Source organism: Denticeps clupeoides, chromosome 1, assembly GCF_900700375.1.
Source record: "Denticeps clupeoides chromosome 1, fDenClu1.1, whole genome shotgun sequence".
Classification (NCBI taxonomy): Eukaryota; Metazoa; Chordata; class Actinopteri; order Clupeiformes; family Denticipitidae; genus Denticeps; species Denticeps clupeoides.
This window is the reverse complement of record NC_041707.1, coordinates 27,578,123-27,704,053: the sequence shown is the minus strand read 5'-3', so window position 1 is coordinate 27,704,053 and position 125,931 is coordinate 27,578,123. Positions and strand designations below refer to the sequence as shown.

The following is a 125,931-nucleotide window of genomic DNA, read 5'->3' as shown; positions in this document are numbered from 1 at the left end:
AAATAAGATAAATATGTATCTGTATATATGTACAAATTTACAATTTAAACAGTTAAAAATTTAACAGAATGTGCCCAAGTGTGTGTGTTTGTCTGTGTATGTGTGGTCAGCTGTAAGGTCTTTGTTATAGAGTCTGACAGCGGTTGGAAGAGGCATGGCACAATATTTATTAACTCTTCCTGTCCCCAGCGGAGATGCTGCTACTCCAGCAGACCACACTGTGAAAGATGGCTGATGCCACTACAGAGTCATAAAAGGTCTTTAGGAGCGGCCCCTGTACTCCAAAAGACCTGAGCCTCCGCAGCAGGTACAGCCTGCTCTGCCCTATTTTAAAAAGTGCATTAGTGTTATGAGTCCAGTCCAGTTTATTGTTCAGGTGATCACCAAGGTACTTGTAGCTCTCCACTGCCTCAATGGCCATACCCTGGATGTCCAGTGGTTGCAGTGGAGGATGTTTGTACCTGCGGAAGTCTACCACCAGCTCTTTGGTTTTTCCAGTGTTGATCTGGAGGTAGTTCTGCTGGCACCAGTCCACAAAGTCCCTTGTCAGTTCCATGTACTCCCTGTTGTCCCCATCAGTGATGAGGCCGACTATTGCAGAGTCATCAGAGAACTTCTGCAGGAAGCAGTTGGTTGAGTTGTGTTAGAAGTCTGCAGTATAGATTGTGATAGTATAGATAGTTGTTTAGTATAGATAGTTGTTTTACCCTGAGATTATTAAACATCGAACACAAGTCATGGCTAAATATTTATATTGTACTTAGCCTGAATTGTGTGGGTGGGAGCTGTGCGCCCGCACCATTGTGTTCTCTGATAAAGGACTCTCTGCTAAAAAGACCCAAACTGTGGTCTTGGAGTGGCTTTATAGTGCCTGCCTCAGGTAGGAGCACAAACCTTTGCCCAGATCAAGATGGATACTCCCCTTTAACTCTATTTTTATGTGGTATAAAATGGGGTTGTAGGTGGAGGTAAGGGGAAAATAAGGACTGGAGTGTTCTCTAACCCAGCCACTAGCGATACACGTCACAGAGCATTTCTTGGTGGCAGTCCCAAGCCTGCATCAGGAAGTACCTTACTTACAAAGTTAAGAAATACCTAAGAAAATTAGGTATGAATTACTTTTTCAGACACAGCTGACATTGTTAACCTCTTTAATTAATAAAATGATGAGATAGTGCACAACGTTCTGATGAACTGGATAATTAAATATTTTATGACACCACATGTTATAATTATTACTTTAACAGAAATTAGAACTTTTATTAAAAGATCTGTCTACAGAAGCTACTTTTATACTATTCACTTCAGGAGAGGGTCTGAGGGAAAAAAATAAATAATTGTGACCAAATCTGTTGCAAATAAAATATCATATTAATGAAGGACACAATTCTACAATCAACTTGTACATCAGGAATATACAATTGCGAAGCACAATGCTATACGTTTTGATTACATTTTATGGAGATTGTTTAATGGTGATGTGCAAATCAATTCTATATCTGTTGTCCTACTTTTCAATACAACTCTTCATTGTCAGGTTGACTTAATTATAGCAGTTCTTGAGATACAAAGTTGAAGTTGGCTTATGACTGTAGCTTCTGATTTGGGAAATGACTAAATGGTGATAGGACTTTGTTTAACTTTTATAACAGAAAAAAGGCAAGGCAATGCAGCTTTATCTATACAACACATTTCATACACAGAAGGTAATTCTGTGTATGAAGTGCAAGAAAAAAAACTGTAAAACAGTACACCAACATAATCCAGTACACTGTGTATGACATTTGCACAGGAACATAATGAATATCATTTTACCTTAAATGTCATCAATCCATAGCAGACATCATAGCAAAGACTGACTGTAGCCTGGTTTATGCCTGGTGAGAAACTTGGAGCACATTCTACTAGTTGCAATAACGCATTTCTATGCCTACTGCCCTGATATAGCAGCTGGCCCTCCACCTGAGGATCTGGGCCCACCTCCCTGACTGGAGCAAAGAGGGAAGCCGCCTGAGGGTCTGGACCCGCCTCCCTGCCTGCAGCAAAGAGGGAAGCTACCAGACGGTTCGTTCTCTATATAGTATGTATAGATGTACTCTATATAGTAGCTGGATATAAATTAGATTTTTAGGTGCTGACACAAATTTGCCGTGTTGCCTCTTGTTGTTGCAAGGACGCCTGACTCCATATCCGTTACAACCTGGGCTGTGGGTGAGACGCCACACAAATAACTTGTGCAGGGTGTTTTAAGAAATCTGCACTGCTGTACGGGGTGGGTGTAACGGAGCAAGAACTGAGGTGTGGTTAGCCTCCTGCAATAATAAATAATCTGAATTTATTTGTCTCACAATATATATGTTTATATATGTTTTATATGCAGTCACCATCACAACATTAACGTGGACTTGAATGCTGCCTTTAGTGTTTATGTTCCTGGCCTACAGGTTTGTTTTGAGTTTCTTTTGTCCCCTTTTCTGGCCCTCATGCTTGTTTTTGTTTTGAAATAAAATCCCTTTTACATTGTCAATACGTCTGCACAATATATCGAAAAATTATCGATATCTGTATCGCAAAGAGTTGCGATAAATTAAATTTATGCAGCGTCCATAATCACATACTATATGCTATTGTGATGAGCCTGAGTCAGGGATCGAACTTTGCCCCTCCACCACATGTTCAGGTTGAGGGCTCCTTCTGAGGGGAGGGTGGATGGGGAAGCAACGGAGCCGGTGAGGAGGGCGGGCTAGGCATGGGCCTGCATCCGCCTCCAGATGGGTGGGAGCGCCATAGAGCCCCCTGGTAGGCATGAAGACCCAGCTGGGACAGGCACAAAGAGGGCCTGCTTGTCCCAACGGACGCAGAAGGGGCTAGCTGGATGGTCTTGCAAAGCCCCCACCTTTGCACCAGGGACGTGCAGTGAGGGGCTGCATGTTCACAAAAGGCATTAGCCTGGAGTGCTGGGAACGATTTCCGGAGGTTCCGGGACCGTCTCCCTGCGCGGTGCAGGGAGGGAAGCTGGCCGCTCTGCCAGCAGGGACGTTTAGCAAGAGGGGCTACATGGTCCCAGAAGGCACCAGCCTAGGGTGCCTGGAACAGTCGCCAGATGCTCCGGGACCGCCTTCCTGCGCGGTGCAGGGAGGGAAGCTGGCCGCTCTGCCAGAAGGGACGTGCAGCGAGAGGGGCTGCATGGGACCACCTCCCTGCGTGGTGCAGGGAATGGCGCAAGACGCGTCAGAGAGGATGTGCGGAGACAGGGCCCGCACGTACCCAGAAGGATCGACCCTGATTTTTGTGTGCAGGCTGGAGGTCCGGGGCTGCCACGCGGGATATATTTTGTTAAAAAGATGCTCTTGTTTTAAGACACTCTTGATGAGTGTATGGTTACACGTAAATAAAAATAAATCTTTGAAAGCAATTCAAAAGTGTTGGCAGGTCTATGGTAACAGCAAACCAGAAATCAGAATATCTGCTGAGGGTTTTAAGTCATTCATAATGTTTTGATGTGTAAATATTTGCAACTTCCTTGACATATTTTTTCTTTTTAGCCTGAATTAGATTTAATTAGATCAGATGAATATATATTACATGTTTATTTTAGAATGATCATATGTAAATGATCTTGGGTTCTGCAGCAGTACAATAATAAAAAAAACTCACAAGCAAGCCAGGCCAGCACAATCCTGGGGCAGAGGAGGAAAATAATTAAGTACCCAAAAACTAAATATGGAGAAGATGCACAAATAGCTAATAATAATAATAATAATTTTAAAAGGATTTATTATCACAGTATTCAAATACTTTACTTTACTTTATTTGGCAGACGCTTTTATCCAAAGCGACTTACAATGGGAAGACACCAGCAATTCTCGTTCGATTTCTATAGAATATCAAGTATACAAACTAAGAGCCCTGATAAGGCTTAGACTTGTCATTGAAGAACATGCTCGGAGAGTGTTGGGTGCTAGACTAAGAAAAATTATAATGTATTTATACATTTTGTATTTGTTTGTTAAATGTGTATGCATGTGTATGTGTTAAATTTGTCTGTAATATTTTTGGAATAAGAGGGTTTTCACCTTCTTCTTAAAAGTGGTGATAGTCTCGGCTAGTCGTGTGTAGGAGGGCAGGTTGTTCCACCAGCCAGGGACAACAACGGAGAACAGACATGATTGGAATCGGAGACCCCGTGAAGAAGGAATTTTTAGTCTCCTTTCGTTTGCCGATCTGAGAGAGCGTGTAGGAGTGTATCTAGGTAGTAGTGTGTTGATGTAGGAGGGCGCAGTTCCATTTACAGCCCTGTAGGCAAGCATCAAGGATTTGAACTCAATGCGAGCAGCTACCGGGAGCCAGTGGAGGGAGGTAAGAAGAGGTGTAACATGGGTGTATTTTGGCTGATTGAAGATGAGACGGGCTGCCATATTTTGGACCATCTGGAGTGGTTTTATGGTGACTGCGGAGGCTCCAGCCAGGAGAGAGTTACAGTAGTCGAGTTTGGAGATGACCATTGCCTGGACGAGGAGCTGCGTAGCCTGTTGTGAGAAAATATGCATACTGCATATGCATACTGCATATTTTCCCAATATCATGCAGCCCTAATTGTCAAGCTTCTTTGCCTCCTTTTCCCTTCAGAAGATGTGACAAGGTAGCTGCTCTTACAGCTAACAATTGTTTAGTGTGGGTATGATTCACCCACCCATGAGGCCCCCGAGCCAAACGTGTGAGGTGTCGGCCGTCGGGACCGCCTACCCTCTTTGTCTTCCCCAGACGGGAGGCCCCCGAGCCAAATGTGTGAGGTGTCAGCCGTCGGGACTGCCCACTCTCTTTGTCTTCCCCAGATGGGAGGCACCGTGGGTGTGACGTCAGAAACAACAGGTTCTGATTGGTCTGTGACGACTTCCTGTAGGCCAGGTGTATAAAGGTCTGTTTACATGTGGGGAAGGGCACTTTCTTTCCCAGCTGGCTTTCCATCAAAACCGGATTTTCTGGTTTTCGAGTCTGCTCTATCATCTAATTTTTTATCATGCCTCTCTCTTTCTCCCTTTACTCTTTCTTCTCATTTTTGTTTTCTCTGTAACTTTGGTACATTTTTACATACAATATTCACATGTAACTGCAATAATAATTTACCGGTGTTAATAAATTAGAAACTGTTCATTTTTTAACCTCTATTGTGCCATGCCTCTTTCTGCCAGGTAGCATTAAGTTGGAGTGGTTTGAATACAGTGCTTTTGTGTGGGTAGAGAGAGTTTTTTTACACTCTGTTCTCTCCCCACGATCTTTTTACAAAGTTAAATTCTCTCCAAGCAGACTTGATGAACCGAAATGCCTCCTCTTGTTTGTTATGCTCTCATGTCCTTTTTACTTCACCTGTCACTATTTTTCAGTTCTGTAGCTGTGGTACTAAGAAATCAACAACATTCACAGCAGAAACCAAACTGTAATTTAAAATATACAAATTGTGGCTTTGGATCTTAGTTTTTGAGGTAGGTTTGAAAGAGACAAAATGTTTACTAGGACAATGCTTTCAGAGAAACTCAAGGAGTTCACATTGACTGCCTGACACATTACACCTGAGTGAGATGGCACACCCTGTGAGCCACTGAGTCACAAACAGATCAAGATGCCATGACTGCAACCTAGAAATCCCTTTCCATAGGACATGGATAAGATTGCATCACTGGTATCCTTCTTTGGTTCACCCAATACAGCATTGCAAAAGGTGTCGTTCAGAAGGCTCAGATGCATTCACATTCATATTCATGATCAGTATTCAGTTACTTCAGAATAATTTAACATAAATAGAGATCTCTTCAAAACATGTGTACACAACACTTTCTCAAGGTGCAAATCAAGGTGCAAATCAATGAATACTTCAACTGAAATCTATGAATAAATCTACGAATAGAATGAGTTTTTGTTTTGGCAAGTTCATAATATAGTTAAAAGTGTGGAATCTATTTTAAAATATCCAATATTTACTAAAGGTCTGGTGACTGAATTTAGCTTCCTGACATACAGTTGAGGCCAAAATTATGAATTATTGAACATTTTCCTAAATTTGGACTTGTTTCTCATTGTCTGTACAAATATAGATGTATTTTTTAAGATGTTAATTATCTCACCAGTCGCCAAGATTTTGAAACAGAGATTTGCTGCTTCCTTCCTATTTGTTGAAGCCTGCTCTTTTTGCTCTACACTGTTTAAGATGGGCATTCACTGTGCGATTTTTCCCAGGTAGTTTCCTGTTGTAGATTAACAACTTAAAAAATATATCTATATTTGTAAAGACAATGAGCTCAGACTGTACAAATACATGTGGAATAAATTACAATTTATACTTGGATGCTACCTGACTCCCCACAATAAACAAGCAATATGAACACATCGGACCACATCAGTAGTGATGCTGAACTAAGCAAAATGCATGGCTTTGTCCATTTGATGCACAGAAAACTGAAATAAGAGGCGGCGTCAAATAGGTTAAATAGGTTTGCTTGTGTCTGTCACATCTGAACGAGCCAAGATTCCATGTACTGCCACTTGAACTTCAGTTCTGTTTGCACATGCGCAATGAGGACAACCCTCATGACGAGCAACAAATTTCAAACAGGTTTAATATTGAGTTGTGGCCTGGTTGGCAGAGGTGACTTGGCGATCGTACATCATGTACACCATACAAAATCGGATCTAAATTTGCACAGTGTATGCCCAGATGAGAAATTTGACACTGGCTAATTTGCATACCAACAGTGACTGGATGATTAGAGGTGCGTGGAGGGTGTCGTAGCAAATTCTCTTCTCAAAAAATGGACCGTACATCATTTGGAAAACAGTCTTTATAAAAAAACGCTGTTTTCTTCAATCAAACATACTTTTCCTTTTTTCCTTCTTAATCCTGCTTTGCCCCATTAACTACTTCCTGCCACGAAGAACACTGGGAAATGCAGTTAAAACATACTTTGACACGCAAACCGGGACCAGAATGAGAGAGGCGTGTAGGAGAAGACGAGAGACCTCGGTGCGGCAGGACGCACGGAAGCAAGTAGGTTCCTCCGCGTTACTCTGCGAACGCGGGTGGCGTGAGCCGCAACACCACGCTGATGTTGTCATTCGCGTTTAAGGCACAAAGACAGGACAGGACAGAACGGGGCGACAGGAAGTTCGGGATTACAGAGCTTACTTGGCTTGAGGGGTGCTGAGCCGGGTCTGACGACGGGTCTCCCTGCGCCGAGAGGCAATAATGCGTTCCATTGAGTACGCCGGTCGACACACGGATGGCAGGAGGGAGTTGGAGACGGTATGTGAGGGGGTTGATACGACTGAGGATCCGGAATGGCCCGATGTATCGATGTAACAGTTTGTTAGTTAGAGTGAAGTGATTGTCACATGTGATACAGCACAGCACACGGTGCACACAGTGAAATTTGTCCTCTGCATTTAACCCATCACCCTGAGTGAGCAGTGGGCAGCCATGACCGGCGAACCTCCGGAAATCGTTCCCAGCACTCCAGGCTAATGCCTTCTGTGAACATGCAGCCCCTCACTGCACGTCCCTGGTGCCAAGGTGGACCGGCGGCGGAGCAGTGTGTGGGGACGGTGCTTTGCTCAGTGGCACCTCAGTGGCACCTTGGCGGATCGGGATTCGAACCGGCAACCTTCTGATTACGGGGCCGCTTCCTTAACCGCTAGGCCACCACTGCCCAGTCTGACTCAGTCCTGAGACGTAGGTCTTGGGTGGACAGCCACACTCTCTGTCCCACTCGGAAGTGCAGTTGACGAGGGTGCCGGCGGTCGTGCTGGGTGGACATCCTTCGGGAGGCATCCAGGAGGGCTGACCGCGCAGATCTCCACGGATTAGCTGACGGACCGAGGCGACCCCACCTGCGGGCACCTGGTGAGAGAAGATGGTGGGTTCATATCCATGACAGATTTCAAAGGGGCTATGACTGGTGGCGGAGGAGACTTGCGGGTTGTTGGCCAGCTCCGTCCACAGGAGAAATCCGGGCCAGGTGCATTGATGTTCTGACGCAAAACACCGCAGGTATCGTCCCAGCTGTTGGTTGGCCTTCTCCACCTGGCCGTTGGTCTGGGGATGGTAGCCAGAGGAGAGGCTGCAGGTCGATCCAATAAGGCGACAGAACACCTTCCACACAGCTGAGATGAATTGGGGTCCCCGATCGGAGACGATGTCTTGGGGGAACCCATGAAGGCAGACCACATGTTGTAGTACGAGGTCAGAAGTTGTGGCAGAGGATGGTAGGCCGGGCAGGGCTGTTGGTCGGGCCCGGGTCGGACACCTGGGCGGCCCGGACCTTGGTCTCAAGTGACCACCGGAGAGGACCCAGGATGCGGTGAGGAGGAAGAATGGGTTCGGGGTCGGATGGTTGTGAGTCTGGGGCATGTTGACGTGACAGGGCATTGGCTTTCTGGTTTTAGGAGCCGGGACGGTAAGAGAGTTGAAAGTTGAACTGTTCGAAGAATAGTGCCCACCTCGCCTGGCGGGGATTGAGCTGTTTGGTTGTTTTGATTGATATTAGATTCTGATGGTCGGTCCAGACCAGAAACGGGGTGTCACAGCTTTGCAGCCAGTGTCGCCACTCCTCGAGGGCCCACCTGACTGCCAGCAGCCCGTACCGCCACACGGGTGCAATTTCCGGTCCTGACCGCGTTGAGAGAGAACGGCGCCAGCACCCACCTCTGACGCGTCCACTTCTACAACAAACGGGAGGGTAGGATCCAGGTGTTGAAGAATGGGGGCGGTGGTGAACTGCAGACACAAGGATTTAAAAGCTTGAACGGCCTCCGGGGGTAGGTGGAACGGACGTGACGAAGGTTTGGTGAGAGCAGTTAGGGGTGCTGTGACCGTACTGTAGCCACGGATGAAGAGACGCTAGAAATTTGCAAACCCAAGAAACCGTTGAAGTTGCTTCAGCGTCGTGGGTAGGGGCCACGACGCCACTGCTTCCAGCTTCTTGGGCTCCATGGCCACACCCTGGGACGAGATGGTAAAACCCAGGAACGTGGTGGAGCGCTGGTGGAAGGCGCATTTCTCCAGCTTACAGTACAGTCAGTGGGCGAGCAATCTCTTTAGTACTGCTCTCACGTGTTGAATATGGGATTCCAGAGTGGGTGAGTAAATGAGTACGTCGTCCAGGTAGGCATACACCCACCGTCCCAGCATGTCCTGGAGAGTATCATTGATGAACTGCTGGAAGACGGCGGGTGCGTTGCATAGACCGAATGGAATGACTAGGGATTCAAAATAACCAGTGGGGGTGATGAAGGCGGTTTTCCACTCGTCGCCCTCCTGGATACGAATCAGGTTGTAGGCCGAGTAGGTAAAGTATTTGGCTCCCGAGAGGGTGTCAAGGGCGGTGTTGGTTAGGGGTAAAGGTGTTCGATTTTGACTGTGATTTTATTTATTCTTGGTCACAAAGAAGAACCCTGCCGTGGCCGGGGAGGTCGATGGGCGGATGGTGCCGTTTTGAAGCGCCTCTGCCACAAACCGCTCCATGGCCAATTGCTCTGCCTTCGAGAGGGAGTAGAGATGTCCTTTCGGGGGAGTGGTTCCCGGCAGCAGGTCAATGGCCATGTCGCCTGGTCGATGGGGAGGCAGCTGGGCAGCTTTGGCTGAACTGAAGACGGTGGCTACGTCATGGTAACAGGAGGGAATGTTGTCTAACACTGGACGAGTCGGTTCTGGGTTCGTGGAGACAGACGGGGAGGGTTGCGGCAGCAGGCAATGGCGATGGCAGTGCGCTCCCAACTCCAACACCATGCTCGACGACCAGGAGAGATGGGGTTCATGTAGGGACAGCCAGGGGAACCCAAGGAGGAGTGGTGAGGTGATAATCTTTGTCACCAGAAATTGGATTTTCTCCACATGGGAGTCCAGCCGGAGTTGCAGAGGGACCGTACGGTGAATGATGGGACCTGAGGAGACCGATGACCATCCACGGAGGTGATGGTGAGGGGAATGTGATGAAGTCGGACGAACAAATGGTCTATGAAGTTTCCAGCCACCCCGGAATCCACAAAGGCAGTGGTGGAAATGACTCGCTGGTTCCACTCCTGGACGGCCGGAAGAGTGAGTCGGGAAGTTGGCGTCATCGGATGTGGAGGAATTGACCCAGCCGACCGTGCCGTACCGATCAGCTGGGACTCCCGTTTCCCGGCCGAATAGGGCAGGCCAGGCGGAGGTGTGAAGGGGAAGCGCAGTACGCACACAAGCCCTCCCGAAAGTGCCGCTGCTTTTCTTCGGGTGTGAGGGTTGTCCGTCCCAGCTGCATGGGTTCCCCCCTATGGTCTGGAGGAGTGACGGTGGGCTGAGGTGGTGATAGAGGCGGTCGGGGAGTCCGGTGCAGGGTTGGAGTGGGGGCCGCAGTTTTCGGGAGTGTCTGACAACGGGTGTCAATCAATGACCGAGCAGACGGCAGATGCTCTCTCGTCAATTTATAGGGCACACGTTACCTCGTTTCCGTGTTGATCCTAGTCACATGATGGAATCATGTGACATACTTTACATTTAACTCTACAACAAACTCTCCATAAACTAATCTCTTAACACAATCATGTGACTACATATCTGCTATTAATCTGGTATGCATAACAATGAACAATTAAACAGCCATAAAGTTACAACAGAGGGTGACTGTGGATTTGTGAAAAAACAAGCTACTGTAGTAAATCTTCTCTATTTAGTTTGTGGGTACTTCATTATTTTCCCCCTCTGCCCCAGGATAGTTCTGGCCTTGCTTACTTGTGAGTTTTTTTATTATTGTACTGCTGCAGATCCCAAGATTCAGCTTGAGGTCATAAAGAGATGGTATTTTCCATCATGATTTTTTGGTGCAGAGCAATGGTTGCAGTGGTGTGCCTACTGACCTGTAATACATTTACATTTACATTTACAGCATTTATCAGACGCCCTTATCCAGAGCGACTTACAATGAGTAGTTACAGGGACAGTCTCCCTGGAGCAACTTAGGGTTAAGTGTCTTGCTCAGGGACACAATGGTAGTAAGTAAGGATTCGAACCCGGGTCTTCTGGTTCATAGGCGAGTGTGTTACCCACTAGGCTACTACTGACCTGTAAATGATTAAATAATAATCTGGTTCAGATAATGTTTATTTGAAAGACAATTCTACAAGAAATATAACTTACTGAATGGACTTCCAGTATGCACAAAAAATACCAGATCCCTCATCTTTTTGTGCCATCCATTTTGCCTGCTGTACGAGTTCACTTTTGACATCACCACAGCAGTCGACACGCAGACATAGGTATGGCTTTTTCTGTACACCACAATGTGTTGTGTGCGTCTCAAAACACCCAGATCCAGTGCTCATTGTGGCAGGGGACTTGTGCCCCAGAGAAGTTATGCCAAACTTTCACCAATATGTTACGTGTCATACAAGAGGAGCAAACACACTGGACCATTGTTACACCCTGTACAAGCAGGGATACAAAGCTGTTTCCCTCCCATTTGGGAATTCCAACCACAGCGGCATCTTCCTCATGCTAGAATATTAACAATGCTTTCGTTGTGAAGCTCCGTTCAAAAGGAGGAACAATGCTGGTCGGCTCGATCAGAAACCACAGTGGTGATGGGGTTCATCTCATGAAGATGGCCTACGTAAAAGAGGTACAGAACCTCAGCTGGTGGTGAATTTCAGCAGGAGATGGCAACAGGACTACAAACTCCTCAACATCACTGGAGATGGTGTGCAGCTTCAAATACCTGGCTGTCCACGTCTTGAAGGACTTGAGGCTAAACCTGTCTTGCTAAACCTGGTCCAACAACGACTGGACCCTTGCCATTTCGCGCCCAGCCAAGTCTTTTCCTCTGACAGAGGAACAAGACTTGTTTCTCTGGTCAGGGAGTGGATCACTGGAATCTGCACCCGCTGTCGCGTGCTTCCGCCACTTCTGCCGTGCTCGTCCTGGCAAACTCCAGATCACTGCTGAATAAAAACATATGACTGCAGCCATATGACTGTTTATATTTGGGTGGTAGTAGCCTAGTGGGTAAGACACTTGCCTAGGAACCAAAAGACCCAGGTTCAAATACCACTTACTACTATTGTGTCCCTGAGTAAGACACTTAACCCTAAGTTGCTCCAGGGGGCCTGTCCCTGTAGCTACTGATTGTAAGTCGCTCTGGATAAGGGCGTCTGATAAATGCTGTAAATGTATATTTTAATTCCCTGTTGTGTTTGGGTCACAGAGGAGGCTTAGTGATGGTATTTAAAACCAAATTCAATTGCAAACAAATCTTTTTGATTTGCACTAAGGTGCCAATGAGCAAAACACCATCCCCACACACTGCTCTCCGGGCGCCTTTCATGGCTGCCCACTGCTCACTAAGGGTGATGGGTTAAAAGCAGAGGGCACATTTCATTGTGTGCACTGTGTGCTGTGCTGCAGTGTTTCATAATGACAATCATTTCACTTTCATCTTTCATAATGTTTCTCCCCTCAAAAGATAAAAGATAAGATTTTAATACCTTGTTATAATGACCACACATGCTCGCTTAAGCAGACCAACCAGAAATTAGAACGTAAATGGTGTCGAAGTAAATTGATTGTATTCTGAATAGCATAACAAACTCCATTGAATGCTCCATTGAAACTACAATGGAAAATAGCAGACCACAAATAGCAGACTACCAATTAGAACGCTTCAACCTCCTTAAAGAGCCTGAATAATTAAACTAATCTCATCATCAAATCAATGTACTTGCATATCCTCTAGATCCTCTTTCTACAAGTTTTCTTAAATAAGTAGCACCCGATGTCCTATCCATAAAATTATTAATTGGTTGCTTAGCACCGGCCACATACCAAGTTCATTCAAGGTAGCAGTAATTAGACCACCTAATCTTGATTGCAGTCAGCATTTGAATTATAGACCGATATCCAACCTTCTGTTTATATATACATTTTTTGAAAAGGTTGTAGTATAGCAGCTGTGCGTGTACATAGACAACCACATTCATGAAGTATATCAGTCGGATTTACACCTCATCATAGCACTGACACAAGACTGGTTAAGTGGTTAATGACCTGCTGTTAGAGTCGCATCTCGCTGCTTGTCTTGCTTTACCTTATTGCAGCGTTTCACACTATTGATCATGCTGTCCCACACGTGGCTGGGCATGTCGCTGGAGATGGTGGGGGGCGTGTGGCGTGGGGGGTGGTGGACGTCTTCTCCAGCATGCGGGGGCGCTGGTGATGCACTGCCATTCAGCTGGGGAACGTCCGAGCAGAGGGAAGGCGGGTCGGCGACTGGAGCTGGGAGGGCATCTTCCCTGTGAGGCAGTTCCGGCAGTGCAGTTGCTGGCTGGCGACCTCCTGTCGCCCTGTTCCACCAGCTTACCCATCGCTGTCCTCCTCCTCGCTGTTGACGCACCTCTGGGACTGACGTGGGTCTCCACGGACCTCGCAACGATCATGGACGGGTACGATGGGCGGAGCCATCCCGGCACCGACTGCCCAATTGCCGTCATCCTCGTCGTAGTCCGTGTCGACCTCGTACCCTCGGAAGTCACGTGGATCTTCATGGATGTCGCGACAATCTCGGACGCACGCGCTGGGTGGAGCCATCCCGGCCCCGACCGCCCAACGAAAATCCACGTCATTGTCGCTCTCATCATCCGTGTCCTCCCACCGGTGACTCCGAGGGTCGTCCACCCTGCGGACATCCTGGACCCAGGGTGCGATCAACTCCCATGGGCAGTACTCTGGCCATTCGGGCTGGAGCCTGCCCACCTCCTCGCTGGAGGGACGCCGCCGTTGTCACTTCTCACCCCCCTGGAAGTGACATGGGTCCCCACGGACCTTACGACGATCGCAGACTGGCGCGATGGGCGGAGCCCAACTCTCGTCTTCCGTGCTCTTGTCGTCGTCCGTGTCGTCCCAGTCCACGGGGAGCCTTGCCAGCAGAGCGCAGAGTTCTTGGCTCGACATGACGAAGATCGTGGGGGTCGCATCTTCTGCGCTCGCTGCCCACGTCACTTCCTTGCTGCTGCCGACGCCAACGTCCTCGCTCCGCCCACTCACCCGCCGACGTTGTCGCTTCTGGGTTTCGCGGAGTTTCCTGGGGGTGACGTCATCACGCAGCGCCGCATACCACGGCTTCTCGGGGAGAAAACGCTCCACCAGAACGGGTGTCGCGTCTCTCCCCTGGTGTCCGCGTTTGCCGCGCCGGGCTGCGTCCTTCGCGGTGCATTTTCTCCTCTGCTTTTTTTCTCTGCGCTTTTGGGGAGATCTCCGGCATTCTGTCACGCCTACGGACTTACGGGGGAAGGAAGCGCAGAGGTCTGCCATACTGGGAAGGGGGTTTTATTATACAATAAACAATAAACACAAATAAAGACTGGCGCGGTGGCCGAAAATGATTTAACCTAAATGAAGAACACAAACTAACCCGTAGGCATGTGGCGATTGCCAGAACTGAAAATACTAACACACGGTTACAATGTCAAGTTCACGAAAATCCCGGAGATCTAGAAGGGGCGGAAACATCCGGCATTTATGGGGCATCAGGAATGGAGTCAGGTGTGGAGCCCAGCTGCAGGCAATCCTGACAGTAATAGCCCTCCTATGGTTCACATCATATTTGACTGATCTGTATCAATTTGTGGACATTAATGGTGATTTGTCTTCACATAGTAAAGTGGAGTTTGTTGTTCCACAATGTTCCGTCTTAGGTGTGTTGCTATTTTCATATTACCTTTATGTCTTTCCATCTTATCAAGTACAGAAGTAAAGGATCTAGGTGTCCTCATTGACGCAGGTCCCTCGTTTGATTCACATGTGGATAATATCACTAGGATATCATTCTTTCACCTTAGAAATATTGCAAAGAACTATTGCATGACGCAGAAAAGTTGGCCTACGCCTTTATTACATCAAGGTTAGATTACTGCAATGCATTACGGTCTGGATGTTGTAGTAGGTGCATTAGTGAACTCCAGCTAGTTCAGTGCACGGTCACTACTTGTACCCAAAATACAGAAGGTCACAACTGGGAGCACATCCTTCTTCTATATAGCTCTGCAGTGTTCAGTCTCAGTGTTTAAACTGAAACTAAAACACTCCCAGACACAGTGTCAATTACTTTATTACAGATAAATATTTATTACATATAAATACTGGTCCTAGTGTAGTGTGTACACTATTGACACTGTGTCTTTACCTCACTCTATTAAAATAACAGATACTACAAGAAACATTAAGATTATTAATAAAACTCATAAATATGCTGACACTGTGTCTGTTCCCCTGGCTGGATGAGGTTGTCACAATTGGGTGCACCTGGAAACGCACCTGGCACATATATGTGTGCTGCTGTGTATCACATGTGACAATCACTTCACTTTATATCTGCTTGACATCAGGGCTCCAGCCATGGAACAGGTGTGGTTAATTAGGTAGACATGGCTGGAGCCTGGTTATAAGGACTTGTTGAGCAGCCTATTGAGGCTGTGACATTTTTATGTGGACCGTGCAACCCATGTGTAGTGTTCTTCTTAGTTCTGGCAATCGCCACACAACTGCAGGTTAGTTTATGTTCTCCACTTTTGTTTCCCCTGTTTTTGGCCCTCGCACCGGTTTGTTTTTTGTATTATTTGCAGTATTTCATGCCTCTGTGCGTCATTCCCCCATCAGCTCGCGGACGTGACAGAATGTCGCATCCCACACCTGAAGCACAGAGCAAAGAGGCAAAGGAGAACCACGTGGAAGAACTCAGCCAGTCAAGGGCCAATTGACTATTTGCATGAATCTTGGTGGGACCTTTACTGAATGGCAAAAAGCAATTCACTTAAGGAAGTGGCCCCATAATCAGAAGGTTGTCGGTTTGAATCCTGATCAGCAAAGGTGCCACTGAGGTGCCACTGAGCAAAGCACCGTCCCCACACACTGCTCCCCAGGCACCTGTCATGGCTGCCCACTGCTCAATCAGGGTGATGGGTTAAATGCAGAGGACAAATTTCACTGTGTGCACTAGGGCTGCAACTATCGAATATTTTTGGAATTGAGTATTCTGTCGATATTCTGTCGATCGATTAATCGGATAACTCATACTTTTGCATTTTTAAACAACTCTGTCAATAGTGTGTTATGCAACATAAAAATCCTCTTAAAATGAGCAAGCAATTGGTTTTTATTCCTCACAAAAAAAGTTTTTTATTCAAACTCAATACTTTTATTAGATCAAAGCTTAAAACCTTTGGCTTACTGGCTCCAAAACTAAGCCCATTTAATCAATCTTTCTGTGAAGAATTCATGATGTACATGAAAAAAAAACTAGGACACATAGGTCAGCCTATTTGTCCTTAGTTTTATTTTAATTAAAAAATGGTAAAAAGGGTGTAAGGGAAAAAAGCCCATCTGTGGGCTATAGCAGGACGCTTGTCAGGAGCAGCAGGTACATTCCAGTCCTTTTTAACATCCTGTGGTGTGTACTTTGCTGCTCTTGGGTGGTAGTAGCCTAGTGGGAAACACACTCGCCTATGAACCAGAAGAGCCGGGTTCGAATCCCACTTACTACCATTAAGTGTCCCTGAGCAAGACACTTAACCCTAAGTTGCTCCAGGGAGACTATCCCTGTAACTACTGATTGTAAGTCGCTCTGGATAAGGGCGTCTGATAAATGCTGTAAATGTAAATGTAAATGTCTTCCCTTGTAGCATTAAACGAGTCTAGCCCTCCTGGATACAGCTATGTGAACCAACCTCGATTAACTGAAAGAGGAGGTGGCGTTGCAGTAATTTATAATGATAACCTCGGTATAACACATAAACCCAGACATGGATTTAACTCTTTTGAAACTCTCTCTACCATCAAAACCCATAGTCTCGCAAAATAAAAATCCAAAATTTTTTCCATTAATTATTATTTCTAACCTCCCTAGACCTTACTCTGAGTTTCTTAGTGAATTTAAAGATTTTTTTCAAACCTGGTTGTATCTGTGGTTGTATTTTCTGTTTATTTTGTGTAATAGTTTAAATGAATGAACTTCAAACTGACGAGAGAAAGAGTGAATGCAGTGCATTGTCTACCGTGTTAACTGCAGAAAGTCTATACTGACTGAAGTTTTGCTTCCATGCTTTACTGCTGCAGTTAGTGGCAAATGTCTTTCATTTCTAAAAAAGAATAAGATCACTGCATAAAGTAAATTAACTCCTAAACGACTGCTGAATATAAATTTTTCAAAAATGTATATTTATAATAGAAATTTCTTTGGAGGTAATGCAATGTAAAATTGTACATTTAAAACTGCAAATGTTTAGTTGTTGTTTAGTTGTACTTAGTTGTTATGTACAAACCTGTAACACTGAAAGACAACTAATGGTGTTGAAATGATCCATTCTGATGATAATATACTAATGCTATCATGATATATAGTATAATGGATGACACATGCAATTCTAATGAGCGTATGTAAATAATTCAACACTGTGTTCAACTAGATACTGGCAAGTTAACTGATATGTTGTCCTGTAACACATGCTACATGGAAGATCTTGCTTATTTGTAAAACCATTAAATGAGTACTGTACATATAAATTACTAAAATATTACTAACATATAACTTGTTACAATAAATATAGACTCTTTTTCCACTTCCTTGCAGTTATTCATATATATTCCTGTATTCACTTCCCCCCATACACTAGGAAAAAATTAAGACTGATGATGCTTTTTACATTTTTATGTTTTATTGGACTTTTTAGGTTTGCTGAGGCAGACAATGTCGGTGCAATCTATTTCTTGTTACTGGGTATCTAGGGTTAAAAACCCATGCAGTATTAATAAGCAGATCACATCTCTCCTCCCATACTGTTCTCCAGAAGCAAACCACACAGGTTTTTGTGCTACTTTACATTTGTTTTTGAAACAGTGATCATCAAATAAGTGATTTTCAAAAATAGCATATTGGATAATTGATTTGGAGACAAGTCAAGACTTTAGGTTCTAGGTCTTTGTGGGAAAGTCTCTTTAGGACTTGTTTTATGGTGAGTATAGTATGCACCTGGTTAGTCTGGTATAACTGCTGATTACTGTGACATTTTATTCATTTAACATTGTAATGATGATGGTGTGTTTCTATTTTTGTATTCAAAGTAACAATGAAAGACCCGAAAGTTCTTCAATAACTTCCTTCTTAAATCTTCATATTTTTGTTTCCTTTCTTGAAATTTACAGCTAATCATTTTGCAAAGATTATAATCACATACAGCACAATGTCATGTTGATAATTTGCACATCTTGTTTTATCATCCCTCCTTTTTTTTAGATTATGTGATTATGTAATTTTACATTATGTGAGTTTGAAATGTAATTGCTGTTCATCTTTTTTTGTATCCTCTTCATAGGAAAAAAATGCTGGTATTCCTCTCCTCATTATACAGTAAAACTGCTACACAATCAGCTTAGTTTATATATTTTTGAAAAGAAGCAAGTCACAATGGTTTCTGAAAACCCCTAATATTAAATTAACATTAAAATATTTTTTTATAGTTCAATCCCTATTGGCCAGGTTAGGTCTTGCATAATCACAATTTTGAATATTGAAATTCAAGTAAAGCCTTCTTAGTCAAAACATAGGATAATATAGCTCTACTGTACGTTGTACAAACTTAAAAAGCTATTGTGGCATTAGGTAGAGTGGTGGACAGTCTAATACCCAGCATTTTTGTTTTTAGTTTCTACAAATGGCTGGACAATCAATTCTGGTATAGATCTTAAAAGCAGAATGGTCTTATGACGTTTGTGTATTGCAGAAGTAAAAGAAGATTCAGCCATGAAGCGTGGAAAGTCACGAACACCCAAGGATGACAGTAAAAGTCAAGGTAAGATCCTTAATACAAATAAAAAAGTGATTAAAAATTTGTATTTAAAAAGACTGTAAATTGTTAAAATGGAAGGAAAAGAGATCTGTGTTATATACACAGATTTCTTTTTTACTTTACATGAAAATATAACTTGCTAAATTTAAAAAATGTTTTAATAATATAACTTAGTTTTGTTAGTGGGTGATATCAACCAAGAAAGGTTTATGACTGGTCATGATTAAAGACCAATGATTGGTCAGTTAAAAAAAAACAACAAACAATATCTTTCCCTGTAAAAAGCCTAACTCATTCACGAAAACCCTGGCTGACTACCTAACCCAAGAAAACATACATGGGTTGTTGCCTGCCCTCTTCTCCTAGGGTGTATAACACAAGTTCAACCTACTCCCTCTTATGCCGGATCTCAGAGTTTTAGTGTTGTGCAATAAACCGATGGTTCTGATTGTACATGCTACCCAAAACACTAGCTGATTGTGATTCGTAAAAACAGCAGTAGTTACTGAATTGGAACACACATACACCTCGAAATGCTGCACCACTTTGCTAATGTCTCCTTTTTGATTGTACAATAATGTGCCTGGTGCCATTTGGCGTACCTCTGGTAGGACTGAGGGGGGTCAGAAAAACCTGGGAGTTCTAGTGTTAAACGTCGTAGAAAATTAACTTGACAGGGGCAGGCAACCTAGAAGGTAAGGTAACAGACCCGTAATCGGAAGGTTGCCTGTTGAGCAAACTCCCTCAACAGGACAATCAGAATAAACTCCCACTCTTTTTCAAATAATGTGATTCAAAGATAAACGTTCTTTAAAATTCAGGACCTTGCTGGCCACACACCATTTTCCAAACAGGACTGCCTGTTCCTGTGTGAATTCGACATAAGTTTGTGAAGTGTTTTCCTGGCATTCCTAAAACGTTGACTATATGCTTCTGGCACCAATTCATATTTGTGTAAAATGGCGGCACACCTCCTGTGATCTTTCCACCAGCTTACATTGGAGTAAGAGTTACCAAACTTCACGTGGCCACTGCACATTGCTTGCGATGCAGTCAAACACACAAAAAGTATGTGTCCACCTCAGTTTCCTGGAAAGGTGGCACTAGCACAAAATGGATGGAGTTAGCTGAGACGGCAGGTCTACCAGGTCGGCATCTGCCCTAGGGCTAACAGTGGCAGCAATCCTCCACCCTCAGCGCACAGAAATCGACCTCTTTGTCCAACTCCAACCGGCACATGTCAATCCTTTCCTGAGCCTCCAGCTGTAATCATGCAATGCGCACTTTCATGCAAGCTCAATCTTGTGACCCATCTGACCATGATCCGGGGTTGTAACACAGCAGCATTACTTTAACCTGCATACCTGCCAGCCCAGGGTGGTGGGTTAAAAGCAGATCACTTAACTTTTACTTTAATCTGCACGTACAGTGTTACCCGCCAGACTCTTGGGGGCTCTCGGGGGTGATTACATGTAAGTTCCGTTGTTTGTATTGTCCTCAGTTTACATTTACGGCATTTGGCAGATGCCTTTATCCAGAGTGACTTACAACGTGCTTTCAAGTTACCATCGATGAAGAGATCAATTCCGGTTCACTAGGACCCCAACTATGAATACAATCTTTTTATTCACTCTGTTGTAGATTCTGTACACAAGTTCGACAATAAGAAAGTTACAATTTAATCTAAATATTCTTTAAAGAGGAAGGTCTTGAGCTGTCGTTTGAAGGTGCTCAGTGACTGAGCTGTTCTGACCTCGAGGGGAAGTTCATTCCACCACCGAGGGGCCAAGACGGAGAAGTCAAGTCAAGTCAAGTCAACTTTATTGTCAATTCTGCCACATGTACAGGACATGCAGAGAATTGAAATTACGTTACTATCTGACCCATAAAAGTAACATTAAATACAAAAACAGTAACAGTAACGAATACAGAGTATAAATACAATTTAAAAAGAAAGGCACAATATACAATTTTAAAAACACCATATACAAATAAGGGCACATGGTGGAGAGTGCAACATCAGGAGAGTGCAAAAACCAATAGTGCAACAGAGTTTTAAGTTTAAAGTGACGAAGTGAAAGTGAGGTAGATGGCAGACCAGAGCTGCACAGAGTGACTGGTGCATGGTCAGTTTGTGTGATTTAGAGTTCAAAAAGTTTGTGGAGCAGAAGAGGGGAGTGAGGGGAGTGGGGGCAGAGCCGGGAGGGAGTTGAGTTTCCTGACCGCCTGATGGGTGAAGCTGTCCTTCAGTCTGCTGGTCCTGGCCTGGAGACTCCGCAGTCTCCTCCCTGATGGCAGCAGGCTGAAGAAGGTTTGCATTGGGTGGGTGGGATCAGCTGCTATGCCGAGGGCTTTCTTGGTGAGGCGTGTACTGTAGATGTCTTGGAGGGAGGGGAGAGGGACACCGATGATTCTCTCAGCTGCTCTTACTGTGCGTTGGAGAGTTGTTTGGCAGGACGCATTGCAGGCTCCAAACCACACAGTGATGCAGCTAGACAGGATGCTCTCGATGGTTCCTCGGTAGAATGTGTGCATGATGGGGGCTGGTGCTCTTGCTCTTCTAAGTTTGCGGAGGAAGTAAAGACGCTGCTGTGCTTTCTTGGCCAATGCAGTGGTGTTTTTTGTCCAGGAGAGATCCAGGAGAAGAGTCTAGATTAATGTTTTCCTTTTACCTTTAGCGATGGAGGGACCAGGCGAGCAGTACTGGGTTGACAGATAAGGGCAGATTCGTCTGATATTGTAGAGAAGGAATCTACATGAGTGGGAAAGGTTGCTGAAAAGCAGCATGTAATTCAGAGGGAGGAAAGGAGAAGAGGAGTTGTGTGTCATCAGCATAGCAGTGGTAGTGATAATCCATGTGAGGAAATGACCTCACCAAGTGATCTCATGTAAAGGGAGAAAAGGAGAGGACCTAGCACCAAGCCTTGAGGGACACCAGTGGAGAGTCTACGTTAGGTAGAGGCGGATCCTTTCCAAGTCACTTGGTTGGCTTTAACAGTTGGCTTTAGTTAAACATTTATTTAAAACTAATGTAAACAGGTGGATCCCAGAAAAGCCAAAAAAATTATGGATCCAAAATGAAAGTGTTAACTCCTCAAGAGTGGCTCCCAGAGGTGATATGAGATGCTCATTAACATGAGAAACGAATAAGTCTTCCGGACTGCTGAAAAATCATTCAACAGTCTAAATTAAAGTGTTTTAGAGAAGACAAGATTGTGAAATGCTGTTATCACAGTAAAAGCTCCCTGCTTTGGACAGCCTCAAATATTAACTTGGCCTTGTTGACTATTTGTTTTCTTTGTTTTTTTGGTTTATTACATAATTATTTCATAGTCCAGTTCTATAAGGTAAGAAATGCAAGACCAATACCAATACTTACACACCAGTAAGTGTGTCAATATTTGGCTGGACAAATGAAATGGAACCGTTTATGAAAGTACTAAAGAGTGTGTTTCTTAGAATAAGTTAATTTATATTGATTACTTTAGCTTACTTTCAGACATGCAGATTCTGCAATGTGTTTTTATATTTATATTATTATTGTTAACAATAATATTATTGTCTTACTAATCCGTTCACCAAAATGTTTTTAGATGAGCCAGCTATTTTGGAGACTGAAGACCTGAACCAAAGATATGATGGCCCTGATCCAGACACCATTTCTCTTGCCTCTGTAACCGCAGTAACAACCAATGTCTCCAACAAGAGGTAGGCTCATATATATATATATATATATATATATATATATATGTATATATAAACCTGAAAATTACTTTGACATTGTGGAAATGGTAAGTTTGTAAAAACCCTCACCAAAGCCATCCATGATCTTGTATTTTTTTAAGCATGAAAGAATCAGTAATCTTAACATAAACCACATGGGAGTACTGATTAAAGCAAATATACAATCTAAAAAGGCCAACTACAATTGGAGAAGACAGATATTGGAAATATTAAATGTGTTGTGCCTGTACTTGTAAGTATTCAATAACAAAATGATTTGTAGTATCTTATTAAAAAGTCAAAGTCAACTTTATTGTCATTTCACCTTATACAAGTACACAGAGAGATGATATTGCGAAGCTTCGGGGATTCACAGTGTGCAAAAACTAAGTAGTACAAAAGGACATCATGACAATATGACAAAGGGTATCTTGCACTGACCCATTTTATAGTGCAGGTCAAGGCAATCTAGACAAACCAGGCAGACTAGTAGCAGCAATATGGCAATATGTCGGTGTCATAACCATGTGCTGACGGGGGAAGGAAGTGGGTTTTATGGAGTTCCGATCCATTAAGACGAATTGGTGTCAGCTGGAATGAAGCAGTACTTCATAATCAGGTGCATGGGCACCGTGGCATCACAGTATGAATATATTTAGTATGTAGTGTATATGGAATATAATATACTATAATAATAATGATAGTAGTATCAGTGAAATGACATGATATAATAATAATATCACAGCAGCACAGTGAGAGACATGAGAGATTACAGTGCAGAGTGCACCAAAAATTTAATCTGCAGATGATTTAAGATTTCAGATGTGGTTGCGGTAATGTGGATCCAGGGGGCTGGACATATTGACATTCAGAGACAGTTTGTTGTTGTAGCACCATGCTGATAGCCTTTCCTTCTCCTCAGTGTATACCGACTCATCATCCCTGCTTATCAGTTCCAGCATATCATATCATCTGCAAATTTGTTGATGTGGTTGGTGGTGTGTGTGGCTGTGAAGTTGTGAGTCAGCAGAGTGAAGAGCATGGGACTAAGCGCACATCCCTGTGGTGCTCCTGTGCTTAGTCTGCTGATCTGAACTGCATTCCTGATTTAGAACCTTGTAATGTTTTTACCTAGCCACTCCTTTGTTGCACATGTAGCCAATCTGCAGCTCCGGCCACACTGTGTTGTGCTCTTATGCAAGACAGGAGTAAAAATGATGACGCTGACGACAGTTTCCCGTGTGCTGTTTTTATTGCCACTTTCACAAAAAAATGACAAAGAACAATTTACTCCTTGTGCATAAACACCAAACCAAGTGTAGAAATTACCTCTACAATTAGTGCAGAAAAAGGGGACTCCGCAACAACAAGATGCCCTTGCCTCTCTGGTGAGCCTGGGGGATCTTCAGCTGACTTACTTTGAAAAATAAATGAAATCCAAATGCACATAAAGAAAACAATTACACAAAACACTAAACAAAGGAGGTATGGATCGCTTCCACTCGCCCCCAATTACACACAATTATATATAAAAATAAAACAGCATTAAGACTGTAATGATTTTTCTGTCAAAAGAAATACACATTACATTTCATAAACATCTCAAACTGCACAACAATAACAAACAGGGGAATCATTACTTATATGATGTTCTAAACACTCACACTCAACACAAACCCAGCAAATCCCACAATGTGACCCGGAAGTTCCACACGGCTTGCTAAAAACTCGGTATATCCTTCAATGCCCTGGTCACACGAATGAGTCTTCAATTCTGGAAACCCAGGTATCCACACCCAACATCATAACCTGGAATTTCAACACGGCTAGATACAAATCTGTAAGGTAGGTCAAATAAGGTCAATGAAATGAAAAAAAAAAAACACAACAGCTTACCCCTTTCAATGTTCCCTCTGGCCAAACAAAGACAGGGTGTCACCCTGCTTAAAGAACCTGTGAAGTTCTCTTGGAGTCTATGGCTACAAATAAATAAAATTACATTTTGAACCCTGTGACAAAAAAATATACTTTCACCAAAAAAATTACATAGCACGGTTTGCAATTTTGATCTTCACCACAGGAGTACAGCTACATTAAAGAAGAAAGAAATAAGTCAGTCGCTCCCTATCCTATCTGTTTTTGGGCTACCCCTAATCAGCATTGGCCTTGGCCTTGGTTGCTGCTTTTTTGTTTGACCTCGATGCTCTTTGACCCCTGTGCTTCCAACAATGTTGCCTTTGCCTGCTCCACGGATGTTCCTCGCTCTCCCAGTATGACCCCTTTTGACCTGACTATTCTCCTAACTCTGGGACTACAGCCTCAGGTCCTCCAGTCTGAATGCTCTGTGGTGACATGACATGCACAGCCTCTAAAACACACATACAGACAGATATAGACAAAATTTCCAGCAGTATAAACCCATAAAATTATGGGGCAGTGGTGGCCTAGCGGTTAAGGAGCCCCATAATCAGAAGGTTGCCAGTTTGAATCCCGAGCCGCCAAGGTGGCACTGAGGTGCCACTGAACAAAGGACCGTCCCCACACACTGCTCCCCGGGCGCCTTTCATGGCTGACCACTGCTCACCAAGGGTGATGGGTTAAAAGCAGAGGACACATTTTGTCCTCTGCTGTGTGCACTGTGTGTTGTGATGTAGTGTATCACAATGACAATCACTTCACTTTCACTTTCATTGCCAAAGTGAGTGTATAAGGGATTCAGTCTCAAAACAAACTTACAAATTTATCTTCTTTGATTTGGATGCGTTGGAAGCCAATCTTACCATTTTGTGTCTTACAAGACTGTGAGTTAGAATTGCCCCCATGACTCGTCTGATGCACTCTTTTACATCTGTGCCATCTTTGAGAGCCAGTGCATTAATCTGTGAATCAATATTTCTTTGTTTATGTATCAGCAGGACAACATACACCGACCCTTCCAAACATTTCCCATTTTTAGCCAAAAAAACAAACTGGTCTGTGGCAGGGCATTCAGGCTGTCACAAACTACAGGACAAAAATCTCTGCCTGTGACAGTGACCCCTCCCTACCAAATGTGCAGAATGACTTCTATGCATGATTTGACACACAGAACAATGTGACTGCAAGGAAATCCAACCCTCCTCACAGTAATCAGGTGCTGTGTCTAACCATGGTGGATGTGAGGAAAACTGTTTGCACAGTTAACTCATGAAAGGCTGATGGACCAGACAACATCCCTGGAAGAGTGCTCAAAGAAGCAGACCGGCTGGCAGATATTCTCATCGACATCTTCAACATCTGACTGAGCACCGCTGTTGTTCTAAAGTGTCTTAAGGCCACCACCATTGTGCCCGTGCCCAAGAAGTATTCAGTGTTGTGTCATAATGACTACCACCCTGACCCACTGCAATTTGCCCTTCATCCAAACCGCTCCACAGACAATGCCAATGCAATCACCCTGCATCTGCGAGGGTACTGCAGTCATTAATGGCAAGTTTAAGGAGCTGAAGTTGTCAGACTACAAAGGAACCTAGTCTTCTTTTTCTATCCTCTTTACTTTTGTCCTCACCCACATGGACAATAAGGACTCATGTGCACAAATGCTGTTCAAAGACTTCAGTTTAGCATGGTTGGTAACACAGGTTGAATCTCTCCACCTGGCCATTGGTCTGAGGGTGGTAGCCAAAGGAGAAACTGCAGGTGGAACCAATGAGGTGGCAGAAGGCTTTCCACACTGCTGAGACAAATTGGGGTCCCCACTATTGGCAGGATGGTGGTCATTACGTTGGCTTCTGGGAGACCGGTGAAGAAGTCCAAGGCGAGGTGGGTCCAGGGACGATGAGCAATGGGAAGAGCATGCAGGGGACCGACAGCAGGAGTGTTTGGAGTCCTCAAGAGTCCTCAAGCGGCCACTCCTCAAGCGGCCACTTCACTGCTAGCAGCTCAAGGTCCCCCACCCCGTAAAGCTGTTGCGTCAGAGTAAACTTCCGTGAGAAGAAGCAACACGGGTGCAGTTTCTAGTCTGGGCTGTGTTGAAAGAGGACAGCGGCAGCACCCACCTCTGATGCGTCCACTTCCACAACAAATGGAAGTGAAGAGTCTGGATTTTGAAGGACAGGAGAGGTGCTGAAACAAAGGCACAGGGACTTGAAGTCATGGTTGGCATCTGTGGTCAGATGAAAAGGCAGTGTTGAAGGTTTGGTGAGAGCAGTGAGTGGTACTGTGACTGTATTGTAGCCATGGATGAAACGACGATAGAAATTCGCAAACCCAAGAAACCGTTGCAGTTGTTTCAGCGTCGTGGGTATGGGCATGATGCCAATGCTTCCAGCTTCTTGGGCTCCATGGCCACTCCCTGGGGCAAGATGGTAAAACCCAGGAATGTGGTGGAGCACTGGTGGAAGGTGCTTTTTTCCAACAGTACAGTCGGTGGGCGAGCAATCTCTTTAGGACTGCTCTCACATGTTGGATGTGGGTTTCCAATGCGGGCGAGTAGATGAGGATGTCATCCAGGTAAGCATACATCCACCATCCCAGCATGTCCTGGAGAGCATCAAATATTCGTGAAATACTTGGCCCCACAGAGGGCATTGAGGGCGGTGTTAGTGAGTGGCAATGGGGTTCGTTTTTTATGGATGTTCTCAGTCAACCATCCATGCATCCTGCATGGGTTCCCCCCAATTGTTTGGAGGAATGACGGTGGTTTGAGTTGGTGAAAACGGAGGATGACCGGAGTTGTAGCCGCAGTTTTCGAGTGAGCCAGCAGGCGGCGGCAAGAGCCATCTAATACTTGTGATAATGCACTTCTGTCATTAGATGCTGAGAAAGTGTTTGATAGTATTGAGTGGTGGTACCTGTTTACTACTATGGAAAGAATGGGGCCTGGGGACTGCAGTTTGGAGTTTTTGAAATGGGTCCAGATTCTGTATGCAAACCCTTCAGCTGAGATACTAACGAATGAAATAATATCTGCCCCTTTTAGACTCTATAGGGGAACACGCCAGGGCAGCTTTTCACCCTAGTGATCAACCTGGTACGGTGCTGTACCAGGGCCAGGAAGATAGTGAAGGACCTCAGCCACCCCAACAATGGACTCTTCTCTCTGCTGTGATCAGGGAAGCGCTTTCGCTCCCTGAAGTCCAACACAGTGAGAATGAGGAAGTGCTTCTTCCCGCATGCTATCCGAGCCCTTAACAACAACAATACATAGAACTCCAATACACTCCAGCACTTTCACTTTCAATCACTCTGGACTCTTTGCATAAAATCACTTTGCACAAAATATTTGCGCGTTTTTCTCTTTGCACAATCTCTGGTCTTTTTACTTTTTTTTTTTATCTTATGCATTGTCTTTCACTCATTTGCTCACCTTTACCATACCTGTTACACATATTTTATGTTAAAGACGTAAAAGTGTAATATTTGGTTATGTTTGCAATATTTGCATACCTGTATTGGTCTTCATTGTATACTTGCAACATTTGCAATACTGTGGACTGTAGCAGTCGCAAAAAGCATTTCACTGCATAGCATAGCGTGTATGACTATGTATGTGACAAATAAAATTTGAATTTGGAATTTGAAGGCAATTTGTAAACATACACATATTTCAGGTATTACAATTGGCCCTACAGAACATTTTATTTCATTATATGCCTTTCTAATCTAAAAAGACCTGACCGCGCATTTGGACGCAGCAGATGGTGCCCCGCTGAGATCAAAGGATCCGCGACTCGCCGGGAGGACGCTGCCAGCTTCCTTGTCCCTGGCCAGCCTTGGTTTCATTTTCTGCAGGGTCCCGACCCCTACCTCTCAGTCCCGTGTCTGGTGGTGTTGAAGGTGAGGAGCGGCCATTCAGTGGGGTGAGCCGGAGATTGACAGTGAGCAGTGGGCGCCTGCGGACGAGGTGCCAGGACCACACTGGCCCGAAGCCTTCTGCGCAGGACTTCCGCGGCTCATCCATCATGAATACTGGACCAGTCATCCTTCATTTATCATTCATCTCAGCTGTTCTCATCTTATCTCATCTCATCTAATGTCCACTCGAATCATTAAGACTCAGTGTATGGACTTCCCTCCCTCCTTCGTGGACTGCTTGGCCTGGCCCGCCAGGGGTCGTGCTTAAGAGGGGGGGTACTGTCATGATCCGGTCTGAAAGGGGTGGACCAGAAGCATCATTATGGACACGTAATCTAGACCATGACACTGGACTACATTCTGGACTTCTCCAACCCTACAACTGTAGGACTTATTATTATATTGTACAAATCATCACCAGCTCTGCACTGACACCATGTGCAGGCTCACTCTACCCTGGAAGGGCGTCCCTCTCTGTATCCCAAGGTTTCTTCCTTTCTTTTTTTCTCTCTCCTAGATTTTGTGGAGTTTTTCCTTTTGTGCAGAAGGGTCAAGTGTAGGGCTTGTCAAAGCCCATTGAGACATACTGTATGTGGCTTTGGCCTATATAAGAAATAAATGTTGTTGTTGTTGATGTGTTTTAGTCTGGATGGTCACTCTTTTGTGGAACTGATGGACATTCTAAATATACAGACAAGTATCTTATAGCTATTTTTTTATTATTTTTTTTTTTATCTTTGATCTTGTGTTCATTTAAGTATTATTATTATTATTATTATTATTATTATTATTATTTAGCTTGTTTGTTTTTTGTTAGGTGGTTGTAAAAGATTGAAATTTAAATCTATATGATATGTTTAAAAAAAAAAAGTTGTGAAGAAAATGGTATATCCATTTTTAATTTAATATTTAATTATTTAAAATCTAATGCAAGTATTGCCTTCATTTTCAGGTCTAAGCCAGATATAAAGATGGAACCAAGTGCTGGTAGGCCAATGGATTTCCAAGTAAGTGTTAACAAGTGTCTAAACTATATTGACATAAATTATATTACTAACCGGATTCCAAAAAAGTTGGGACACTAAACAAATCGTGAATAAAAACTGAATGCAATGATGTGGAAATGGAAAATGTCAATATTTTATTTGTAATAGAACGTAAATGACAGATCAAATGTTTAATCCGAGTAAATGTATTATTTTAAAGGAAAAATATGTTGATTCAAAATATCACGTTGTCAACAAATCCCAAAAAAGTAGTAATAAGAGGCTGGAACAAGTAAATTTGAGCATAACGAAGAGCTGGAAGACCAATTAACACTAATTAGGTCAATTGGCAACATGATTGGGTATAAAAGATTTTGCATCTATCATCATCAACTGGTACCAAAAGTACAGAAGGTCACAGTTGTGGAACGGCCTGCCTGTCAGTATCCGGGACTCAGACACAGTCTCAGTGTTTAAATCCAATCTCAAAACCTATCTGTTTTCTCTGGCTTTTTGTTAAAATCCTAGACGCTCATTTCACTTCACTTTGACGCAGTGTCAATTATAAAGTCCAGTTTATCAAAGAGTCCCCCTGTTAGACACAAAGTTAAATTCACCCTAGTTAGGCTGTCCTAGTTAGGGTACCGGGCCACTGTAGCACCAATATACCACATATTTCAGTATCGGTCGTACAGTGCAACCGTCTGCCGCTGCTTCTGTTTGTTTTTCTCCGAGACACGGAATCAAACACACAGACAACTGGTCTCTTCACCCCAGTGAAGAGACCAGCAAATAAATCCTGGTTACTGACAACTGCTAAACAAGGACATACCATGAAACACACCAGAGGGTCACCACAGCCACCACCACCGTTACAACTACAGCTTCAGGGATCTTCAAGTGGACCAGTAACATCATTATGGAAACGTAATCTAGACCATGACACTGGACTACATTCTGGACTTCTCCAAACTGTAGGACTTATTATTATATCATCCCCATTTGCAGGCTCACTCTACCCTGGAAGGGGGTCCCTCTCTGTATCACTCCTTCCCAAGGTTTCTTCCTTTCTTTTTTTTCTCTCTCCTAGAGTTTTTTTTTGTGTGGAGTTTTTCCTTGTGTGCAGAAGGGTCAAATGTGGGGGGTGTCAACTGTACATACAGTATGTGATTTTGGGCTAAAAAAAAAAAAATGTTGTTGTTGTTGTTGTATCAACTGTGCATAACATCATCCGAAGATTCAAAGAATCTGGAACAATCTCTGTGCGTAAGGGTCAAGGCCGTAAAACCATACTGGATGCCCGTGATCTCTGGGCCCTTAAACGACACTGCACCACAACCAGGAATGCTACTGTAAAGGAAATCACAGAATGGGCTCAGGAATACTTCCAGAAAACATTGTCAGTGAACACAATCCACCATGCCTTCTGCCGTTGCCAGCTGAAACCCTACAGTGCAAAGAAGAAGCCATTTCTAAGCAAGATCCACAAGCTCAGGCATTTTCACTGGGCCAGGGATAATTTAAAATGGAGTGTGGCAAAATGGAAGACTGTTCTGTGATCAGACGAGTCACGATTCAAAGTTCTTTTTGGAAATATGGGATGCCATGTCATCCGGACCAAAGAGGACAAGGACAACCCAAGTTGTTATCAATGCTCAGTTCAGAAGCCTGCATCTCTGTTGGTATGGGGTTCCATGAGTGCGTGTGGCATGGGTAGCTTGCATGTCTTGAAAGGCACTGTCAATGCAGCAAAATATATTCAAGTTCTAGAACAACATATGCTCCCACCCAGACATCATCCCTTTCAGGGAAGACCCTGCATCATTCTGCATCAATCACAACATCATGGCTGCGTAGGAGAAGGATCCGGGTACTGAAATGGCCAGTCTGCAGTCAAGCTCTTCAACCTATAGAGAACATTTGGCACATCATAAAGAGGAAGGTGCGACAAACAAGGCCCAAGACGATTGAACAGTTAGAGGCCTGTATTAGACAAGAATGGGAGAGCATTCTTATTTCTAAACTTGAGAAACTTGAGTGTTGTAAGAAGAAGGGGAGATGCCACACAGTGTTGAAAATGGCCTTGTCCCAACTTTTTGGGGATTTGTTGATACCATGAAATTCTGAATCAACATATTTTTCCCTTAAAATGATACATTTTACATGTTCTATTCTGAATAAAATATTAGAAGTTGGCACCTCCACATCATTACATTCAGTTTTTATTCACGATTTGTACAGTGTCCCAACTTTTTTGGAATCCGGTTTTTATCTCATACACAATAAAATGATGACAAACACCTGATATATCTATACGAAAAGGTCAGTGTCACAGTTATTGAAGCCAGACAGCTAGTGGGATTAAACATGGACCCGGCAGTTTGTGTTGAAATTGGAGATGACAAGAAATATACTTCAGTGAAAGAGTCTACCAACTGCCCTTACTACAATGAGGTAAAGACAATGTTATTGTACTATACACGTCAACTGATTAATGCCAAATAATTTACTAAAAAGTCAGAATGTGAGCTTTCATTAACACCTCTTTTTTCCCATCAGTATTTTGTCTTTGACTTCCATGTTCCACCTCATGTGATGTTTGACAAGATCCTTAAGTTGTCTGTGAGTTAAACTGGCATAAACTTCTGACAAATAATGTAAAATAACTCTCTATCTAGTTCTTACTGAATGATTTATTCCTCAGGTAATTCATTCAAAAAATCTCTTGAGAAGTGGAACACTGGTAGGGACTTTCAAACTTGATGTGGGAACTGTGTATTCCCAAATTGGTAATGCTGTCAGTTTATTTTATGATGCACTTTGGCTTAAAGCATAAAAGAGAAACAGTTTTTACAGTCTAAAGATGAAAATTGTACAGAAATTGAATGCAAATTTGTTCCCTTCTTCCTAAAAGATCATCAGTTTTACCACAAGTGGGCCATTTTGTCAGACCCTGATGACATTACAGCTGGTTGTAAAGGCTATGTGAAATGTGACATTGCTGTAATTGGAAGGGGTGATAATATAAAATCTCCACACAAGTCCACTGAATCAGATGAAGATGATATTGAAGGGTAAATACAGTTATTTTATATGTTATACATTATAACAAATGCTTTAACAAATGCATTACACACTAAAATACATTTATTTTGGGTTTATATAGGAACCTTCTGTTGCCAGAGGGTGTACCTCATGAAAGGCAATGGGCCCGTTACTATGTTAAAATCTACAGAGCAGAAGGACTTCCAAAGATGAATACCAGCATCATGGCAAATGTGAAGAAGGCTTTCATTGGGGAGAATAAAGATTTGGTTGACCCTTATGTCCAAGTGATGTTTGCAGGACAAAAGGTCTGACACCTATCTGCACCAATATGGTCTATATTATGCAGCTGTGTAATTCTGTTATATTCATATACATATATGTGGGTGTAGGGCAAAACTTCAATTCAGAAGAGCAGTTATGAGCCAATATGGAATGAGCAAATTATCTTCACTGAAATGTTTCCACCCCTCTGCAAGCGTATGAAGGTTCAGATCCGAGACTCTGACAAAGTGAATGATGTAGCTATAGGAACACATTTCATTGACCTGCGAATGATTTCAAATGATGGTGATAAAGGTACAAACAATCTTTATGGTTCTTTGTAAAAAGATTTATTTTTGTTATTAACATGGAATATGTAAGTAATTGTAAAAAGAATATATACAAATTAACCCTGTTATTCTTCATATAAAACCCGACAGGCTTTCTCCCTACATTTGGTCCTACCTGGGTGAACCTGTATGGTTCCACACGAAACTACACCCTGATGGATGAATACCAGGACTTGAATGAAGGTCTGGGTGAGGGTGTGTCCTTCCGTGCCCGCCTGCTAATGAGCCTGGCTGTAGAGATCACTGACACTTCCTCCCCGGATATTTTAAGCTCCACTGAGATCCAGGTGGAAAGTGTGTCCAACATTTCTGAGGTACTCCTATTTAAGTTGGTGTGTGCTAGAGTGAGGTCTCCATTTGGCAATAGCAGTGAACTAGATAAAAGTGAATTTATTATTATGAAATTCATGTTGGCAGGGCCAGCCTTTTTAGAAGTGCAATACAACAGAACAATCAGTTAAACTGGTAATCTGTCTAACTGCACAGCCTCATTGTATGTTAAAGCATAATAGACATAATAGTTAATTACATTTCATGGAAGAATATATATATATATATATATATATCCTCACAAACACACACGCACGCACACATATACATACATACATAAATATATACTGTGGTTTGTAAATGCAGGTTTAATCGGTTTGTAAACTGACATAAATGTAACTACACTTACATTTGTGCATCACATAATATTTTGGAGTCAAAAATGCATTTCTGAATTGTGTTACATTTGTTCCTGAATCAAGAAATATATATGTGAATCATATATCAAATGTATCTATCCGTGGAGGTCTGGATTTGGGGTCACAGTGGAAAAACACACTACACTCTGATCCAACTTTGACACCATTTGCAGATCCAACTCAAAATGAGCCCCAGTAGTGTGTGTGGCCAATACTGACAGATTTCAGGTGATCTCCTGGCTTTCTATGCCATTTTGCACCTTGTTATCTTCATGTGCTTAATACTTATTCCCTGTGTTATTTCACTTTATTTATTATGATTCAACTTGTATACTTAAACGTTCTGATATCTTTGTATGAATTCAATATTTGGCTTGATGGCAACATCTGGTGGAAATTTTGTGTCAATAGCCCACTTAGAAATCCCCTTACTGATAAAAATGCTGATTTGTCAAATACTTATTTTTCCCGCTGTATATATAAATGTCCTAATAATAAAAAGGATCCTAAAAACAGTCAGTGCTGGTCGGCTCTCCCAGACCAGACTACCCCATGCCATGGACCAAATGGGCACACCAATTGTCAAACCAGAATTGTGCACACGTCTGTCTCCAGGCGTTCCACTCCGCAGCTGCACCGGATCACGCAGTCCAGAATCCCGCGAACGCACCCAGGTTGTCCTCATGAGTACTCGGAAACAAACTCCACCCAGATTCCTTTCCAGGCTGCAAGAGGAGTATAGACACTGTTCCACTCTCACACTCAGCCCCAAACTTCCTCCCGATGTTGGCCTCAGCTGCTGTACAATCCCGCATGAACACAGTCGGGCCACTAGATGGAAGGCTTCAAGCCCACAGACAATAGCATACAAACTGGAAATTACAACTCCGGCGTTCCTTCCAGGGGGACTTAGCTCGCGTTACTGTCACTGCCTGTAGCACTGCTGGCCGCTCTGCCCTCCACTATGCCGCTGGTCATGGTCTGGCGCCTGGTCGGTGACTTCACGTATCCCCATTCCGGGTTCTTGTCACTGCTCTCCCCGATGCCCCCATGACTTAAGGTGGGCCTTAATTTTTAAGAAATACCCAGTCTTCACCAATCAGTCCATCAGAGTCATTAAAAGTCAGGCTGATGCAACACACCAGTCCCTGGTAGGAACATAGCTAGTCATTATTAAGGTTCAATTAGTCCCGGAACCATTATTGAGCGCCAGTCAGTAAAACCAAAATATATCAACAGCCATTAACACAGTACTACAACTCCATGTACTTGACACTTCTTCTATACACCTGGCAATGTCTGCATGTGGAGCCTGTTGTGAAAGAAAAGGCCTAATCCTGCAAATGTGGTAGAGAGTGAACCTGCAGGATCTGGAGATCGCAGCAACGTGATGGTTCAGACTCAGTCCGTGGGTATTAACAGTAGCGAGCCAATTTGAATTGAGAAGTTTTGCTGATGGGAGTTGCCCGGAAAGATCAGTTTTGTATAGGTTCAGCAGGTGGTGGGGTGACTAGACTGGAGAAGTTTAGATCCGTCCGATTCAGAGAACGGAGAGAAGGAAGACAGTGTTCTGGTTTCAGAGGTAACATCGGGATGAGGTCTGGGGTTAGGGGGTGAGATTTGTTTGCTAATGTCAGCCACCTTCCCCGTGAAGAAGGTAGCAAAGTCTCCAGATGAGAGAGAAATAGAGGGGGGAGGTGGTGGAGTATTCAGGAGGTGGTTAGAAGTGGAGAATAGTTTGCAAGAGTTTTTGCAGTTGCTTATCTTGTCTTGGAAGTATCTAGTCTTTACTGTAGTGACAGCAGTAGAGAAGGATGTCAGGAGAGATTGATACTTAATAAGTTGAACCGAGCACTTGGATTTCTTCCACTGCCTTTCAGCTGCTCTAAGATGGGTCCTTTGGTGGCAAACCTCATCAGAGATCCATGGCGAGGGTGGAGTCGCACGTGTCGGTTTTGAGGTTAGAAGGCAGAGTCTCTCAAGGCAAGAGGTTAGTGTGGAGCAGAGGATGTCTGTGGCACTGTTAGGGTCCTGAATAGAGAGGATGTCTAGGGGGGAAAGCTCAGAGGAAACAACAGAAGAGAGTCAAGTAGGGGAGAGGATGCAACTATTGCGGCAAAAATGTGTTAAGTGTGAGGTGGGTGTGGTGCATGCCAGGGGAGATAGTCTGAAATGAATAAGAGTGATCAGATACATGTAGAGGAATGACAGCTGTGTTGGTTGTGGAGCAGTTGCGTGGAAGTACAAGTTGCTTTCTAGCTCTGTGCGTTGCTGGTGTGCTGAGAAGTGTGAAGTTGGATGCCTAGATGAAATTTTGGAAATCAGCTGTTTGTGACTTGAGGAGATCGAGGTTGAAGTCTCTCAGTAGCACAAGGGGCAGTTCCTCATCCATAATGGTGGAAAGAGTTGTGTCTAGTTCCTCTACAAAGTTCCCCAGCGGACTTTGAGGACGATATACAGCAGCTATGGACATTTTTAATGGATGTGTAATAGTTACTGCATGGAATTCAAAACTGGTAGTTTGAGTAGCAGAAACAGAAATGAATCTCCATTCCTTGAAAATGAGCAAGCCTACCAGTGGGGTGGGGGGTATGAGAGAAGTAGAAGTCTGTGGAAAGGGCTGCAGGTGTAGCGGAGTCGTGGGGGCGGATTAAAGTATATTAAGTTTAAATACTACCTTAGCATTTTGGTAACAAATACTTACTGTACTATTTTGGATTTGTGGGTGCTGCCACAAATGTTAGTTTGAACTAAATGTCAGTGTGAGCTTGAAGATCAAACACGTGAATATGTGATTGTCACTTGTCTGAAGGATTAATTTGTTTTTGCAATTGTTTAAATGGAGTATGGATGGAAACCTTTTGACTGAAATGGATCCTTCTAAGCCACTGAGTCAACCTGGATGTATGAACTCACTGAACGGTTGGATGTTTATTTTCTGTATTCATGGATTGAAGATTTTGAGTTTTGAACTGACTGTTTTGGACAAAACCGGTAACCTATTTTCATTTTACTGACTGACTGAACATTGTGAAGAACACACACATTGACACATTTTCCCTGTGTTGTTGAACTTTCTGCTTATTCTCTTTGAAAATGTCTTGGTTACATATTGGCAATTATTTTGTCACGGTCCCAGAGCGGATCATGTGACAGTACTTAAATTGTTTGAAAAATGGCCCACCTTGCCTGACGGGGATTGAGTTGTTTGGTACATGATGGTGATGAGATTTTGGTGGTCAGTTCAGACCAGAAAGGGGGTATCACAGCTTTGCAACCAGTGTCGCCACATTTGACCACTAGAGTCTCACGGTTCCCCAGCCCGTAATCCTTCTGCATCGTAGTGGACTTCCGTGAGAAGAGGCTACATGGGTGCAGTTTCAGGTCTAGGCCACGGTGTGAGAGGACTGCAAACAGGCACAACAAATGGAAGTGAAGGGTTTGGATGTTGAAGGACAGGGGTGGTGGTGAAACGATGGCACAGGGAATTGAAGGCATAGATGGCATCTGTGGTCATGTCAAAAGGCCGTGTTGAAGGTTTGGTGAGAGCAGTGAGTGGGGCTGTGACTGTACTGTAGCCATGGATGAAGCGACAATAGAAATTTGCAAACCCAAGAAACCATTGCAGTTGTTTCAGTGTTGTGGGTAGGGGCCACAATGCCACTGCACAATGCCACACCCTGGGACGGGACATGGTGGTTCTGATGTTGACATGGAGGATGGAGAGTGCTGTGGCAGAAGACAGTGGCAATGACAATGTGCACCCCACTCCAACACCACGCCCGATGACCAAGACAGGTACGGTTCGTGGACGGCCAGCCAGGGGAACCCGAGGAGGAGTGGTGAGGTGATGATAGTGGTGATAAGGAAATGGATGTCTTTGACGTGGGAATCAACACGGCGCTGCAGAGTTATGGGCTGTCCGTCCATGGAGGTGATACTGAGTAGAGATGAAAGGGGTTTCATTGAGATTTGAAGCAGTCTGATGAAGGTATGGTCTATGAAGTTCCCAGCCGCCCCGGATTCCACAAAAGTGGTGGAGACTGTGTGCTGGCATCTCCCGGCTGACCATCTCACCGCGGATTTGTGGGGCCAGCCCTCCATAATAAATCATCCAGAAAGTGTGGGCATCCAGCGGAGTCTTGGCAGCCAGGGTCCGGAATTTCGCGGTGAATTGACTGACTGATGAGGAACCCTGGCACAGATGGTAGAGCTGCGACGAGACGTCCTCCACGCATGGATGGCAGAACGTAGTTTAATTCTGCTACGAAGGCTGGATACATCAGCGACGCGTATGTGGGGGCGTTCAACCGTGCCGCTGCCCATTCTACGGTGGGGCCAGTCAGCAGCAAGAGTAGGAAGTGGGAAAGTGGCAATGAGAGATGAGAGACAATGTGGTTAGAAGTACCTCGCCGCTCTCCTCGGTACCACTCCAGCACTTCGGGAGAACCAGACTGGGTTTCAGAACTGCGTCATGTAAATGCTGCCGCAGGTGGCTGACCTCCACCTGAGTCACGTTACCTCATCTCCGTGTTGCTCCCGGTCACATGGATGAAATCAAATGAGACTAAATGAGATTTAATAAGTTAAGGTTGGACAAACTAAAAAATAAATCAATTAGAGCTAAACTATATAAATAGGACAAATAACTAAAGTGGTGATTAGCATGTAAAATAAAATACAAAAACAATCAATATCAGTGACAAATAAGGGAACAGAATTTCAGTTTTTAGTTTTTATTTTTCATAATTGTGTTATTTTGTCACGACTACGGGAAGCGCAGAGGTCTGACATGCTGGGAAGGGGGTTTTATTAACAAATAAACAATACATACAAATAAACAGCGGCGCGATGGCCGAAAACAATTTAACTACAATAAAGAAAAACTAAAACTAACCCGTAGGCGTGTGCCGATTTCCAGAACTGAAAATACACATTCACATACTATACGTGCTCTAACATCCACGAAAATGCCGGAGACCTGGAAGGGGCGGCAATATCCGGCATTTATGCGCCGTCAGGATTGGCCACCGGTGTTGAGCACAGCTGCCGTCAAACCAGACATATTTATTTAGTTGTGTGAAAACATTGATGGAAGAAATATAGGTACATCACCCCATGTAACCCCATTGACTGTTTCAGCCCCACATCCTAGCCATTTAAATGTTTTTGGAGATGTGGTCACACCTAATACCTTTCAAAACTCTTCAATTACAAAACATATTGATTACTTTTATGCAAATTGGTAGTTTAAATATGAGTGATTGTCAGGGCTGGGATCAGAAGGCGCAAGAGCAAACATTGTGTGAAGGAGAAGCATAAGACCTGGGGGCAGCAGGACGAGGATGCTTGGGTTGATGCATACAGGCAGCGAGAGAGAAAGAGCAGTTGCGAGAGTGCATGCTGGGGTGAGGCAGTTCTGAAGACCACTCAGCTGCGGTACCACACTGTGATCAGGCCCCCCCCTTCTAGCACAGCTGATATCACACAAGGTTGATGTCGCACATGACTCTGAAGGGCCCAACGTAGCAGGCTTCTTGGCATCAGATGGCATGGGCAGCCCCCAAGTTCATACCTAGACCAGGTTGCCAAGGTGGTCGAGCAGGTTTGGGCAGAAGTTGTCCACCTGTCATGTCATGGCACTTTTCTGCTTTTTCATTTATTCGCTCCAACTGACTGTTGGACTAGGGATGATTACCAGCCATCAGGTTAACCAACACCCCCAGCTGTCTCCAGAACTGATGCCAGGACCATGCAACATGGTCTGACAGTAGATTGGTGGAGGATCCGTAGTTCCTCATGAGCACAGCCAAATTTGAGGTCGAAATTTGATAAATAGGTGCCAGGACTGTAGGGGCTGTGGGAGGACCGAGTTGGTGATGCTGGCAGGGCTCTCCACACTGCTAGATGGTTTCAGTGCTCCAGGAGATGTGGAAATCATTTACTTTTCTACTGGCTCCCCGGCGTAGTCCCGCATGGCGGCCCCAGACCCTCGGGCTGGCTCCCCGGCGTGGTCACGTATGGTGGCCCCAAACCCTCTGACCTGCAGCCACATGTCCCCTCTGACGCATTTTGAGTCCTTCCCTGCACCGTGCAGGGAGGTGGTCCCAGAGCCTCCGGCAACCGTTCCAGGCACCCCAGGCTGGTGTCTTTTGGGACCATGCAGCCCCTCTCACTGCACGTCCCCGCTGGTAGAGTGGCCAGCCTCCCTCCCTGCACCCTTCAGGGAGGCGGTCCCGGAACCTCCAGTAGCTGTAATACTGGATACTACAGTGAATAGTAGTTAATATACAGTATACTTGATGTGGAATTGTCCAACAGGGTTAATAAAAGCACCTCATGTGGTTTTATGAAAATGCAGAAACTTGCACAAATGTAACAAAAAATAACAGAGGCCAACAGGGATGTCAACTGCTTGTTGATGCTTAAGGATTCATAATAGGATTTCTGTTGGTGTAATGACCATGTGTCCCTGGGGAATTCATCTGAGGCTGTGTTACAAACCTATATGACAGTTTGCTCAAAACCATCTCTAGTTTCTATATGTATATAAATGTTCAAAATGTGGACAGCCACACACCATCCAACTGCTCACAAAAAGTATGTTTAAGCAAGTCAGATGCAGAATTTAAACTGAAATGTCTTGCAAATTTAATTGCTGTTTTCAAATTCTTTCAATTTTTCATTTGTTGTATAATTAGAATGCTACAGGAAAGATTGAAGAATTCTTCTTCTTTGGGGCCTTCTTGGAAGCAACCATGATTGATAGGAAGATTGGTGATAAACCAATTCACTTTGAGGTCACAATAGGTATCTCTAATAAAACACAATATTCTCACTCAACAATTATTGACAATAACTATTACTTTATTTGGGTGTTTCACACTTTTACTTTAATGTTGTCAGACTAGTTAATTAAATTAATTTAAAAGTCTATGAATTACCCATGAATTATTTACAAAACCATAATACAGTCAATAAAGTGGTCAGAATAAATCTCATAACTTGACCATCCAAATAAAGTGTGATAAGAAATGTGTATTATAAGTCTGTATTATAATATTTATAATAAGTATTATACGTTTCAATGTTTTAATTTTTTTCAGGTAATTATGGGGATGAGGCAGATGGAGTAACCCAACCCAAGAACAGCAGACGGAAAAAGCGTGGCGGAGAAAGCAATGAGGATGAATCTGAGCTTATCCAGGGCTCAAGTGATGAAGAGATTGATGTTGATGGAGACCATGTATCAGTAGCTACCACTCCCCCTTTGAAACCAGTCATAACAGACAGGTCAGATAAAAATGTATCTGAAAAGTTTGAATGTATTTTTTGTTCCATATAAATTATTTGTGTATTTAACATTTCTATTTGAATTGCAAATGATAACATGCTATGCACATACACATATATGTGTATACACACACACTTCATTTTCTTTCATTATAGGAACTACTTTCATCTTCCTTATTTTGAGAGGAAACCATGCACTTATATCAAGAGCTGGTGGCAGGACCAGAGAAGGCGACTGTATAATGCCAACATAATTGACAACATTGCAGATAAATTGGTTAGCAACTAAAATACAGACACATGGGATTACTCACATTTGTTTACTACAGATTAAAATTATTGTGCATTTGTTTGAATTGAAAGGAAGAAGGCTTGAATGATGTGAATGAGATCATAAAAACAGAGAAGGCATATCCTGAGCGCAGACTCAGGGGTGTTCTGGAAGAGCTAAGCAGCAACTGCAGGTTTGATAGAATGATATTTAGTTTCATGTATAACATATTTTATTAGGGTGGGCATATTGCAGAAAAATAAATTCTGTAGAATGCAAACCACGTCCTACTATTTAAATGCTGTTGTCAAATATATAAAAACACCATATTTTGACACATTGCAGTGAATTTCTCACTCTGGCCAATAAAGATCAGAATCAACCTGGGAAAACTAAGCTAGACCGTGAGCGACTGAAACTGTGCTTAACAGAACTGGTATGTTGCCTATAAAGTGGTCTACTCTGTGTACACTTTTGTTATTACACACTTACTGTCCCTGTTGGTTGGCAGGAAAACATAGGACTGCAAGGTAAAACCATCCGCTCTCAAGTTAAGAAGAACACAGTGAAGGACAAGTTAAAACTAGCACAAAATTTCTTGGAGAAGTTGCGTTTTCTTGCTGACGAGGTATTGTGCAATATACACCAGAACTTCCACATTAGTGTTTCCATTAAATAATATTTTCTTGCATTTGAATATTCACATAAATAAATCTCTAAACACAAATTTAACATTCATTTACAGCCACAGCACAGTGTCCCTGATATATACATATGGATGATGAGCAACAATAAACGTGTTGCCTATGCACGAGTCCCGTCCAAGGATATTCTGTACTCTTCTGTTGATCAAGAGACTGGAAAAGATTGTGGCAAAGTAAAAACTATGTTTTTCAGGGTATGTTTTTTTCTGTTCAATATTTCAATAGTGACTAGTGAGCAGTGTGAAGATGAATTTATACCCATCTCCTCTATTCACATAAATGACAATTGTCCCCTCTCCTGAATATTATTATAGTAAGGGTCCAGTGTAAATTTGAATAATAATACAATATATCCTCTATATTTTAAATTAGAAAATTTGACTTAATCACCCAGATAAGTTTTCAGCATTGTAGACTTCCAGTAAGTTGATGAAAAGCATAGTGATAGTTAATAATAACAGACACTGTATCTGATTTGAGCCTTGAATTTGCACAGGACTTCACAGGTAAAATAATCATAGCATTATCTTACACCCATCACTCAATTATTGGTAATTTTTAGTGTTTTAGCCAGGAAGTACATGAAAATATATAACAAACTGTACTCTCTATACATTTTTGAGCAACGGAATCTTTGAAAAGAAAATGTGTAATTTTGCCACTGTTGCAATTTCACTATAACATTTCTCATGGAAATAGTGTAAAGATGATCTCCATTCCGACTCTCCAGACTACTAAAACTATTGCTCATTGAACAACCCATATTGCATTGTCTTTTTTTTTTTCTCAGACTTGCATTGGGCCAGAGATGGGCACAAATATGACTGTGATAACAGGGCTATGGTTTGGGTGACCCCTGGGTGCTCTGCCGTGGGCAATGAGTGAGCCCAGGTGATTAGACAGCTATGGAAGCTTGGTAGGGACGGTGGTCTTGGCCTGCAGTGGGCTGGGAGCGCCATTGCAGGTGGTGGTGGGCGCGTGCAGAAGCTGGGTGGTGGCCACTGGTGCTGTTGGTGGGTGAATGCGGGGAGATGGTATTGGTGGCTGACGGGGTGGTTGATGGACACTCTTTCCAGCGGGCCATGGGGCTGAAGTCATGCTGAGAAACGTCTGGGCAGAGGCTTCGTGATTCCGAGACCTGAGCTGAAGAGGTGGGTTCACTGTGAGGCAGGACCGGCAGCACAGTGGCTGGCTGGTGATGACCCATCGTCCTCTTCCATCAGCTTACCCTAGCACAGCCATCTCCTCTCTCCCTCCATCTCGTACCTTGAAGTCTCCTGTGCTTACGTTTGCTTCTGCGCTTCTGCCGCTTCTGAGCTTCAGTCACATTTTGGGTTTGTGGGGTAAAGGAGGCGCAGAAGAAGAACATTGTGGCTCAAAATTTATTATACAAAATAAACAAAACAAAGGGAACAGAGAGCAAACAAACAGACCAGAAGGCATGTTGTGATTGCCAGGAAATGAAACAAACAAAGGTGAGGTTCAGGGTCAACATTGCTGCCTTGTCTTGCTGCATTCTGTTCCCTTTTAACAGAGCCCTAATCAGCGGCACCTGTCCATGATTGTCATGCTGATTGGTGCAGGCTGCGAGCCCGACTGCACCCATCGTGACAAAGGATTTTCATTGTTACGAAGTGTTTGGATGGATTTGACTTACGTGTCTGTTTTTGAATTTTTTTGCATTGTCCAATTAACAAGGCTAGCCTCTGTTACATCCACCCATGTTGTCATCCCTGCCCTCCATCAGTTTCTGGCTGTCCTGGAGAAAGCAGTTCCCCCCTCATAAACATTCTAAAACAAATACTTTGTTGAAGCACCTTTTGATTTCATTACATCGTCCCATTCACCCCCATGCATTTTACAAAGTAAAAATGCTCAAACTTTCATCCTGTATGCGTGTTCTTTTATAAGGAGCAATCCGTTTTGTGATCTGCTACAGAGAGTCTATGAATTGCAGCCATTGTAGCATATGCTACATATAATATGATGTATTCAGCCATTTATTATGTTTCTTGGTGCAATCTGACATTATTTCAATTGCGCTTGCTGGACCATGCCTGATAACCAGCAGTGTTATGATGCTGTGATGTGGTTAGCTAGCGTCCAGTCGCTAAAAACAAATTATGCTTAAAAACAAATTATGTGCCAAATGCACATTAGTTCATGATCTGAAACATGTTCAAAGTGTTTTTATTTTTATATTCATTTTATTTGCTGTCACTGGTAGTTTCCCTGCAATGGTTCGCCTGTCATAAGCTTCCCTTGGGGTTAAGAACCCAGTATAATTGTTCCTGGAACAATGGAAATTAATTTAGTCATAAGCCAATTATAATTTCATATATATTTTTGCACGAATCCACAACATTTCAACTCCTACTGGAGCAATATATTGTTTTGTTTATTTGATATGTGGGGTGGCAGTAGCCTAGTGGGTAACACACTCGCCAATGAACAAGACCCAGGTTCAAATCCCACTTACTACCAATGTGTCCATGAGCAAGACACTTAACCCTAAGTTGCTCCAGGGGTACTGTCCCTGTAACCAGTGATTGTAAGTCGCTCTGGATAAGGGCGTCTGATAAATGCTGTAAATGTAAAATGTAAATGTAACTTTTATTTGTGTGAATAGACAACCCCAGCTTTTATTGAGAGTGCAGGAATATTCACCGACTTTTTAATATTTTCCATGAAAGGTAATTAACTGTTATGTTTATTACATTTTAACATACAGTGAGGCTGCGTAGTTATAAGCAATAAAGCAGTTGGACTGTTCTGTTGAACATCACGTGCACACAAATGAAAGGTGTGCTACAGCGATTATTACACTGAATAAATTATGCTCACCTATGAAACAAGTTTTGTTTCAGGTTTAACTTTAGCTTAATGATCATAATAAGTGCATTACAGTGTATTAATATTGCTTTTATCAGCACATACCATTGACCATACTTTCATAAATTATGGTCATAAATTTCATAAAAATATTACTGTATATAACTATCGCACTGTATACATTTATATGGTTTATAAAAATTATATGCAAAAATGAGTGATATTGACCAGTGTGGGTGTTTTTCTGTTATGAATATAACCTGGTTTGTTACTGTTATATTGTATAAATGCAAATTATATTGTTATAGTAATGCATCTGAACACAGGCTTTTTGTAAATGTCTTTATTTCTTTATCAGTATCATGTGTATGAATGTACACTATACGAATTTATGTTGTGAAATTCCATTTTACTGACCTGAAGATCCAGGTTGGTGACTGTAGGAATCGATCTCCAATATTACCCATTCTGATTGTGGTGCACTGTTGGTGGCTGCTTGTCCCAGGTTTGTCCATGGAATGGATGTAGTTTATGCCTGCCATAAGTCACAATTTGTATCTGTGTTCTCTCAGGCAATTTATGTAATGCATCACCTTTTTGAAAGTACATTTCTGTTCTGAACTCATGTACAGAGTGACTTACAATTAGTAGTGTCAAAAGACATTAACATCCTGGTAAAGGTGCAAATGCAGGTCTTCAGACATTCTGCTTCAATAGCTGTTTATGATGGGGTTCTGGGGGAAGCCTCTCTAGGGTCTGTTACTGTGGAATGCTATGGCCTTCTTGTATGTATTGTTTCACTTCTTGTTTTGAGAAACAAGACAATACTTGTGTACCAGCTCACCCAGCACTGGTTTGTGATGTGATACCAATGCAGTGAACAAACTTATTGTTTTTTAGGTTTAATTAGGTATTGTTCCTTTTTCATGGTTGTTTTTTGGTGATGTATTGTGGTACATGTTCATAACAATGGAGATGAGTTCAGTGTAATTTTGCGCTTTTCCTTTTTCCCTGTGTATTATCAGCACATGAGAACAAATATGGAGCCCAACAGTTTTCTTCTCTGTTGTGGCACTGTTTATGACCTGTTTGTGTCCTTTCTCTTGAAATGCAGAAAATATTGGCTTATTTCTGGTCATCATTGTCACTACATAATATAATAGGGGAGCATAATGAGAGCATTCCGATTTGGCATAAACTCTTGACAGCCTGTAATCTTGGTGGTTGATAAACAGTAACAATAATCAATTGATTGGGGGCTTCCACTTTCAAGACCACAACTTCATAATATAAATTTCACTTTTATGTAGTTTTTTATTGCAGTGTCATTTAAAAACAAACAAAAATTATATCCACTCTAGGTGATTCTGCTGTCAATTGACTAACATTCTTTATTTTCTTGTTTTCTTTGCCAATCATCATTGCTACCAATCTTCAAATGTATCTGAAGCTTCCAGGAAAAAAGAGTTTTGGATCAGCAGGCTGGACCGTACAGGCTAAGACAGAGGTTTACATGTGGCTAGGACTCAGCAAGCAGAGGAAAGACTATATGAGTGGATTGCCCAATGGTTTTGAGGAGGCCAGATTATCTAAGGGACCTGGTGTGCAATCAGTTCCTCCAATCAGTCTCATCTACACCAGTAAGAATGCTAAATGTGTCTGTATAGGTGTAAATGCTCAATCCATAATACAGTACTGTTTTTGTCTAACAAAATTACTCATACGAACTAATTATTGAAAAAGTTTGTGTCTTTTGCCTATACTTCCCACAGTGAAGCAGGTGTTCCAGTTGAGAGTACATATGTACCAAGCACGTAGCCTGTTTGCAGCTGACAGCACTGGCCTATCTGATCCCTTTGCGAGGGTCTTCTTCTCCACCCACAGCCAGGTCACAGAGGTAAGGAAATTCTAGTACCCCACCACAAGAGGCATATTGCCAGGGATCAGTGCAGGGCAGGAAAGAAAGGATGCAAATGCACAACTAACAAACAAAAACGTTAATAGAGGTACCAAAAGGTACCATGGGGCAAAAAGGTACACTGAACAAAAATATGAAAGCAACACTTTTGTTTTTGCTCCCAATTTTCCAGAGCTGAACTCAAAGATTTTCTACATACACAAAAGACCCATACCTCTCAAATATTTATCACAAATCTGTGTTAATATGTGTTAGTGAGCACTTCTCCTTTGCCGAGATAATACATCCCACCTCAAAGGAGTGGCATATCAAGGTGCTGATTAGACAGCATTATTAGACAGGATGTTTAGGTCAGTAAACCAGTACAGTATCTGGTGTGGCTACCATTTGGAGAATGTTCTGCTGCCTACAACATGGGTTGAGAAATTTGATTTACATCGATATATTGTGTGATTTTGTTGTCAGCACATTGAAGAACATAGTTTAATGAGAATATTACATCCATTCAGATCTAGGATGTCTTATTTTTGTGTTTTTTTTTCGGTGAGTTTATTTTTCATCCCTTTATCTTCTGATTGAAACCCATTAATTTTACACAGTAACAGTTGGCTTAATTTCAGACTTCCAACCAAGACAAATATAGATGCCACATGAAGGCTAATATTTCCCAACACATTTTGGCCACACCCATTAGGATGCTAACATTAGCATCCTAGCTAGCATAGCTATCATTCACATTCACAAAATGTCCCAAATGTCACCACATTTGACATGACTCAATGGGGCCCAGACTAGTTAGCATTATTGACATTAAAGTTAATGTGCTAACATGCAATTGTTTTTACGTATTCAACCACTCCAATTCAACCACTCTAATTTATTAACAGTAGTAGATTACCATTGCAATTACATGAAAATATGGTATGTAAAAAAGGTACCAATATTACAGAAAAACCCAAAATAAAGAAAGCAGTTATGTACTTAACTGTGAGCTGGACCACAGAGTGAAGGCAAATGGACCAACAAGTGCTAAACATCTGTGGGAACTCCTTCAAAACTGTTGGAAAACCATTTCAGGTGACTACCTCTTGAAGCTCATTGAGAGAATGCCAAGAGTGTGCAAAGCAGTAATCAGAGCAAAGGGTGGCTATTTTGAAGAAACTAGAATTTAAAAGATGTTTTCAGATATTTCACCTAAGTACATAACTCCACATGTGTTCATTTATAGTTTTCATGCCTTCAGTGAGAATCTACCAATGTAAATCGTCATTAAAATAAAGAAAACACATTGAATGACAAGTTGTGTCCAAACTTTTGGCCTGTACTGTATATACATATATGTGGAATATACACTCTAAAAACTGCTGGGTTAAAAACAACCCAATTTGGGTTATTTTGGTAACCCAGCGCTGGGTCAAAAAGGGACCAACCCAACGCTGGGTTATTTTGACCCAACAAGTTGGGTTACACGTTTAATAGTTGGTTACACCCAACTATTAGTTAAAAATTACTACGCTGCTGGGTTGAATGGATTAAAATGACTAAAATAAAAACAATTATACAGCAATACATACTTCAATAATGGAATTTTATTCATGAAAAAACATGTAAAAACCTCACTAAGGTGCAGGTGGGGAACATCTAAAGAACAGCTATAACCTTGTTATCAATTCAGCACACCAGGCAGGGAAAACAAGTGGCCTGTCACTTTATCAGTGTCCCTTCCTTTTTTTTTTCCATCTCCACCTCAGCATTAAGACAATTTTTATGAAAATGTATCAAACTTTAAAGACATATTAACTTTAGAAAAACACAATCTGACATGTAAATGTAATGAAAAAAAGTTTTCTTATCATGCATAAACAAAGATATAAGAGTCATTTGTAAGAAACACACAACAAAGCAGGCATTACGAACATCTATGCAGTAAGGATCAGATTTGGTCAAAATAAACTTGCAACTTTCCTAAAATGTGCCCTCTGTAAAAAAAAAAAAAAAAAATACAATACTAGACACATCTAGCACAAGACGAATCAGATACAAAATGAACAACTGCAAGCCTATTTGCTCTAATCACTGCAAAGTAATTGTGCAACAATCAGGCATGAAGAGCTGTGCTATAAGCATAATTGTGTCTTACCCTGCTAGCTCATTCTTCAGCTTCTGGACCTTTGGAGGTAGCTCACTTCTACCTTAATTTCACATTGCCTGCTGAATGAAGGTAAAACTGTTTTCAAGCACTTTGGGTGCTGCAGGTGAAGTGCGTAAGTTAAGCCAAACAAGAGGCACATTGCTTGAGGTAGGTTGGTGAGTGCTTCCCTCGCCAGGTTGCCCTCTCGGATGATGCCCAGTCTTGAGGGGTTGAGTTATGGCAATGCTGGGCTTGCTGAACTGTTGTCCTCATAATAGAGGATTCCCACTGGGATGTCCATGGAGTCTCCATATTCAGGTTAACAGCAATTTGTCTACAATCAACTGTATAGAATTATCTAATATTATAATTTTGGTAATTCAATGTGATTTTATTTTAGGCACTGTAAACAAGCTATTTTGTGTGTTTATATATAGGCGTCTTTCATGTTGTGACAGTAGGTGGTATATTACACAATTTGATTTTTGAATGGTACAAATGGAGAAAGCGTTTACTCACTGAACTGCTCTTGAAGAACATAGATGAGTCATCTCCAAGAATTATTGGAAGTCCTCTCAGGACAAGGCATCTAATGACTGTTGGCTCTGTGCTCTGCAAAGTGGTATAAAACACATTTGAATGTAGAACAAAGGAAATAAATCTTATATCAGTTTATTTGTCCATATAGAAAAATACCACAAGAGAACACGTTTAAGTATTGAACTAACCATCAATACCATTATGAGAAGAAAAGAGAAATATCAACCCACCGTTGTATTGTAGCAGGTGAGCTAATTGCTTTCCTATCCGACCTGTCTTCCTCTTGAAATTTTCATCAAAATTGGACACAACCCATCAAGAACACCAAAGAACTCTTCTTTAAAATTTCTACCAACAATCCTGTTAAACTCCAGGTAAACCTGAAAAATATTAAATATGCTCAGTTTTGATATTCAGGCATTCAGTTATTTATAACACAAATAAACCTCTCTGAACATGATGTATTCAAAACAAATAAGAAAAAAAGGACACATTCACAAACCTGGTTTTCAGTGAAAAGCGCTGGCCAGTGTTGGACCATCTGGTTGATGTCAGGCTCATCCTTTACAACCTCCTCTCGTCTAAGAACAAACGTGATTCCTGATGCAAGCAAGGAAAGGGCTTAGTTCCTTCTTGCATAAGCATTTTAAAGTGGCTTTAAACAAAACTAGTAGTGCAAAAAAAAAAAACTGGCATATGTTGAAAGTGGGTGTTTACTTTTTCAAACCTACATTGAAATAATTTGAATTCTACAAAACTGTATGTAGAGAAGTAGAGAGCTACTCTAAAACCACATTGCTGCAAGTATCAAATACTCACTGTTCCCTTAAGATGACCTCATAAATAAATGCATGTTTCAAACTACAAATGTTCCAGCTGTTTCTAATTTGAATAGAGAAAACAACTCACCTTGTTCATCCACAAAATGGTTCTCGTTACAGCAAGCAAAACTCCTTTAAAAAAAAAGTCCAAACTTGAGAAAACCCCCTTTCACATTGTATATGCAAAATAAAGCTTACCGATCTCCGTGTGAGTGAGTACACACAAATTGGTGGCTCCAATGCAGTCGCAAGATATTAAGCATTGTTAGCATAGCAAGTGTTAGTTAGCAAGATATTAAGCAGTGAAGCTTGCAGAAAACTTAAAAATTTCTCCTCTGTCCTTCTACCCGCAGCTTTTGCCTCAGAATTTATTTCCCGCCCGTCTCCTAACCCCGCGGCTTTCTCTCATAAAATTATTTTTTCGCCCTTCAGAAAATTATTTTTTCGCCCCTCAGAAACTAAAGACGGTGCAAAGACAATGGCGGCTTCTCTCGCTGATGTCCCAGGTAGTTGACGTGACGTGCGTACTCTCTTTCAGGTCCGCGTTCCCAAACCAGCACCGCTGGGTTACAGATCAAGACCGATTTTCAACCCAAATTGGGTTAAATCAACCCAACAACAGACTCAACCCAGCATTTGGGTTGAAAAAACAACCCAGCGTTTTTTAGAGTGTACATATGATGTGATATTTTCAAAATGGTCCTAAAACAGCTGTAATTAGTTGGAATAAATAACTATAGTCACAACTAAGTAAAAATGTTTTATAGTTTTCGTTCCTGAGAAATCTCAAATGGCACATATGGTGTCCAAAACAACTTGGACATTTCTATAGGATTGTTCCCTGTTCTCTTTGGAATAATGCAGGTTTATTATTAGGATTTAGTACTATGGGTTACTTGAGGAATATTGCTTCTACAGCCTCTCTCAGATGGCCAAATAACTGTAAAATTGCACTTTTTTCTTTTTCATTTTCTTCAGTGTTCCTTTATTTTCTCTGACCCATTTGTCCTATATGCTGATTCCTGGAATAATTTCAGGAGCATTATGATTCAGAATATCAGGAGTTTGTGGTTCCAGTAACCACCTGGTTCCAGTAACCATTCATGACAGGCTGGTCATGCCAGAAACCTTACAACCTCTCTTTTGAACCTTTTACCACTTTTTTAATAACATTGGCTGATCATGTTTATCTCCCTGTAGTTACTGCAGCTCTGCACATCATTCTTATTCTTATAAACTGGTACCAGTACACTTCTTGACTCATCAGGGATCCTCTCTATTTCTAATACTGATCTATACAATCTGGTTTAAAACTCCACTGTTATCTCTCCTAAACACATGCTTCCCCAGGTATGTCAAATGGACCAACAGTTTTTCCATTCTTCATCTTCATTATAGTTGTCCTTACTTCTGTGCTAATTATTTTGCATCTCTTGGCTCACAATCTCATTCAACCTTTTTTCTCTCTGAATTTCTTCATTCACCAGCCCCTCAATGTACTCTACCCATTTGCTCAAAACACTCTCCCTGCTTGTGTACATTTCCACAGTTGTCCTTTATCACCTTACCTGCTGCGCATCCTTCCATTGCTCTGTCCCCCTGCCTATCCAAAAGATACAGATCCTTTTCGCCCACCTCAGTGTCCAAACTCTCATAAAACTTGTCATATGCTTTAGCTTGAGCCCTCACCACCTCTCTCTTTGCCTGACGGATCATACAGTGGGTTGCAAAAGTATTCGGCCCCCATGAAATTTTCCGCATTTTGTCACATTACAGCCAAAACATGAATCTATTTTATTGGAATTCCACGTGAAAGACCAAAGTGGTGTACCCTTGAGAAGTGAAACGAAAATCATACATGATTCGAAACATCGTTTTACAAATATATAACTGAAAAGTGGGGTGTGTGTATTTATTCACCCCCCTGAGTCCTTTTGCTGCAATTACAGCTGCCTGTCTTTTAGGGTATGTCTCTACCAGCCTTGCACATCTAGAGACTGACATTCTTGCCCATTTTTCTTTGCAAAACAGCTCTCGCTCAGTCAGATTACATGGACAGCGTTCGTGAACAGCAGTTTTCAGATCATGCCACAGATTCTCAATTGGATTTAGATTTGGTCTTTGACCGGGCCATTCTAACACATGGATAGAACACCATTCCATTGTTGCCCTGGCTTTATGTTTAGGGTCATTGTCCTGCTAGAAGGTGAACCTCCGCCCCAGCCTCAAGTCTTTTGCAGACTCCAAGATGTTTTCTTCCAAGATTGCCATGTATTTGGCTCCATCCATCTTCCCATCAACTCTGTCCCTGCTGAAGAGAAGCATGATGTTGCCACCACCATATTTGACAGTGGGGATGGTGTGCTCAGAGTGATGTGCGGTGTTAGTTTTCTGCCACACATAGCTTTTTGCATTTTGGCCAGAAAGTTCAATTTTGGTCTCATCTGACCAGATCACCTTCTTCCATCTTCTTTGCTGTGTCCCCCACATGGCTTGTGGCAAACTGCAAATGGGACTTTTTATGGTTTTCTTTTAACAATGGCTTTGTTCTTGCCACTCTTCCATAAAGGCCAACTTTGTGCAGTGCATGACTAATACTTGTCCTATCGACAGATTCCCCCACCTGAGCTGTAGATCTCTGCAACTCATTCAGAGTCACCATGGGTCTCTTGGCTGCATTTCTGGTCAGCACTGTCCTTGTTCAGCTGTGAGTTTAGGTGGACGGCCTTGTAGGTTTACAGTTGTACCATACTCCTTCCATTTTGAATGATCACTTGAACAGTGCTCCGTACGATGCCTAAGCCTGCTTTAAATTTCTCAATAACTTTATCCCTGACCTGTCTGGTGTGTTCTTGCTCCCAATATTCTCTGAGGCCATCACAGAGCAGCTGTATTTGTACTGACATTAGATTACACACAGGTGCAATCTATTTTGCCATCAGCACTCATCAGGCAATGTCTATGGGCAACTGACTGCACTCAGACCACATGTGGTAGAATAATTATGCGCACCCCACTTTTCAGTTATTTATTTGTAAAAAATGTTTGGAATCATGTATGATTTTTGTTGCACTTCTCAAGGGTACAAGACTTTGTATTGGTCTTTCACATGGAATTCCAATAAAATAGATTCATGTTTGGTGCTGTAATGTGACAAAATGTGCAAAATTCAAGGGGGCTGAATACTTTTGCAACCCACTGTACTCCTGTACATTGTTTGGAGCTTTCTGACTATCCAGCTTCTTTGCCAACCTTCTTCTTTTGAATGCTCTCCTGTGCATCCTCATTCCACCACCAAGCTTCATTTTTTTTCCTTAATCCCGCTCAGATTCCTTCTCAGTCGGATCCATCTTTATCTATCAACAAAGGCCACACAGATACTTTTTCAGTCCCTAGTAATCTGGATAATCTGAATAGATTCAGATACTGAATACAAAGCCAAACATTATCCTGGTTTCATTATCCTTCCTTAGAGCCCTTATTATACCTCGCACTACACGTCACACTCTCCGAACCTCAAGTATTTCTCACATGGTCCCACCGCTGAAAGTATGAGGAAGACAGTCATCTAGACTGTCATCTAGTCTTAGCCCCTAGGTAGTGGAATGAACTTTCTCTAGGTCAGAACAGCACAGTCGCTGAGTATTTTCAAATGGCATCTTAAGATCTTCCTCTTTAGAGAATTCTTAGACTTATGCAAGAAAAAAGTACAACAGAGTGAATGAAATGAATGTATTCATAAATGAGGTCCTAGTGAACTGGAACTGATTGATGTTAACATGAAAGCACATTTTAAGAATAAGGGCGTCTTCCAAATGCCATAAATGTAAATATATTTCTTATACACCCCTCACTTTGACCATTTCTGCACACAAGAAAAAAATACAAAAAAGGGAGTTAGAGAGGGATCAGGGAGGGGCTGCCTTCCAGGATAGAGTGAGTGTGTGATAGGTTTCAGTGCAGGGTTGGTAATGATTTGTCCAAGAAAAAATAGTCCACCAGGTATAGTGGTAGGAAAGTCCAATGTGTGGTATAAAGCATCTGTCCATGTTTTAGTCCAGTCTCATGGTTTACACTGCATGTCCATTTTAGTACTACTAGTCCATTTGAAGATATCTGAAGCTTTAGCTGTTATAGCCTAAAACACTCATTGTTAATGAAATTATTACAGATCAGGAGTTTGATGTACTGTGCCTGACCAAAACTTGGGTCAAACAAATTGGACACAAATCTAGCACTCCTGGATACAGCTATGTACACCAACCTTGCTTGACTGGAAGAAGAGGTGGAGTTACAGTAATTCATAATGATAACCTGGGTATTACACATAAACCCGAACATGGATTTAACTCTTTTGAGATCTATACCAATATAACCCATGTAGTCTCGTAAAACAAAAATCATAAATTAATTCCATTGATTATTATTTATAGATCCAATGGACCTTACTCCGAGTTTCTTAGTGAATTTACAGACTTTGTTTCCAATCTGGTTGTATCTGTGGGTAAAGCCCTAATTGTCGGTGACTTTAACATCAGCTGTGATAAATTAGAAGACTCCCTAAAAACAGCATTCCTGTCTATACTAGACTCAGTTGGAGTTAAACAAAATATAATAGGACCTACTCATGAAGGTGGTCACACGCTCGATCTTGTACTGACCTTCGATTTAATAGTAAAATTGTTCCGAATAGATATAAGATTAAAAGCATAACAACAGCTCAGTCGATATTACTATGGAAAATAATCTTCAAATAGCTAAACCCCGATTAGAATGCTTCAACTTTCTTTAAGAGCATAAATTAATTAAACTAATCTCATCATCAAATCAATGTACTTGCGTATTGGATCCGCTTCCTACAAGTTTCCTTAAACAAGCACCCGATGTCCTATCCTTAAAATTATTAACTCATCGCTTAGCACCGGCCGCGTACCAAGTTCGTTCAAGGTAGCATTCATTAGACCCCTGATTAAAAAATCTGATCTTGATCGCAGGTAGCTTTCTAGACTGATATCCAACCTTCCGTTTTTAGAAAAACCGTGGCCCAGCAGCTGAGCGCCTACCTACAACATTCATGAAGTATATCAATCAGGACCTCATCATAGCACTGAGACAGCACTGGTTGAAGTGGTTAATGACCTACTGTTGACCTCTGATCTGGGCCGCATCTGACTGCTTGTCCTGCTTGACCAGAGTGCAGCGTTTGACACTATTGATCATGCTATTCTCCTTGACAGGTTAGAGAATGTTTTGGGATTAAGATAATAGCCCTTGTATGGTTCAGATCATATCTGACCAATGGTATCAGTTTGTGGAAATTAAAGGTGATTTGTCTTCACATAGTAAAGTAGAATTTGGTGTTCCACAAGGTTCTGTCCTAGTTTCATTGCTATTCTACCTTTAGGTGACATCATTTGCAAACACGGTATTAGCTTTCATTGCTACGCTGATGACACACAGTTGTATTTATCAGCAATGCCAGACAAGAGGCAGCAGCTGAACAGAATAGAGAATTGTCTGAAGATGGCTGACTACATCATAACTCTGTATGGCCATTCTATCTCACAATCAACAGGTGTGGGGTCATTACTGGTACCCAATGTACAGAAGGTCACAGCTGGGAGCAGATCCTTCTCCTATAGAGCTCTGCAGTTGTTGAACAGCTTGCCGTTCAGTGTTCGGGACTCAGACTCAGTCTCACTGTTTAAATCTAAACTGAAAACACATCTGTTTTCTCTGGCCTTCTGTTAAAGTCCCAGACACAGTGTCAATTATTAAGTCCACTTGATCACATAGTCCCCCTGTTAAGCAGGCTAGAGGCCTGTGTACATGTCGAGTGCAACAACGGACCATCTAGGACAGCCTAAGTGAGATGAGCATCATAGTGACTTTGGGTTTAACTTTTCTGGAATGCTTGGGAAAAAAAAGCAGAAGGTCACAGCTGTCAACCAGTGTTCTGGACCAATAGGGAGCGCAGGTACCACCCCAACCCCGGCACCGCTCCAGGAAACCACAAAGAAGACATCAAACACAATAAAATGGAGGAATAAATAAACACAAGTTTGACCCTGACCTTGCTTCTTTTTCTTTTTTTTCTTGCTCTTTGACCCCTGCGCTCCCAACAAAGTAGCCTTTGCCTGCTCAATGAAAGATCCTCACTCTCCCGGTACAAGCCCTTTTTCATATGACTCATCTCCAGCTTCTGGCCCTCCAGCCCGACTGCATTGTTAAACGTCGGCGGCCTGACAGCAGTTCCCCACGAACAGTTACGCCCATGTGATCGTGCCCCAGGTCCTGCCTCCTGATGCTTGTCCACCTGTTGAGAATTAGTTAATTCTTGGTACCAATAAGAATCTTGTGAGCATAATTCTCATGTTAACTATGTATGTTAATCAAAAAACATTTGACTGCATGTGAAATTTTAGTGATGGCCAATGCAGTGAGAACAGAATCGGTGTAATGAGTTCAAATCTTCTTTTTCTAGTTAGAGTTTTTGCCGCGGCATTTTGAACTCATTGGTGTTTACTGAGAGATGATGCCAGGCTTACAATAAGTAGAGCCCTGGGGGGCTCCAGTGTTGAGAGTGATGGTGGCTCTACTGGTCCCTCTACATGAGATCACTTGGTGAGGTCATTTCCTCACATGGATTATCCTACCACTGCTATGCTGACGACACACAACTCCTCTTCTCCTTTCCTCCCTCTGATCTACATGCTGCTTCCAAAATCTCTGCATGTCTAACTGACATCTCATCTTGGATGGCAGCCCATCACCTCCAACTCAATCCCACCAAAACTGAACTAATATTCATTCCAGCAGATTCTTCACCACATCAGGATCAGTGGGGCAGTGGTGGCCTAGCGGTCAAGGAAGCAGCCCCGTAATCAGAAGGTTGCCAGTTCGAATCCCGATCCACCAAGGTTCCACTGAGGTGCTACTGAGCAAAGCACCGTCCCCACACACTGCTCATGTCATGCTCTGTGATGATGAGCGCATTTTCGGTGCTGACAGTGTCTTCTTGTCTGCAGCTGTTGGAGCCACTAGCCATAGCATTGCTAGCATCTTTAGCTGTAGCCTCGAAGCAAGCATAGAGCGTATTCAGCTTGTCTGCCAGAGACACGTCCTTGTTCGTCATACTGGATGTTGGTGCTTTATAATCCTTGACCGTTCTTAATCCCTGCCACATGCTACTAGAGTCAGTTGCGAGTTGCGACTCCAGTTTCTTCCCGTAGTGCTGCTTCGCCTCCTTCAGTGTTTTCCTGACGTTGTATGACACAGACTTGTATGGTCCGATGTCCCTGGAAGCAAGCCCAGCATTATAGGTTGCGGTGCATTATAGGTTGCGATTTCAGCGCGTCAGGATGGTTTTATCCACCCACGGCTTCTGATTGGGAAATGTTCTGACGATCGTTTTCTGAATGGTATCATCCGTTAGTTTCCCAATGAAACTCACAACCACTTCCGTATATTTGCTGATGTTTTGAGAGCTGCATCGAAAAGTTTTCGCCATCCACTGCGTCCGTCCAGCGTGCCACCTCCGTTTGAACCGGAACTTCCTGTTTGTGTCTTTGTTTGCATTAAGGCATGAGGAATATTGCAGCATGGTCGGAGATTGTGCCCTTTAACCGTCCTTAATTGTAGTGTACAGTGGTCCAGTGTCCTTTCGCCACTGGTGGGGCAGGTGACATGCTGGTGAAATTTTGGCATTTGAGGCTGGCATTATTAAAGTCACCTGCCACAATAAGCACAGTGTCCCGGTGCTGTGTCTGGTGATGAGTGAGTGCCTCATGCAGCTCGCATAAGGCAGTGTCCATGTCCGCTTTAGGTGGAATGTAAGCGGCACTGATGATTACTGATGTGAACTCCTGAGGAAGGTAAAACATTTGATGGACAATAGTTCCAGGTTGGGTGAGCAGGAGCGAGTGAGAGGAACAACGCTGTTGCACTAGCTGTTGTTTACCAGCAAGCACATGCCGCCTCCCCATGTCTTCCCTGAGTCCCATGTCCTGTCCATGCGATGAACCAAGAAGAACTCAGCCAGCTGGATGGCTTGGACCGCTGGGTTCAGCCATGTCTCAGTGAAGCAGAGGAGGTTGCAGTCCCTGATGTCTCTCTGGAGCTTTACCCTGGCCCTGAGGGGTCGGAGCAGTCGCGACAGTAGCCAAACTCACCAGCACCATCTTGGCTTTTTGTCAGTATGTATATTTGTCCAATCTTTCAAATGTTACATGTAGCACCAGGTTCCGGAGAAATATTATTTTGTTGCCTTGTCCGCCGAGAGTCTTGTGGTAAACTTTAATTATATATTGATCTTAGTAATGTTCAAGTAAAGAGGGCATCCCCATACTAATTCATAATTACTAGCAAAAGATCTTAATATAGAGCTGGCACGATCTTAAGGTGTAGTGACCGTATATTTTAACACAGGAAAACTCACCCTCTAGAAATGTCTTTTATGGGTTTTATTAACAGACAGATCTATTGCTTAAATGAACCACATAAAATATAGGTGTATAGAAACATATATGACAAGGTTTCATTCATCCACACATTCAAACCTAATCATGATGCCAGTATAATGATAAGATGGTAGCTCTCATGTAACTAGATATGAGGTTAAAACTTGTACAAGCAGAATGGCGTTACAGATAACTTTATGCGATGTACGCAGATCCTTGTTTAAACTTACAAGATGCAACAGTGTGTGTGTGCGTGCTCCTGTTTTCAGGCAGGCTGTGACGTCAGCTGGTAGCGTTCTTGCATCACGCAGCAGCGGGTCGCGTTTTTTGCTCGGGCATTTCGCCGGTGGTTGATGATACCGTGCCTATGAAGTTGTATGGTGCGTGACAAGTCGAGCCAAATTTGAGCTGCAGACTTTGACCGGCAAAAGATCGCAAAAGACAAAGAAACTTAAAGGGTCAACTTTTATACTCAGTATATGATGCCGTGGGCCAATAAAGAGAGTTTTATGAGACAAATTTGAATCCTGGGGCAGACCCCCCACCCCCTGTTGTGCAGGATGGGTCTGTGTCCTTTTTGTGACCCTGTCGAACTTTCTCTATGCACAAAGTTTTCTGCAAACAACATACCATCAAAAAATCTATTTCTTTTCATTCAGACACATTTATCAATAGTTTTATTAAACAATTCTAAAATTGTTAGATACCAAACATGTCCTACTTAGTGTTTCAACATAGCAGAAAATGTATTTTACACTAATACACTTCATTAGACCATGATGGTAAATGAAAAGTCTTAGGTATCAGTGCTGATGATTGTTGAATGATTGTGGGTCTTTTTAGAGTGCTTTGGAATCCTGTATATCCTGTTTATCAGTATTTTATTGATTTGTCCATAGTTGAATTCTGTTTGAAAGGAGGGGAGGGAAGAAAAGAGGAACAACCCTCTCACTATGGTGCCTCAATGTCTAGCCCAATGTTTCATAGTTATCAAAAATGCCAGTGGGTGGCTCCTGTGATCTTTGAATTACGACACATGGTGGTCTCTCTACAGGGGAGAGATGTGACTCCAGAAAGTTTTTAATCAATTGAGGCGGTATATTCGACCTTCTGGATTTTGGACTTTGGTTCTTGGGGTGCAGGAGGTCTGTTATCTCCAGCGTCATGAACCACAGAGTGTGAGACAGGATGATCTGGCTTGAAGATCCTAGAGAGGACAGATGTCTCACCTCCCCATGATACCTTGAAGGACCTGTCGTGAAGATAAGAGGTGAACCAATCTAGTACGGTTCCTGTAACTCCTAAATCAGAGAGTGTGGTGAGAAGAATTTCATGGTTAACTGTGTCGATGGCAGCAGATAGATCAAGTAGGACAAGGACAGATGATCTGCGGGCAGCTCTTGCAGCACGAAGGTCATCCATCATTGCCAGGAGGGAGGTTTCAGTTGAATGCCCTTTCCTGAAACCAGACTGAAAAGGGTCGAGAAGATCATGCTCGTGGAGAAATGAGGAAAGTTGAGCCAGGACTGCTCTTTCAAGAATTTTTGAAAGAAAAGGAAGGTTGGAGACTGGGCGGTAGCTATCCAATACAGACGGGTTTAATGTGGATTTTTTGAGCAGGGGAGCAATGACAGCCTGGTTGAAAGCTGTTATGCTATTGTCAGAGTTGAGTCCTGGCAGACATAGCATCCATAGAGGACAAACACAGCGTAGTGGACTGGGAGGTCAGAGGTTGCAACGTGACTGCTGCCACTGGTGGAGATGTGGAGCGGAGGCGCGTGAAGTGCGGGTGGGAGGCTTGAGGTAAGAGAGGATGGGTGCGGAGATGGAGCTGTGGGGGGGGGGTTCAGGGAAGCAGGGGTTACTGGGGCGCTGAGAAGGGACGTACTGCTGGGGATCACAGGGACAGGCTAAAACACAAAGGCCACTGGCTTGATAAATAACCATGGGCATGGGCTAGAATTCCACCCCCTAGAAAGTTTGTGGTGACCGGAGTGCGAGAATCGTCCGGTATCATTGGCGACTGGAGTTTTAAGGGATGTTCGAGAATTGTACTGATGTCAGTACAAGATCAGCCTCTTTTATTATAGGATTTATAACTATCTACGTAAAATAGGGACATAGCCAGTACTTATACATGCATTGATTAGATCCAGTAATACCCATATGGTACCAACAATATCCTTAAATTGCTTTGTTGGTATACTGTCTAATATGCAGGTCGAGTTTTTCAGTTCTGCTGAGATTTGCTGTAGTTATCCCTGGGTGATTAAGGCTAAATATTTCCAGGCTGTTAAGTGTTTAATCCACAACATCTGATGAATGGATTTCATTTCTGGTTTCTGGATTATTTTATCTATTTTAGTTGACTCAATTGCTTTCTCGTTTTGAAGAAGACTCATATTCCAGGCAATCATTGCTGATTCCATTTTGTATTTCTGGCATTTTGCTCCATCCTCAGTGTAGTCAGTGTAATTTATGAATCTTATCATTGTACCAGGGAGCTCGTTGTCATGCCATGGTATCATATACCATATACTAAATACATCCATACACTGATATATTGTCATATTGCTGCTACTTGTCTGGCTGGTTTGTCTAGTTTGTCTTGACCTGCTCTATTTTATGGGTCATGTTTTTGTGTTGTTTGTTGTTCTCTCTTCGCAATCTTGTCTCTCTGTGTACTTTTATATGGGGAGAAGACATTAAAGTTGACTTTGACTTGACTTGTTTTTTCAGCAAAATGATATGAGCAAAAAAGTAAAAGTAAAGCAATGTAATGTAGGAATCGATTTAAAGTTTGTGAGACACAGCTATACCAGCGTGGAAAACAGTCGGCAAAACCGGGACCAAAAAACACAGCCAGTGCTTCAGTGAAAGTGCTAAACTATTTTTGGAATAACTTTTAGTCATTTGAAATAAAACTGTTTTAAATATCCATTGTAACAGACATTAGATGAAACAATAAAGCATGAGTAATCTATCCAGATCAATGAAACTTAAGGTAAGTGTGGACTCTGTCTGGGGGTTACTTTTATAAGTAACTTATAAAGTTGTTTTATAAAGCTGTGCTTATTGAGGTCTACCTGGAAAGTCTACCTTCCATTCAAGCCCCATTGGCTATTACCTCCTTGACCCTCCTGTTGTGATGTTTGGAATGGCCCAGAGGCACACAAGATGCTAGAAGTTGGGTCTTGAGATGATGAAAGCTGAGCTCTAAAGCTTTAAGGCTACGGGGAGCCAGGACTTGATTTGGGAGATTATGGGTAGCATGGAGTCATGCTGGGAGGCTACAGAAGTCTTATAGTGAAGCCATTCCTATAAATAGTGCCCTCCTTTCCTCTAAATCAATCTAGCCCAGTCCAGTTCTTGAAAGATTTGAACAGGACAGAATGGGGAATTTAATATTAAGCAATTAAGATTTTTAAAAATAATTTATGTGCATTAGAAACAAATCTAGCATGTCTCAACAGGTTCTTAATGAGACTCTGTGTCCTACGTGGGATCAGTTACTGTTGATTGACAACGTTGAGCTCTTTGGGGAGGCCAGCGAACTGAGGGATGACCCACCAATTATTGTAATTGAGATTTATGACCAGGATTCCATGGTAGGTTTTACTTTCCTTAAAACTGATGAAGATGTTTATGTTAAAAATTAATTAAATTTTAAAATACTCTCAGAAACATCCTGAAAAGAAACCCTGTGTTTTTGTTAATCCCCTTTTGTGAATATGTAAATGAATAAATATGTATATTGTGCTGCTGTTCACAGGGCAAAGCTGATTTTATGGGAAGAACATTCGCCAAGCCCATTACAAAGATGGCTGATGAGCACTATGGGCCACCACGCTTTCCTCCTCAGTTGGAGTACTACCAGATCTACAGAGGCAACTGCAGTGCTGGAGAATTACTGGCAGCCTTTGAGCTTCTGCAGGTTAAGATGAGCACAGCAAAGAGCAAAATATGTAATATGCATACATAGGACAGTATTCATAATATTTTATTACTAAAATGTACATTATCTGTACAGATTGGGCCAGCTGGTAAAGCAGACCTGCCACCAGTTGATGGTCCCACAGATATGGACAGAGGGGCAATTTTTCCAGTTCCCATAGGCATCAGGCCCGTGTTGAGCAAGTACCGTATAGAGGTACAGACGTCTGTCATTTAAAGTTGTAGTTATGTTTACCAACACCATCATGAATATCAATGTAATTTGGGACTTTCAGTGATTTATTTTCAGTGGAGGATTCATTATACAATATATGCCTTTAATAACTATGAAACAAAAACTCTGTTTATTTTTTTATTTGATGCAACAACTGGAAGCCAGTGGAAAGGAAAATATCAATGCGGTTTTGTGGTGCAATGCCTTCCTAGATTGTACAAACTAAATTGCACTTTGAAGCAGCCCTGCCAGAAGAAAATTATAGTATTCAAATTCTGATATGGCAATGGACTGATGTATTTTGGTGGCTTATATAGTAACATATGATTGAATCCTTCCAATGTAACATAGAAAATATCACTACAATCGAGAAAGATTATCATTATGAGAAGAAAAGTATAGGTCATTTTCCATGGTTATTGTCCATGGAGGTTAAGATCCTGATATGGGGATGAATCTGCTGGGATGAGCAGTAATTGCATTGTTTGAGTCAAAGGAAAGGACCAGTTTACAGAAATGATTTAAAGAAATTAACATGGCATTCATTTTCATTATAAGTGTATGCTTTCTTCTTATAGTAGCTGTGTATGGCCCAAACCATTACTTTTCTCAAGGCTTCACATTATCATAACTCAATAATTGTTTCTACTCACAGGTTCTGTTTTGGGGTCTTAGGGACCTAAAACGGGTGAACTTGGCCCAAGTGGACAGACCACGTGTGGACATAGATTGCGCTGGGAAAGGGGTCCAGTCTGCTGTTGTACAGAACTACAAGAAAAACCCTAATTTCAGCACCCTTGTCAAGTGGTTTGAAGTGGTAGGCTTTGTAACATTTGAAGAGCTGCTATTTGTGTTTGCTGTTGTCAAATGTAGGTTAAATGCAGCTTGAATATTGTGATGTGCAGTAATCATCTCTCAGCATGTGTGCAGGTGTGTTATTCCTTTAAGCCCTTACAATTATGAAGATTTATGAAAACTTTTTTTTTAATGGAGATAATATGCTGAGTGTAATATATTTGTCTTTGATAATCAAGTTACATAACAACAATGCCCCTAATTGTGAAGTTGAATGCAGCGTGTCTATTCCAGAGATGATGGAAAAGTTCTTAGGTTGGATTTATTCTCATACACTTCAATGACAGTAGATTTTTTTCTACCTAATGAGGACCTGCCAGAAAATGAGTTGCTCCATCCACCTCTGAACATACGTGTGGTAGACTGTCGGGCTTTTGGTCGCTACACTCTAGTCGGCTCTCATGCTGTGACTTCACTACGAAAGTTCATCTATCGTGCAACAGATAAGCAGGCAAACAACTGGTCAACCACAGGTTGGTGCAATTGCAAAGAGTCTTAAAAAGTACTGCTAAGCAATATGACTCACCCAAAATTATAAAGTATACAGTGTGTAAAATAAGTATTGTACCTGTCAAAAGTATGTAAATATGTTTCTAAAGGCGTTTTTGATATGTGCCTTCTTAAGTTATGTGTAATATAATTGGAATGACACAGGGAAAAATATAACTGAAATTGTATATGTGTGTGTGTTTATTTATATATATAATCTAATATATATATGTATGTATATTCATTTTTGTTTGTGATAACAGCTATATTAATAACCATGTGATTTCAGTAATTTATCAATAATTTCACGTTTGACAATTCCTACAGAGTCTTGAGTAAATTAAAATAATATATACTGAGCAATGTGCAAATAAAGAGGCCATCCCCAGAATTATTCACAATTACTAATAAAAGACAGAAATGTCTTCTATTGGTTAGACTACAGAAACATATATAACTAGATTTCATTCATCCCCACATTCACACCAAATCATGATGCCAGTATAATGATAAGATGGTAGTTCTCACTTAACTAGATATCAGGTTAAAACCTTGTGTGATGTACGCAAAGTTTAAGCTGACAGGTGAGATGCAGCGAGTGTATACCCCACTTTTAGTAAGATACCCTCGGCTTCATATATGTGTGTGTATGTGTGTGTGTGTGTGTGTGTGTGTGTGAGAGAGAGAGAGAGTGCTCCGACTCTCAGGCAGGCTGTGACGTCAGCTGGCAGCATTGCGTTGCGTGGCAGCGGGTCCCGGATGTCGGCGGTGTTTCTGCTTCTTCGGACCTTTCGCCGGTGGTTGGCGAATGCCTGGTGGTCGGTGATAGGCTATGAAGTCGTGCGGTGTGTGACAAGCTCGGCCGCAAACTTTGAATGTGGAGTCTGAGCAGAGTTAGTTCAAGGGAATGCCGGCAAGAGATCAGGCAATGACCGGTGGGAGACAAACCAGGTGAAAGACTGGCAGGCGAAAAGACCAAGAAACTTAGAGGATCAGTGCTTTTATGCTCACTATTGGTCCCCGCCTTAGAAAATGGCGTGGACCAATAAGTGGAGTTTTAAGAAACAGATGCCTGTGATCTGTTAATGCCTGTGATCTGTGAATTACGACATGTTGTTTTGGGTTCTCTGTTTGTTCAGACCTTCAATCCCGACCTTCCTCTTTAGAGAATATTTATATTAACTTGTAAACTTCTTGTTGTCTTACTTATGTATAGAAACTACAACAGAGTGAAAATAAAGATTATATTCATAGTTGGGAGTCCTAGTGAACCAAAATTGATCTCTTCATATATTGTAACATGGAAGCACGTTGTAAGTCGCTTTGGATAAGTGTGTTTGCCAAATGCCTTAAATGTAAATGTAAGTGTGGTACATCTTTGTATGATTATGGAACACTGTGGAAAAATTAGAAGTATGCTGCTCCAGAACACTAATTGACACTTCGTGTGGAACCCGGACTTTAGACTGGACTAAAGCTATTGATTATAAAATGTGGATGATTCACTGTAAATTTGACATGCCTTCCCATCATACTTAAAGACACACCAAAATGGACCGAACTTCTATATAGATAAACTGGGAAAAAAAAGCCTTTGATATGTAAATCACAGCAAAATGCTCTCCCCATGAACCTGAGCTGTTTAAAATATCTTTTGTTTTAACACAGCATTTAATGCTTGCAGATCTTGTAATGTGGGTTGTTCTCTGATTTATAAAAAATAGTTATACAATAGTACTGTTCTGCTCTAAACCTAGCACTAAGAGTTGAATTCTACTGGGTGGGCCATTTATATGGATACACCTTAATAAAATGGGAATGGTTGGTGATATTAACGTCCTGTTAGTATATGTGAGGGGGCAAACTTTTCAAGATACGGTGGTGACCATAGTGGCCATTTAGAAGTTGGACATCTTGGATCCAACTTTTGTTTTTTTTTTCAATAGGAAGAGGGTCATGTGACACATCAAATTTATGGGTAATTTCACAAGAAAAACAATGGTGTGCTTGGTTTTAACGTAACATTATTCTTTCATGAGTTATTTCCAAGTTACATTTACATTTACAGCATTTATCAGACGCCCTTATCCAGAGTGACTTACAGTCAGTAGTTACAGGGACAGTCTCCCTGGAGCAATTTAGGGTTAAGTGTCTTGCTCAGGGACACAATGGTAGTAAGTGGGATTCGAACCCGGGTCTTCTGGTTCATAGGCGAGTGTGTTACCCACTAGGCTACTACCACCAAGTTTCTGACCACTTATAAAATGTGTTCAATGTCACCAACCTTTCCCATTTTATTAAGGTGTATCCATATAAATGTCCCACCCTGTATAATTATCTGAGGACATTGGTGTTCCAGTGATCCAAACCTCAACATTGCGTATGCGCAGAACTGATCAGGCAAGTGGTCCGGATTCGGCACTGACAGCCTCTTCGCCATTGCAGATCGTGCAAACATGACGCTTCTACCGGAAACACGTGTAGTGGGCTGCAGCGGCCAGAAATGGCAATTATACACAATTCCACTTTTTATAGTGGATTCTGTTTTATTTGTTGGATTCCAGAATTCCGTTCTCGTTTTTTTGCATCACGAAAATCATAGGGCCCTAAGAATATAAGAATCTTTGGTGTCCAGGAATCCGTGGAGGGAAAACGTCCCTACGAGTTCTTCACCAGTTTTCTTTTTGGGGGTGAGGTGTTGCACTCTCCTTCAGAAACAGACTGGGCGCATAGTGCTTAGAGAGCCTGTCAAGCTGTTCACAAACATCAGGCAGGGCTATAGGGCTATACCCCTACCACACCTTGGTCAGGCTGATCACCATCCCTGCTTCTGATCCTTACATGCACCCCCCCTTAGAAAACAAGCTCCCATCACCACCCAGACTGTCACTAGATGACCCAAGGATGGCTCCTAATAGCTCCAGGACTGCTTCCAGAGAACTGACTTGGAGGTTTTTGCTCAACAGGGGCTGTAGAACAACACTACAGCAGTCATGGGTTACATCAGGATCTGCACAGACAACGTCATTAGGGACAGATGCATTAGGACTTATCCCAACAGGAAGCCCTGGATGTCAAGGGCGGTCCGAAGCCTGCTGAAAGCCAGGAATGCTGATTTCAGGTCAGGGGATAGTCAATCTGAAGAGAGGAATCTGAGATGCCAAGGCAGCGTACCGTAGGAGGATAGATGTGGCAGGGTGTCCAGGTGAAATCTAAGGAAGGCTAAAGTGTGGCTGGATGAGTGCTGAAACCTCAAATCAACTGGCTGGATTTTTTACCTGGATATTCAACCAGTCCTTGTCACAGGCCCATCCTGCCTCAAGTTCTCTGCCATTGTTCCACTGCCAAAACAATCCACAACGAACAGTCCGAATGAAGTCATGAAGTGCTTTTAGAAAATGGTGGACCTGGACCCATTTTTGCCTACAAACCAAAGAGATCAACTGATGTCCAAACTGGCAGATCTTGGACTTCCATCAGTCATCTGCAGCTGGATTCTGGACTTTGTCAAGTCGTTCCGAGAGGAACAGGCTGGGTACCCACACCTCCACTGCTCTCAGCCCACTCCTCTTTGCCCTTTACACGTATAACTGCCCCCTCTCACACCCCATCAACAAGATAATCAAATTCGCGGATGACACTACAGTGGATGGACTCCTCTCAGGCAAAGAAGGCGAGCGGGCATACAGGGATTAAGTTGAATGATTGTCAGAGGGTTGCAGAGTCAACAACCTGATCCTAAACACCACAAAAACAAAGGAACTTGTTGACTACAGAAAAAATCTGAGCTTGAGAATGACCTGACCTGAAGTGCCAACACCAAGGAGCTGCTGAAGAAGGCGCTGCAGACTGTACTTTCTGAGAATTTTCAGGAAAAACCAGCTCCCCAAAAATATGCTCCTTGACTTTTTCCACTAATTCATAGAAACACACAGACTATGTGTGTGGTACGGCAGCTTAAAGGAAGGTCCACAAGGTCATCAGGTCAAAGGAAATAATTGACTGTCGCTCCACTCCCTGAAACCTATTTACCCCTCATGTTGCCGGAAAAAGCAAGGACTCACAGGACTCATTACAACCTGGTCATTGCCACTTCCAGCTTTTGCCATCAGGCAAAAGATACAGATACAAAAAAACCAGGACAATCCGCTTAAAAATAACTTTTATCCAAAAGCAATCCAGACACTAAACTTATCACATATGTAAACATACATCTTCACTATGTGAGGTAATGTTCAATATCTTCAGACAATGTAAAAATCTAGTGCAATTTGTATTTTTGTGTTCCAATATTTGTATATATTATGTTTACTACTATTTTATTTGTTTATTTAAGTCTTTCTTATTTCCTGTCTTAACTAATCCTCACACTGAGTTGACTGCGCACATACCCTCCTGCCCTTAACACTGAACTTACTGCACTCCGCTTACACTCTATGGACAATGCCATCACCACCACCCTGCATCTGACCCTCACAATAAAGACATACACACGAATATGGACTTCAGTTCAGCATTCAACATCATCATTCCTCAGCACCTGATCAAGAAGCTGAGCCTGCTGAGCCTAAACGCCTCTTGGATTTTTGGACTCCAACACCACCACACTGAGCTCCTCAGGGCTGTGTGCTTGGTCCAATGTTGTTCACTCTGCTGACCCACGACTGTGCAGCGATGCACAGCTCCAACCACATCATCAGGTTCACATTTACATTTACATTTACAGCATTTATCAGACGCCCTTATCCGGAGCGACTTACAATCAGTAGTTACAGGGACAGTCCCCCCCTGGAGCAACTTAGGGTTAAGTGTCTTGCTCAGGGACACAATGGTAGTAAGCGGGATTTGAACCTGAGTCTTCTGGTTCATAGCCGAGTGTTACCCGCTAGGCTGCTACCACCCTAGATGTGTCATTCACCCTAGATGTGTCATTCACCAATGACACATCCGTGGTAGGTCTCATCAGGAAGAACGATGAGTCAGCATAGGAGGTGCAACGACTGAAGCAGTGGTGTAAGGTCAAGAATCTGTTTCTTAATGTAGACAAAATGAAGGAGATGATTGTCGACTTCAAAAGAGAAGTTCACTGAACACTGACTTCCTCTGTGTTCAACCTCTCCTGGGCTCTCAACACTAGTTCAACAAACAAGGAAGCCCAGTAGCGTCTCTACTTCCTGTGGAGGCTGAGGAAAGCCCCTCTCTCACCATCCAACCTCACCACCTTCTATAGATGGACTGTTGAGAGCATTTTGACCAGCTGCATCACTGTCTAGTTTGGGAACTACACTGCATCGAACTGCAAGGCCCAACAGTGGATTGTGAAGAAAGCTGAGAAGACCATCAGAGTCTCTCTTACCCCCATAATGGACATTTACAACACACGCTACATCAGGAAAGCCACCAGCATTGTGAGGGAAACACACCTCAAATGCACTCTTACCATCTTGTAAAAAGGTACCAAAGCTTTTGGGGCCTTACTGCCAGACTAGCAACAGCCCATTGAGACATACTGTATATGATTTTGGGCTATATAAGAAATAAATGTTGTTGTTGCTTTATCCCGCATGCAATCAGACACCTGAACACTCAGAGACTTTCCACAATGAACTGACAAATAACCCTACCTCATATGTTCAGAACATATTTCTATTACAGCAGTATTTGCTGTATTTCTAATACAGCAGTATTACTACAGCAGGGGTTGGTTTTCATGGTGAAGCACAGCAAGAACAGAAACATGGTGCACACAATGAAATGTGTCCTCTGCATGTAACCCCACCCTGTGAGCAGTGGGCAGCCATGAAAGGCGCCCAGGGTTTAGTGTGTGTGGACAGTGCTTTCCTCAGTGGAACCTTGGCGACTCGGGATTAAAACCGGCCGCTACGGGTCCTCTTCTTTACCAGCTAGGCCACCACCTGCCCATGTCCCATGTGTCCCATGTTTTTGCACATAATTTAGCCTGGTTTGTTGATGTTGCACACATGCACTTTGTCAGTATGTAACTTGTTTAAATGTTACATTAGGAACATATTCTGGGGGAAATGTTGTTTTGTATCTGTCTGTATCTTTGTATATGTACTGTCTAACTTGGATGTAGCTGAAATGACAATAAAGCTCAACTTATCCTCTGCCTCCATTGCTACCAAACCAAGGAACTTCTCATCCGACGGCGGTGTGGCGGATAGGGAAACTTGAATTTTGGGGCCAGCCTATTTGAGTCATGGATGAGTGTTATCCAGAGGTTCTGAGCCAGCGGGCTGAATATAAAGATGTCATGGCAGAACTTTACCAGCATGGACTGAGGCCTTCTTTTCTCTACATAGCCAGACTCTACATTACACTGCCCAGCGGTGCCAGAAAGGGGTTCAGTTTTGTCAATGAGGCATGTATCTTCATCAAGGATCTCCCCATATCACACAAACCATCTTGAAGTGAATGTAAAGTAAACTCACTGGATGAGAGGTATCACTGTTTATTACATTGTAGGGTAAATTGAGCCCAAAGGTGTGGTTATGAATCAATGTATGGATTGTTAGTAAATTATGAATAATTCCACTTGTTTGACGACTCGTCCGCCAAGTAATATTTTTGGGGAGCTGGGTTTTTCTGAAAATTCTCAGAAAGTACAGTCTCTGCTGCACCTTCTTCAGCAGCTCCTTGGTGTTGGTCAGGTCAGGTCATTCTCAAGCTCACATTTTTTTCTGTAGTCAACAAGTTCCTTTGTTTTTGTGGTGTTTAGGATCAGTAAAACCCCACCCAATGGTGTGATGCTGCAGGGCGGGCTGGCATTGCTTCTCCCCTTGACCTGATAGGAGATAAGGTCATTTTGATGTTCATTATAAAAAAGTGCTATAAATCTTATGCAATACACTCTTGCTATTGTCTCATTCCACATTCACTCAAGTTACAAATTGGTGGTTACAGAGACACCAAACAGTACAGTTCACTCCTGTACGTATTAGAATATTATAAATTTATAATTTATTATATTGACTATGGCCTTTCCTGATCTCCTAAGCAATATGCTCAATCTTCAAGTTCTGACCTTCACAAAAATGAATGGAACTCAAGACTAAATTTGACTACACATCAGAGCCCAATACAGATCAGAAACAACTGATTTCTTTGGAAGCATTGATATTCTTAGAATTTCACTGAACATTATATGAAGTCCTAATCTCTTCATAAACAGAAATAGCTTTGACCATTTCAGAAATGCAGTCTGATAAGTGTCCAGGTCCTGATGGTTACTCGACCAAGTCAAGTAGAATTATTTATTTGAGACACTTGTCATGCCACGTCAGTGAGGGAGGTAAACACAGACGAACAACATGGTTTGAACAAAAAAAGAGGTTTTAATAATGAGACACAAATATGGTTTCATGACCTGAAAAGAACTTACAAACAAGGAAAAACATGCAGCACAACATAAGTAAAGCTTGACATGCGAGTGTGTAGCGTCCTGTCAAATATAAACAGCTTTTCTGATGGTCTGATGCTCTTTATTTCTCTCATTCATATAGCGTTATCAAACCAAGGTAAAAAAAACAATAAATACAAATTAACACAATATAAAACCATTAAAATAAGCTAAGTATAGACGTAGCTTTGGCTCTCTTAAACATAAATAAAGGGTTGAAGTAAATGCACAGAAAATGCCAACAAACCTTGTGTCCACTATCGACAGGAGCTAAACAAAGAAAACTATGAAAAATACACTTTCTGTAATGCTATTTCCCTTTATCTCCGTATTTTCCGTTGTTTTATGTCCTTTCCTTTGCTTTCCTAATGCCGTCAACTTCCGGATTTTCATCCTTTCACAACAAAAGTATCCATCTCACAGGAACTTACAAAATAAGGCACATAAATAAAGTTACGATAGCAAAAACTTAAACATGTTACACTATAACCAGAAAACGTCATTTACAGAGTGTGAGCATTCAACCCTAATCACTCACAACTGAGGACCCATTAGGACCCAGTACAGGGCTAACACTCTTCACCTGGGGCTCCAGGAGGCCCTCAGTTGCTATAGCTTTTTGTAGCTGTAGGACATAGCCAAAGTTTGGAGAAATAACTTGGAGCACAAAGTCTTACTTTATGGTGATTACCTCCTAACCTTTGTTTCCAATCCCTGTGCTTCATCTCCTTCTGTTCTGTCACTGCTCAGAATGTTTTTTATAGCATTGACTGTAATGACTGCCCTGACTGGGTAGAAATGGAACTACACTCTATAAAAAGGATAGTATAGAATAGAGAATAGAGTTGGGCAGTGGTGGCCTAGCATGTAAGGAAACAAACCTGTAATCAGAAGGTTGCCGTTTGGAATCTGAAATTGCCAAGGTGCCACCAAGGGAAAGTACATTCCCCACACAATGTAAAAGGATCACATCAGTTTTTTTTGGCTTGGGGTCCGGTTTGAAGTCTGCACCCATGAAAAGACCTAAGGTGTCATGGAAGGAGGTGTTTCTCTCTCTTGGATGATACTTGGAACTAGGACAGAAACATAAAAAAATAAGAAAATAAAGTAATACATGACAGGCGCCTGGGGAGCAGTGTGTGGGGGTGGTGCTTTGCTCACTGGCACCTCAGTGGCACCTTGGCGGATCGGGATTCGAACCGGCAACCTTCTGATTATGGGGCTGCTTCCTTAACCGCTAGGAATTTTTAAACATTTGGTGGTATATCGGTATTAATAATATAATACAAATTTTTTTATGTTAATTCTTTGTTGAGGGAGGGAGGGTAACACTAGGAATATTTTAAATCATTTGAATAAACTATACAAAATAAATTTAAGCCATGGCATGAATCACGCCATTAAGAACCACAGGGTAGACAGCTGCTGCGAACCAGGTGTCTCTCTGAAACTTGACAAAATCTTGTATTAACTCCAATTTTGGAAATATGGTGTCGAAGTGCTTGATAGTTTAGATTAATTTTCATCCATAAATTACAAGCGGTGACATAGGTGGGATTTTTATTTATTTTTTATTTATATGTTTGTTTAATTTATGTTTGTTTAGTTCATTATGTTTGGTTATAATGGCCTGTTATCTGCATACCGTAATTTGTATTTACTTCCCATCTGTGAATTCAACATTTCCTTCCTTTCTTTTGCAATTCTATGTAAGAATCCAATTAAAAAGATTTGCATTTAAAAAAGAAATACAGACAGACTGTCAGTCTACAGGGAGTAGAGCTGGGGAAGAGCAGGAGTTCAGATACTTCAACAGTCCAACAACCAACAGTTCAACAGTCCAGAGTGTGGAACAGAGGTGAAGAAGAGAGTACAGCAGAGTGGAATGGGTGGAGAAAGGTGACAGAAATGATTGTGAAAGACAAGTACCAGAAAGAGATAAAGAGAATGTTTACAGGACAGTAGTGAGACCAGCTATGTTATATGGGTTTGTGATGGTGGCACTGACGAAAAGAAAAAATGCTGAGATTTGCACTTTGGATGACAAGGACGGACAGGAATAGAAATTAGTAAATTAGAGGACCTGGGTTAGGAGATGTGTTGGTTTGGACAGAGAGACATTGAGTATGTTCGGCAAAGGATGCTGATTGATGTGGTGAGAGAAGACATGCAGTTTATTTGGTGTAGAAGAGAAAGATGTAGAGGATAGGGGGAATGGAGATGTAGAAAAATAAGAAGCACCTTTAAGAATATATTTACTTAGAAAAAGTTTTCCCCACTGTATTTTAAACATTTAGTAATACAAACAATATAATTTTTGTTTATGTTAATTCTTTGTTGACTAAAGGTATTGAGTAGCCCAATTTTAATAACAAAGTAGTCACATTAGTTAATTACTTATAAACACATAAATAAACATCATTAAATATCTTGTTTTTAATTTTCATGAGGACATCATTGACCTTACATTAAACCCATGCACTATATATATTATATGTATATATATGTATGTATTTTATAGGTAACATGAAGTGAATATTACATATTAATAATGCATAACAATTTTTAAATACATGTAATGTTTTTATTTAACAGAAGAAATCATCTGCAATGCAGAACCTGAACTACCCATTAAGAAGATTGAAACAGTGGTGAAGCTGGACTCAGTAGGGTCTTACATTCATTGTTAACTATATTTATTCTACAAAATGCCCAATGTATTTAAAACAGAATTTTTCTTGCTATTTTTTACTAGGCATCCGATGCGGTTGTTAAAGTTGATATGGTAAGTAATAGTGAGTTGAGTCATGGCAACTGGACTTCTTTCTTTAAGGTAGAAACGTTTCATTCTACAAACCTTTGTCAATCTGAGGGACGTTGGCTGGTGACCACAAATTTCTTCTCCAGGTAAGTCACAGCGAACTCCTTCCTTGAATAGTAGATTCATAAAGAGAAACAAAGACAGGTAGTGTAGATGGATGTGACATTGTGGCCAACCTGATGGTAGGTTGGAGAAATTTTGCATCTGAGGCCTCCACTTCTGTTGAGAGAGGAGTTGATAATTTGCACATGAAAATCTTCCCTCAAACCATCTATCTACTCTATCTAGTATTTGCATATTTTGGTCCATAAATGAGTGTTCTTCGTCCTTTAGATGAAGGTACACAGCTGATTTTGGTCCTGAGGTGTTGTTCCTTCTGTGCTGGGCCATCCTCCTGTGTAGCAGGTGTTTGGTGTCTCCAATGTACAGTTGGAGTGCACCCTTCACTGCACTGAACAGTTTATATTATGATATCTGTTCTTTGAGATGGACAAGTCTTTATTTCAGTGTGTTAGTGGGTTTGAAGTGGATAGGTATGTAGTATTTTCCAAAAACAATATTTAGTCTTTCAGATACACCAACCATGTACGGAATAACCAAGTTCTTCTATTAACACTGAGATTCAGGTTGTTCTGTGGACCTTTTTCTGGAAAAGGATACTGCCTTGTTAAAGGCCCACTTGGGATATCCACAGGTTCTAAGAGCTGTCTTCAGATGTCTTGCTTCTTAATGTGTGGCTTCTGGGGTGGTGGGAATGTCCTTTGCTCTATGGCACAGAGTCCTTATTAGTCCTAATTTGTGTTGTAATGGATAATGTGAGTCAAACAATACATACTGATTGGTGTGGGGCACTCCCTGCCTTTGTTTCACTCAATGATCCCATTCAAGGAAGGAGTGTGGTGTGACTTACCTGGAGGACAAATTTGAGGTCCCTCAAATTGACAAAGTTCTGTGGATCCAGAATGAAATGTTTCTACCTCAAATAAAAAAACTCCAGTTGTCATGATTCAACTTTCAGACAACTTCATCTGGATGACTGAGAATCTTCACAGACATAAGGAATTAAAGATTATAATTTTATTTAAACCTTACACTTTCATATTGTTCAAACTAGTTTGAAATTCTGTTAGAGCATAATGGGAAGAATAGAATGGGGAAAATACTGAAATGAGAGCCAAGTAAAGGGATGAGGATGAGTTATTTGAGTTTTTACTTTTCATTCTGATTTAACCATCATATGCAGTAGGGAGACCTCCTTTCAGGTGTAACAATATTTATTTATTTATTTTAAGTCTGATGATGACAAAAATGGAAAAACAAAAAAGAAGAAATGTAAAAAAGGAGAAGAAGTAGAGGAAGAAGAGGTAGATGAAAGCATGCTTGATTGGTGGTCAAAATACTTCTCTTCGATTGAAACACTAATGGAGGTGAGTGTCATCTACCACTTCATTGTTATTTTTTTTATTCTAAGTCCTTATGTTTAGTGGTGTAGAACAGCTGTCAAGTCATATGTGAAAATTAGTATTTTCAGTTTGATCCAAGCCATAATTCTGATATGTTGATCTAGTCTGGTATCATTGATCATACCATTATGTGTACAATTAGGCAGTATTTTAGTATTGATGACTATTTTCCTGGTGTTTGTGAAAGTTGGGAAAGTATCGTAAGTATTGCAGGGGACTGGAATGGGTGATGTTTGAATGGGTGTGTGCATTGGGTCATGTGGGCTAGGTGTTGGTGGTTAATTTATTGGAACTAAAAGTGATGAGCAGGTGATGGGGAAGCCTACCTTTGCTGACTGCATTTAACATGGTCATGGACATCTGTTTTTAATGTTTGAAATACTGATTACTTCAAAAAATAAAGAACAAAAAAATATAAACTGATACTGGACCGCCTTTCCAAGAACAAGTGTGTTGTCCGGTGAAATGGAAACTGGAAGTGACTGTTTTCTGCATGTAGGAGGCAAAGTGAAGTTGTCGTTAAGGGGAAAAAGAATATAAAAAAATAAAGGAAGAGCACTTATATATTATGCCGCCAGACATTCACTGTCATGTTGAGCATCTAGAATGAGTGGATTAGAAGATGACGTTGCTGATGGGGATGACAATAACTTGTATTGTGATTTTCATAATTCACAATGACAATCGCTTAACTTTCACCTTCACTAACACAGTGGTCTCAAAACATGCTGGAGTGCTGCATGAATCCAATGGAATAGAATCATATTTTAATGCAATCAAAAGGATTCTTGAAAATCTTAATGTTGATGCCAAATTCTTTGTGCCACAGAACCCTAAGAGAAATGTAACTTCTGGGTTTGCATCATTTACAGATAATGTGGTGCAACAGAGTGTGAAAGAATGTAAATCCATTCATCTTTTTAACATTTCTGTCACAATGGCTGGACATGGCGAGGAATAAGGATGCATAAGCACAACGTCACAAGACAGGGGTTTAATACATGGTAGACAAGACAAGGGGTCATCACCAAACAATGACACGATGGTGAACAGACACAAACAGGGCAGCTTTATACAATCATACTTCGGAGATTACAATCAGGAAACATAATAACACAGGACCAACATGAAACTCCAGTCCGAACTTCAGACCCGGAGTTGCCCCTGGCGAACCAGATCATGACAATTGCTTTTTTGTGGCAAACCGAGTGTCAGAGGTCCTCAAGGGTTCTAGTGCATCCCAGTGGAGGTACGTGAATACAGCACATAACCCTGCACATCTTGCTTCGAGAGGTGTAAGGGTAAAGCATTTCTTAAATGATAAGTTATAAGTTATTCACATGCAGCCTGAGACAGATTGGCCTATGAGCCTAGATAATTTGAAAGACCTTCCAGCTGAAGAACATGAAGTCAAAGTGTCTGCCCCTATTAAAGTCTGACCAGCGTACAACAATGGAATCAGCTATTAGACAAGTCTTTATATTTGTGTGCTAGTGCAGGGTATTGCAGGGCCAATCAAATTCAAATTTTATCTGTCACATACATAGTCATACATGGTATGATATGCAGTGAAATGCTTTAGTGACTGCTACTGACCAAAGTATTGCAAATATTGCAAGTATACAATGAACCGATATGCAAATATTGCAAACATAACCAAATATTACACTTTTATGTCCTAAAATATGTCCTTAAAACCTAAAATATGTGTAACAGTGAAGGTGTGCAAATGAGTGGTCAAAGTATAAAGTGAAAAGTAACAAAAGTAACAAATTTGTGCAAGAGTAAAAAGAGTAAAGATTCTGGGGGGATTGAGTCCAGAAGTGATTGAAAGTGAAAGTGCTGGAGTGTATTGGGGTCCTATGAACACTTAGGTATCATAAGCTGTTCACTCTCTCCACTGGGCTCCTGTTGATGAAAGGGGTCCGGTAGTTCCTCTCCTGCATTCAGTTGGAGATTGTGTGGGGTGTTGGTGCACATCTTTAACCTGAACCTGCAGTTAGGGAGAGAACCACAGCTTTGGCAAACCTCCTGTGTGGTACCAATGCCAAAGACTTCACATCCCAAGGACCTCAACAGCTACAGGCCAGTGGCTCTGACATCCCACATGATGAAGACCCTCGAGCGGCTGATCCTGGCGCAGCTTTGGCCCTGGTGAACTCATCACTGGACCCACTTCAGTTTGCTTACCAGCCTGGCATTGGAGTGGATGATGCAATCACCTAGCCACGTGGATCCTGGACTACCTCACTAACCAACCACAGTATGTAAGAACTCAGGGCTGTGTGTCAGACAGGGTTGTCTGCAGTACGGGGGCCCAGCAGGGAACGGTTCTGGCACCGTTCCTCTTCACAATCTACACTGCAGACTTCTACAACTCAACCAACTGATTCCTGCAGAAGTTCTCTGATGACTTTGCAATAGTCGGCCTCATCACTGATGGGGGCGACAGGGGGTACACAGAACTGACACGGGACTTTGTGGACTGGTGCCAGCAGAACTTCCTCCAGATCAACACAGGAAAAACCAAGGAGCTGGTGGTAGACTTCCGCAGGCAGGCAGGCCTCAACTGAACATCAAGGGTATGGATATTGAGGCTGTGTCTCTATGCACTCTACAAAAAATGGCAGAGCAGGCTGTACCTGCTGCGGAGGCTCAGCTCTTTTGGAATACAGGGGCCACTCCTGAAGACTTTTTATGACTGTAGTGGCGTCAGCCACATTTTACGGTGTAGTGTGCTGGGGCAACAGCATCTCTTTTGTGGACAGGAAGAGACTCAACAGGCTGATCCGAGGGCCAGCTGTGTTCTAGAATGCCCTCTGGACCCAGCGAAGGTGGTGAGTGACAGGAGAATGGTGGCTAAACTGTCATCCCTCTTAGACAACATCTCCCACCCCATGCAGGAAACTCTGAAAGTACTGAGTAGCTCCTTCAGTGGTTGCTGCACCCACTATCTTATCTTACCTTCAGGCTGCTGCACCCACTATCTTATCTTATGTTATGTTATCTTATGCAAACTGCAGGGGGTCGAGTGTGTCCGGTAGTGAAGAAATGATGAAGTCTCTGACCGGAACAATGATAGATTCCTTGAAGCATGTGGGGATCATTGACTGAGATAGAGAGAGGTTGAATATCTCTGTAAACACAGGTGCTAGCTGGTCTGCGCAGGCTCTGAGGATTCTCCCCAAGATGCTATCTGGTCCTGCTGCTTTCCTGGTATTCACTCTCCTGAAGGCTCTCCTCATGTCATGCTCGCTGATGATTAACGCTTTTTTGGTGCTGGTAATGTATTCCTGTAGGCGCCGCTAGCATTAGCATTGCTAGTGTCTTTAGCTGCAACCTCAAAGCAAGCATAGAATGTGTTCAGCTCGTCTGCCAGAGACACGTCCGCGTTTGTCATACCGGATGTTGGTGATTTGTAATCTGTGATCGTTCTCAGTCCTTGCCACAGGCTCCTGGGTGTTTTTTGAATGGTATCATCTGTTAGTTTCCCAATGAAACTCACAACCGCTTCCGTATACTCGTTGATATTTTCAGAGGTGTTACGGAACATTTCCCAGTCTGCGTCATTGTTAGAGTTATCCGTCTTATCCAACACTTATAAACCAGAGAGATATGACACGAAGCAGTTAAGCTCTTTTTACTTGCAAGGAGAGCAATCAGAGACGATCATGCCTCCAAAAGCTCTGCCGTCTCTTCCGCTTCCTCTCTTTTTATTTAATAAAGGGCGGTACATTCATCATAGGATCACACCATATAAGCTTATAATTTGCATGTAGGGTTGTCTCTTGGTAAACGCTCCATCGCAAGGTCTTCTTGTTTTCTTGCTTCGCTGCGGCTGCAGGCCTCCTCTTATCAAGTCGCGGTCATTCTGTTCTGCAAACAACCTTTAGCCCACCAGTTTCTCATCCAAGAGACTAATGATTAAATATAGTGTGCATATTAAAAAGAATAATACAGTTTAATACATGAGATATAAATGTCAAAAAGGAAATAAAAGGTAATTGCATGATAACTTATATACATTTTCCAACAGTCATCCAGTGTGTCCTGAAGAAGAGCCACCGATTGGTTCGTCCAGCGTGCCACCTCCTTCTGAACCAAAACTTCCTATTTGAGCCTTTGTTTGTATATAGGCATGAGGCAAGATGGCGGAATGTTCGGATTTACCAAACAGTGGACGAGATTGTGCCCTGTAACCATCCTTAATTGTAGTGCAGCAGTGTTCCAATGTCCTTTTGCCCCTGGTGGGGCAGATGATATGCTGGTGAAAGTTTGGCACTGCGCCTTTGAGGCCGGCATTATTCAAATCCCCTGCCACAATTAGCGCAGCATCCTAGTGCTGTGTTTGGTGATGAGTGAGTGTCTCATGCAGCTCACATAAGGCAGTGTCTGTGTCTACTTTTGGTGGAATGTAAGCAGCGCTGATGATGACCGATGTGAACTCGCCCTTAGGTCATTGAGCTTGTTCTCCAGTGATTGGACGTTGGCGAGCAGGATGCTAGGGAGAGGTGTGCATTGTGCATGGGCTCTCAGCCTTTTCCTGACACCGAGTCGTTTCCTCGGGGCTGCTGCTTTGCATTGCGTCCTTACATTTACATTTACACATTTATCAGACGCCCTTATCCAGAGCGACTTACAATCAGTAGTTACAGGGAACAGTCCCCCCCCTGGAGTTAAGTGTCTTGCTCAGGGTAGTAAGTGGGATTTTAACCTGGGTCTTCTGGTTCCTAGGCAGGCGTGTTACCCACTAGGCTACTATCACCCCATCAATCACATGCCACCTCCCTGTGTCTTCCCAGAGTCCAGTGTCCTGTCCATGCAGTGAACCGAGAAGAACTCGGCTGGCTTGATGGCATGGTCCGGCACCACTGGGTTCAGTCATGATCCTCCTTTGTTCTTCCTCAGGATCTCATTGTGTACAAAACCTTACCGATGTTGTTCAGATTGAGCAGGAACATGGAGCAGGAACATCCGAACATGTTCAGATGTTGGAGCAGGACTGTCTGTGCTGTGTATCCTGCCACTGAAAACCACCACTAAAGTGTTAAATTAGTGGCATTCAACCTATCTCTGAGTAATTTTCAGTCACGAAGTTCATGCACTAGCGCACATGCCCGTTATTCACTGTGCACCTAATTGTGTACTGTAAGCATTTAACACCCAAAGCCAAAATAGCAAAAATGTATAATTTACATTTAGAGTGGGAAGAGGATAGCTAAGTCCTTATATGCAAAGAAAGGATTTACTGAAGAAGGAGTGGCATTTTAAAACGATGCACAAAAGCTAAAATACCTGAGTTTCCTGCTGCTTCAAAAGAAAAATGCAGCCAAAAAGTGTGAAAACTGAAACGTCAGTTAGCAGCGCAGCAGTCAAGCCAGTACTATAGTCATGTTCTTGCTACAAACAAGACATTTTTGAAGAACTGTGAAGTTGTCAAAGAAGAGTTGTACAGCGTGGGCCATTTATATGGATACATCTCAATAAAATGGGAATGGTTGGTGACATTGAACACATTTTATAAGTGCTCAGAAACTTGTAAATAACTCATGAAAGAATAAAGCTATGTTAAATCCAAGAACACCATTGTTTTTCTTGTGAAATTACCCATAAATTTGATGTCACATGACCCTCTTCCTATTGAAAAAACAAAAGTTGGATCCAATGACCGAGTTCAAAATGGCCACTATGGTCACCACCCATCTTGAAAAGTTTGCCCCCTCACATATACTAATGTGCCACAAACAGGACGTTAATAGCTCTCCTGATAGAGCGTTTGAGCTGCAAGGTAAGGAGAAGCATATATTCAAGCGCAGATACTAAATACAGATGAGCATCTGCTATTTTAAAGTAAATAACTTTATTTAGAGATATAAAATAGCTGGCATATAGAGATTCTGTGCACACCATGGTCATAGATAGTGGTGACCTATCATCACATTAAGCCCTGTTTTGTGGTCCGGTGGTGCCTCTTGGTGTACATGTGTTTCTGTCGATTCAGGCAGATTTGTGCCAAAAGTTTGAAACAAAACTTTCCTAAATAAGACATTGTAAAATAAGAGGTTTACATTTTGACAACCTACATTTTTGCTTACATCTCATTCTTTTTCATTTTTGCTTCTGAGACTTTCAATTTCGCTGCTTGTTTTTTAAGTTTCACTGCTGGCTTTTCAGTAACTCTTCAGTAAGACATATTCAGTTGGACTACTGGCACAGTACTCTCATGTGGGTGGGTTTTGCCTCATTGGCCAGCAGGTATTTGAATGACAGCTCCATTCCCCTCCACAAGTGATGGGAAGTTTGGCTCTTTTCAGAAAGCTGTCTTAATTCAGAAAACTCTTTATTTATCTTCTGTAACCTCATAGCCTCAGAGAACTGTGCCAGAAGTCTAATTGAATCCTGAAATGCTTTTGTTTCGGTTTTAAGATTGCAATGGCTGTAAGTTTGTTTAATTGTTATATGTTATTAGTGGGGAGTTTTGTTACATTTTTAGATTTGCATATGTGCTCTTATTTTTTCTGTATGTTTTCTCACTTGCAATGATGTATCAGTTGCATGTTATGTTTTTGTACAGTTTTCTCTCCTGTTTACTGGTTCATCTATGGATTAGAACAGTCATTAAAGAAGCTAGATGCTAATTTCCCAGCTCATATTAAGAGTTTTTCTTGCTGTTTGTCTTCACATGTACAGGAAACAGTATAATACTCCTGTATGGCCCTATGAAATCTATTTAATTTTTTCCTAAATTCTGTTTTGTTCATTTTAATTCTGGGGAAAAAATAATCACATTTAATCACAAAGTGCTTGGAAACTTACTCTTTGTTTTTGTTAAACCATTGTAAATAATATTTGCATTTCATGCAAAGATTTCACAATATTACACATTATTTCCTTTGTAAAATAAAATCACATGAACTAGAACCATAATAATAAAATCACTTGTTGAATCAGCTGATTTGGCACTGCCCCAGACATACACCCAGACCCAGCACAAATATTCCCCTCCTCTGATTTTATGCACTAAATGCATTAATCATTTAAATTTAAGTAGCCATCAGATTCTTCTGCTTCTGTGAGAGACAAGTCCCCCTTTTTCTCTTCAAGTACAATCATTTAAAGCTACATGTTTTAAATAATAATTTGCTGTGTTTGTGGGAACTTGCATGTCCCGTACACTGACTGGTTTAGTTTAGACTGTTTATATATCTATATATGATGAAAGAGTACTTTCAAGGGCTGGTGATTAAAGTAACTAAGAGAATGAAAGGATTGGATGAGGTGGAGATTATGAACCAGAATGTGCAGAAGATTAGCAAACAGGAAGCTATGAGGAAGACTGAGAATGGAAAGGCTGTTGGTCCAGATTCTGTATCTGTGGATGCATCTAAGTGTTTAGGAGAGAGTAACTGTGCATATCGGCTATAAATATATTTTGCTGTATAGAAACAATCAGGAGGCCGTAACAGTAACACACTGAGAAATTAACATCAGCCTGTCATTATTATTATTATAATGTACAGTGTGAATCCATTAACAAATTATATTGATGTCACAGGTCTACATATTTTAGGATTAAATCCTTAATTAGCATCAATCATTTGCATAAGCTCTTTCTATGGGAATCTGCATGTTCTGCATGTTTTAGTTTAATTAGTTTAGTTTTTTATGTTATTTTTTTTATTGCTCCTGTGTCTTGTGTCAGTCTGTGTCCTTGTGTGTTTTGGCAGTCATTACATAAGCAATTTCCTTTGGAATTAATAACGCTTTCTGACTCTGAATTGCAAAACATTGTTATGTATTCAAGTGCCATACTTCGAGTGCCAAGTATTTTAATTTATTGTCTGTGCTCGGTGAAGGAGTCATTATTCTGCATGTTCGACACGAAACCACAATGTCACCCGGTAGGGCAGGTGTGGAGCTGGAAGTGTCAGGTCTGACAATGCATTTTCACGCGTGGTCAAATTTTCAAGGTTTCACATCTTGAATCTATTGTGGTGGTGTTTTGATTTTTAACCCATATTGAAGACAATACATCTTAAACTGCTCACTGAAACCAGGAAGTGAATGTGAAGTGATTGTCACTTGTGATACACAGCAGCACAGCACACAGTGCATACAGTGAAATCTGACCTCTGTATTTAACCCATCACCCTGATTGAGCAGTGGGCAGCCATGACAGGCGCCCGGGAAGCAATGTGTGGGGACGGTGCTTTGCTCAGTGACAGCTCAGTGGATCGGGATTCGAACCGGCAACCTTCTGATTACGGGGCTGCTTCCTTAACCGCTAGGCCACTACTGCCCCTGTCTAAAGCCAGAAGGAAGCTCCATCCCTCAGAGTTGAAAACAGGTCAATTTAAAGTATTTTTATAGTCATACCTTACAAGATAGATATAAAAAAAATTGGAGAAGTGGAATGCTGAACTTGTTTACTTGGTACTGAGTACCAATTTTGGTGTTTATGGAATGTTGATTCCAGGCATAAAAGTTTGGGATATGAGAAAACACAAAACTTAAAAAAACATTTTTTTTTGCGCATTTATCTTAAGATGACACACGTGTACCAAGTTTGGGGCATGTAGTTTACATTGTCTTTGCACAGCAACGATAAAAAACACTTACACCATGTTTGAAATGTCAGCATTAAGTCATTGTATACGATAGTCCCTATGAGTGCTTCAAATGAAACGTCTTGACAATATCCTGTCTAAATGTCATGTAATTTTATATCTATATCAAGCTATATCAGAACATGATATGGAAAATTATAAGCTCACACTAATATTTGGTGATGTTTGCAGCATGTTGAAACATTTGCATGTTAGCATTCTAATGCTAGCATGATAATGTCAAAAATGCTAACAGGGCATGGTCACGCTGCATCACTTGAAAATTTGGTGATGCTTGGGACATGTCAGTTATTTTATTGAGAAGATGTTACCATTGTTGCTCTGTAAAAAAAAAAGGAGAAGTGGAGATCAGGGGGTTGAGTGGAAAGAGGTTAAATGTAGTTGAATATGTTAAGTTTGTTAAATAACAAAGGGAAAGAGGTGAAATGTTGAATTAGTTCAATTTGGTGAATTGTTGAAATATGTAATGAAATATGTAGTTGAAAGCATGAAAGTGTGATCATTGTTGCTCTGTAAAATGCATGGGTGTGAATGGGAAGATGAAAAGGAGGAGTGGAGGATAGGGGGATGAGTGGAAGGAGGTAAAATGTAATTGAATTGGTTACATTTGTTGAATAGGTAAAAAATATGGTTGTTTGAACGCTAAAAATGAGACCACTGTTGCACTGTAAAATGCATCGGGGTTAATGGGAGAATAAAGGGATATAAAGGAGGAGTGGAGTATAGGGGGTTGAGGGGAAAGTGGTTGAGTTCTTTAAATTTAGTAAATAGTTGAATTGTGTGGTGATTCAAAGGCTCAAAGTGTTGTCATTGTTGCTCTGTAAAGTGAATGGGAGGATGGGGAGAAAAGAGGAGAAGTGGAGGATAGGGAGACAAGGGAAAAGAGGTTAACTGGTTGAATTTGTTAAATTTAGCAAATAGTTGGAATGTGTGGTGGATATCTGAATATCTTTATTGTCATTGTAACAAGTACAACAACATTAAGTGCAGTAAATACTTTGCGAGAAAAAATTAATTAAAGGGTGAGGTAGAAAGGGTGCCCTGCTGGCAACAGGGTAGAAGCTGTTGTTTCGTCTGTCCTGGTTTTAATGCTCCTGTACCTCTTGCCTGATGGCAGTAGTTGGAACAGATCATGATCAGGATATGAGGAGTGCGCTATGTTATTTTGTGCTCTCTTGAGGCAGCGAGAACTATGCAGTTTGTTCAGTGAAAGTGAAGTGATTGTCATTGTGAAACACAGCACAGCATATGGTGCACACAACAAAATGTGTTCTCTGCTTTTAACCCGTCACTCTTAGTGAGCAGTGGGCAGCCATGAAAGGCACCTGGGGAGCAGTATGTGGGGACGGTGCATTACTCAGTGGCACCTTGGTGATTCGGGGACTTGAACTGGCAACCTTCTGATTACAGGTCTGTTTCCTTACACGCTAGGCAACCCCTTCAGAGAGGGTAGAGAACAGGCAATGATTTCCAAGGCAGTCTTCACAATCTGCATTGATTTCCTTCAACACCCCTTATTTCTCATCGATGAGTTCAAACTTCCACCAGCCAAATCATCTTGTCGTCTTCCCCATCTCCAATCTTTTTCCTTAAACAGCAACATCTCTCCCACATTCCACCAGGGAATGTCCTGGACCTGGTCTTTAATCATCCTTCTCCAACTTTCGACCTTTCTTCCACTCCAATTTACATGTCTGACCACCGTTTCCTGACCTTCACCCTCACTCTACATACAGGATCCACAACGATCCCCCATCCATCTTTCATTCGACACAACCTTCGCACTGTCTCACTTTCATTTGCATCTTCCTGCATTCTTTCACATCTCCCATTCTTCTCCTTACCACTAGAGACAGACACTAACTCTTTCCTAAATCACTTTCCCTTTCTATGGATCACCTCAATCCTCTATCTTCTAAACCCAAAATGACTCCCCTCCTGTGCACTGGCTCTCTGATACATTGTGCAGCAAGAGTACTTCGAACAGCGGAGAGAAAATCACAGCTTGACTCAGACCTACTGTATTACCAGAATCTTCAATGCTAATTTTCCACAAACCTTACCACTGCTAAAACTGCTTTCTACAAGGCAAAACTGGAAGCCTCTGCCCACAACCCTCAAAAACTCCACAACATATTCTTATCTCTACTCAAACCTCCAACTTCCCCTGTCCCATCTTCCCTAACTGCTGATGATTTTGCCAACTTCTTCACAGGTAAGACATTCTCCACTACAAATCCTACTATAATCTCTGAAGATTCGACAACTAAATCAGTTTTCTAAGATCAGATTATATCTACAGGCAATCCAACCACCTGTCCACAAGATTCAATCCCTTCCACAATGCTCCAAACCATCTCTCCTGACCTCATCTCTTTCATTTCTTATATCATAAACAGCTCAATCACATCTGGCCATGTACCATCTGCCTTTAAAACAGCCAGAGTTATTCTAATCCTAAAGAAACCTACAGATATTACCAAAAAAAAATTACCAAAGAGTTTCTCTTTAATTCAAAAATCCTTGAGCACAGCTCATCTGTCACAGAACATCTTCCTGGATCCTAACCAGTCTGGCTTCAGAACAGCTCATTCTACTGAGACTGCACTTTTGGCTGTTTCTGTGAAGCTACATGTGGCCACATTGGCAAAACTGTCATCTGTACTTATTCTCCTTGACCTCTCTGCAGCATTTGACACAGTTAACCACAAGACTCTCTTGTCTATCCTGAAGAGGCTTGGAATTCAGGGCTCAGCATGGCAGTGGTTTGCTTCGTACCTTGATGAGTGTTCTTACAAAGTGACTTGGAAAGGATCCACCTCTGTCTCATGTAGAATCTCCACTGGTGTCCCTCAAGGCTCAGTACTAGGTCCTCACCTTTTCTCCCTCTACATGAGATCACTTGGTGAGGTTATTTCCTCACATGGATTATCGTACCACTGCTAGGTTGACGACACACAACTCATCTTCTCTTTTCCTCCCTCAAATCTACATGCTGCTTCCAAAATCTCTGCATGTCTAACTGACATTGGATGGTAGCCCATCATCTCAAACTCAATCCCACCAAAACTGAATTAATATTTATTCCAGCAGATTTTACACCGCATCAGGATCTTGCTATTTACCTGGACAACTCACAGCTCTCTCATTCTACAACAGCCCACAACCTTGGAGTAACAATAGACAACCAACTCTCCTTCTTGACATCAGCAATCTTTCCCGCTCATGTAGATTCCTTCTCCACAATATCAGACAAATCCTTCCTCATCTGTCAGCACAGGCCACCCAGATACACCTAGATCAGTCCTTAGTAATCTTATAACTGGATTACTGTAACTCCCTTCTAGCTGGTCTACCTCTGGGACCATCCAACCTCTGAAGCTAATACAAAATGCAGCAGCACAACTGATGTTCAACCTTCCCAAATTCTCCCACACCACCCCTCTGCTACGTTCCCTCCACTGGCTCCCAGTAGCTGCACGCATCAGAATTAAAATTCTGATGCTGGCCTACAAAGACAAACATGGAGTATCCTACCTCACAGCCCTTATTATACCGTGCACTGCACCTCGTACTCTCAGAGCCTCCGGTTCTTCAGTCCCTCCATCTAAAAGGAAGACACTAATCTAGACTCTTCTCTGTCTTGGCCCCTTGGTGGTGGAATGAACTTTCCCTTGAGGTCACTGAGCACTTTCTAACGGCAGCTCAAGACCTTCCACTTTAGAGAATATTTAGATTAACTTGTAACCTTCATATTGTCTGACTTACTGTGTGTATAGAACCTACAACATAGTGAATAAAAAAATATTCATAGTTGGGGGTCCTAGTGAACCAGATTTGATCACTCATTGATAGAAACATTGAAGCTCTGAATGAGGGAGTCTGCCCAATGCCTTAAATGTAAATTACCAGAAATGAGCCCCACCACAGTGGTGTCGTCTGCAAGTTTGGTATTGCTGTTGTGGGCATATGTGTGCAGCATGAATAGCAGGGGGCTCAGCACACCGCCCTGAGGAGAGCTAGTGCTGATAGCTGAGGAGATCTGTCAGGTCTGTCAGGAAGTTCTTAATCCAGAGACAGGTGGATTATGGGAGTACCCAGATCTGACAATTTACACACCAATCTGTGAGGGAGGATGGTGTAAAAAGCAGAGCTAAAGTCTATAAAGAGGAGGCGTGCGTAGCTCCCCTAGTGCTCTAGGTGGGAGCTAACAGGGCATGGCCAAGATTAGTCACATTAAACTTGGTGATGTTTGGACCATTTTGAAAAACTAGCATGTTAGCATGGCAAGGCATGGCTCACATAGGCATATTCTACTTGTGTGGAGCAAACTGGTCAGTTGGGCTAATACATGTGTGTGAATGAGCAAGAGGGCAGCGGGATTGTCAGGTTACAGGGAGTACAGTTGGTGAAGTGGCAGGAGTTTAGAAACTTTGGTTCAACAGTCCTTAGCAATGGGAAGTGTGAAAGAGAGGTGAAAAAGAGTTCAGACAGGGTGGAATGAGTAGAGAAGAGTGGCAGGAGAAATTTGTGTCAAGCAGGCACCATCAAGAATGAAAGACAAGGTTTACAAGGGAGTAGTGTGACAAGCTGGAGAGCTGGAGGTGGCAGACTTAAAAATACTGAGACTTATGTTAGGGGAAACAAGGTTGTGAGAAAGTGAGATTGTGTTGATTTGTCCATGTACAGACGAGAGACACTAACTATATTGGAAGAAGGATGGAGATACTAGACAGGAGGGAAAGATTAAGGCCTAGAAGCAGGTTTATGAATGTGGTAAGAGAGGACATGCAGGTGGATGATGTGGAAGAGAAAGATGCAGAGGATAGGGGGGAAATGAGATTTCTGATTTGTTGTGGAGACCCAAAAGGGATCAGCTGAAATAAAAATGTAGAAGAAAAATTGGTTTCTTTTAGTGAATAAAATGATAATCTTTGCAAGAATGTCAGATTTTAAAAATATATTAGTTCTCTGTATTCATTGTGAAACCTCAATATTGGTTTTGACTTAATTTATTATGTATTTTGTGTACTGTAGGCATGCTGAGAGCATATGTAATGCATGTCATTGTATTTTTTTTTTTCAAGCAAATAAAGGCACAAGAATCAGCTCAGGCTGAAGCTGAAGAGAAGGAGGATATGGACATGGAAGGTGGAGGTAAACATGTTAAATGATTTAAGGTTTTAGAAATATTAGAAAGCTGTGACATGACCCATAACATAAGTAACAGTTTATAAACATACAATAAACATACAACTTTGCTATTCAAAATACTTATGACAGACATTAATTAAAAGCAATGGTCACATAAAGGATTACCTTTCCAAATTTCAATCAAATTCAAAATTTGTCACATACATAGTCATACACAGTACGAAATGCAGTGAAATGCTTTAGTGACTGCTACTGACCAAAGTATTGCAAATATTGCAAGTATACAATGAACCAATATGCAAATATTGCAAACATAACCAAATATTACACTTTTATGTCTTTAACATAAAACATAAAATATGTGTAACAGGTAGGATGAAGGTGGAGTCAAAGTATAAAGTGAAAAGTAAAAAACAAATTGTGCAAGAGTAAAAAGAGTAAAGATTTTGTGCAAATGTAAAGATTTTGTGGAAAAATAATTGGGGGGATTAAGTCCAGAGTGGTTTGAAGTGGAAGTGCTGGAGTGTATTGGAGTTCTATGAAGTGTTGTGATTGTTGAGAGCTGGAATAACATGCGGGAAGGAGCTCCTCCTCATTCTCTCTGTGTTGGACTTCAGGGAGCGGCAGCGCATTCCTGATCGCAGCAGAGAGTACAGTCCATTGTTGGGGTGGCTGAGGTCCTTCACTATCTTCCTGGCCCTGGTTCAGCACCGCTTGCTGTAGGTTGATTGAAGGTCAGGGAGCTTGGTACAGATGATACGTTCAGCTGATCGAACCACCCTCTGTAGGGATTGCCTATCCTGCACGGTGCTTTTGTCAATCCAGGTTGAGATGTTTCCCATCAGGACGCTCTCGATTGTGCAGGACTAGAAGTTCCTATGCACTTTGGAGGGCAGTCTAAAGTTTCTCAGGCGTCTGAAGTGTTACAGATGCTGACGGGCCTTTTTCACCCCGGTGTTGATGTGACAGGACCATGACAGGTCTTGCATGATGTGAACACTGAGGTATCGGAAGCTGTCCACTCTCTCCACTGGGCTCCTGTTGATGACAGGGGTCTGGTAGTTCCTGCTTGGTACTAAAGTCCACTATTAACTCATTTGTCTTACTGACGTTCAGGTAGAGATTGTTTCTTCTGGCATCAGTTCTCCAGATTTCCATTCTCCAGGTAGGCCGTCTCGTCGTTGTCAGAAATCAGGTCCACCACGACAGTGTTGTCAGCAAACTTGATGATGGTGGTGGAGTTTGTAGTGGCTGCACAGTCGTGGGTCTGCAGACAGCACAGCACGTGTCTCAAAACACAGCCCTGGGGGGCTCAAGTGCTGAGAATAGTGTCCGCCCATCCTTACTGCCTGTGGTCTCCCAGTTAGGAAGTTGGAGATCCACTGACAGAGAGATGAGCTGAGTCCCAGGTGCTCCAGCTTGGTGGTGAGTGTGGAAGGGATTATTGTGTTAAATGCTGATCTATAGTCAATGAAAAGCATAATCCTCAAAATAACATAATTTCCCTTCCGAGTGTCCAGGTGGCTGAGTGCTGTGTGGAGGAGATGACAGATGGCGTCATATGTACATAGATTGGGACAGTATGCAAACTGTAGTGGGCCGAGTATGTCCGATAATAAATAAATGATGAAGTCTCTGACCAGCCGTTCAAAGATCTTCATCACTACTGAGGTTAAGGCTACAGGGCAATAGTCATTGATGGAGGCAGGATGGGGTTTCTTCGGGACCGAAACAATGATGGATTCCTTGAAGCATGTGGGGATCACCGACTGAGATAGAGAGAGGTTGAATATCTCTGTAAACACAGATGCTAGATGGTCTCCGCAGGCTTTGAGGATTCTCCCCAAGATGCCGTCTGGTCCTGCTGTTTTCCTGGTGTTCACTCTCCTGAAGGCTCTCCTCACGTCATGCTCGGTGATGATGAACGCGTTCTCAGTGCTGGCAGTGTCTTCTTGTCTGCAGCTGTTGGAGCCGCTAGCCTTAGCATTGCAAGCATCTTTAGCTGCAGCTCGTCTGCCAGAGACACGTCCATGTTGTTATCCGTGACCATTCTTAGTCCCTGCCACAGGCTCCTAGAGTCACTCTGTTCAAGGTGTGACTCCAGTTTCTTTCCGTAGCGCTGCTTCACCTCCTTCACCACTTTCCTGACATGGTACGTCGCAGACTTGTATGGTCCTATGTCCCCGGAAGCAAGGCCCGCGTAATAGTTTGCGGTGCGAGAATTCAGAGCATCGCGGATGGTTTTATCCACCCACGGCTTCTGATTGGGAAACGTTCTGATGATCGTTTTGACACAGGATTCCCTGTTTTGTGCCCCTGGCACAGGGCAATTAGATAAAACTGTAAACTGTACTATCTGACACACAGCAAGAATAATATACTAGAAACCAAAATTTGTGAACCAATTTTAATTTGTCTGTCTGGGTGTTTTAAATTTTTCCAACATTGTGCGTGATTTGTAATTTGCAATTCGCAACCTATATGTCAAAATGTTCATCAGGGTCAGTCAAAAGGCTGGGAATATGAAAATCAAGAACTTTAAAAGACTGATAACTTTCTAGTGTCATTGAATATTATTTTATTTATTTGTGAGTGTGTATTGTAAATGTCAAGAAAATATTATTATGACGACGACATTTAGTGTGGGTCCTCTTAGTTTCACTGTCAAGTGGTAAGCACAATTGGAGTGAAAACTAACAGCATGGTCATGACCTTTTCTTATTTAGATAGAATAAGTTGAATAAGTTGGGACACAGTTCTAAAATGAAAAATTTTATCATTTGTGGGCCCATATGTTGTCTAATATGTTGAGTATTTTTGAGATTTGCACTTACATGAATAATTTAAAAAGAGGCATAAATTGATTTAACTACTGATTGCAAGTCACTCTGGACAAGTGCTCACCTAAATACAGTAAGTGTTTAGTAAACAAATATAATACTACCTTTCTTTAGGTAATTATGCAGAAGTACTATGTTCCCAACCTATGTTCATATATCAAACCAGATGACTGTACTTTGAAAGGAAAGAAGAAGGGAAAAGGAAAAAAGAAGACAACTACTCCTGCTGAGGGTCCACCAGAGAAGAAAAAAAAAATTGATGAGTTAATGGTAATATTTTTCTCATGGTTTTTGCATGTGTGGCTGATCTGAAAGTGAAAGTGAAGTGATTGTTATTGTGATACTCTGCAGCACAGTACACGGTGCACACAATGACAGGCATGTTTTAATTTCAATTTGTTTCTTTTTATTATCAGTTTTCCACAAAATTTTATGTTCATTCACGGGTCTTCATTTATTAACATGAGCATATATTTGGGTGTAAATTAGATAAATTAGGTGGCTTTAACACCCTAAAACCAGCTACATTTTCATGGCCATGCCCCAAAATTTTGTAACATGAATGAATGAAAAAGAAGATGTTAATGTATTCAGGCAGAAAGGAATAAAGTTCTGCTTAAAAATGGCAGCTTAAAAACTGAATAAAAGAGGGCTATAAATGTCGTGTATGAAAGCAGATCACCACACTGTAAGTCACCAAACTCTAACTGAGTTATGAATATGCAGCTCAATGCAGCGCTCCACCATGGCTTGTGCATGATGTTGTATTACCTCTACCATCTGACAATAGCACCAGATCTGAGATGACTGAATATGATGACTGTTATTGCTCTTATTTAAGTCAGTCTCTTACATTGTTTAACCTATGATAATTTTGTTTATTTTGGCTGTGTAATTTTTTTGTAACTTTTTTTTTTACTGCTGTACGCAATTACACATGAAGTTCTTGTGAGTGAAATATAATGACAAAATAGGTAAAAATAATGATAGCCATAGGAACGTGTCATGTCTACGGGCTGACGGGGGAAGAATGCGCTGGCGAAGGACATTTTGTAACTAGAAGGGATTTATTAAGGATAATATAAATCAGCATGATGCCCAAAATAGACAAAGCAAAACACAAAAGGAACTAAAACTAACCCGCAGGTGTGTGGTGATTGCCAGGAACTGAAAAATTTAAGGTAAGGTTCAAGGTCCACATCAGTGCAGCAGCATCGGTCTTCTGCCAAAAAGTTCCTTATAACAGGGTCCTAACCATGGACACCAAATCAGCAGCACCTGTCCATGATTAGAGCCCTACGGTCCGGCTGAGTGGTGCAGACTGTGGCCCCAGCTGCACCTAGCTGTGACAAAATGTGTATAATAATTAATGACTTGGCCTATAATCTGTCAACTAGAAAAGTTGATAAAAAGTAATTAATCATATATAACCAATAGCAAACCTGAAACCCTGGTTAACTGCTGCTTAACATAATATAGTATAGTGTATGGATATACTTTACTCAAGGGTACCTCAGTGGCATGTTGGTGGTTCAGGATTTGAACGTGCAACCTTTAAATTGTGGATCCACTTACTTAGCTGCTAGGCCAAACTGGCCCAAATGTTAAAACCTATGTTGTATCACACAGGTGTATCACAAAGAGCTGGAAAATGAATTTGACTGCTTTGAAGACTGGCTTCACACGTTTAACCTGTACAGAGGAAAGAGTGGTGATAATGACGATCAGAATGTGGCAGATGACGACAGACTCATTGGAAAATTCAAAGTGAGTGAAATAGGTTTTGATCAGACCATTATGCTGAGCTTATTCTCTAAAAGCATATCCTAAACATTGAATTCATTTTGTGTGTTGCAGGGATCTTTGTGTATGTACAAAGTGTCAGATGACATGAACAGAGAAATGGGCATTGACCCCAACATGGGAATGTTTCAAAACATTCCCCATAATGACCCAATTAATGTATTAGTTCGTGTGTACATTGTCAGGGTAGGTAAAATATGTGAACAGAGCCATATTGGGTACAACATTTTTTTTTACTAAATTAAAAAACATTTTTAAATTTAAAAATACAGGCAACAGAGCTACATCCTGCTGATATCAATGGAAAGGCTGACCCATATATTGCTATCAAGTTGGGAAAATCAGAAGTTAAAGACAAAGAGAACTACATTTCCAAACAGTTGAATCCTATTTTTGGAAAGTAAGGACAACTAAGTCTTAAGTGAAATAGGTGGTTAGAACTGGTGTTTAGTCCTGAACCAACTTTTCTTTTAGATCCTTTGATATAGAGGCCACATTCCCAATGGATTCCACACTCACAGTTTCCATCTACGATTGGGATTTGGTTGGGACTGATGATCTCATTGGGGAGACAAAAATTGACCTTGAGAATCGCTATTATAGCAAGCACAGGCCAACTTGTGGAATTACTTCAACTTATGCTATGTAAGATATTGCATATCACAGTCTGAGAACACATGGGACATTGGAACTACTTTGAACTTCAGTGCTTGATCAAAATGTTTTTTTTACAGCCATGGATATAATGCATGGAGAGACCCTATGAAACCCACACAAATCCTCAGCAAACTGTGTAAAGATGGCAAACTCGATGGACCACACTATGGCCCAGGAGGTAGAGTGAAAGTGTCTAACCGTGTTTACTTTGGACCAACAGAAATTGAGGATGAAAATGGTAAATTTATTATTTTTTTAATAATGCAAGCACATTGTGTAATGAAATAGCATGGGGATGTAATATATCAGAAATAACAGAATTGTGTTAAACCTAAATGGTACAGAATGTTATGAACTGTACGATTATGATTTCTTATTTAGTTAAGCCATCTGAGAGGTGCTTGCACCCTCATTTCAATGTTATATTCTTAATTTTTCTATGGTGACAGGTATCAGAAATTATGTCTACCTAAGTTAAAGTTAAAATGTCAGAATAAGAAGTCAAGATGTTTGACATCTAGTATGGCATGGATGAGTGTTTGATGGCAGGAGATTTTGGGGTCCTGAAAAACAGTGAAATTAATTCTGAATCCTTCAGTATGCTATGCTCCCATGCTTATGAGAAAAGTCTGGTAAACAAAGTTGCTGCTATTAGGCCCAGAAAGCATAACACTACTGAAACAGCACTCTTTATGTGTCTAATTATTTATCAGCACCCTTTATGTGTCTAATGATTTAATAAATGGCCACAAATGGTGGTTAATGGAATGTGTTAGTAAGGATCTATTCTTATCTGTTCGTTATACATGCTTCCTTTTGGTGAAATGAGTATGATAGAGGTTCATAAACAGCTGACATTTTAATTAGGTTCTCTTGGCCATAAGGGGGTGTCCACCAACAGGGAACCATGGATTGATGTCGTGCTGTATTTGTCCAGATAGAACAAATCATGATGATCCATTAAATTTGTACTAAAAATATCAAATTCAAATTCTATTCTATGTACATATTGAATTCACCTTAATGATGTATATTTTCCCTCTTGGCTGAAATAACCTCATGAAACTATTTATCAATTTCTGACATCAACTGGCAGAAGGTGTTCCTTATTCTTGAATGCAGAATTGTGTGATGGTTGAAAAGTGTCTTGTATCCACAGCCTGTTTGAAATCCACAGGGCTACTACTGGGCTACAACTATTGGGTGGTAGTAGGCTAGTGGGTAAAGCACTCTGCTATGAACTAGAAGACCCAGGTTCAAATCCCACTTCCTACCATTGTGTCCCTGAACAAGCACTTAACCCCAAGATGCCCCAGGGTGACTGTCCCTTTAACTACTGATTATAAGTCGCTCTGGTTAAGGGCATCTGATAAATGCTGTAAATGTAAATCCCCACTAATTCTAATAGCTGGGATTGTAAGTAGTGATGAAGTTCAGGGTGTTGTAACTTTTTCCTAAATGAGCAGTGTGATTTCTTTTGTTAAATAAGTGTTACAGACATCAGGCAGCTGACGTTTTAGCTTACATATGTTTGTTGACTTCTTTTGCAGGTCTGAAAAAGCAGACTAATGAACACTTGGCCTTAATGGTACTGAAGCACTGGGAAGACATGCCAAGGGTGGGCTGCAAACTTGTCCCTGAGCATGTTGAGACTAGGTCACTGAACAATCCAGACAAACCAGGCATTGAGCAGGTCCATTAACTTATTCACATTCCTTCTGTTTCCTTAATTTATGTTACGTTCCATCTTTTTATGTATCTTTTTATGTAATTTTTTTAGGGACGTATTGAATTGTGGGTGGATATGTTCCCGAAGGACATGTCAGCACCTGGTCCTGCAATTGACATTTCCCCACGGAAACCAAAGAAGTAATGTATAAAAGACTCCAAAGAATAGCTCTACTGATCAAATATTATAAACTAGTCAAATTGTATGCAACTTGGTTCTTTTAAGACAAGGGGTGGGCAACCTGTCTAGTATTAAGAAAAAAAAAACTCACTCTATTGTAAAAATTCACTCAACAAATTTTTGGTTAATGGCATCACTGTGCACAACCCTTACGATTCTAATTCTAACTAATTTTGTAACTAAGGCCATTTTTTAAATGGGCATACCCAAAATTAAATAGAATATCTTCGCAAATACGGGACTATATTCAAATTAAATATTAATAATTTTTTTTATTCTAAAAAAACACACAAATTTCTTCAGAGTGTAGGAATCAGCATATACAGTAAACAGTATACTATATCCAGCACCTCCTTTGGCGTAAAAAGTCTCTTCATAGTTCGGTCTCTTACCAGAATCTACAGAAACAGCAACATCTGTGAAATGTGCATTTTACTTGTAATCCTGCACTTGTAATTTTTGTTTTGTTTAGGCAGTTTTGGTTTTTGTGTAAGACAATATGCAATATGTATGAATTGGTGTATTAGTGGGTGTTAAAATTTTACACGCTGTGCTGCCACCAGGGACAGGGGCCTTAGCTTTGAAGTTAACAAACTGAAAAGTAAGTCTACAGTTATCACATGCTATTTTGGTTTCAAATATACTACCAATAACAAGCAATGTTCACAGTGAAAACACAACTGGCAGTCAAATAGCATCCACCATTTTTTCCAGCAAACTGCTTTCCTCACAGTGTCAATGCATCATAGTGCACAAAGGTCAAAGTTAAACTCAATTCAAAAGCTTGTGGAGTGCCACCTTGCAGGGCACGGCGCAAATATTGCTCTTCAGGCGAGCATGCAATAGAAGCACAACAGTATGCTAGCTGCATTCAGTTTTAAACCGTCCTTAATATTGACAGCCCACAGAGCAAACAAAGAGTCATATTCATATAATATGAATAAGTAATAGTTCCAGGTGTTGTCAGGAAGCTCAGCTCTCGTCTGCGTTCAGGACTCGTCTGTCCTGCTTTGTGCTATTCCCAAACCAGCTGCAGATGTTTATTTTCAGGATGCTCTCAATAGTGCAGGTGTTTAAGTCCTCAAGCATCCTCTGAGGCAAATAAAAATTTGTGAAACATCTCAGGAAGAAGATGTCCGATGGGCCTTCTTTACCAGCATGTTAGTGTGACAGGTCCATGAGAGGTTCTTTGTGATGTGTCCCATCAATGTAGAGGAGCAGCTAGCTCTTCTGCCTTATGCTAACATCCACAACCAGGTCCTTCATTTTCCCTCCCCTGTTGTGAATGACGTTTACTTTTTATGTAGTGAGTCTATGTGCTTATGCTCCTGAAGTGTTTTTTTTTTCGGTTCTTACAATGTACTCCCCATTGGAGTACAATCTGGGGGTTGTTTTTTTTATTCTTCTCCTCTATCTTAATGTAACCTATGCCTGCTTTTCTGGTCTTATCCCCTATATTCCTGACCTGTATATATATATATATATATATATATGCGCTCGGGTCGATGGCCAGACTTTTTAGTAGTTCTTTTGACATGGTATATTGCAAGAGCAATATTTCACTTTGAAACTTTGGGTTATTATCAATCAATCAATCAATCAATCAATTCAAGTAAACCTTCTCTATGTTGTCAGAGATCAGGCCCACCACAACAGTATCGCCCACAAACCTGATGGAGGTGGAATCTGACATGACTACACTATCATATGTGTACAGCGAGTACAGCAGGGGTCTTACAACACAGCCCTGAGGAGTTCTAGTGCTGAGGGAAATAGAGGGAGAGACATTTTTCACCATACTCACTGACTGTGGTCTGTCAGTGAGAAAGTTGATGAAAGTTGATGACGGGAAGTGAAGATGTGATGAAGTCTCCAACCAGTCACTCAAAGCACTTCATCCTAGCTGATCTCACTACTACTAACCAGTAATCAACCAGGCAAGCAGACTGTTGCTTCTTAGGCACAAAGACATTGATGGACTGAATGAAGAATATAGGAATCATTGCCTGTGCCAGGGTTGTCTCCCAAAAGCCAGCTCTGCTTTCTTTCTGGCTAATTTCTTTAGCCAGAATCAACAACTGGTGGAACTGAGGAATGATTGGGTAGCACCTTATTGTATGTAGTAGCCCTTATTATACATCGCACTGCACCTTGCACTCTCCAACCCTGTAGTACTGCTTGCCTGGTCCCTCCACCGCTGAAGGTATGAGAAAGACACTCATCTAGACTCTTTTCTGTCTTGGCCTTTAGGTGGTGAAATTAACTGCCCCTCGAGGTCAGAACAGCACAGTCACTAAGTATTTTCAAACAACAGCTTAAGACCTTCCTCTTTAGAGAATACTTAGAATAATTTATACATTTCTTATAATCTGACTACAACAGAGTGAATAAAATTATTGTATTCATAGTCCTAGTGAACCATAACTGATTATTTCATTGATGTTAACCTGAAAGCATGTTGTAAGTCGCTCTGGAAAAGGGCATCTGCCAAATGCCGTAAAAATGTATAGTAACCTAGTGCGTAACACACTCACATATGAATAGTATATTAGTAGAAAGTAAATAAACACACCGGTGCTCACAATGAGTAACCAGAACAGATAACTGACAGGGACTAGAGACCAGAGGCAGGTACTTAAAGTACATCCTGAAAGTATTCATATATATCATATTTTGTTATGTTAAAATCTTATCCCAAAAATTAATACATTCTTTTTTTCCTTTTGGAATTCTACACTCAACAACCCATAATAACAATGTTAAAAAAATGTACTTGAGGTTTTGGCAAATTTATTAAAAATACAACTACTGAGAAAGCATATGTACATAAGTATTCACTTATGTGAGCATCCTGTTTGCCCTGATCATCCTTGAGATGTTTCTGCGACTTAAATGTCCACCTGTGGATAAAAAACAGTTGATTAGGCATGATTTGGAAAGCACACGTAAGGTTATATAAGGTTCTACAGTTGACAGTTCATGTCAGAGCACAAAACTATGCATGAAGTCAAAGGAATTCTCTGTAGACTTCTGAGACAGGATTGTCTTGAGGCACAAATCTGGGGAAGGTTACAGAACAAATTGTGCTGCTTTGAAGGTCCCAATGACATCAGTGGCCTCCATCATCTGTATGTGCAAGAGTGTAGAACCACCAGGACTCATTCTAGAGCTGGCCATCCACCTAAACTGAGTGATCAGGGAAGAAGGGTCTTAGTCAGGGACCAAGGACCAAGGACCCAATGGACACTATGTCAGAGCTCATTAGGTTCTCTGTGGACAGAGGAGAAACTTGATCTAGAAAGACAAAAGTCTAGAATGGTCAAAGAAGGACAAATGTAAAAGGCACATGGCAGCCCATCTGGAGTTTTCCAAAAGGCACCTGAAGAACTCTTAGACCATAAGAAACAAAATTCTATCGTCTGATGAGACAAAGATTGAACTCTTTGGTGTGGATGCCAGGCAGTGGTGGAACGTAACAAAGTATTTGTACTTCGTTACTGTACTTAAGTACATTTTTACGTATCTGTACTTTACTTAAGTAAAAATAATAATGCATACTTTATATTTTACTCCATTACATTTTGCGGCAATTATCTGTACTGTCTACTCCACTACATTTCTACAATTTATGCCGTTACTCGTTACATTTTATGAACATAATTTCCTCAAAATCTTGCATTTTTGGCAAACATTTCCTACCAATCAGGCTTTATTAGCTCCAATGATGGCAGAGCACGTGTCAGTTCGCAGTACGAGCTGGTAGACGAGACATTCAACATGGACCCAGAGCTGCATCAACTGAGCTCTGAATCACAAAGAAATCCTTGGCCGGATTTAAGAAATTGTCACGTGGGGGCTGGACATGGCGATGAAGGAGGACGCATATGCACGACTTAACACGACCGGTGTTTAATACAAACTGCTCACGACAATGGAACATTAACACGCAGTGACCTGACGGGCGAACAGACACGAACATGATAGCTTTATACAATTATATAAATATCCAGCAGGTGAACACGATCAGGGAACATTACACAAGACGAACATGAAACTCCGGTCCGAACTCCGGATCCGGAGTCACCCCTGCCGGTCCGGTTCATGACAGAAATGTATTTGAGTACAAAGGAGCAAAGAATGAGTCCTTGCGATTTCTTTTCATCCCATGCCTGCCTCAACATAAAGAATTGTTGGCATTTAAAAACTCCACTTCAAATTTGAAAAAAACATATAGAGGTAAGCTATGCTATGGCATGCTATGCTTTTGGGTATGTTATGACATGTTATGATACTATTATCTAGCGAAATGTATGTTGGCATACAGAAATAGTATTATTAGTATTAGTATTATTAGTATTAGTATTAATAGTGTTATTTTTAACACGGTGGTAGGATAAAACTGGTTTATTAGCTCAGAGAAGATAGCTTAATGTCTTTGTTAGCATAATGTCCAGCTCAGTGTTGTGTCAGTTCACACTGAAAAAGAAATAGTTCACGTTCATAGTGAATTTTTTTAAATTTTGAACCAAGTTCACAGCTCCAAAAATGTTTTCTTTTTTAACATTTTCAATACAACGTCCTTCTATCTGAACCTCCTTCAGTCTTCTCCTTCTATCTGACATACCTAGTAGATAACTTGCCATCCACATAATTCTAAGGTACACACAGTATTGCAGAGTGCACACACAATAAGCACACCAAACTTTCCAATACACATATACTGTATAATTGCTTGTAATTATTACGAGCAATGACATCAGTACAGGCATAAGTCAGTATATGTACTATGCTTTTACAAAATGGCACACCCCAGATGTTGAGACAAACCATTGTGTGAGTACTTTTACTTTACTTACTAATACTTTTAAAGTAAATTTAAAAGTAAGTACTTAGGACTTTTACTTAAGTAAGATTGTTGATGTACCACTTATACTTTTACTTGAGTACATATTTTGCATGTTACATGTACTTTTACTTAAGTACTAAGCTTCAGTACTTCCTCCACCACTGATGCCAGGCATCACATTTCGTGGAAACCAGGCACCTCTCATCACCAGGCCAACACCATCTGTACAGTGAAGCATGGTTGTGGCAGCATCATGCTGTGGAGATGTTTCTGAGCTGCATGAATTGGGATATTAGTCAAAATAGAGGGAAAGATGACTGCAGCAATGTACAGGGGATGAAACAGTGGATGAAACACTGTGGCAAGGGTTCATCTTTTAGCAGGATCACGACCCTAAGCACACAGCCAAGATATCAAAGGAGTGGCTTCAGGACAACTCTGTGAATGTCCTTGAGTGGCCCAACCTAGCCCAAACTTGAATCCAATTGAACATCTCTGCACTGATTCTTCCCATCTAACCTGGTTAAGCTTGAGACGTGCTGCAAAAACGGAGTGGCCGAAACTGGCAAAGGATAAGTGTGCCAAGCCTGTGGCATAATATTCAAAAAGACTTTGCAATTGCTCCCAAAGGTGCATCAATAAAATATTGAGCAAAGACTGTAAATACTGATGTTAATGTGATTTTCTCTTTTTTATTTATTTTTAATACATTTGCCAAAACCTTAAATTAACTTTTTTCACATTGCCATTATAATGTGTTGTGTGTAGAATTCAAAGAAAAAACATTAATTTTATCCATATTGTGATTACGCTGAAGCAACTAAATGTGAAAAAGTGATTTGTTGCGAATACTTTCTGGATGCCCTGTATTAATATTAACATACAGAGAAAGGCAGACAGATGAAGATGTGACATCATCGGTTGTCCCAGGACATGACAGCAACCTCTATTCCAAGTACTGCTACTCTTCCTATAGAGCCCGACATGAACTCACAAAACAGTAAACTCTGAACAATAAATATGCATCGTAAAATGCTAGTCAATCCAGTGATTCAGATAATAAGTAAAGGAACTTTGCCAATAAGATCAGATACAGAATTTATATTAATACATATCAAGTTGTCACAGGGGGAATTCGATGACGTACTTGCAGACATACTTTGGGCGTGGGGATAAGCCGTCGTACCGGTAGAGGACACTGGGGCAGGAGGACCGGGGGCGCCTGGCCGGCGAGGAATGAGGAAGCAATGGACGCGCTGCAACGCAGCGGGGAGTCAGTTCGGGATCTTTGGGAAGGACCGGGGCAGAGGAGAACCGGAAGACGGCGGGTTTCAGGATGGTCCGGGATCTTGGACTGGACGGGAGTAGGTCTTGGGCGGCAGGACGGTAGGGGAGCATGGAATCCCGTCTTAACCGATGGGCCAGGTAGATTCAAGGTCAGGGGCAGGTAGAGGTTGTAGCCAGGAAGTTCCGGTCGGGGTTCCTTTCGTGGTTTCCAGGGGATCAGGCAATTCTCGAAGTCGTGGGCAGGCGAAGGTCGTATTACAGGAAGGTACAATTATCTTAGGTCGGGGTGAGAGAGCTAGCGTCTCTGGCGAGTAAACTCATACAACTCATTCCAAGAGCGGGCGTGTCTCCTTGGGGTTACCTCACTTTTATACTTGCCACCGCCCGCTTCCATTTCCTCTTCCGGGTCGTCGTCTCCCAGGCTGGTGAGGTGCCCTCTAGCGGGCTGGAGGCGCGTTGGCCATGACACAAGTATATCCCCAACCCTGCACTGACACCATTTGCAGGCTCACTCTACCCTGGAAGGGGGTCCCTCTCTGTATCACTCCTTCCCAAGGTTTCTTCCTTTCTTTTTTTCTCCTCCTAGAGTTTTTTTTTGTGTGGAGTTTTTCCTTGTGTGCAGAAGGGTCAAGTGTGGGGGGTGTCAACTGTAGGGCCTATCAAAGCCCATTGAGACATACTGTATGTGATTTTGGGCTATATAAGAAATAAATCTTGTTGTTGTTGTTGTATCCTATGTACTGGGATAAACTGTGACATAGGCATAGACTGCAGTCATTGCCAGTTAACATAAAAGCTAGATAATCCATAACAGTAAATCATGCCACTTGTTCTCTGTGAAAATCCTGTAATTGAAATAGAGTGCATGCTTTCCATTTTTCCAGCAAAATGGAAAATTGACAAACAATGCATTTACTGTTTTTATGGTGCGTTGTGCTTTTGCCTCTTTAGTGATGTGCCATCAGGTGTCCATTTGCGTCCATGGTATATAACATTGTGCCTTAAAAACATGGCCTGTAAGATGGTGTTTATTAAGAACCCATACTTTGTTTCCAGACTGTCGCCTCAGGCTCACAAACAAGAACTACAACATCTCTTTACTCTCACTCTCTACAACATTCGCACGATTAGGCCTTTTCTTTCAAAACAGGCTATGCAGCTCCTCGTCCAGGCAATGGTCATCTCTAAACTGGACTATTGTAACTCTCTCCTGGCTGGAGCCTCTGCAGTCACCATAAAACCACTCAAGATGGTCCAAAATGTGGCAGCCCGCCTCATCTTCAATCAGCCAAAATATACCCATGTCACGCCTCTTCTCACCTCTCTCCACTGGCTCCCGGTATCTGCTCACATTGAGTTCAAATCCTTGATGCTTGCCTACAGGGCTGTAAATGGAAGTGCACACACACTGCACAAAATATACAGTATAGATTTTTTTTTTCTTTGTCTAGCACTTAACAATTTCCGAGCATGTTCTTTTTCTGACAAGTTAGGCCTTATCAGGGCTTTTAGTTTTGTAAACTCAAAATCTATAGAAATCGAACGAGAACTGCTGGTGTCTTCCTCTTGTATAAAAGCGTCTGCTAAGTAAAGTAAAGTAAAGAACTATCACCAGGTGGCCAAAAAGGCAACAAATATCCTGATGGGCCAAGATGAGAAAGTCTTGTGTGTGGGGGGGGTGGATTATCACTGCATTCCTGAATACCTGTATCATGGGCCTTGTTTGGACATGGCAGAAACATCAAAGGATAATCTTGCTCTTTCTTCATTTTACTATTTCCATTTCTTTTTCCTTTCCTTGATATTTTTTGGCAATATTGCTACCATTTTACATACAATATTTATGTGTAACTGCAATAGTAATCTACATGTGGTAATAAATTAGAAACTGTTAGTAGCTATAACTTCAATTGTGCGTCTGTATGTCCAGGTAACATCAGAAGTTAAAATACATTGCTAATAATTAATAAAGTCACATTAGCAAGGTCAATGCAATCACTGATGTCCACCATCTTGAAAAGCAGTGATTTTTAATAAAGAAAAAGAAACACTGTGCAATGGCCAAAAATATTTTTATTTAAAAAATGTATATAAACAGCATTACATGTCAAAAGCAAGACAGGAGAGTGTGCATAGATAAACATAGATAACAGTTCTCATTAATTAAACCAAACAGACATAGACCTGTTAGTTGTAAAGCAATGACACCCCTTGTAAGCGCACAACACATGGGCATCAAAGACAACAGCGGGCAGGTGGTAGCGAACATGGAACTCACAGGTTTACAGCCTTGCCCATGTTCAGGTGCTCCTCCTCCGATTTTCAATGCACAGCTTTCTCCTGCACTTCTTAAAGACTGGTGGGCATGGGCACTCAGTCTGCCCTCCACCCCCACCCCCCCTGAAATTCCCCTCCCGGGTAATTAGATAATCTCTCCCTGCACTTCCTGCAAGACTATATTAGGTAGCTTGAATCAGGGTCTCACCTAAAGCAAAAAAATAACATGGCAACTGTTCTCTTCATCAACAGATTTGAGCTGAGGGTGATCATATGGAATACAGATGAAGTTGTTTTGGAGGATGATGATATCTTCACTGGGGAAAAGTCAAGTGACATTTTTGTCAGAGGGTAAATTGCATTTAAATTAATATTTGTATACAAAACATAACTTACATATGCACTTACGTTTTTTATTTAACACTAATAATAATATTTGATCTATAGATGGCTTAAAGGACAACAGGAAGACAAGCAGGACACAGATGTACATTACCATTCTCTTACCGGAGAGGGTAACTTTAACTGGCGCTTCATCTACCCATTTGAATATCTTATGGCAGAGGAGAAAATAGTAATTTTAAAGAAGGAGTCAATGTTTGCATGGGATGAAACGGAGTATAAGATCCCACCTCGTCTCAATCTGCAAGTATGGGATGCTGATCATTTCTCTGCAGATGACTTTTTAGGTAAAGTGATTTGTTTCATCAAAGTGTTCAACCTAAAAAGTAATGTAATATTATTTCATTCTGAAACATTATGTAACATTATGCATGTGCACAGGAGCAATTGAACTTGACCTGAACCGATTTGTTCGTGGAGCTAAGACAGCAAAACAGTGCTCAATTGATATGATTCTCAATGAGCAAGACATGCCTATAGTCTCCATCTTCAAACAAAAAAGGATCAAGGGATGGTGGCCATTTGTGGCCAGAGATGAAAATGATGAGATGGAGCTCACGGTAATACCTGCCTCAATCACCCAGGACTCTTCTTATTAAACTTTTAATGACACATGATAACACATTGAAACTAGGAGAGTTCTGATTGTTTTTTGACACAGAAAGCTTGTTTTTATTACAGGGAAAGGTTGAGGCTGAGCTGCACCTCCTGACTGGTGAGGAAGCTGAAAAGAATCCAGTTGGAACTGGGCGCAATGAACCTGAACCTCTCGAAAAACCCAAGTAAGACCTGAAAGACCAATATGTATGGTGTACATTGGTTGCGCATGATAGTAAATTGGGGGCACGATAACATTGTATAATAACATTGAAACAAATTTATCTTATTCTCCAAGAATCATATTATTAACTCAGTATCCTATTTTCATGTTGTTATATTCATTCAGGAGATTTGTTCCATATTCCAAGGCTTGATAAGCATGAACAAAAATATCTAGTCTGAAAATTTATCAAACTGCAGGTGTAAATCACACATATAATATCAAAATGCTGCCAGAAATGCAGCTTAAGGAAAATCTGTGAATTTATGAATAAAGATACTATTTAATAGTTTTATTTATTTGATTAGCTGTATTATTTTGTTATTAAACCAATTGGTGGAATTCTACTTAATTTTATCATCATGGTATAAAAATATAGAAGTGGAGTATTTTTTTTTTGTGTCAGAAAGAAATGCATTCTATAAAATGCAATGGTCTTCCCTGGGAAAATCCCCGTTTGGTTCCCAGTGTCCTGGTATGGGCTCCAGCAGCCACAGTCCTGCTGAAAAATAAGTAATAAATAGTAAGTGAGTGAGAGCATTTACAATGATTTGAAAAAGTATTTGCCCCCCATGTTGGTCACATTTAAATGTTTCAGATAATCAGTATTAATCAAAGACAATATTTAAAAATGTCTTTTAACATTTTTATTATTGAAGGAGAAAAAAAAAACCTTCATGGCCCTGTGTGACATTGATTGGTAAGTGGATTTTAAGTGGATTGGATAAGTGCGGAAAGGGTTTTAAAGCCATTTCTAAAGCATTTGGACTCCAGCAAACCCCAGTGAGAGCTATTATCCAGCTCAAGTTCAAGTGTGCTTTATTGTCATTTCAGTTACTTGCATATTTAAAAGTACATAATAAAACGAAACAACATTTCTCCAGAATCAGGTGCTGCATGTAACATACTAACAAGTTACATACTGACGTAAAGTGCAAGTGTGCGACACAAACTGCTCTACATAAAGTGCAGACATGGTACACAGGCGGTGCAAGAGCAACTTTAAGTCAAACAAAACCTGTAGACAACAAAGATAGACAGACAGCTCTAAACCAGTGAAATGAATTATGTATATAACTAGTTGTCACGGCCAACACACCTCAAGCCCACCAGAGAGCTCTAGACCTGCTTGGAAGACAGCGACCCGGAAGCAGAAGTGAGAGCGGGCAGCGCCGAGTATAAAAGCCAGGTGACCCCGAGGAGACTGTCTTTGTTGAATTTATTCCCAGAGACGCTAGCCTTCTTCACCTACGCCTAACTGATTATACCCTGTTTCCACGACCTTTGCCGGTCCTTGAACTCGAGCTTTGCTTGCCCATTTTGGTATGACGATCACCTGACGGATTCTGCCTTTTGACCAGGATCTTCACCTGTCCTTGAACTTGAGTTTGCCTGCCCCTTATGCTAAGGCGATATTCCATGTTACCCCACCTTCCTGCCACCCCAGACGACCTCCCGTCCAGCCTCATGTGTCCACCACCAACTCCGACAAGGCCAATGTCCTGTAGACTGAGGACAATCCGTCATCTCCCATCCACTCACAGCCCTTCCTACTGGCCCCCGTGCACTGGGCCCTCATGCAAGAGGTAATTGCAGATCACGCACACCACCAACGTTGTCCTCCAGGAAGTGGGACCCCCAGTGGACCTCCTCTCTGACCACAGCCCCCAGTTCATCGCCAGGTTTGGCGTCACTTCTAGGGAGGTGGAAACAGGAGGTGGAGACATCCTGGTCTCAACACCTCTTTTTGGCAGTGCTCATGCGGAACCAACAGGTGGTCATTGGTGGTTACCGGCCTCAGACCCACATGGTTCCCCACGTTGGTTCCCCACCTCAGTTCCCCACATGGTTCCCCACCCCGGAGTTAGGGTTTGAGTCTCCACCCGAGGCTTGCCTATGTCATCCTGCCCCCGAAAGCTGGGACCCTGCTTGATTGTACCTTTCTGGGTGACTCGATGGATCAACCCAGTGGCATACCAGGTGGCCATCCAACGCGCAATGCACGTCAGCCCGGTGTTCCCCATTTCCACATTTCACCTTCGCAAGGCTCTCCCATCCCCCCTTGACCTCAAGCTTTGCCTGCCCCATTTGCTGCAATGATCGCCTAATGGATTCTGCCTTGTCACCACAACCTTCACCTGTCCTTGACCTTGAATTTGCCTGCCCCTTTTGCTAAGGCGATATTCCATGTTACCCCACCTTCCTGCCACCCCAGACGTCCTCCCGTCCCCTCATTCCCTCGCCTCCTTCCCCGCTACTCCCCACGGAGACAGATCTCACTCCCCGCCGCGCTGCAGCGCGTCCACTGCTCCACTCCCATTCCCACTCACCTCCTTTCTCCCTCTGACCAGCCAAACGCCTCTGGTCATCCTCCCCAGTGTTCTCTCCCCGTACGATGACTTGTCCCCTTGCTCCAAACATGTCTGCAAATGCGCCACCGAACTCGCACTTTGACACTATATATAAATACTGCTGTGAAGAATGATACAGTGCAATAATAGATAAACATTTTAGAAACGTAAAAGAGGTAGTGTGTGTTAATCAGTCTATAAAGGTTCAGTTGTCTAATAGCCTGTGCCAAGAAGTTACTGCACAGTCTAGCAGTGAGGGCCCGAATGCATCGGTAAGTTTCTCCAAATGGTAAGATGGTGAAAAGTGCATGCTTTGCACTTAGTTTTCCTCATGTCCGCAGTGGTTAAACACAGCACTTGATTACTGAGAGGAAGCTTGGCTTTCCTTGCAGTCACATTGTTCTGTGGCACTGTCAAAGGCAGAGGTTGCAGTGCAACAAAAACATTACGTTTCATTACGTTAAATACTGACAAGACAAAATTTGAACTTTTGGAAGTTCCCATTACATCTGGCATAAATTTAACACTGCAAAATTAACTCAGAAAAATAACATCATACCAACAGTAAAATATTGTGGTGGTAGTATGATGGTCTGGGGCTGTTTTGCTTCTTCAGGAAGACCTGGAAGACTTAATAAATGTGATAAATGGAACCATGAATTCTGGTGTCTACCAAAAAATCCTGAAGGAGAATGTCTGACCATCTCTTTGAGACCTCGGTCTGAAATGATCTTGGGTCCGACATTGATCCAAAACACACCAGCAAGTCCACCTCTGATTGGCAGAAGAAAAACAGAATGAAGACTTTAAAGTGACCTAGTCAGTATCCTGAACTGAATCCTACTGAGATGCTGTTGCATGATCTTAAAAATGCAGTTCATGCTTAAAAACCTTCAAATGTAGCTGAACATCAACTGAGCGAACATTATTCTACAGACTCATTGCAAGTTATCACAAATGCTTGATTGTAGTTGTTGTTAATAAAGGTGGCTCAACCAATTATTAGGTTTAGGAGGTAATCACTTTGTCACACAAGGCCATGTATGTTTGGAATTTTTTAAATCTTTAAAAATAAAATCCTTCACTTAACCACATTTTGTATTAACATGTGTTTGTGACTTACATGGGAAAAAAACAAGAAATCAGAGATGGGCAAACACCTTTTTTCACATCACAGTAGTAATTAGTACACTGAACCAACATATTAATCATCTCTGGACATCAATTAAACACTTAACATTGAACTACATAAAGGACAGCACATGAATGCAATTTCTGCAGTGAAGTTCTGGATTATTTCTTCAGTCAGCTTGCTTGGACTGGTAAGTAACAGTTTTAAGCATTTATGTTTAAATAAGAATTAATTTGAAAACATCTATTACTATTTAAAGGTAGGATCTTTACTGTGCTTACTACAGCATTTTAGGTTGAGTGTGAGTGTGGTAGTGAGTGGGTCCAGAATTATATTCCAAAAAAATCCAATGCAGTTCTAAAAGAATCATTATTATTTTCCAAGAGTATATTGAAATCCCCAAGGATGATTTCTTTGTCTGTAGATAAAGCAATTTCTGGTATAAAGTCTACAAATTCTTTCAGGAGCTGCGTATGATCCAGGTGGTCTGTAGAAATGAGCTGCTTTTTTGATTATTTTTGGAGAGATTTGCATTACCATTACTTAAAAAGAAGTGGGTTTCCTTAAGTATGCCATTTTATGAATAATGTAGATTTATTTATTTTTTTAGATACAGGCTATCCATCCACTATGGCCATTTGAGCATGGACAGTGTTTTTTTTTCACTTGGAGGGGTGGACTCGTTCATGAATAGATTCATTAAGCCTAAGCCGTGTTTTAGTAAGGCAAAAAAATTTAGGGATAAATCATTATTCATGTCCCCAATGAACAGTTTTCTATGAAAGGGATCTTTTTTTTTACTTAACAACAAAGACTAACAGGAATAAATCTAAAGAAAAACAAATAAATAAATTATTAGCACAACTCGACCAAGAGTTGTGCCTTGTAAATATGTTTTGCATTCAGTCCAATTTATTAAATAAAAGGTTTCCATTTCTATAAAACTTTCTTTCTTTAAAATGCAGTACACATGTTAGATAGTCCAGAGATACGTATTCTATTATAATATAATGCAGCAATGTTCTGGAGAGGAGTATTTTGTAAAAAAAAAAAAAAAAAGCGTATCGATCTCTTGACCCACCATGTGCCAAAATATTTGTACCTTACTACAATACAAAAAGACGTCTTGGACTATGGACTATGTAATGAATTATGTCTATATGTGAATTATATGGACTATGTAAAATTTTTGTTGGTTACAAATATTTAAAGTTTTAGCATTCTTAAGCATCCCTTTCTGATACCTCTTTCAGGAGCTTGTAGTACTATACTAGTACTACTAGGAGTCCATAGAATAATCTTAAAGAGAATTGTGGTGTCTCATTTAACAACTGTATCTGTATCTGTAGATACCAAAAACATTTTTATAAATATTATATTGTTCAGTTAATTCAATAAATGACAAAGTTCCAGCCTGGAAAGTCACTTACCGTCATACCTGACAGGAAATTTGGGTTGCCACTTATTGATGTGAAAATATAAGGGAGTTGATGTTTACGCTCTAACCTTCTGAAAATTTGCCTTGCCCACACAGTGCAGACTGTACTGGGGTTAAAACACTAATTTGTTCAGTTTTGGTCTTGCTTATGAATAATACATTTAAAAGAGGTACATTTGAACATGGAGCTTTCTGTGTCTAATCAGAGGGAGGTAGGGCATACCCAGTCAGTAATGAGGCAGAGATGCACACAGAGCTGGAATTTGTGGATGTCCAGAAGGTCAAAACCACTCTTTTAGGAGGAGATACATAATGTTGCTAGATTAATTAGTTTCTTTTTGGCACATATAAAAGAACTATTCAGATTTGAATAGCTATATGTAAGATAATAACTGGAATCATTTTAATTGGATATAGCAATCTAGAAAGACAGATAGCACTAAACAGACAGACAGTGCTAAACGACTGAAATGAGTATTGAAGGTGCCAAGTAAAAAGAGTGCAAATATGACTATGCAAAATGGCACATTGCAATAATAGATACTGTTTTGTAAACATAAAAGAGGATAGTGTGTAGTGAGGGTAGCTCGAGGGGACAGCCACCCGACAGCCACTCTTTTTTTCAAGACCTTTGCAATTCACCCTAGTATGCTGTCAATCAACTTCTGGACAAAATCCTGAATGATGGCAACTAGGGCTGCAACAATGATAAAAATTGATTACTAAAAGAGTCGGCAACTAATTTCATAATTGATTCGTTGTTTTTCATTTGATCACGGAGTGAACATACTTGGTCTCTTTCGCGCACTGATGCCTAAAGAGTTGGGCAGCTGATAGACAGGGCGGAGCAAAGAAAAAAAAAAATGGCACGGCAATATGAAGTGCTGATAACACAAACTACAGATATCGCAGTGCAGTGCTTCAGTTGCCTTGCCGAACGTGATCCTGTAATGCAGCACTTTAGTTTCAGCTGTGGCCTTATAGGAAAGATGTATGTATAATTATTATTATTATTACTACTACTACTTAATACGCTTTGCTATGCAGGTAAATTCATTTGGTCTTCATCTTTTCATATTGAAACATATTAATACAAATTATTTTAATATACACTTTTTTTCTTTCTCCATTTGTGGCGCTGCCTGGATAAGTGCCCTTAGCTATTACATATATTGCCTATTCCACGTTCCAGGCCTGCAGTCATGTGCTTTTTACTTAGGTAATTTTTTTTTTTAGAGTATTTGCTCAATAGACCTACGCATTCATTGATAAAACAGCACAAGTGATTGAACTTTTTTTAGAAGGGGGATGGCATCTCCCTCATCCAACCTCAACTCGAGTACTGTCTATAATGCTGTGATTCAGTTGCACAGTTGAGTTTGACAATGAGTGGTTTAAGCGCAGATTTGCAGTTATGCCAGACACAAAGAGTAAGCATATGCAACATTTCCATCAGACTGCCCAGAGGTGATTTTTACAAACATTCTGTAGGTAAAAGTTGCATTATACACTATAAGATGCACAGTCTATTATACAGTACAGGCCAAAAGTTTGGACACACCTTCTCATTCATGTGTTTCTGTCACAATGGGAATCCGGTGACGCACTTGCAGACATACTGTGGGTGTGGGGACAAGCCGTCGTACCGGGAGAGGACACTGGACGCACTGGGGAGGAGGACCGGAGGCGTTTGGTCAGTGAGGGAGAGACTGGCGGGGAGTGAGGATGCAGAGGAAGCAGTGGACGCGCTGCAGCGCAGCGGGGAGTTAGTTTGGGATCTGTGTGAAGTACCGGGGCAGAGGAGAACCGAAAGACAGCGGGTTTCAGGATGATCCGGGAGCATGGACTGGACAGGAGGACGTATTGGTCGGGAGGAAGGTAGGGGAGCGTGGATTCCCATCTTTACCAAAGGATCAGGCAGGCTCAAGGTCAGGGGCAGGCAGAGGTCGTGTCCAGGAAGTTCCAGTCAGGGTTCTTTCGTGGTTTCAAGGGGGTCAGGCAATTCTCGAAGTTGTGGGTAGGCGAAGGTTGTATTTCATGGATCAAAGTATCTTGGGCGTGGGTGAGAGGGCTAGCGTCTCTGGTGAGTAATCTCATTCAAAGAGCGGGCGTGTCTCCTTGGGGTTACCTCACTTTTATACTCGCCGCTGCCCACTTCCATTTCATCTTCCGGGTCGTTGTCTCCCAGGCTGGTCCGGTGCCCTCTGGCAGGCTGGAGGGGCGTTGGCCATGACAGAGCCCCCCTTCCTAGGCCTGGCACCTGATGGGCCCGGCAGATCAGGGTGTCGGTCGTGGAAGTCTAGCAAGAACATGCAAGGGTAATCCAAAACGCAGAGACAGGCAGTCGATGTGAAGCTTTGTCAATTCTGTAGAATGGCTTGCAACAAAGTGAATAAACAAGTCCAGGGTGGCGGCATGTATGTGTAGTGCATCCATATTCAGTAAAGAAATGGGATTAAATGAAATACATCCTAAGTGGAATCTGTCCTTTTTAAGTACAAGGGGTATAATTGCCTCAAGCATGGTCAGAGGCAGAGAACTAACCCTTATAATCTCCTCATATACAGACAAAATAATAAGTAAATTCCTTGATAATTTTTGAGGAAAATCTTGCATCAGGGCCTGGACACTTTCAGCAGCTGTATTGCATCCATAAGCTCATCTTTGTTTAAGGATCTATTCAGAATTTATCATTAACCTCTGGAACGTCCAGCTTCTCAAAATTAAAATGAGACTGAGATACAGTTCATTCCCATAGATTCTGTGCATGACTGCTGTGCTGGAAAAAAAAGATTAAGCTGACCTTCCAAAAATTCCTGCAAATACTTAGTCAAAACACACCGTTTTCGTGCATAGAAGAAACACAGAAAAGTAATGCTATTTCTCGTCATACTATAATAAAGTCCTACAAGCATAGGAAACATTATAATTTTGAATTACAACTGCTGAGCGGTGCAATCACCAATCAATTTTTTCCTGACTGAAGTTGGGCCAGTCTTTATAGCCCTTTAGCTGGCCGGTCCAATTACAAAACAAATTGAATTTTTGTCATAAAGGAACACTGCACACTGGTTAATTCAAGAACAGTCAATCGGAAAAATAGTAGTTACCCTTATATGGCTGTTCAGAGTGATATTTTGTAGCAGACCTCAGCTGTTTAAAACAGGGGTACTGTGGTGTCACAGAACCCCCCCTCTAAGGGATTAATACTGAAGTGCCCATCAATAGTTAGAGGTAGAGACAATCACTGGCTGGACAAGAGGGAAAGCATGGACCAGCATCCCGGTTTTGGGCTGGTGCAGCTGTATGAGGGGCCTTGTGACATGGAAATCTTACCTGTCGGATGATAAGATGGGGTAGGGTACAGAAGGACAGACACAAATGATACACACACACACAAAGACAAACAAAAAAGTGGGTTATCTGGCTCCAGTTCTGGACTCTACTGAAACTAGTGGAGCCAAGGTCAGGTTTGTAGATTTTAGACCCATGACGATTTGACAGGTACTGTTTCCATTAGCATGCAGAGCAGCCAGCTTGCTGAGAAGCTGGGATAAGAGGTAGTGTAGCTGTCTGCCCTGCATGCTTACAGGGCCTTTGGGGGAACCCCTGGATGTGGAGGCTTGTGCTGGTGACACGCTCTGGACTACCTGGGGAGCAATTGGGTGGTGGGGCTGCACGACAAAGGTCAGATGTGAAGATGTGGGCTTCTCCAGCAATGGGTCCAGCATTCCTCACTTTGCTGTAAGCCTCCTCTTTGCTGGAAGTCTCTGGCTCTCCATTTGCCTCTTCTTGTGTGACTCAGGTGGCTCGACTAGACAGCAAAAATGCCGTTGCCGGGGCTCACGGCAGTAACGGGGGATGTCGTAATGACACAGCAACTCAGCATGAGTAGGGAAGCGGACTCGTAACCAAATGGTTGTGGGTTCAAATCCTGAATTGTCATGTTACCACTGAGGTACCCTTCAGGTACCATCCCCACACAGTGCTCCTCTACCATCTTTCATGGCTGCCCACGATTCACATGGTGATTTGTTGCAGAGGACACATTCTGTTGTGTGCACCATGTGCTGTCCATCACAATGACAAAAAAGTTACAAGGCAAGTGTGTTACCCAATAGCCTACTACTACCCTCACATCAGACAGCGGAGGCTGTAAAACCACTGTGGAGCACTCAAGCAGTAGGTTAATGCACATATAGTGGCAACACTAGTTTCCATGAAGGAGTAAACACCCCTGAGTCCACCCATATACAATCCTTAAGAGACATGCTCATTCCCCAGACACTGTCTTCTTTTTCTTCGGCTGTGGAAGAACATGGCATGATGGCCAGAAACACACAAACGCCAATGAAATCAAACACTCAACATACATGAGGACAATGCAAGAAATGTGGGAGCAACTAACATTTCAATCTTAACCTTTCTAGCTAACAGGCAGAACCTGAAGGTGATTATGACCCAGCATACATTTGAATGGGTGGCACCTGGCTAGCCCAGACCTACTGTGGCATCACAAATATGATGAGAGTTATGTAAAAAGATTTTTGCTTAATGCTTAAAATGATTATTTAATGGTTTGACATTCCAAATGTACGGCATTTATCAGACACCCTTATTCAGAACAAATTATAATTAGTACTCACAGGGACAGACCCCCTTGAGCAACTGAGGGTTAAGTGTTTTGCTCAGGTACACAATGGTAGTGAGAGGTGTTTGAAATTGTGCATTGTGTAAGTTACTCTGAATAAGGGTGTAAATGTAAAAGCCAACACCTTCCTGAACTAGGTGAACTATGCATATTAATTGACATATCGCCTGGTTTTTGTGAGTTGAAACGCAAATATATACAAAAGCAGTGCAATCTGCACTAACCAATTTATAAGCTCTTGAGCAAACAAACTCTTAAACAATTGACTAGTAAATTTGGAAAGATATAATAATGACATAATCCATCCTATATCAAGGTGCTGATTAGACAGCATGAATATTGCACAGGTGTGCCTTAGACTGCCCACAAAAAAGGTCCCTCTGAAAACGCTCATCTGACGCCACAAACTCAAGACTCTCACCTGACTGATGTATTTAAAACAAATGTGAAGTAATGTAGAAAAGTATCATTGATAATCGAATCGTGAGACAAGTGAAGGTTCATAACTCTAGCCCCTGAGCTGATTTTAATGGTGTCAAGCTATGAGTAGTTGATTTAATATTCTAATGTGTACTTTATTTGACAATAAATGTAATTCTGACTGTCTGTATCCCTTTTTCTTTCAGCCGCCCAGACACTACATTCCTATGGTTCATCAGCCCACTGAAAGCCATCCGTTACCTCATCTGTAACCGTTACAAATGGCTTGTCATTAAACTTGTGCTAGCTCTCCTGTTCTTGGCAATGTTTGGCCTATTCATATATAACATGCCAGGGTACATGGTCAAGAAACTGCTGGGAGCTTGAAAAGAGCAGGGTACACCCTCCAGCTTCACCTTTTTAAGTTCTAACATTTTTACTCCTGATTACATTGGAAGAATTTAGTCAGGTGCTTTATTTGACAACCAAGTTGATTATTTCTCTCAAAGATTTTTTTTTTCACACACAGAACAAGTTGGTTAAACAATTTCATTTGTCTACATTCTTCTTTGATTTAATTGGGTTGCTTAGGTTATTTTCTAATCTCACAAATTAATTAATCAATTCACAAATTAATTAGTATTGATATTCACTTTTTTTATCTTGTTGTGACTTTAGCTAGTTCTGAAATCTTTTATTTCACTTTAATTTCTTTATTTATTGTAATGTGCTATTTGCACTGAACTACCTGTCTGATTTTGTTCTGTTTCATGTAATATGTAAGTTTGCAGTAAACCTATGAGTGAATTTGTTAAAAAAAATACATACATTTTTAGATGATGCAAAATCAAAACAATGAGGAAAAAAGTCTATAATTTGGAACAATTTGTGTAGCATAACTATCATTAAAACATGGAAGTGACAATTTTAGTGAAAATTTAAATCAAAGCATTGACTTTTAATTAAGATTTTGTTGTATAATACATTAATTTCTGAGAGGAAAAAAATATTATCAAATTGTGTTTCAATAAAGATTTGGTTTGGATAAAAACAGACCACAAATTTCTTTTTCCAGAACAAAGTTAGTACCACACAATTGCTAATCCTTTTTTCTTATTTCATTTTGCCAGTCGTCCTGACACTGCCTTCCTATGGTTCATCAGCCCACTCAAAGCCATCCGTTATCTGATCTGCAACCAGTACAAGTGGCTCATCATTAAAATTCTACTGGTCCTGCTCCTTTTGGCCATAGGAGCATTGTTCATCTATAGTATGCCAGGTTACATGGCTAAGAAGTTGTTAGGTGTATGATCTGAAAGCAAAGTGCTTGTTGTTACTAGCATTCTTGTGTTATGTGTTCCCTATTATGATGACAGTTATTCCAGTGTTTCCCACACATATAGCCAAATGATATAATGTACTGTACACTGTAACAGTGGCATCTGCAAACTTCATTGACTCTACCCTAAAGTAACTGTTCATTTTACCACCGTGAAAAGAATTTAGATTTTATATGAAGAGACTCTGGCACTGGGGCATTGGTAGCCTAGAATTTTTGACTGACTATGGAATTGGTGGAATTGTACTCAATTCCACTGCATGGGTACTATCCCCATGCAATTCTGCCCACCACTCCTATATGGAATGGGTGAGAATCAGAGGAGACACTTTGTTGTGTACACTGTGCTCTGCACTTTGTCACTATGACAAATGCTCACTTTCACTTGTTAATAAAGGTTGAGGTAACTAAATGAACTACTATTTAGCAAATTGCACACTAATTGTGGATAATACACATTTGAAACTTTAAGGGTCCAGTTTTCAGATATAAAGGTGTCTTTAGTTACAGAAAAAAAGATAAAACCAAGAAAGGACATTACTTGATACTTGCCTGTCAATGTCACATTATCCATTTTCTCCTTTCTTTTTCTGTTTCCCCCTAAGACTGCTTTCAACAAGCATTCTCTACATGTAGCAAACATAATCACTACCAAACCAAACATTGTGACAAGGTTATAAGTATTTTAATTCAAGCACTACAAATGTGCAAAATCTCTTATAGGACCCCCTAAGTCATAAATGCAGGCTAATGCATCTACAATAACATTTTGTGGGAAACACTGAATTGCTTTTTTTGTTTTAAATGATATTGGTTCTGTATAATTTATGTGCTTGTACAATGTGCTTGTACTGCTTAGAAAACATTGGACAATTGAATTCATTTGGATTTACATGGGAAGGCAAGAAAGAACGTAAACACCCACACCTGTGTCTTGAAAAAGATTCATATGGAGTTGCAATGCTCTTCTAGCGTGAGATCTTGCTTGGCCAGAAACAAGACAATTAAGGTCTGCTTTATCACAAACAGTAAAATCATTGGTTGACAACTATCTAGCATTGTCATAGATTTTTAAATTTTTGGATAGCGTACGAATAAATTAACCATTATTCATCATGAGCATTGTGTTTAATGTTAAATGCTTGACACAAACACTACGCAGAGTGTTTAAACAGAGACCGAAGAGAGCACGCTCTCAGGGGTTGAGGTGGAATGCGCGCTTGCTTGCTGTACTAATAAAACTGGAAAAACATCTTGTAGTCCTTGGCACTGTTTGGTGTGTTTGGCGCGAGCCTGTATTACGTCCAAGGACTTCCTGAACCACCTCAGAATTAATCGCCAAAAAACGTAAGTTATGGCTCCTTCGCTAATTCCGTGTGCAGTGTGTGAGATGTACAGCTTGACGAACTCCGTCAGTAGTGAGGATTTCACCTGTGGGAAGTGTAGGAGACTAGTGGAAATGACGGAGAGAATAGCCGAGCTAGAGGAGCGCATCCGAAATTTATATTATTTAGGGAAACAGAAGTCTTAATTGACTCTTTTCTAGTCCCGGACGCGCACCAGCCCAGTCAGCCGGTGAGTGTGTCTACCCCGGCGCCGTTACCAGTAGCGCCCTCCGGACAGCAGGGCAGTTGGGTGACGGCTCGGCGTAAATCACGCAAGCGAGCTTCCGTGGCGACCCGCCAAGCTCCCCCACCACCTGGGCACCACACACCGATTCGCGTTCAGAACCGCTTCTTCCCCCTCAGCGAGGCATCCGCTGGGTCCTACAGTCCACCGCCTCTAGTCATTGGCGACTCTATAGTTAGAAACGTGAGGATACCGGCACCAGCGAATAAAATCCTGTGTTTTCCTGGAGCCAGAGCGCCCGACATCCGCGCAAATTTAAAATCGCTGGCAAAAAATAACCGCAGGTACTCTAGTATAGCGAGTCACGTCGGCGCTAACGACGTCCGGCTACGCCAGTCGGAAATAACTAAAGATAATTTTATAGAGATGCTTGAACTGGCTAAAACGATGTCGGATACAGTAATCTGCTCTGGCCCATTACCGCAGTTTCGGCGTAGCGACGAGACCTGTAGCAGGCTCCTCGATATAAATGGCTGGTTTTCGGAGTGGTGTCCAAAAAATAAAGTGGGCTTTATTAATAACTGGCCAATATTTAGGGGGAAGCCTGGTCTTTTGGGCGAGACGGCATCCACCCCAACTGGGCGGGTGCCACTCAGTTGTCTAAAAAATTGGCTCATAGTCTTAGAACCAAAAAACAAAACTGACTCGCCAGAGCCGAGACCAGGCAGCAGACAGACCGGCTAAACCCAGTGTCTGCCATTTGCGTAGAGCCGCCACCCAGCGTGTACAATATTAACACTGTGTCTGTACCTCGCTCTATTAAAACAAGAGATTCTACAAGAAACATTAATAAAACTCATAAATATGCTGACACTGTGTCTGTTCCACGGACTGGGCGGGGTGTCTGTTTCGGGAACTTACTACCCGTTACTATCACTCCTTCTGAACCTACCACCAGCACCCCCAACATAAGAATAGGATTATTAAATGTTAGATCCCTTACACCTAAAACGCTCATTGTCAATGAAATGATTACAGATCAGGGGTTCGATGTACTGTGCCTGACCGAAACTTGGTTAAAACAAAATGAATTTGTAGCATTGAACGAGTCTAGTCCTCCTGGATACAGCTATGTACACCAACCTCGCTTAACTGGAAGAGGAGGTGGCGTCGCAGTAATTTATAAGGATAACCTCGGTATTACTCATAAACCCGGACAAGGATTTAACTCTTTTGAGATTCTACATACCAATATAACTCATGTAGTCTCACAAAATAAAAATCCTAAATTCATTCCATTGATTATTATTTATAGACCCCCTGGACCTTATTCTGAGTTTCTTAGTGAATTTACAGATTTTGTCTCCAACTTAGTTGTATCTGTGGATAAAGCCCTAATTGTCGGCGACTTTAACATCCACTGTGATAAATTAGAAGACTCACTAAGAACCGCATTCCTGTCTTTATTAGACTCAGTTGGAGTTAACCAACATGTAACAGGACCTACTCACGAAGGTGGTCACACGCTCGATCTTGTGTTGACCTTCGGTTTAAATATAGAAGATATAGTTACTCTTCCGCAATCTGAAATGGTCTCAGATCATTTCCTCATCACTTTTAAAATATGTCTCAGACACAACAAACTCAATCCCCCTCGTTATAGAGACAAACGAACAATTACATCAAGTACGGCACAGAGGTTTATTAATACCTTACCAGATTTATCAACGCTGATAAACTCACCGTCAGACCCCGCTGAACTTGACCAAGCGACCAAATGTCTAGAATTAACACTGCGTAGTACGTTAGATATAGTCGCTCCCCTCAAAAGGAAGATAGTAAGAGATAAAAACTTAATTCCTTGGTATAATGATCACACGCGCTCGCTTAAGAAGACCGCCCGGAAATTAGAACGCAAATGGCGTCAAAGTAAATTAAACATATTCCGAATAGCTTGGAAGGAGAGCCTACTTAACTATAAGAAGGCTCTTAGCGCGGCTCGATCAATGTATCTGTCCTCGTTAATAGACAAAAACAAAAATAATCCCGGATTCCTGTTTAAAACTATAGCCAAACTAACCAGGAATAAGACAGAAATGGATGCGACCACTCAATATAATCATAGTAGCGATGATTTTATGAATTTCTTTAATACGAAAATTGTCGCAAATAGAGAGAAGATTAAAAGCACAACAAATAGCTCCGCCGATATTTCCATGGAAAATATTCTTCTAATAGACCACTGATTAGAACGATTCAACCCTATTAAAGAGCATGAATTAATCAAATTAATCTCATCATCAAATCAATGTACTTGCGCTTTGGATCCGATTCCAACAAGGCTCCTTAAGCAAATAGCACCCAATGTTATAAATACTATCCTCAAAATTGTTAACTCGTTGCTTAGCACCGGCCACGTACCAAGTTCGTTCAAGGTAGCAGTCATTAGACCCCTGATTAACAAGCCGGATCTTGATCGCAGTCAGCTTTCAAATTATAGACCGATATCCAACCTTCCGTTCATATCAAAAATCTTAGAAAAAGTTGTAGCCCAGCAGCTGAGCACATACCTAGACTGTAACAATATCCACGAAGTATATCAATCAGGATTTAGACCTCATCATAGCACTGAGACAGCGCTGGTAAAAGTGGTTAATGACCTGCTGTTGGCCTCTGATCAGGGGCGCATCTCGCTGCTTGTCCTGCTTGATCTGAGTGCAGCGTTTGACACTATTGATCACGCTATTCTCCTTGCCAGGTTAGAGAATGTTATCGGGATTAAGGGAACAGCCCTTGAATGGTTCAGATCATATTTGACCAACCGATATCAGTTTGTGGACATCAATGGTGTTTCGTCTTCACATAGTAAAGTAGAGTTTGGTGTTCCACAAGGTTCTGTCCTAGGTCCATTACTTTTTTCTCTATACATGTTTAGGCGACGTCATCCGCAAACACGGTATTAGCTTTCATTGCTACGCTGACGACACACAGCTGTATCTGTCAGCAATGCCAGATCAGAGGCAGCAGCTGAACAAAATAGAGAATTGTCTGAAGGACATTAGACAGTGGATGCTCACCAACTTTCTCCTGTTAAACCCTGACAAGACAGAAGCACTTGTAATCGGGCCTCAAGCAGCCAGGCATAAACTGGCTGACTACACAATAACCCTGGATAGCCTTTCTATCTCACCGAGTATTGAAGTGAAGGATCTAGGTGTCATCATTGATGCAGGTCTCTCATTCAGTTCGCACGTAGATAATGTCACTAGAATAGCATTCTTTCACCTTAGAAATATTGCGAAAATAAGAAATATAATTTCAATGCATGATGCAGAAAAGTTGGTCCATGCATTTATTACATCAAGGTTAGATTACTGCAATGCATTATTGTCTGGATGCTCTAGTAGGTGCATGAGTAAACTCCAGCTAGTACAGAATGCTGCAGCCAGAGTTCTAACCAGAACCAGGAAATTTGACCACATCACCCCAGTCTTACAATCACTGCACTGGTTACCCATCAAATTTAGGATTGACTACAAAATCCTACTTTTAACCTATAAAGCTCTAAATGGTCTCGCCCCAGTACCTGAGTGAAGTTTTGGTTCCTTACGAACCGCCACGCCCCCTTCGATCAATGGGTGCGGGGTCACTACTGGTACCAAAGGTGCAGAAGGTCACAGCTGGGAGCAGATCCTTCTCCTATAGAGCTCCGCAGTTGTGGAACAGCTTGCCTGTCAGTGTCCAGGATTCAGACACAGTCTCAGTGTTTAAATCCAATCTCTGGGAGCAGATCCTTCTCCTATAGAGCTCCGCAGTTGTGGAACAGCTTGCCTGTCAGTGTCCGGGATTCCGGGATTTTCTCTGGCTTTTTGCTAAAGTCCTAGACCCTCATTTCACTTGATTTTGACGCAGTGTCAATTATAAAGTCCAGTTTATCACAGAGTCCCCCTGTTAGACACAGACAAAGTTAAATTCACCAGTTAGGCTGTCCTAGTTAGGGTACCGGGCCACTGTAGCACCAATATACCACTATAACCACATATTTCAGTATCGGTCGTACAGTGCAACCGTCTGCCGCTGCTTCTGTTGGTTTTTCTCCGAGACACGGAATCAAGCACCCAGACTACTGACAGACCCCAGTGATCAGACCAGCAAATAAATCCTGGTTCCTGACAACTGCTTTACAAGGACAAAACATGAAACAAACCAAAGGGTCACCACAGCCACCACCACCATTACAACTACAGCTCCAGGGATCTTCAAATGGACCAGTAACATCATTACGGACACGTAATCTAGACCATGACACTGAATACATCCTGGACTTCTCCAACCCTACAACCGTAGGACTTATTATTATATCATATCCAACCCTGCACTGACACCATTTGCAGGCTCACTCTACCCTGGAAGGGGGTCCCTCTCTGTATCACTCCTTCCCAAGGTTTCTTCCTTTCTTTTTTTCTCTCTCCTAGAGTTTTTTTTTTTGTGTGGAGTTTTTCCTTGTGTGCAGAAGGGTCAAGTGTGGGGGGTGTCAACTGTAGGGCCTGTCAAAGCCCATTGAGACATACTGTATGTGATTTTGGGCTATATAAGAAATAAATGTTGTTGTTGTTGTTTTCTTAGTCTAGGAAGAAATTACATTACAGTACTGGAGTCATTCTGCGTGAGCTCCAAATCCCTCCCAAACTAGAGATAGAGGACAAACATATTCATGAACCACAAAACTGAGTTCACTCTGGTGCCTCGGAGGATTTCAAGAAGGGGATTCCCCAGTGTCGGGTTTGGGAGTGGTTATACATAAATCAGACTAAATTAAAGTAAGTAAGACTTTGCATACATTCAACCCACTGTACCTGCAGAGGAGCATGAATTAATTCTGCTTTTCCCTGTTCTTATGGCCTTATACCAAGAAACGCTTGCACATACACTACCTTTCCTTATGTATCTACATACAAACCTTGCACATACACTATATATTTCTCACGCATCTACATACAAACCTTGCACATACACTATATATTCTTCAAAAATGCCATGTGTGATGTGCATGCGCGGTAGAAGTAGTATGTGCAAAAAAAAGTATCTGCAAGCTTTGTATGTAGATATGTGAGAAAAAGGTGTTGTGTGTGTGAGGTTTGTACAGTACAAGCCAAAAGTTTGAACACACCTTCTCATTCAATGTGTTTTCTTTATTTTCATGCTCATTGAAAGCATCAAACTATGAATAAACACATGTGAAGTTATGTACTAAACAAATAACTGAAAACATGTTTTATATTCTAGTTTCTTCAAAATACCAACCCTTTGCTCTGATTACTGCTTTGCATGCTCTTGGCATTCTCTTGATGAGCTTCAAGAGGTAGTCACCTGAAATGGTTTTCCAACAGTCTTGAAGGTTTTTAGAGGTGTTTAGAACTTGTTGGCCCCTTTGCCTTCACTCTGCGGTCCAGCTCACCCCAAACCATCTCGATTAGGTTCAGGTCTGGTGACTGTGGAGGCCAGGTCTCCACTTTTTGTTAAGTACACAACTCCACATGTGTTTGTGACGTCCCGTGGCAGACTATGGGTGTTTTCTGTTGTGTTTGTGTGTGTCTCTCTCTTTCTGTCTCTGTAATGTTGCAGGGTGGCTCCTCATCAGCCATGATTGGACTCCTCCCACTTCCTGCAGTGATTGGTGGGCTGTAATCAGGAAGAGGATTCAAAATGGTGGCTGCTTTGGTGAAGAAGAGAGTTGGTGAAAAGAGGAGGAGACTGTTGTCTTTGTTAAATGTCTTTGTTTGTAATAAAAGATTAGCATTAAGTGTTGTGTTGTTTTGGAGTTTATACTCATATGTCCCATTTGTTATGTCCCTGACCCTAGACCGGGGACGTAACAAATTTTGGGGGCTCGTCCGGGATTTCCTATCGCGTAGGTAGGATATTGTGTAGGCTGTGGACCTTGGCAACTGTTCTCATCTGGGTGAGTTTGAGTTTTTTCTGTTTATGTGGGTTTTCTGGTGAACTCTGGATAGGTAGAGCTGTCCAGTTGGGTTCTGCCTTGAACGGATCCTTCCAACGGACGCTGTTTGTTATGTTTGTTTGTTGTTTTGGTTTATTGTTTTTGGGGAAAAATCCAGGGGGAGGTACGCGTCGAGCATTTCTGTCTCAGTCAGAGACTGGAAATGTTGCGAGCTTGCGTTTAAAGGTGCCTAAAACTGGTAACTTCCCTGAAGACTAGCTAGATCTTAGGTAGCTGGCTGGTTAGGTAGATTAGGAGCTGGAGTTCCTAGAATCCCACAGGAGCAGACTGACTCTGGTATACATCCCAGTGAGCTGTAGTTGGGTCTGTGTAGTTTCTCTTTGTTTTGGTGGGTTCACCAAGTAATTCAATTTATATTTTGTTGTGAGATTAGAATTACAGGTCACTATGGCAACAGGTTTTGAGGGTTTTGTTGAGTTCCCTTCCGATGAGATCTTAGCAGAGTTAACCAA

The 125,931-nt window shown here is 41.7% G+C and overlaps 1 protein-coding gene across 3 annotated transcripts; it reads left to right on the top strand.

Moving 5' to 3' along the window:
- The first annotated feature begins 17,850 nt into the window (after window positions 1-17,850).
- Window positions 17,851-119,140, top strand: LOC114784829 (otoferlin-like). Of its 3 annotated transcripts, none has more exons than XM_028970560.1 (42): window positions 17,851-18,024; window positions 18,793-18,861; window positions 22,452-22,566; window positions 29,369-29,423; window positions 31,725-31,856; window positions 31,962-32,024; window positions 32,107-32,191; window positions 32,317-32,476; window positions 32,569-32,755; window positions 32,840-33,026; window positions 33,152-33,375; window positions 40,452-40,560; window positions 40,857-41,043; window positions 41,200-41,320; window positions 41,407-41,507; window positions 41,660-41,750; window positions 41,826-41,942; window positions 42,060-42,212; window positions 46,301-46,490; window positions 46,623-46,747; window positions 62,193-62,327; window positions 62,492-62,653; window positions 62,750-62,869; window positions 63,543-63,704; window positions 64,053-64,215; window positions 74,247-74,317; window positions 74,407-74,436; window positions 75,765-75,899; window positions 89,650-89,719; window positions 92,723-92,826; window positions 94,186-94,323; window positions 94,414-94,545; window positions 94,632-94,759; window positions 94,834-95,004; window positions 95,094-95,254; window positions 96,567-96,709; window positions 96,797-96,885; window positions 105,588-105,686; window positions 105,783-106,024; window positions 106,119-106,297; window positions 106,419-106,519; window positions 117,680-119,140. In XM_028970560.1, exons 2-42 carry the CDS (start codon window positions 18,813-18,815, stop codon window positions 117,858-117,860), a joined length of 5,367 nt encoding a protein of 1,788 aa, XP_028826393.1. In that variant the 5' UTR covers window positions 17,851-18,024; window positions 18,793-18,812; the 3' UTR covers window positions 117,861-119,140. The 3 variants fall into 3 exon arrangements, with proteins under 3 accessions (XP_028826393.1, XP_028826415.1, XP_028826404.1); XM_028970582.1 differs by lacking the exon at window positions 117,680-119,140 and adding an exon at window positions 116,756-117,199 and having other exon boundaries at window positions 92,741-92,826; XM_028970571.1 differs by lacking the exon at window positions 117,680-119,140 and adding an exon at window positions 116,756-117,199.
- Window positions 119,141-125,931: the final 6,791 nt, after the last annotated feature.

Coding starts and splice junctions, on each gene's coding strand:
- LOC114784829 (XM_028970560.1), top strand. CDS start 18,813: ATGAAGCGTGGAAAGTCACGAACACCCAAGGATGACAGTAAAAGTCAA. Junction 74,437..75,764: donor CGGTTGTTAAAGTTGATATG/GTAAGTAATAGT, acceptor ATTTATTTTAAG/TCTGATGATGACAAAAATGG. Junction 106,520..117,679: donor GAACCTCTCGAAAAACCCAA/GTAAGACCTGAA, acceptor TCATTTTGCCAG/TCGTCCTGACACTGCCTTCC.